This window comes from Apteryx mantelli, chromosome 2, assembly GCF_036417845.1.
Source record: "Apteryx mantelli isolate bAptMan1 chromosome 2, bAptMan1.hap1, whole genome shotgun sequence".
Taxonomy (NCBI): domain Eukaryota; kingdom Metazoa; phylum Chordata; class Aves; order Apterygiformes; family Apterygidae; genus Apteryx; species Apteryx mantelli.
In genome coordinates, this window is record NC_089979.1 from 18664282 (window position 1) to 18808460 (window position 144179).

Below are 144179 nucleotides of genomic sequence, written 5' to 3' on the forward strand. Positions count from 1 at the left end.
AAGTCTGACAGAACAGACAGGCCTAAACGACTTCCACTTTAGCATTCAATAAAGATTACTTGAGATTTTCATCAATCAAAAGTGAAATTTCACATCAGCTCTATTTGCCCTGAGGTAATTTTTCATCCTTCTCTAAACAGGCTATGCTTCATGTTCTTCCAAAATATATCTTGTTCAATCATTTACAGTCATGTCCAATTACAAATATTATCATTCTATTACATTAAAAGACATCACAGACATCAAAAAATATTTTCTGAGAGAATATTGATACATACTCAAGGTTGGATTTCCAACTACAAGAACTTTTTTCAATAAAATGGTGAGTAACTTTGCTGTCTTTTGAAATCTCTGGCTGTTGTAAAAACAAACACAATCTGCTAGTCTGATTCTTTGATCTCTTTTCAATACAAGACAAAAATCTGATTATTTTCCAACTGATACTATTTTTCCCCATTTTAGGTCTAGTAATTGACTATCTCTAGCAAAGAAGGAGCTCATGATCAGGATCCGAGTGTCCAGATAACTCCCGATTAGTTCCTCACTCTAGCTTTTCTCTTGGATAAATTCTATATCAGGCAGCAATTTTTAGGACTTTCAGAGCTCTTTACTATATTTTACTTATAAAGAAAAAGTCTGAAGCAATATCAAAAACATTAAATCTCTGTTTTGAACACTTTATTTAGAAATAGATAGAGCAGGATTTTCCTACCAGCTTACCTGCATACATCACTGAACTTTGGGCTTTCTAATAGTGTAAAGCTACAAGCCCAAAAGCTGCATTTTCTCGCTCTTCTTCCTTCCCCTCTCATATCTTAGTTCTAATTTATGGCCATTGACATATTCTTTTATATTGTCAGTGATGTACTAGCTGTTTACTTGTTTCTAAAAAAAAAAGAAGCATCATTTTGCAAAATGACTGTATCGATCTATTGAATTTCAGCTGCTGCTTGAAAGACCATACGTATCCTAGAGTCTTTCAGTTCTAGTATAAAACACAGATGAGGAAATATTTATTACTAGTCTTGCTGACACATCACATTGAGCAGATGAAGCGCAAATAAAAGATCCATGATTCTGAACATTATACTTGACCTATCCTAATATTTAATAAACCAAGGAGTATAATTTGGGAAGAAAAACTTCTGATTTGGGATTTTCCATATTTTCACATGTATGAAGTACACCTGTTTCTTTTTCCTAGCACCAGTTTCTGAAAAAAAATTGTCCATTAACTCCATTTCCAAATACCATACACACAACTAAAGACAGAATCACAGAATCACAGAATGGTTGAGGTTGGAAGGGACCTCAGGAGATCAGGGACCTCAGGAGAGGAAGCGAAAAATTAGAGTAAAGAAAGTTTTCGTTATAGGAGTTGGCTATTGTGGTAAAGAATGAGAATTTTTACAAAAGGCAGGAGATCCTCTAGGTTAGGCTGCTTATATCCTGTCACAGGATCTCCATAGGAAAACAGGGGGCACAGAATACATTACTTCCAAGTCTCACAATATTTGATATTCATCACAATGCTCCAGATCCTGAATTGTATAATTGTGAAATGCCTTAGCTCTCATTTGAAAGAAAAAACAAAGGACAAGCTTCTAGACTTGTGTCCGTAGGGAAATGCTTGAGAATATGAATTGAGGGCTCAAATAAAAAGGGAAAACATGTATACTTCATGTAATTTTATATTTTGGAACAGAACAACATAATTATTTTAGAATCTTATTTTTTTTCCCCCTCAAAAGCACAATTTTCACCTCTGACTTCAAGGACAATGCTGAAGCAGGGAATTGGACATAAAATATAGGTCATGACAAATTATAGTTGTTAACGAGCTCATGATATTTTATAAGTGTAGGAAATTGTAAGTTTCAGTTTCCAAATCCCTGCTATTTCCTTAAAATCTTGGTATTGTTGTTAATTATATATAGAAAAAATTTTCTACAGTTTTTATCTACAAATAAGAGCTGAAATTTTAAAACTCTGCTCAGAAAAGCAGAGGGAAAATTAGAAGAACCTAAAATGTTGTGAAGTGGCATGATTTTTAAGTCTTTTTCCTTATTTATGGTTTAGGAATATTGTTGCTTGGAATCTGCTTGAATAAAGGCTGACACTATTCAATTTTCTTAAAATACATGCTTGAATTTCTTTTGTTCAGACAGGTTAAAGTTCCCAGGATACACCCTTTTATTCAAAGGAATTGTTACTTTTCACACAAGCAGCTCTGTACGAGCCATACCACTCCGCTATTCCCTTCTTACTCAAAAAATAATACTATAAGAAGAATGCTGTGAATGAAAAAAAGCCAAAACAAATTTATCTCCCCAAACAATTCTTTCCAAAACAGTGCTGACTTCTATAGCTATTCCTGTGAAGATCTCAAATGTCACTATGTTCAAAATATGATATTTGTAATGCAATTATCTAGAATTTGAAATGTATTCAAAAATTTCCAGAGCACTTGTCTTTAATAACACAGCCTCTATGAAGCAAGCAGCATGTGTCTCACTTCTTAATTCAGAGAGATATGGGAGATGATACTTGAAACACTGTTTATAAGGAAGCTACAAAAACATCTCAAAGGTATCAGATGAAGTAGAATTGCAAGAAAAAGAGAATTCCACTTGCACCTTGGAGAACTCTACAGATAATGGTCTCAGAAATCAATGCACCTGCCTGCTTCATAAAAATGAATGCCAGTAAGATTGGGAAAACATGAGAAAACCATAAAAACTTAGAGAAGTATCAACAAGTGTAAATTTGGCTTTTTTTGTATAAAGCTGTTCCAGATGTGTATTAATAATCTGCTTACATTTTTTTTTTTAATAAAATCACAATCAAAGTTCTGCACTGGGATCCTGGCCTGAATTCACAGGCTATGCTTACCACAGGGAACCTTCTTTCCAATTCGGTATCAAAACAAGGTATCAACAAGCGCCACAGCCTGTCCTCCCAGCTTCCCAGGAAGGCAACCTGAGCACGCGGGTTGACTGAGATGAGCAGCGCACCACGAAAGCCCACCTGCCTCATAGTCTAGACATGGCCAACGCATGTGGTGACTGCAATAGCAGATAACAGCGGATCTGGTCTAACATGTTTTTGTTCATTGAATTCCAGCTTTTGATCTGTCTCTTCTCTGTCAGTTTTAAACTGATCTTGAAGTTTCTTTTATTTCCAACAGGACCTCAGACCTCCATGATGGTAACAAAGCTTTATAACATTTGAGGAACTGACTTACTGCTTTTTACTGTTTCACAGCCATCACTCTTTCTTCCAACTTAAGTACCTCCGTGTTTGATAGAGAAGAATGTTTCCTGCAGAATTTTGTGATTATTTGTACTGGAGAATGAGAGAGATGCTACTGCAAATTCTTTGCACTTTAAACACATTGACATCTTACAATATTGTAATTTCTTGCAAATCATTACATTAAATAATTATAATAAGACACAGAATTAAGGAAGAAATTCCACTATATTTCAGAATGCCTAACAAAATGCAAGCTTACAATATTCTTATATAACATTACAGCAATTGTGCAATGTTGGTCCATTTCAATAACAAGATCAGGGAAAGCATTTCCGCCAGTATTAAAGAAGTCTATAGTCTATAGACTATAGTCTATAGAATTCTATAGACTGTGTATTCTATAGTCTGTATTATATAGTCTGTCTATTTATTCTGTCTATATTATAGTCTACAGTCTATATGGTGCATACTGTACTGTATTCAGGCTTACTGAAAAATGCTATCTGCACACCATGTGGTCATATATGTAGATATAAAACTTTACTGGAAGAACTGTTATTAAAGCTACTGTTCAGTTGTAGCATCCACTGTCAGGGTTAACAACAATTTACATAGCAGCAACAGCAACAGCAAAATTCAAAAGCTATCAATTTCTTAGCATTTTTATTGGAATTTGGATCTGAGCAGCATAGTCGGTCACAGGTGTCACAGACCAGTCCACGAGGCAGCCTCTGCCCCTCCTTTCTAAAAAGCATGTGTAGTACTTACAAAGAACACTGTGTACAAGCAAATAAACAAAAGATACCTTGTAATACTCTTTTATTGGCATAAAGTAGTCCAATATAAAAGCCAAAGATAGCAATCCAATAAACTCAGTGAGCCCTGGTATTAAAATATGACCTTTCTGTGCTGACAGCGACTCTGTTAAGTCTATGGAGATGCACAGATTTGGAGGGAGCAACTCATCAAGACAAGGATTTCAAGAACAAGGTGTTATTATATACTTATATACTTTTTTGATTCATTAGGGGAGGGGTTGTTTTTTGTTTCGTTCTGTGTTGTGAAGGTCACCTTAAAACCTCCCAAGTTTGGGGGTATCCTAGCACCTTTCACCTGAAATTTGAGAAAGGAAAAGGCAAGCTATTTCAAAAGCTTAGATTGCTTCACATTACTCCCTCTGGCTCTGAAATGATTTGAAAAACCTCAAGTAAGAATACTGAGCTTGTAAACCAAGTTTCAAACTTTATGCATGCTTAGTCCTTTCACATTTTATATACATTCAATTTTAACTTTCTTTTTATAACTTCATCCTTTGTAAGAAAAGGAACATTCTCTGGAAGGAACTCAAAATTAGAATGTGGAAATAGTAAAAACTATTTTTAGATATCCATTTGGGGCATTTCCAGTGCTGCCTAGACATCGTTGTAGGCCATTTTCTCCTTGAGACCTTATTACTTGTGGTACATCCTTGGTTTGGAAGTAGTAGACAAAATTATTTGAGTCTGTCTATTTTAGATATCAAGTACAGGGGAGATGGAGTTTTGCACAAGTTATTTGTCATCTCTGTATTTGGATGTATTCCAAATTGAGGTTGAATCTAGCATGTCCTTTTGATTTATATGCTTTTACATATGGAAAGTTGCAGTCGTATACATGGGGACAGAATTAGGTCCACTGGGTTATTATTATTCATTAGAGAAAATGCAGAGAATTTGCTGGCATTGTAGTCTCTCTAATTTAAAAAATGGTGATGAGCGGAAGGTAAGATCCCTTTATAGAAGACTATATTCTTCTGAGCATGAAGTTTAGTTTTGCTTCTCTGACATCACTGAAAGGGCAAGGTGAGAACATACCGAAGAAAAATAATGTATCTTCATTCCTTCAAATAAATAGAATGACCTTTTCCTGAAATCTGAAGTAATCTGTTTTTCATTAAGTGTTTCATACTGTAAGGTTTTCCTCATGTGACTTAGCACTGAGAATAAGTGTTACTATTGGACAGATACATATGATGGCTCTACTTAAAATCTGAAGTCAAGAAGCTAAAATAACCTGCTGAAAGATTATTTCTACCTGAAGCATTTCAGATGAGATCATGTGCTAGGATCATACTGGCTTAGTTCTGTGAAATGAATGCTCTAAGCTTACAGATTTGGGAAACTGGGGAAAAACCCTTAGTATACATTTATTCCTCCATATTAATAATTAGATCTCCACTCTGGCAGTATAAAATATTTTAAAAATAAACAATGTAATTATGATTTTCATCTATGATGGAAAAAATAAGTGGAATGTTTCGTAATGTCAGGCTGATGCATGAGAAGAAACAATAAAAACTCAACTGGCAACTAAGCAGAAAATCATTTTTCAGCCGCAGGCCATATAAAATTTCCAAAAAGAAAAAAAAAATGAATAAGGAAAAAGAATCTCATCCTATCTATGTAAAAAAGTCATATAAAATTATTCTTCATTGTGTCACATAAAAAAGATGGAACAGTGAAAAAAAAATCTCGAAATAAAATATCATAGCTACATACTAATGATAACAATCCAAAGTGATGGCAAACATACTCCAGGAAATCCCAGCACTTCAAACTAATAAAAAAAAAGAGTGGAGTAAGAAAGATAGGATAAGAAACTCTCTGGAGAGAGAAAAAGAAAATAAGTAATGAGAACGCAGAACAGAGTGGTGCTAAAAATAGCACAATATGAATGACAGAAATCAGTTCCTGTGATTAAATATAGATGAAAAGGAGAATGTTCCTACTGTCTTTTTCCTTCCCACGAACAACAAGAAGAAATGAACTCTCTGGGAAAATTTAGTCCAAGACATCTGATTACATTTCTCATCCCTCAGGGAGGCTCTCTCAGCTAGACATACCATTTTCTATAGATAGATGTCAGGTTAATTTTTAACTAAGGAGAAAGGAAACACTCATATACCTCTCTCTCTCTCTCTCTCTCTCTCTCTCCCTCCCTCTGCAGATAGATAGATAGATAGAACAGAAAAAAAAAATCTATTCCCCTGAAGTTTAGAAAATTCATTGGTGATATATTTTCCAACATTTCCTGTATTTGATATAGAAGATGCATTTGTCTCCAATAAAGCTGCGCAGGAAAAAATGAAACAGTAGTCTGCAAACTAGTGATACAAAGGTAGTAAGCAAATTACTGATGAACTAAGTACACAAATACCATACTGTTGAACTGTATCATGTAGTAGTTTGATAACTATGGAGCAATCACATGAAACTATCACAACATAGAGTCAGACCACTATTTTATGTCTTACTAAAGAAAGTGAAGAGTTTTTTTCAGTTAAAGACAATAACAGAAAGTGACAAAATCCCTACCAATACAGAATATTACATCCTACCAAGAAAAGACAAAAATAAGTATAATTCATGGTAAATTGACAATGCATATCTAAATATGCTATATATCAGGATGTAGGTACAGCATTTATTTCTGCATCTAATCTGACTTTTTTCTGGTGTATGGTGAGTGAAAGATGGGAAGATTCATATCTAATTTTGTAACTATGAAGCATTGGATTGCTAAACCTTATAGCTGAATAGAAAAAACTGAAGAAAGTTAACCAACAGTAAAATTGTAACAAAAGGATGGTAAAGATTTATCTCCATTTATTTTGATTTTGATTGTGTAAATTCTTGTTCTTCAGGAACAAAAGGTTTTTGTATTCTGCTCTGAAAGCAGACTGTAAATGTAGCTGAAAGTAGTGAAAACCAAGACCTTCTTAAATCCAGGAAAAACATTTAGATATATGAGGATGAGTGTTTTAATGTGGATGTAGTCACTTCAAACTAATAAAAGCACTCCCTTTTTCCAGTAGATAAATGAGTAAATAAATTATGGGGGGAAATGCACATTTCTGAGTAGATTTGGATCCAAGAACTATCCTCAATTTACAGACAAAGCTGTGTACTTCTATATTTAGCATTGTCTTTTGTACTAGGCAGCAGTAATTTTGCAGTATCACAGAATATTGCTTTTTAGGGCAGGATTAGGTTAAGAGGCTTAGTTACCATGGCTCTAGTATTTAGGATACATATTCAATTAGATTTCCTGTGTATTCCCTCCTCTGCTACCACTTTAATTTTATCATTCAATTGCTGCAGGTAGAAAGGAAGATGTATAACCTCCAGAAATTACTAGTCTCTTGAAACTGAATGCAGTCTCCCATTCAAAGCCATAACCATTCATAACCTCTTCAGTGGCAACTTTTCTAGTTCCTCCATGTTTACCTCTTGGAGGCCTTTAGTTTAACAGGTGATAAAAATAAAAGTAGCAGAAAAGCCAACACCCACATAGACAGCCTCAATCTGCGAGTAAAAATATAGGACTTAAAGACAGAATACGTTCCTCTTCCTTTGTCAAAAAGATCTTCCTTCTCCTCCTCTCACTGGCTTACAGGAGCCATTTCTGGCTGCTGAAGTGAAAAACAGATTTAAATCTGTGGTGCAATGAGCAGTCTGGATGGTATACTGCTTAATGTATTACTGTGAAGCACATCAGAGTGGGATCTTCATTTATGATAGGCTGTGGATATAAACTCCATTAAAAAAAAAAAAAAAAGCTCACATAAAGCTTTTGCTAGCTAATATCCTTGTCTGTCATAAACATGAAAAAGGGGCAGTTTAAATGTTACATACTACTGGCTGGAAAAGTTCTAGTTTGAAATTCCAGTGGCATTTTAAAGAAATTTGAATCCGTGGGTTCCTGATTCTAGAGTCTCAAGGATTAAAGAAATGCTCTTGTGGTCTTCCTACATGTAGGTTCCTACTCTGATAAAATTATGCAGCTCACATGGCACGACTCTCCTGTATCAAACATTATATGAAATTATAATTTTGTATTATGATTTTCTTCTCAGGTAGTCTCATATCTTTTGACATCAGATGAGATGTTATCAACTTTTGTGATTTGGAGCATAATTGTCCATTACGGATTGATGTTGAACTAGATATTTTTCAGGTACCCTAGCAGCATGGATGCTTGAAATATTTGGGGTACCGAGAGCTCCTTTTCCAGGGTAGAGAAAAGTGTAATAGAAATAGGGACCATTTGTTACATCTGTGGCCACAGCTCTCAATATGATTCATACACAAGAAACATTTAGTTTCACTGGCAGATAGGCTCCATTCAGCTTCCCACTGAAAGAATATAACTGTATCCAATTGATTGTGGGAAGGCAAGAACACGATATTAAAGATTTTAGAAATAATTTTTTGCATTGATTTGCAAGGACTCTTGTGGAGGACAGAAGGAAATGAGTCAGCCCTAAGCCTGTGGCAGATGCATAAAAGTCTCTGACTTCAATTCCCTGAAGTAGATTTATCACTATACCACTACTATGTAGGAACAAAACATACACAGCTTTATGATCCCATAGCATGCAAAAATGATGAGCTGGACCAATGAAAAAATAATATACTTAAGAAGTTTATTCTATTTTCATATTTTGTTTTAAACTGCTAGGTGAACTTAAGTTTATTTTTCGAGTTTGCCTGGAGGAATTGGAAATGTACCATTTTTAAAAATGAAAGCTGAAATACTCACAAGAATATATGAAATAGTGACAGAGTTCTCAGGAAAAAAAGTTGTAAGACTTGAAATAAAATAAAATTTGAAATACTGGCAACATTGGAGAGGGAAATGAAATAACATCACCAAACACTCACCAAAAATTCATTCATGTATAAATCTCTTTTTCCTTGAAGCATCACAAGCTTCCTTATCTTACAGACATCCCAAACCTCTATCAAGTGCTTTTTCATATAACTTTTCTAATATAACACTTGACCTTTAGTTTTGAATTTCTTCAGAGACATTCTTCAGTAGGCTCTCTTAAGAGTAATTAATACAAGACAATAGACAGTAAATAGGTGCAGAAATTTTCAGAATGCCAAACAAGGCCATTCTGCTGAAGATTTTATGAAAACTCAAAAGCTCAAACAGGAATAAGATATCTGTATGAGTGATTAAATATCTTTTCTGAGGGACACTACTGTATGAACTTTCTCTCTCGTTACTTTTGTAGTAGAGTCTTAGTTATGGGAAAGTGAACAGTATTCTATTTGTACAATAATTTATTACATATTGACAGAGACAGTGAAAGTTTTCACTTTTTTTTTAACATAAGACATACAGGACTATTTAAATACTTGGGGATCACAGCTTTGTGGGTAAAGTAACTAGGAAGATTATTGCTAGATTGCCATTATGTTTTTAAATGTTCTGAAGAAACATAAAAGAAACAGAAGGTTATTTTCTCCTATTTAAGGAGTTTGTTTTATACTGAGAAGTTTTCTGTATATTAAAATACAGAGCTTGACTTATTCACTTAATGTGCATTAGAAAGATGTCCACTTCTTGTGACGGTCTCTGTCTTGCAAGAACCGTAATCTACTTTTGCTTTCAGTGTTTTATACCTCATGAGTCTCTAATCTTAGTGCAATTTATTGCCATTTTGTATATGTAAAATCAGAAATAGAGCCCTGTCTCTTCATTAAAAGTTATGCATAAGAAATAATATCTCCCCCCCCACACCCAAAAAACAGAATAGGGAAAAATTGTCAACATTTTCCTTCTTCATTCTATTTTCATATCTAATTCTCAATCTGAAATAAGATCATACTTAGTTTGAAAATATGCAGATAAACAAAAAACACCACTTGCAGTGCAAACATTAAATTTATGTAATTCTATTGGAAGATACCGCTTGGCTCGACTGAAATTTATGGTCAGACAGCAGATTTTTTTTGGAAAAGATACTAGTCAAAGACATTTTTCCACCTGACTGCTGCCTTGAAATTCCTAATATTGTATGTCTTAGTGAAGACAATCTGAATTTATTTCAGACTCTTACATTACTTGATGATATAGGGTAGCCAGTCTTCATAATTCTTTCCTGTATTCCCCACCACCACCTCTATACACATTCATAATTCATTCTCATGCCATGCTTTGAAATTTTGAATAAATGTCAAAAGTTTCACCAAAATGCTTCAATTTTCAGCCTTTGTGTATAAACTGGGATAATCTTTATAGCCATTACATAAGAAATAGTTCATAATGTCTTTACATTTGTATGCATGTATACACTATATTAAGACACATGGATAAAATATACTAAATAATATTATAGCCCACTATTTTGCTTATGTCCTCTAAAGGTTTGTGGGAAATGCGTAAGAGGCACAATATTATGATGTTTTACAGTGACTTTGCTCTTACCTCGAAATATTTTTAGGTTTATTCCTGTTTTAATTTACCAAAAGTAAAATGTTATAATGATTTGGCTGCATTTTTAAGATCTGATTTTTCCGTTTAAAAATCATCTCACTTTGGGTATGGTCCTTACAGTAAAATATGCCAAATTGAATGAATTATCTTTGTTTTAATTGTTTGAAAACAGTTATTCCTTTCCAGATAATATAAGGCTACAAAAGTAAAAGTCAATGTTGAAGATCTTTTGGTTATATTTTAGACAGCCAAGTGTGGCTGAAAGGCTGGGACAGTTGTGAAACAGAGGCAAAAGAAACGCTTAAAGAAAAGAGAAAGATTTGTGTCCAGATCATAATCCACAGCATCAAAGAAACAGTATTAAAAACCATGGTACTACATCATTTTGTTTGCTGTCAGAAGCTTTCCTCCTGAACCAAACCTGATGCAGCAACTGTTTGGCTGCTTCCCATCTTAAGAAAGTTTCTTTATATTTCTGTCTTTGCTCCAACTGGAATACCACTGCCTGATCAGATACCACCAGCTTCAAGCAACCTGCATTTTTAATGGCTTTAATCTTTTGCTTTGTGTCCTTCTACTAGTTTTAGCAGTCTTTCCAGAAGTGTATTACAAAGAGCTCCAATTGTTTCAGATACAATATTGGGAGAGAACACTTTTCCCTTGAAGCTCTTATCCTGTCCTTACAGATGGTGAAGTGAGAGAAAATCTTCAGAGCTTGAACCAGCTTTGTTGCATTGATTGGTTCTAATCTGACTATACATTCAGAGAAACAGAGGATGAAAAAATGACAGAAAGCTTGCTTCCAAGTGCGTAAATCAAGCTTGCAGTTTTCCATTGAAAGACTTAAATTTCTAAGTCACTCTTGTGCTTTATCCTCGCTCCCAGATGTTCTTCCACATGGCATCAGAAACCACATTATAAATACAAACCTAAGACTAAACTGCTAAAGGAAGCACTCTTTAGTTCTGTGAAAACTGCCCAGATTTCATTCAACAAGAGTCAGAAGGAATTGATGACAAGAATACATGTTCAGTGCCACAGCTACACAGCCTATGGCTACCTAAATACACACAACCCCTTAGAAGTCTGTGTGCGCTGTTATGAATGACTTGTGGGACAGTGTAGCCCAAGGGAACAAGAAATTACTAATGATATCAACTGTAATCATTTCAAAAGACTAAACAGATATAGAACATCTATGTCTACGTCACTTAAATATATTTGCATACATACAATTTGTGTATAAGCAGACATGATATGCACATCCACACTGGGAGTCTCCATAAAGCAGTAAACCTCCGCAACCTTTGCAGTAAAATTGCACCAGAATGAAAGTTGACACAAACTTGAGCTGTTCCTATCACATAGAGAATAGTTTTAGGGTGCTATCAAAAATCATTACATTAGCTAAAAATAAATATAAATAAAAAAAATAATAATAAATCAATAGATTAATAAATAATATAAAATTTTAAAAAAGTTAAAAAATAAAAGGGAACCTTAAGTATATCCTATTGACATTTTTACAATATTCTCATTAAATAAGCGTGTAGAATATAATATGAAATTCCTGAAAGTACTGTACAATTTTCTGGTTGATCTGACAATGACATGGATATGAACCAGTTTATGATCACATAAGATACAGCTTTGCAAGAAGACACAGCTGACCAATTTGTAAAAGTTCTTGTTTCTAGATCCTGAAATGTTGGAAGTATGATTATAATACAGACAATTATACTATATTACTGCCTTTGATTCAGCCAACTTCTACAGCAGTTATCGAGAAAGATACAAACATGGCCAAGAACTCTAGGAACAGAAGCACTCGTGTTTTTTTTCTGCAAATCATGATTTTGTTAGAAATAGCTAATTCATCAGACCCAACAGATCTTACAGTGAACACATACAGATTGAAAAAATATGATGAGTTGATAAAAATCTTGTATCTTTTAAAGTTCATAAGTCCGGGATAATCAACATCTTGAACTTCCTCAGAGTAAAGGACGTTAAATTTTAGAGTTCATAATTCAGAAATTTGAAGGTAACCTGCTATGAAAATGGACCTTGAAATGTTTAGAAGCTCAGTTTTAATCCAGGCTTGCTTCCTTATTACACAGCAATAAACCTGAAAACAGCAAGTCTAAAGGTACATGTGTAGTAGTAAATTAAAGGAGCCAGCTAGTGATGGTAACTGCACAGAATGACCTACAGCAGTGTTAATAAGCTCTTTTAGCCCCCATTGTGCTGTTGCAGAGTTCATTGAGGGCTGCATGGGGGACATCCTGCAGACAGACAAACTGCCTATTGGGAAATTGGACCCTCATAATGGTCCTGGGAGCAAAATAACCCCTAAGACACCCAGGGAATGCATTTGTGCATCTGTTTTGGAGAGTGCAAGCTGGCACAAGCCAAAAGCTCAACTCTTTAACAGTCAGACAATCACTTTCCTGTCCTTAGGAATTTTCATTATTCACAAATAAAGCCATAGCTTCAGTGTTCCCACTCTGTCTACCAAAAAGCAAGGATATAGAGATGTGCTAGTCTGCAGAACAAGGACCGTGAAAGTCTTGAACAGGCTACTAGCATCTAACGCAATTTTTTAACATTCTGGAGAAATAGACCATTTTGAGAAAATAATGCTTTCCACCAGCTGGAATGTCCAAAGTTTGCATAGCTTTGCTTGTCTGTGCTGAAATTGCTCTGTTACATCTTTCCCAGCAGTTACCTGTGCTAGCTAAATTTAAGCCTGTAACTGGACCGGCTAATCTCACTGCAGGCTTACTGCCTGTGGAGGTCTTGTTGAACCCTGATTATTCAACTGCAAGAATTCTGATTGCTGTCCACTCAGAATTAATTGGAGGTAGGAGGGTTATATTAATTTCTCTATAACTGCTGCCCATGCCTGTTCTCTGCAAAAAGGGTATATTTCAGAGAAGTCTTACCCTTAAACTCTTCTAGTTACCTAAATAGATCTTAAACAGAATAAATATGTGTAATCAAGAGAGGAGGGGAAAATGGGAGAAGAATGGAAATCAGTTGAGAAAGGAAGCTGTTAGAAGGTGGAAGCAGAGGGATGTAACAAAAGTAAGAAAAATTTTAAAGAGGAGAAGGTCGTTAAGATACCCTATCTCACACTTTTCAAATACTTCTACATTTTGTTACTTGTATCTATAGGAACTATTTTTGGATTCCCTCATTAGAATCTCATTTGAATGATTTTTTTCTAAATACTGTTAGTACATTCCTATGACCATAATGAAATCATGCAAAAAAAGCAAGAAATTTCCAAAAGCTGTCATAGAATTTTCCACTTATTTCATGAAACAGAATTCTGATAAGAATGAGTAGATGGGTAAGAAGCTATTTTAATAGGTATCAAGAGTCTCTGCCTCTCTTACTGGTGATGAGTCATGCCATGAGGAAGGCCTGAACAGTTTGTTTGAAAAAGGAAGAAGGAGAAAAGGGGAAAAGGTTAGTAGCAATATCAGTTCAAACACATGAAATGCTAAACTCTATAAAAAGAAACACTGATGTCTTAAAAGTGCATGATTAGCCAAAGGGAAAAAAACAAGTTGTATCAGAATGTGTCCAATATTCTCCATACGCTTTGAGTGGTCAGACATGGGAATAGATAAAAAGAGAGGGAAAAAGTGGTCTTTTTTTGTACTTATTTGCTGATAGCCTTAACAATAGACACAATACTTAGTACTAGGCAGTCTTAACTGTAGTTCAGCAATATTAACACAAGCAAATTTAATTGAATCTAGCAAGCGTCAAATGATTCTCCTCCTTTAATATGTGGCAAATTATTTCAAATATCAGATCATGAAAATCAGAGAAACTCGGAAATGGTTTTATAGCTGCATTCCAACTCAGTCATTTATGTTTACCTTTTGCCCAGTGGCTCTTACTTGAAACACATCAGTACATTAAAGCAACTCTTTGGCTTACAGGCAGATATTTTTAGGTAAACAGGAAGAAAAAAATCAAACCCAGAGTCAATGATGTCCAGTGTTATGCTCCTAATAGGAATGCCGTCTTCTTGGTAAAGCTGGATTCATATTTTTCCATTGCTTAGAATGTAAACTATTTCTCTATATTTTCTAATATTTAGCATATTGTTTGGATTGATTTGGGTTGACTTCTTATATAGGGGTGAATGGATGCCTGCACAAAATAAATTTCACTTTGTAGCTAAATTTGCACATTCTGTCTTAATGTATTTCTACAGATTCCGTGAAAGCTTTTGACAGATGTTATCAGAGCAGCTTCAGTTTTTGGGAATGTTGCTGTCCTCTTAAGTATCTCCAACAGTCCATACAGGGCATAAGCAACAAGAAAGAAAACATGGAAGCACATGCATTTTGTGGTATAGACATGCTGTGTAGCAGACACTCCAATGCTTTTCCTCCTACCATCCAGACTCCATTGGGAAATGGAGCACTAAAGGTCCGTCTTTTTCGCATGCCTAGATTTTCTACCAAAGAGAGGCAGAACTGCAGGGAGTCATGCACCCAGTTCCTACTGATACAACCAAGATATCTCCGGGGATCTGAGACTGGTATAAGCAGCAATACAGATATAGCCATTTAGACTTTATTGTCATTCCCCTCTAAACTTTTCTTTATAGTATCTCTCTTACTGAGCGTGAGATTCGCTCAGGACGCACTGCAAGGCCTGCTGTCACATATAACTTCAGAAGAGGACCTAATAAAAATGGAAAAACAAGCACCTGTATTGCAGTATTTCTGCAGTTAATGCATATTGTGGAAAATGTCTCTGCAATGGCATTATGTAGATTGCAGCATAGTTAAAGAACCATGATTGTATTTATTTGAATTCTAATTCAAGGGCATAATCTGCAGCAGTTGTGTCGACTGCATGTTCTACTGCAGCACCTGTGCAATCATCCTGGTCACATGTACTTTGTCACAGGCTAATGAATTTCACATTCTATAGATCAGTTTAAACTGCTAGAAGGAAATGTCTCTGGATTTTTGTAGCTGAGGTAGGATTCACTCCACATAATCAATTCAGATAGAAATATTTTATTCTTGAACTTCAAAAAGTGCTCTTCTCATTAGTCTGAAGTTACTGTACTCCCTGAAGTTTCTACTCCCTGATTGCATGCTGCAACTGGGATCTTTATTGGCAGTGTCTGAAAAATGAAGTGATTATAGTTTGACAGAGCAGTATGGAAAATTTTGTATTTCCCATTGTTGATGTGGGGGGATTTTGCTCTCTGGGACTATCAAACCAGCATCTTTCAAAAGCAGTCATTTCACTCAGAAATGTATCTCCTAACTATGCTATGAAAATAGAGCAATTAAATGTAAAGTGATAATCTTAGAAGTAGATAGTTTTATACAGAAACACTTTCAGTAATTGCAGTATTTTATTACAATCATTTACTTCTAATCAGCTCCTTGAGGAGATTTTCAGATACTACTGAAAGAATAATCTATATATAATGTCTATATACAAATATATATATATACAAAGTGTATATATATAGTAAATATATATATACACACTATATATACTATATATAAAGATATACTTGTATATAAATATATATTATATATAAAGAATAAATGGTAAAACTTGAAGAGAAAAATTCAGCCAGCCACTATGAAGCATATAGTTTAGCTGGAGATGGGCTTACTTATTTAAATGAGTGCTTTTAGTGAACCTTATGAAGAGGGAAGCAAATAACTGAGGGAAGGAAGAGTAGACATCACGTATATAACATTCTTTTAGGAGGTGTTGGATGAAGAACTATCAAAAGAGATGGCTAATTCAGTTTTTGAAAATCATAACTAGTGTACTACATTTCAAAACTAAAAATATGATTAACAGCTGTATGATAACTGAACAACATAGACACCATTTGCTAAATATGAAAGTTAGGTTTTGTACTTGACAGTTCTACCATGAAGATTTTGAACCAGTTAGTCCTAGTATCTCCAAATAGAGAACACAGGAAAAGTAGCTAGCCTGTGAGTCTGCCTGATTGCATTAATTTGATGGAAAAGGAGAAAAGCAGAATGACACAACACTTATGTCTTGTTGACCAGTTAGACTGTTTTTGGAGGGGATTTGGGCATTCTGATATGAGGTCCCTAATTTATATTGCATCACTACAAAGAATGGGTTTTTTTGTTCTCTATATGTAAAACTAGCACAAAGGTCTTGCCTCATGACTTCTGTGCTTTGTGGAAATAAGAGCTAGTTGTATAACAGCAGTCACAATATTGGCTTTATGTAGCTGTCCTAGGAAGACTGAACATGTAAAAGAGAACACCTGCTGTGATGTGGGTCTGCCAGAGATGAATGTTGTCAACTCTGACACGATGTTACAATAAAGACCTTCTTACACAGAAGTGGATGCATAGCCATGCTCCGCTGAAATCCCAGAAAGCCAAAAAACCTCAGATTAATTTTGAGAGGAATTCAAAAGATGAGTCACCATCAGAACTATCATAGAGTACCTGCAGTAAATATCATGAAAAGAATGCAACAAAATAATTTGATAGGTCACATGGGATTACTGTCACCATTGATCATAGCAACATATTTGAATTAAATTGGTCATTATTTTTTAAACAAATCTGCTCTACAGAATAGTCATGTCTGTTTCATAATGAATGATAAGGAAAAGATAACTAAATAAAAACAACTTATATCATTATTGGTCAGATTTTTTTAATTTTATGTAATTTGATGACATATGTTCTATTAAGTGCAACTCAAATTCTGTTATCAGTTTTTCAATTTATTCAGTTTTGAAACAAAAAATTAGTTTCAAATATGTGAAAAGTTTCAAAGTATCAAAATATTTTTCATTTCCAAGTATTTTATACATTTATTTTAATTTGAAACTAGCCTGTAAACTAAAATATATTCATTAACAGTTACCCTCTTGAAAGTACATTTTTCAGTTTTTTGTCTTCTGTTTTTCTTTCTGAGAAAATATCTTGTTCATTGGTAAGGAGCTACTGATTAACCTGAAGTAAGAGACAGAATTAAATTCTTCAGTGGTTTTGATAGTCTGCTCTGATTGCCTTCCCACGCATCTCCAGTAATTTTTTTTTATAGAGCTAAGTATGAAGACAGAGTAAATGACAACCTGCAGTGGACCTGGGTACCAAGGTTCATTTAAGAACCAACAAGATGAGAGCGTTTATCCTACATGGTTATCTCTCACTCTCACTCGCTCACTCCCTGCAGCGTTTTATGTTCACCAGGTCTCGACTTCCCAGCAGGGAGATCGCTGCTGGCCCAGGCAGCTTGAGCACAAAGTCACGTAGGGTCATGCTGCACCGCTGCTCACAGCTACCAGTCTCAGGTGCTACCAGCCAAGGTCCCCAGGCGTCCCCCAACACTCTTCTCCATGCATCTCCCCCAGCTCCGGGATCTCTCCTCCAGCCAGGATCTTCACCACCTTCCTTATGGGCCCCTTCCTTTCCAGCAACTCATCTTCTTTTGGGAACCCTTATTTCAGACCCTCAGCTCCTGGGTTTCCCAATCGAAATAGACTGTGCACAGAAGCACAACGCGTGATCAGCTTCCTGCTGATTGGTGGCTCTGTCTCATGTCTCTTTATTAACTGGAGGCTTTGGGACATGCCACTTGCTTATTCCAGCTGTTACCACATTTTACAAGCAGCCAGTTCTGGTTGCAGCTAGCAAGTAGCAGGCTTCTACCTGAGAACTGCAAAGTTCAGTTTCAGACATTCATCCACACTTACGTGCACATCCAGTTGTCTGCCACCAGTTAGCATTCACAATTTAAGCTGTTTATTTTTTTTTTACCTACAACATCAAGTTAAAAAAAAAAAAAAAGAATGTAATATTTGAATTACTCTATTTTCCAGTTAGGCTTTTCTATTCATTTTATTTTATAGTGCTGTACTACATTTCTATTTAATATTTTATCTCTGCTTCCTGTATTTTGATTCCTTTTCTTGCCCTAAGTGCAACTGCAGTGAGTTATGTCTATGATCATGACTTTTGGATTTGTGGAAGGAAAGAAGTTATTTGTTCTTCTGTTACTTTTCATCAGTGAAGAACGTTTTGAGAGCATGAAGGAAAATTGGAGATGACTCCTCAGGAACTCTGTGCACAGACTATTAATTCAGTGAGAAAAGTGAGAAAATTGAGAGTTATGAAAAACTTTCAAAATTTCTAGTTTTGACCCCTCAAAAGGTATGGAAATTTCAATACGTCATGAGCTTTTTGGTAGACTATCTTGTGCTTAAAAACATAGTTTTCATGAAAAATATTTAAAACAAAAAGTTCAATTAAATATTTTCCTGGTTTTAGTGGTTTATGGTACTATCTTTAGAGTTAATTTTGGTTAATATTGTGTTATATTAAAAAAGAAAAAAAATTACTGTAGACTCAGCAGGTACTACCCCCTAATTTGTGATCAATATAATCCTCCATAAACCTGGACTTTACAGAATGGTTTAGTACCAAAAGATTGGTTTCTTTTAGCACGAAAAGGAAAATTAACCTTATCGCATGTTCTGTTTTTGTGTGGAAGTTCTGTAGAGAGCTACATAGTACTTAAGACAAAGACAGAGTGAGGTGTCTGTTAGGACTGTTTAAATAATTAGACCTTATTACCATTAGACAACAGGAAATGTGTTCAGTAAATGCAAAATTTTCAAAATTTCAAAACTTCTGCCATTCACATTGGAAGGAAACTGTGAGAATTAAAGCAAAGGCTCAACAGCCTCTGAGAAATCAAAATTCAAATCTCTGCTCCGAAGAATATTTCATTATTGACAGACCCTGAAAGAAACAAGAGGAACTGAGTGAGATCCTATGCCATGATAGTTAATATGGTTAAGGAAATCAGGTAGAGTGTGGTCACAGATATCCCAGGCGAACCCTGAGCATTGCATTGCTGGCCAAAATTGTTATTTTAAATAGAAATTGCATCCTGAACCCAAAGCCTTTCTGACTGAGAAGCTCCCATGAAAGTTAACAATTTTTATAAATCACTGTTTTCTAGCAAATAATCTTTTCATTGGAAAGTTTGCAAACACTTGCTTAAAAAAAAAAAAAAACACAAAAAAAACAACAATTACCCAAGAGCTTTGCTTTTTCATTTATTCCTGAAAAATGCATAAATGAGGGCTGCTTGAATTCCAGTGTTTGCCACTTACAATTTAATTCTTGAGAGAAAATTTAGCCAAAAGCCTAGGAAGGGTTAGAATAAAAGAAAAACAACCTAAAAAGACCTAAAACCTGGAGTTTCTTTAAGGTATGCAAATGTAAACCATGCAATTGCAGTACTGTTACTCAGTTGGAGCTCTGTAGTGCAGCTCACTGCACTGCTACTATGTTTGTCTGCAGATGGAAAATGATTTGAATTATATAAAAACCTACTAAAAATCAGAGAATTGTTGATTTTTTTTTCAGATGCTATTCCAGTGCTAACAGTAAAGAAATGCAACAAGATTGTCTTGTCTTGTAGCCACAACTAAGACTACAAATTTAAACAACAGATTTCCTGAAGTGACTAGGTAAGCAACTAAGGGACTAGCTATACTCATCAGTGCCCCTCTTCAGTCTCAAAAATTTCCATCCTACCATTCCACAGCCTTATGTTGGAATAAAATTTATTCCACGGGATGAATCATGCTACACATAACCACAGAAGGCGTATTAAAAAAGCCTATTTCAGTAACATTTTGCTTCCATTAGCACTTCATTTTCAGGCATGGGGAAATTCTTTCCCATACATAAAGTATTTCAAGCCACACACTGGATAAAATAACAGTCAGAATGTAGAGATCACTTCCAGGAAAAGCAACAGAAAATATCTGAAGGAGAGGCAAATCTTTGGTGTGTGAACTAACATTTATAGTCTGGAAAGTCAATGATTTGCTGTTTCACAAATTTCCAAAGTAACTGCATGTCATACTCTGAATTTGTAAAAAGGGAACTTCAAATGTTGAAAAGACTGGAAAGCCAGCCCTTTACTGGTAATTTCCTGAAAAGTCAAGGTTTCCTTTGAAGAATATTGCCTACAGAATTTTAAATAATTTTATTTCATTTTTTTAATTCGTATTCATTTTCTTCATCCTCATTTATTTATCATTTATTTCTTAAATCATTCATAGGCCACCTACAGAAAAATGCATAGAAGAAGACGGAACGCACAGAAGCGCACTACAGGCTTTTTGATTCTTCAGCGAAGAGGAGTAGCAAATGGATGAATTCTGAAAGGACTAGAAACACTTGCAACGTCTTTCGCAAAAAATCAACAGCAGCCTGCAAATGTCAGTTTTTGAGCTACACAGCTTAGCAGAGTGGGTTAGGAGTCATCATCTGCTGACAGGTCAAGGTGTCTTTTCCCTTCAGCTGCCAATATACTTTAGAGTTTTTATGCATTGTAACATCTTCTACAGAGCTGTCACAACAATGCCTGAGTCCTGGTCAGGCCAGGCAGTCTGTATCTCTCATCTTTGTCACACAAGCCCTGTACTTGACACAGAAAAAAACTGTGTTGAAAACTGAATCATGGAAAACTGAGACAGCTGATCGGTAATTCTGAAGTGCCTCACTACCACACCCATCGAGGGAGTTCCTCCAGGCTCAGCTTTTGCCAGTATAATTTTATCTCTATGTTATAAAAAACAAAACTGCAAAGTAAAAGCAGCATAAAGCTCTCCTGCTGATACAGTTAAGCTGCATTTCCAAACAAGAAGCCAAAAAACAGAGCAAATATTCAATATTCGCTTGTCTTAGTGCCCTCTCTCCCAGCTTTGATACTTTAAATCTTAGAAGCTTTCATAGCTGGATGGCATAAGGATGATTAATTCCAGTTTTTACCAAGGATTTTGTCTAATCATCTGACTTTCAGAAGTGATTTATATCTTTGACCTTCAAAACATCCATGTAGCAAGGGGTTCTGGATTTCTCAATCCAGTCCTTTCAGAAGAAAGTTATTCTTCCTATGTGATAAGACATCAAAATAGAGTTGAAATCTAGAGATATTTAAATGTGTTCTTATTGTGGGCTTCAGTGTGCAGACCTCATATTTGTTTTGTGAGCTTGAGAAATGTAAAAGAAGCAGCATCGACTTCCAACAAGTGGGGCTCCCCATGCAGCTTGGAGTGCAAGTCCTTTATTAAATCTGTCCTGTTTAAACCCTCACGAACTCTGAGTGTCTCTCTTCACAGGTATATGACCCTCTCTTGCCTGCCTTGTGGTCACATGCCCTAAAGCTCTCTATTTTTGATTTTTAATAACAAATCTACATGAACTGTACATTTTTTAAACCTTTAGCTTTATATGGCTTCTGCTGAAGGATACTTTATTTTTTTCAATATTAAAATAGCTACAACACAAGGAAATAATGTTTCCATCTTCAGTGCCTTATATAAAACTCTACAGCAGCAGGTCTGGATGAATCTGATTCTTTCATGTGTATTTTCCCAGGTTCCTCACCAATTACATATGTGTATTTGTGTAAATTATATGTTACAGTTCACGTCAATCAAAACAAATAGAAATGATGAAGCTGGACTCATTTCAACTCTTCCATACTTATATCTTTGTATATATGTATATTTGTATGTTTGTATTTTTGTATGTGTATAAATATAAATATATTATATGCATATATGCGTATGTGTGTACAAATTCCTTCAAAATGTTAATTATAATAGGTCTAAATCTGTGGAAAAGCAGTTTGATCAGAATTTTTTCAATGAAGTTCCAATTCATTAATTTACTACTGACTTTCTTGAAATGAACAATGAGAACAGTTCCTAAAGCATGACTAAAACATAAGGAGGAACGATAAATTCTGAATGAATACAAAGTTCAGGATGCTTACGCCCTCTTTCAAAGTTAATGAATGAAAATCAATTCAGGTTCCATTGTTGAGCAGCTATTTTCCACCCCCGAGAGGGCTGCAAATACTGTAGTCAATAATAGTATAAAAGCCAATAACATTTTAAAGTGTTAAATCAGACACTAAGATTTTCAATTTAACCCCAAAGCTAGAGAGTGATATTTTACATTTGAAGGAAGCAATTTCCCCTTCCAGGTCTAAAAGTCTCTAGGGCCAAGGAAAGAGATGTGAGTTGAGGATTAAAAGGTCAAGAGAATAGATGCTGACAGTCTAACAGCTGGGTTGGATTTCTCAGCCAGTTATTAAAGCTTCACATTAAATGGCATTTTTTTTTTCTGTTTTGGGAGGATTTTTGTTTTCTTTGCAAGGCTGACTTGAGTATTTAAGTGAAAAGTATAAAATACAAACGCATAAGCATATTAAATATGAACTATTGTGTTTTCCAATTATGTGGAAGTAGTAAGAATGTTTGACAGGTTTTAAGAGATCATTATACTACAGTCGATGAAAAAATGTCAGAAAAAGCTGATCCAGAAAAAACCAAAGTTTTCAGGGAAATATTAAATTCTATCAACCCAAGAAACCAAATCATTCAGCTCCCTAAGTCTTCCAGATACATCTAAGTGATTTTCCTAAGTTCCCACATCTCATTTTACAAATTTCTGCTGCTCTCCATCTGCTAGGCTGTCTGTCTCATATTCTGTGCACGCCAGAGCTGTTCATCCTGTGCGCTAGCCAAAAAGATGGAAAAGTTGGTGAGCAGAGCAGCCCTCTACCCTGGCCGGTACGTGGGGAACCACGGGAGGCAGAGAGCTGCATGCCTGGGCTGTCAGGGTGCCGCTTGACCACGTTCTTCTCAGGGCAACCTGGTATTTCGCTAGACACATTTCACAGCATGTCTGCCTAAATTTAAGGTTTCCTTAGCAACTGTCTGTGTTGGCTCCTGGTCTGGAGATTTGACTAAGCAACTCCCAAGCTTTCCAGATGGCCAGAACAACACTTCCCACGTAGTGGGCCTGCCCAATTCCCAGGCCCACTGGACTACATCTCCAAAAAGTTAAAACCAGAAGTTTTCCTGGAAGCACTTAAATTCTCGTAGCAGCTCTAGAAACTGTTGTGCGATGATTGAACAGCCCACCTCACTGGCGCACAAGGCTCAAGAGCTAGCTTGCTGATCTAACATTAATAAAGTGCAGAAACACAATAAGAAGGCAAGTCATTAAAGGGCAGCTGGGGAAATTTGGAAACAGTGTAATCTTGTGAGGTTTCAGTTCCGCGAAAAGCCCAGTACTTTTTAACTTTTCATTTTTGGAATTAGGTTGCAGTCATTTCTAAATGATAGAAATGTTTTGCAGGTCAGACATTTTGTTCCTTAGGCAGCTTGTGCCAGCACAAAGTTATGAATTGTTTTGCAGACACCTCTGAAAAAAGTAGGGGAATTCAAAATTGCAACCTTTTTTTTTAACAAATCACATAATTAGCTGCTTGCACTGAATAAAGTTACTTGTTTTTCTCTACATTCACTTACTGACAATTCCTCTCTCTTTTCCAGTAGAGGTATAAATTAATACAGTTATCCTAATTTTCACATATGTCCTTTCACCCTCTTCTGGATTCTTCTTTTATCAGTCTTAAGTAGGCAGTCTCCTGTCAGTCCTATCGTTTACCACTTTGTGTACAGTATACTGTTTCTTCTTCTCTACCCCATGAGATATTCCCACTTTATGGTCAGGGAATTTAGAAGCATTATCTATAATATATCTCAGTCTGTGCAGCCTGAGGTTTGGTGCACTCCAAGTCTTAGCTTTAAGTATCTGTATAGCTATTCTCTGTCAGCTGTCTGAACTCAGGTTTCCTACAATCTTTATCTGTCTTTATCTGTTAGACTTGGTGCTGTAACTGCCTTTCTAGGAGAGCCACCAAGATGTTTTACCTAACCATCACAAGGTGGTTCTGTAAGGCCACATGGACACATCTGGGGAACTGGACAACTTACCCTGAAGATAAGCATATGCTTGAGGGCTCTGATAAGCCCAGGGCCTCCTTACCTCTACAGATTATAAAGAGCCTAGATGGCTACAGACAGCAACATTTCCTCAGATGAATGCTGCACTGAATGATTTGTCCCAGAGCTCACAGGAAATCCATGTCCAAGGTGCACCTTATCGCTTGTAAAGTACAGTCCTAATTATCAAACCGTCTCTCCACTTTTTCCCTGTGCTGCTCCCTGTCTCTATGTTCTTAATCCTTTTTCCTGTGCTGCAGTAGGATCAAAAAAGTACACTCAATTTAGAGAGACAATAGCTTCCTTAGAGTCATTAAGTAAACACAGCTACACTTTCAATAATTATTGGAACATGGTAAGGCTATTAATCTTTTAACTTTTAATGGTATGTATTTCCCTAGTTTCTCAGGACACGATTAGTTTTGCTTGTTCAAAATACTCACTAGCTTAATTTATTACCTTGACTTACATGTAATAGTGGCCACAGACAGAAACTCCGACTGTCCTCTGAGAGGTATATATATGTGGTACAGACCAAATTTGTTGTAAATCTCTAAAACTGTTGTAAATCTATAAAAGACCACCAAAGTTATTCAAACAAATTAAAAAAAATATATTGGCATCTATATTCCTGAGTAGAAGGATTGACTCACTGTAGGGCAATTAACTTGGTATATCTGTAAAATTGCTTGCAGTGGGGTAACCCAAATTTTCTCCTGCTGAGGCTTTCTGTAATAGAAGAAAGGCTTAAAATGTTTGTATAGATAAAGTTCACTCTTGTTAATAAGTGGAAAGGTTATTAATTGTGTTAGCCTGTTACTCATGGAGTAATTCACTTAGTCTCACACAGCACAAAGAGACTGGGTCCTTTAAACCTTATTCTTGAGGAGGTTTGAGAGAGACTACTCCTACAAGATTAAAGCAATAATCATGAGTTATTCTTGGGCCCTGCCCATATGTTAGCACTTAAAGTGTTCAGGAAACTGTGAAAATTTCTGCTAAGTTTTGCAAGTGTAGGGAAACCTGGAAAATATGACTTTAGTATAAGCTCATTGTTCAAGAAAGGAAAATAAGACAAGTTTGTTTTAAAAAGATCTTCTAATTTTATAAGCAAATGTCAAGACTTCAAGGGTCACAATTTGAGACTGACAGTACAGAAAGTCTTGATTATCTAGGTTTAGCTGTCAGTATAAGTATATTCTCAGTGACCTAGTATTGCACAAATTGTGAGACGATAGCAGTTCAAATAAGAATGAAAGCATTTTTATGTAAGCATGATCTAAGTAACACTATTTTCATTTCAGATTCATAAAAATTAGTGAAAGTCAAAAAAAATATTGTTTTTCATTGCTTAGATGAAAATAGTTATTCAAAATAGGTTAGACAAATCTCCAGATTTGATCAAAGGTGTTTTACATTCAGTTTGTACAGGACAGGACTCCAGAAAGGGTAGAATAACACCAAATCAGGTCCCTCAGGTGACTTTTGGATACAATGGACTTTAGGGCTAATGTTGCCTGATGTTGCACATTGTACAGGGAAGCCAATAATGGGCTGAGTATTTATGTTTACAGTTAGCTCGCTAGGGAATATAAAGAATCCCCTTATGTGAGAAATGCCCATTTTTACAAAATTACAAATCATCCACCAGAAATAAAATAACCATAAAATATGACTTAAAATTTCCTATATTGCATCTATGTCTTTTGCCTTGCCAGTTCCAAAAGGCAGTGCCAAATTGCTACCAGGATATTCTCCAGCAAATTCCTGGCCCCACAGACACTGTGTACGAATACAGACAGTCTTAAGATTGCCCATCCACTGAGGAAAAGCTGCCTTATCATTCCCTATTTTCCACAAGATAAATTAATTCCTTCTGCTGCCTGAAAATCACAAATATCACTTTCAGTGTCAATCCTCACAATTTCTACATTGCACACAATACTGCCCTTTGAAATGGGGATATCTTAACTTGGAAGCATTAAGACATTATGGGTCTGATTCCAAAGCTTTTCAAATTTAAGAAAGCAGCTGATATCAACAGGAGATACAGATTCTCAGCACCGCTAAATAACAGTTCCTGGGGGTAATTCAGCTTACTATGAAGGTTAACCTTCACCTCTACTAGAGACAGCTAAGTAGCTCTAGGCTTCATTGACTGTCTAACTAGATATCTGTTGACTGTGTTAGGAGTTTGTAGTGAGAACACCTGTGGAAGATCTGCCAAGGAGTCAGTGACTGGCAGAGTATGTGGTAGTAGCCCCAGCATGTGAAACTACACCCTGACCAAATTCTCATCAGGGCCAGGCGTGCATATTCCGTTTGGTCAACAACATCTAGCTGTTTCCCGGGCAGTAGCTACTCCAGGTTAGCACAGCTGAGATAAGGACACAGTTCTAGTAGACTTAAGGGGCCCTTAGGAGCAACAAGTCGAGTCCTGCCTGGGCCTCTGACCCGTGCATCCAACCCATGCCTCCAGCAGTCTCCTGCCAGCGACCCCTCCGTGTGGTTCCCAGGGCTCCCCGTGCAGTCTGTAGTGTAAGTCCTTTATTAAACCTATCCTGTTTAACCCCTTATGAACCTTGAGGGTCTCTTTCCACCAGTATCCAACCCTCTCTTGTCCGCCTTGCAGTCACAGAGTTCAACTGCAAATGTAGAAACCTTGATTTGACTGTCTTAATGCTGAACTGAATCATCCTATTGTAGGTGTCCCAAAGTGCGTTTCTGGTAATCCATGCACAAAAAAAACTGCACTGTTTTTTTAACTTGGAATCATATAGTAAGTATAAAACCTAGAAAATATCATGCAATTTACTTATTCTATGAAACTGTAATAACTTTTTTATAAATTTACAGTATTGAATGCCACTTTGAATATTAGTCCTCAGTTTTCATTTTATTTCCTCATAACATGAACTAACACATGGGAAGTCCCATTTTCAGAAGCTGCTGATCTGAAATCACACTAATAACTCACAATAGGTTTTGAATGAGATACTATATTTAAGTCTCATTAATTTTCTCACGTTTTGAAACAACAATTAAACTAGTACAGCATGTCAAAGGAGAAGACTGGAAACAAGAAAAAAAATACATCCTCTGAAGGCCTCTAACCTATTTTTAGTTCTTACTGCCAAGGGTCTCAAATCAAACAATGCACAATGAATATTCTTTGTGGAGCTGAGGAATAAATTTTATTATTTGTTTCTATACACTTTTCAAAACTAACTTCAAAAGAGAAAGACACATCTGGTTGGACGATGGAACAATCTTTGTTTGCCTCTGTCTTCCAAAGTCCTGGCCGTGACAGTGTTCAGGAAACAACATGTTCCTCAAGTCTACAAAGAACTAACATGGTAGACCATTTTTCCTGTTGCAATCAATTGATAACACTTTGTTGAAGGCAATGGAAGGTGCATATTTTTGTCATCAGAGGTTTGGTCCTTAATGATTTGCTTCAAGAGGGCTTGAATTCTTTCAGATGGTGACATTCTGTATAAAATTCTATTATTTACCTCATCTTCAGGTTACTTCTCTGCACTGTTTGTAATCCCTAGCATGTTCCTGTTACATACACAACATCCATGATATTAATGAAAATTGATAGACACTAAGTCCTGGGCAGTTTATAAAAAAAAAGAAAAAGAAAAAGCTAAGGAAAATTACTGTAAAAGCTGTGGTTCAGTTTGAAAATAAGCTGGAAAGCAGAAAGATACAAATTTTTTTTATTCCTACTGGTTCCATCAGCTGCTACCATGCGAATGGATTCTTTTTCATGTTTTTGTAGCCGTGAGCAAAACTGCCATGGGAAACTGTCTTAAATATTTTGCTTATCCAAAGGTACAAAACCTTCCTGAACCTTCTGTAACTTTACAGGTCTGATGGGAGAAACACTTTCACAATATTATTTTCCACTTGTGTTCTGTAACTTTCAGAATTTCAGTCCAAATCCCAATGTGAATTCATTGCTGCAATGCAAGTGTGTCTACCTAATTTTAAGAGCTTTTTGTTCAGTATACCTTTCACCATGTAGCTGTGCTCATTGTCAGGATGTTATTCCCAGCAATAAATACAATTTATGTGATTCCTTTGTTTAATGGTTAACAGCTATTACTAATTCATGATCTATAATACTAGGCAGGAACCTAATAAACACACAGCTGAGAAGGTTTTGTTACTATCGAATATTTAAATCCAAATCATTAGATGATTCATAACATCAGTACATATAGAAGCTATTGATTGGTATTTCTTCCTAGATAAGAATTTAAGTATCACAGAACATCTGTAATAATACTGAGAAGCACTATATCTCCATCATTTTAAAACTGTTCCTGCTGTTCTTGGTGGACGAGGGAGAACCACTGCTGCGCATAATTGTTCTATTTTTTGATTGTTCAGCAGACAAAAAAAGTTCCACAGTGCACAAAACCTTAAAAACTGTGATCAATATATCTTCATGCACTCATGTTCCTCTGTAGAAAAATCTGGAAAAGCATTTATTGAAAGAAGTCATTTAAGGAGTGGTATAATTTTCTGAAGAAAAACAAAATCCTTCATTAAACCTTTCAGTTCTGTCTGCAGAGGTTTGTTTGTTTGTTTTCCCCATTTCTTTGAATAGAGACTGCAGGTATATGTCCTTATCTTTTGGCAGTGGTTAATCTGCAGATGTTTTCACAATGTGAGGAGTGTATTAGCAAGTGTTTCTCTATAGGCTTGCCAATAGAATATATGAAATTAGGAGATGGGGAAAAGAAAGGAAGTAGCCAACAGAGACTTCGTGCACTTGGTTTATTGTTTGGAGTGGGAGCCTTTTTTTTTTATCTGTTTCTGTGTTAAAGTTTCCCATATCGGCAGGGAAATGCAAAAGCTTTTAGAAACGTTGTCTTTTAAACAATGGCAATGTGTTTTTAGAGTTTAGTCCCCACAGGTAAATAACGGGTATTTTAACCTTCTGTTCCATTTTTTATAAGAATAGTGAAACTGTGTGATCAAGAGCAAAGCTAATCTTTGATAACATAATATAAAGGATGTAGGCAGTTCTGGCTCAATATCAGATAAACATTTACTCTGGGAATCCATGTAAATTGCAGGAATCACTGTTTGTGAGCCTTGGCCTTGGACGTGCTTAATCAGCCAGAATTCTCCATTAATGTATTTTGAATAGTCATGACAAAACAAATTAGTTTAAAGATGGGCAAAGAATTTTGGCAGGAAAAGAGGTGGCATTTTATAATGGTAAATAATAACCCTCCTCCACGATATTCAACAGTACAATACTATGTGCAGTGCATATCAAAAAGGAATGGGTTATTCATTAAACGCATCAAATAAGAATTATAATGTAAGGTCTTTTCACAGTTCTGAGGTCTTCTAGTCATTCTTCACAACAAGCATATAGGACTGATCTCATTATCACTTTTTTTTTTTTTTTTAATGAAGTAGAGGTTAATTCAAGGAGAGCAAAGATGGTTTTATGAAAAAAGCACTGTTCGGGGTTTATTGCAGGACTATTGCAGGCTGGCTGTCTTAACTGTGCCCAGCACTTGATTTCCATTCTTCAAAGTCATCTACTTTCATTTTAAATATAATTTAAATCCAGTTAATAGCCCTGATATATAAATCCTTTCCTGAGGATTAAAGAACCATATGGGTTGTTCTCCATGGTATTGTTTCTCTTAATTTCTGTATGCTTCTGTAACCAATCTGTACATTAAGGATATCAGACTTCCCTTTGATTATATTATCTCTTCAGATTTCAAAATATTTGTGGGGAGATCACCACTTAATAAAAGGCTGTAAAATTTGGGTGGGGTGGGCAGTGCCTATAATCTTACTTGGAATTCCAAGCTACTGCATATGAAACAATATATGAGAGCTATGGTAATAATTGCTATTATCCAAAAGCACAGCAGGATTTTGTATAAGAACTCATGAGCATACAGTTTCCTGCCTTGTATTTAAACTGTAAGAGTATCTAATTTTCTGCCTCATAATCATAGTGGGCACATAGCAATTTTCATGCTAGGAACCTAAAACATTATAGAACTACATACATTATATAATTGAGGTGAAATAATATATCCTTCCTCAACTGAGGTGAGATAATGCTTCTGAGATCGGAAACTGGGGAAAATTAGTGTGAAATAGGATTTAGGTTCCAAGCTGATCAGAACCAGGGACTATAATTCTTTACGAACAGTTTTGTGTAAAATTGTAAACAAAATCTCATTAAACCACCTGTTGCTTTTAAGAAATATAATTTATTATTTTTATGATTTATGTGATGTTATAGACATGTTTATCAACTAAAGAAAAAAGAAAGAAAGAAAAAAAAAGATGTATAATCCAAGAGCTTTTAGTGGCTGGATGCATGTGAAAGAGATGAGCATGAAATTATGAAAAGGATCTCCACAGATCATGTAGTCCAATGTAGGATTACTATGACATCTGTTTATGTAACATCCATTTGTTAAATTCATTCTTAAAAACCTACACTGAAAGTGATTTTTGTATCCCTCCCTTAGCCACAACAGTGTTGGTGGAAAGCAACTAGGTATTGGGCCAAGAATGCATTATATCATCATATCAGTAGATGCTTTAAAATTAAAGAGCTGTTTTGCAAGGATGAAAAAGGGGGAATTGGCTTTGCATGTGTCTACATTTTCCTGAATGAGGAATAGATGAATTCTTTTGAGATTTTTCATGTATATTTACTGTGGAAAAAAGGTGATTGTTTTAGGTTTATATTAAACCCTAAGTAATAGGAAATAATAGAAAATTTTAAACAGTAGTTAATTAAATTCCAATTTCTTACATCAAAATGTTAAATAGATTTAGAATCAGAGTTCCAGTTAGGGCACACATTTTGAACAATATGTATTCAGCACTACTAGTGGAAAGCTACTTCTAAGAAGGAAACACTGCATGTTTGGAAAACAGTTTGTTAAACAACTATTTAAAAATTCAATAGATGAAAATAATTTAAAGTCTTTTACATATTTATTATTATATACATAAATTTTTGAAGTTAGATAAAGCAATTAAATGATTTGCTTCACCACTGGCAACCCCAGAGCAAAAAGTTTCTGCATCTGTAGCCTGTTAAATTGACAATTATTCTCTCACTGTGGGTTTGTACTGTTTCTTCTGAAACAGTTTTATCGTGTGTTTGGTCTCATATTTGACCATAAACTTTCTAACACAATCTTTTCATTTTCATTTCTGCAGTTTGCAGAGGATTGGAATTTATGGTAGGGAAGTGAAAGAAGCAAACGTTGCATTTGGCTGGCTGAGGTCCGAGTATTGTAACGTGACATAACCTGTGTACCTGCAGTGAGATGCTACTGAGTTTCTCATGTCATGCCTGAATACTGTCCTCAAAAACACTGTTGTCGAAAGGTATACAGCTGAAATAGAAATGTTGATTAACAGACATGGTGACATTATTCCTGTAAGTGGCACCTGTGGCAGTTCTACATCTGGATGGTATTTGGGAGATATTTTGGATATTTTTCAAGTTCATCTCCAGTTGAAGATGACTAATGTGCTAACTGTAAGGGATTGCTGGAAGCTGAGCCCCAGGGTTACTTGAGAGCATACTCTTTGGCAGGTAGTTAATCTGACCAAACTTGCAAGTAAAGGACAGGTATAGCAAATGATTTCTGAATATTGCGTTCCTGGGAACATCATGCATACCGGCAACGCTTACTGCTCGGTAAGTATTTGAACACTTCCCAAAGTTTAATTTTCTGGTGCCCTCTTCCAACTCCTCTCTCCTTCATGCAAAAACCCACACACATACTGGTGTACATATTTTATCTGTTCCTTTCTCACTTAGGTTCCAGGCAGCATGGCTTTTAAAGCCACTACTAGCTCTTCATACCATACTTGATCAGCATCAGTAATAGGTGTGATTTCTGATTCTTACTAAAATATTCTTATTAAGGAACTCCTTATACTTTTGTTATGCTTAGAGAAACTACTGATGATTAAGAATTATGGTAATGAGCATTATATACTTTCTGCATGCACACAAACACATACAAATATATATACATGCACTACATATATACACGTGTGTGTACATACATGTATATATACCTTGTGTATGTGTGTTTGTATATATGTACATATACATATAGTAATGACCATTACAGTAATAACCACTCTGCAGATCTACAACTCTGTTCTTTTCTGAAGAAAGGTGCAGGACTTCTAGAGATGATTCAATAACTCAACAACAGAGATTTTTAAAGTAGAAAGTAGCACCACTACAGGACTCAAGACCTGTGCCAGAGGAGGGTTCAGGACAGTGGCTGGTCTTCCCAGGGAAGGGCCATAACAGAAAATGTTTGCACAGGTCAAGGTGCAGCAAATGATCTAAACTGGAGGTATTCGGTTGCTTGTGACCTAGTAAGGATAGGAGGATTAAGCCTCCAATCTAAAGTGCCTGGATTTCCTACTTGACAGTCAGTCCTGATCTTCCCCATTAAAATATCTGAATAGTAGCTAAATATGGATATCCAAAGTATTACTGCTTAGTGAACCAAATTTAGATAAGGCTTAGCTTTTCTTTAAATCCCTTAAAGGGTGGTAAAAGTTTTATGATTATGATTTTTTTAAATCTTTTTTTTTTTTTTTTTTGGTATAAATGCTGGTCCATTGAAATAATTGGGAAATCTCCCATTTACTTCAGCCAGACCAGGTTTTGTCCTTTCTCTGATGTTATAAATATTGTTACAACAATAACTTTACAAAATACCTTTTTGAAAGCAACTGTAATGCATATTTTTGGCTCACATTCACAATGCATTGTCACTGTCTGGTAGTTAATTCTAGGGCAAAGGTTTTGGCAGAACTTCTAATCCTGATATTTAGTGATTAAAAAGCTGCATTTTAAAACAAGGTCTTATTTACCTAACACCCATTTGATCAATAAGTAAAATTACTTTCTTCACTTTCTCGTGACAGGAGAGAGTGTTTCAGAGAGATTCAGGAGAGGAGTCCTGTTTACACTGGCAGAAGTCAGAAGCAATGGGAGTTATGGAGTTATTCAAGGATAAATACAAAATGAGTATACAAAGAATCAGAATCTAGACCTCATTCATGTCATGACAGTGAACATAAATTTGTACTGAATTGAATGGAGTGGTAATAGTATTAGATTCTTTAAAGACCAGCACAGTACCTCCCGAAGAGCAAAACATTGGAGAGCTTGTCTAAGTAGTCTGAAAGTAGTTTTGTTCAAGTTAATGTTTAATTTTTCTTGCACATGACACAAAAAGCAATCTTGCTCTCCACCTACACCTGGCCATTATCTCCTCTCAGAGAAAAGATGAAAATCATAAATAGTCCTGAATCAGCCTAGTCAATTTAGGAGGCTTTCTGAAAGTAATAGAGCTCTCTCCTAAGGGAATGTTTCAGAGAGCTTATCCCAAAATGCAAGCGTGAACTACTTCATCACTGCTAGTTAGCATCAGCAAAGTGAAAATTTTGGTAGGTTTCAAATAATTTTGTCATTTAATGAGGAGTCATCAGAAATTCAAGACAAAGTGAATGTCATAACGTCTGCAAAATTCTGGGAGGTAAAATGATGCTATCTTGGGTGTAAGTCCATAAGCCAATTCAAAAAATCTTGCCATAGGGCATATCCTGATTCCCTGAAGAATTGCATGTGCCCTCCCTCAATAAGTATAGTCCCCTCTCTCCCTTTCCTCATAAGCACTCTCAAAGTTAGATCTTCCAAATCATTGTTCATTCTAATTACGTATGTGAAGAAAAAGTGTAATAATTTGCAAACACTCTTTAGCTGATGTGACATTGAGCGATTTGGCTAGAAGCTTTTATTCAGATTGAAATTCTTTATATTTTGATATCAGAACTGCAATGGAAAAATGGTCATTAGTGTTCACTGCATTATAACAGCAGTTACTGAAAGTAACTTGCAGAAGGGCATCACTGATCATTTAATATCTAGAAATATAAACTGTTGTTTATATCTCTTTTATATTCAGGCACATCTTTCTATTTACATCAGCGCAACTGATTCTTACCCATAATGTCTATATATAAAAAAATTGTCTCAAATTTAAGTCCTGGTAGAATAAGTCTTAGAGTGGCGAAAAATTTTTATAGCCAAATAATAAACAAATATAAATTATATTTGCAATTTAAACACTAATAGAAAATTAACTGTTATGACATCAATAACAAGGCTGGAACAAAGATTTCCTGTTTTCCTGATTAAAAATTTCAAGTGTGGTATTTAAGAAAACTAACAAGGGTTGCAGGCAACTGGATCTTTTTTAAAAAATAAAGTGTCTCTAGTGAATTGAAAATGCCTTTATATTCTACTGTGGACATCTTAGTACCCGTACATTTATAATTGGAAAGAAAATAGCCTTGACATACTCTACATGAAAATTCATTCCTATTAATTGCTTGGGAAATAAGCAGTTGTGCTTTTATGAAGATGTAATCCCAAAATCTGTTGAATTGTAATTGCTTTTATCATGTGTAACTGATTTGCTGCACACAAAATTAAGAGATATCACTTCTTTGCATTGCCATTATATTAAGACTGAGATAGTTATTTACCATCGTCATTTACTGCAGATTGTAGTGTTTAAAAGACCAGTGTTTCTAATTCTGCTACATTATCTTTTCATAAGACTGTACTTTATTTTGTAATTACTTAGTTAAGTCTGGTAAGGAGGAAAATTGAGAGATCTATAAAAATAAGCAGGAACACTTTTTTAGGATAATTAGAGAAGTAAAATATATTGAATCTAGAACTATGGAAATATTTCAACCATCATTAAGGGCTTCTTGCAACATAACTCTAGAAGGCAGAAAATAAAGGCAAAGACTGATTATCAAGAAAGGATAGTGTGTAACAGAATGAAGAGGGAACTATTTAACTTTCATTTCAGTTTTGCCTTAAGTGAAAGGAAAAGGACCCTGGGACGCAGTGCTAGACTTTCACTATAATTTATGATCAGACATTTTGGATATAAACTATAAAACACATATTACAATATACAGAGAAATGTTAGCTCTAAAAAGAAAATAAATGTCAAATTCATATGTTGCCCTTTTGTTTACAAACCTTTTCCTAGCTACATCTCTTATGAACGCATGCTTAGTTGTTCAGATTCCTCCATTCTTTACAAATATTATTTATCACTTCCAGTTTTAACTTGGGGTAAAATGAGTTTGCTCCTTCTGCCACAGACTTCCCATGTGACATAGCACAAGACATCCGGAAAGAATCATCAAAAAATGACAGTTCTAGCCTCTTTTTGTTTAGTGGAGAGAATGCGGTGCCCCCTTTTACCACTCATATATAAAAAAGGCAGGAAAAATGGTCCTCTCATCCCTCCGCCGAGCACAGAAGGAACCAAGACACATCACTTAGAGGGGCAACCTATTTTTGCATGGCTAAAATTAAGTGGGATGACTCCTAACTTGGTAGATGCAGATCGCCTATTTCTGCCTTTAAATCAGCACTTAAATGGATGAAGTGTTCCATGTTTTAATGGCCATCTAATCCCTAGCTGACTTCCTGTTTGGCTCTTGGTATGCTTAATGCAATTTATGACCAAGCGCAGCAGATGCAGTCTCTCTCATCCAAAAATATGGCTGAAGAAGGATATGCCACTGTATTTCCTTTACATAATGTCATTGGTTAGGTCACTCTCAGAGGCTGTATGAAATTTAATTCAGGAAATACTTTCTAGGTTTGCTAAAAAAAAAAAGAGAAAGATAAGAAGGAAAACAGTCTTATTTATTAAAATAACACTAGACAGAATGCAAGTCTTGAACCAAAATAGAAGGAAGACCTGACTTTGCAGACAAGCAGCTAAAAAGGAGAGAGATTCAAGTTATTTCTTCCAGAAGATGTTTTGGGTTGTTCTTGTTTGCTTGTTTGTTTGTTTTACTATAGAAACAATTCTAAGAGCAGCAACCATAACAAGTTCTATTAGTCAGCTTGCATTTAAATATCATAATGTAACACAGCGGAAGTTTAGAACTGTAAGTTCAGTCATCTGAGTTGTATCTTCAAATAAAAAAATATTTGTGAAACGGTGACTGTCTTAAATTTATAGTATTGTTAAAATACTGCCATTTTTTGTTATGAGAAGTATCTTAAACAAAGTTAAGTATACATGTGACTAGCCAGAGTCCATAACATTTAAAGTTTAATTACCTCACCCTTAATTACATCTAATGTTAAATTCAATAAACAATGTCATCTGAAAAATGTTTTCATAATGGATTTCAAACAACTGACTGATCTCTTAATAATAGTTGATGATTTGAAATTCCAAAGGACAATGGGAAAACTTTTTTTTTTTAATGAGGCAAATTACAGCAACATTGCTGAAGATAGTGAGGATAGTAGTGGCTTCTTTGTCTTTGAATGATCTGCTGCAGCAGCATAATATATTCGAGATCAGTCTCGCATTAATCAACATGCTTATTGGATAAGAACAATCAGGTACAAGTCAGATCACCTTAACTTAAGAAAAACATGAAAAAAAGGTAACCTGTTGCATGTGCCATATTGGAATAAAACAAATGTCTAACTTATGACTGATTCCAATGGGAGACAGACATTTAAATATTATTGAAACCTAAATTCATCTAAATTGCTTTGGAGCAGAGCTTTTGGAGGAACCTAGAAGAAAGGTCAACAAATTCTTTTATTAGGGAACTTAATTCTGACTGAGAAGAAAAATCAATTTTTTTTCATGAACTATGAATGTGACTAAAAAATTGCTGGTTTTGCCGTGCTCTAACCAAAGGAAAAAGAAAGGCTTTGAACCAACTTCAATTTACTGTAACCAAAATCCCTTAACCATCAGTAGAAAAAATGTACAAAGGTAGTTTTGTACAACTGAAACACTTTTAAAAATACCCTTAGTTTTTAATAAAAAGTATGAATTTGATAAGAGAGGTGGTTGCAAATGATCCATACTAGCTTGGTATTTATAAAACTGGTAAACCCACACTTTTCTTTTGCTTTTAATTGGGTGTATACAATATGGAGATTCCTTTGTAAAGTGGAAGTTAAAATTCTAGCATCTTTTTTATTTTCAAGTGATAATTTCACTTTCTATTTTTTTACTGTTAATCAGACTAAAAAAATTGTTATTGGGAACTGAGCGGTACAAAACATCTTCTTTCATACTGTGCAGATAGTCCAAACAGTAAAGACTTTTTATTTAAATTAGTCTAATACATCTCTTTAGCTAGAGGTCAAAAATTTACATGTGTACTTCAGTAAGCACATAATGAAAAGAAACATTATAAAGAAGAAAATGAAAAGTGCCCTCCCCATAATAGATCTGCAACAATTATGCCCAGGAGGAAAGGTACAGAAGCAATTTAATTTTTTAATGCCTGAGTTAAAAATAGGATACAAGTTACAAATTCTGTATCAATGTAATTACTTTACATTTTTTCCTGTGTTTGTTTTAAAAACTTGTATGAAACATGAAAGTTTCTTAGAAAAAGAAAAATCATTAAACAATACCAGAGCACCAGCTACAGTAGTCTTGTGGTTCACAAGGAAGTTAAGGCCCAATTTATGTGTCTAATTTACAGACAACTGACCCAGAAGCACACCTTTGTAAACAGGTTTGCTAACTTGAGAGAAGGGTTTTATATAAGGTTTGTTGAAGGATGATGAACAAAGTCCAAAGACAAGTAGACAGCAGAGAAGCACCAAGGGGACAACTTGATGGAAGAAGCTCTCACTTTTCCTGTGAAAGGAGCAAGACTCGGGGGCATGTGAAGTGCCTGTGAATGAATGCACCTGCATGGGCAGGGGGGAGAGGAATTAGTCCATGCACAGCTGCACATTTGTGACCACACTGACATGACAGAGATGTGGTTGGATAGCTCACATAACCAGAGTGCTGTCAAGGAACCATGAAGACCCTTTGGGAAGCACAGGCTGGGAAGACTGTATTCTTTGCAGAAGAACAGCTCGAATGCATGGAAAGTCGCTTTTCAATGGGTGACAAGCCAGCCAAAACCTTACAGTTAGAGATCAGAGGATGATAGAAGTGAAGTTGTCATCTTCTAAAGATCACTTGATCAAAGAGTGGAAGCCTTCTTTAGATGGATGGAGAATAACTCACAGTCATTCTCATAGGGAACTCCAACCACCCCAGTATCTGCTGGGAGGGCAGTGTGGTGGGAAGCAGGCAATCCAGGAGTTTTCTGGAGAGCACCGAGGCCAATTTCTTGACACAGGCAACCAATGGGACGTACTGTACTGGGCCTGTTGCTCACAAGTAAGAAAGAACTTGTGGGTGATGTGCCTACTGAAGGCAGCTGTGGCTATAGCAACCATGAAACGGTGGAGTTTGAGATCCTGAGAGAAACGAACAAGAAAGTAGTAGAATTACGGCCACGGACTTCTGGAGAGCAGATTTCAGCTTTTTTAGGAATCTGCTTGGTGGGATCCCATGGGACACTGGCCTGAAGAGAAGAAGGACCTTGGAGAGCCGGTTGATCTTCAAGGACAACATCCTCAAAGCACAGAACAGTTCATTCTGACATGCCAAAAGTCGAGTAGGTGAGGCAGAAGGCCAGCACGGATGAACAGTGAACTCCTGACTGAGCTCCGATGTACAAAGGAAGCACACAGAGGATTGGGCTACCCAAGAGGAATACAGAGACATTGCTCACGTGTGCAATGTTGGAGTTCAGAAAGGCAAAGCTGATCTGGAGTTGGAACTAGCAAGGGACATGAAGGGCAACAGGACAGGCTTCTAGAAGTACATGAGCAGGAGGACAACGACTAAGGGAAACATGGACCCACTGCTCAGTGGGCAGGGGCATGGAGATGAAGCTGAGGCAATGAAGGACATCAAGAAAGCTGTGGTCCTCAATGGAGTTTTTGCGTCTCTCTCTAAAAGAAAGGTTTGCCTCAGGCCTGCCAGGTCCCTGACCCTTCTAGTAGAGTCTGGGGGAATGAAACTGAAGATAGAGTTAGAGATCACTTAATGTACTTGGACCTACACAGGCCTATGAGACCGGATGTTTTTTAAAGAAATGGTAAGAGACACAAAAAGATAATCAGCTACCTCTGGAACATATAAAAGAGTACATTGACACCAGCACTGGGATAAAAAAACAAAGGCAAGGTCCTATCCAACTGGAGTTTTCTGACAACTTTTTTCTCAGTGAAAATTTGTGGTTTTATTTGAGCATTTATTCTTGTATTGAGTGTTTTTTTTCTTTCTTTCTTTTTCTTCAGGAAACTGAATATCTTCACCCAGAAGTTTTAGGCTTTTTGTTGAAAAAAGTTTTGTATTTGGACCAAAACAAAAAGAATTTTTGCAAAACCTGAAAATTTTCCAAATCTCCTACCCAGTGAAATCCCAGTTGAGCTGGGAATTTCATTTTCTCATCTCTGGAAAGAAAGGAGAAAAGAAGTTTTGCCTGAAATCCATCAAATGCCAGACTGGTATAAAATAAGTTTTCGTTTATTTCGGTAACAGTTAGCTTGGCTAGATTTTCAGACAGTGCTTTTTCTCTGACACATTCATATATAATAAGATATATTTGTAAGTTCCTCAGATATGCATTACATAGTTGTGTTATAAAAAAGCAGATTACTTCATTTTTAGAGCAGTGAAGAACTTTCAAATTTTATGCGCACAGGAAAACATACACAAGTGTTTACACAAATGCCTAAAACTGATGAAACTGATTAAGATTTATTATTGAAAGTGTTCAAGACATCAGTCCCCATTTCAATTTGTCAAGATTCAATTACAAAAAGCAAATTTTTACTGTTTTTAAAGAAGGACAATTAAGCAATCCTTTTTCAGTGCTGATTGAGATACTGATGCCTCTATTGAATTACAGTTCCTTGAAACCTCTGGTATCTATGCAGTCTGGTACACAGGAAAAACTATCAAAGCAAGACATTTTAAGGACAAAAATCCTTTTGGCAAAGCTCTTCAGATAGCCTCCAAATCAACCAGCAGGGATATCCAACATTCCATTTCTATTTTATGAGTAAAAGTGTTAATTTTTGCCCTCTTTTTTTTTTTTTTTTTTTTTATAAAGAGGGCTACTGTTTTATATTGTATTTATTATACACTGGAAAGGACGGTGAGCAGCTTCCTGAGGGTGGTGAGAAGTTGATTCTTTGGCAGAGTTAAAGGGAATGGATCAGAGACGGGCTTTACTACTCCTTTTTGAGAAGATGCAAGGAACTCCAGCATGCATCACTTCTGCTCGGAGAGACTGCTTGCACAGCAGGTATTGCCTTTCTTAGTTCTGGTGGCTGGGGACTGGGAATGTACAACGCGAGGACAGCTGCCTCACTCTCTGTTTGTCACATAGTGTGTACATCGATGCTACACAACCTGAATGAAGAGGGACAGGTTCAGATGGGGGAACCAGTTCCTTCTTGCACTTTTTCAGGCAGTGAGAAAAAAAGAGTATGACACACTCCTTACACCCCAGAAATGTGAATATCTGCATAGACATTTTACGCAAAGCTACCATTCTCCTTACAAACAGAATCTTAGTTTCCCTTGCCTTGCCTTGCCTTGCCTTGCCTTGCCTTGCCTTTCTTCTGCCACTAGAATAATGGACCTTCAGAGTCTGCTAGAACAAACATACTGGACTGGTTTTGATAACTGCTTGTGTATATATTACCTTTTTTTTACTAATCAGTTCATGATTCCCTTGAATTTGCCTATGATGTGAATGTACTCCATATTTCTGTTATGAGTGTTTGTTCAGTTAAACTAAATCTTTAGACCGATCATGAACACCTCACTATGAGTCTTCATTTATTAAAATGATTTTCTGTCTCAATGGGATTCATGGCATAAATAACATTCTGTTATCTTTTTTCTAATTACATCTGTGTACACTTTAGGTCTGAGGAAGGTGTCTCAGTCAGAATTATTAATGTAGGAAAATGTAAATAATGTATGATTAGAATTTCTTGAACCATTTAAATGTTTTCCATTTAAGACTAAAATTTTTTGACTCAGTCAAAACATTTTGAATTTATTTTCTTAGTTTTAAGCAGATTGTTCTGAGATATCTGAGCTCATGCCAGACTGGATTTTCTACTGCTGGTGCATGCACCATGCTAGCTATGAAAAATACCACCTGGACCATCTCTGACTGAGATGACGTGAACTGATTGCAGTAAAAGTTTTCAGGAGCTCTGCTTCTCAGCTATGTTAAGCAACATCTTATTGGAGATGAGAGCCTTGCTGGAGCCTTGCTTGTCTGATTTAACTGCTTCCATTGCAAAATATGCTGAGAAATGCTGGAAGATATAGCTAAGACCTGTATTAATTATATTAACTTTTCATGAGAAGGCATATGATTACGACTCTGCGGGTTTAATTACCTTCCTTCCCTCTTCCCAAGTCCAGATCATTCAATATGTATGAATTTATATTATATAATTTACGTATTGTATTTAAACAATATATATACAAGATTTATACAAATACAGAGTTATAAATCTTAAATAATTAGCTTTAACTCTAAAGACTCATTTTTTAATTTTTGTAGCAGTCTCCAATGTTGTCCATGGCATTCTCTTGTAAGCAGTAAGCATTGGATATAGGGTATTCATCTGCCCTTATTTCTAGGGACACCATTTATTAAGTTAATTTCTTTTACCTATAATGGGAAGGTTGAATCAATCAGTGAAATCTTTATGGAAAATGTTAAATAATGTCATTATTGGTTCGCTATTGCTTCCACTATAATATTCAGCCTGAACAAGCTGGTCTGTCACAGAACTAATTGTACAGCTCAAAGACAAAGAAAGTAAGAAAACAAAAAAGAAAATAAAACTCTCTCCTTTAGCTTTGCCCTAAGACTCCAAACAATTACACACCTGAGGTAGACATGAAAGTGACTTCACAAGAAGAACAGCAGGTGGTGCATCCGCAACCTAGAGTAAAAACTGGAATGTAAGGAAGAAAACTCTCGACAAAGTTCGTTAGTGAAAATGTAAATTGCAAATGCTTGCCACATGTGAATGTTAGCATGATTTTCTTCTAAAGGTTAGTGAATATTTAGTGTGGTATAGGGCTTTGAAATACTATCAAACCTGCTTCTGGCAGAGTTTGAAAGTTTCTGCACAGAAACTACATGAGCCGTCTCTGGGAATTGTTATTCTGGCTCAGCAGCCTGTTAGCAGAAGAAGACTCCAGCTGCCAGGGGTCTTCATGGTGCTGTAATACAGGTGTATGCTAGCAATGGAGGTAAAAAGAGAAGTGAGCTCCATTTGAGATTGGGCTAATGACTGGGTGAGATCTTCAGAAAAAAATTACATAGAAAATTCCTTTAATACAGAAATCCCTTCATGTTTCAGTGTGCAACTTTGGTTTGAAGACAGAAGAACTTCAAAATAACTTAGGAAAGTTTTGTGAGTACTTGCTGTCCAAAGTTTCCTGGGCTATACATGCTGAACAAGATTTCATTGACAACCTAGTTGAGAACACGCTCTGTGTACTTTCTCTCAGCTATTATCAATGGATATCTTTGCCATTTCAGCACAACACCCCTTTATGGTGATTTTCTTTAGAAACAACTTCTGCTGTCCCTGAAATGTAAAAAAGTAAATTTGGGGGGGAGGGGGAAGCTGTGTGCATTTTACCTGAAAGGATTGTGGTTGGAATTACCCTGCACACTAAATCTTTTAGAACCTAAAGCTGATTTGTTTCCCTACATTTTTCAAGGGTTAAATATTGGCTGTATGCAGTCTGGTACGTCTAGCTGTTATTGGTCCAGTAAGCAGTGGAACAGAGGAGAAGAGCTGTCTTGACCTACATATATAAGCAGGTTTTAAACATCGCTAGTCAGTTGAACTATATCTTTTCATGCATCTGACCATGACAGTACCTTGAAGATTACAGCCTATCAGCAAGTCAAGGTGCAGAGCTTAAACATGAGTGATAGTTGCATTTGGGAGTGAGCGATAAAATGGTTTTGCACTTCCATCTTGCAAATAATTTTGGTTCAATAAAGCTGGCAATCATAGATATCAGGCTATTGTAACTTATGAGAAAAAGTTTTTCAGTAGGTAAAGTAGGGTGTCAGAGGTAAGACACTCCATAAAGTGTCGGAGATAAGACACTTTTTAAGCCTGACTATTAAAAATAAGATTTTTTTTTATTTTTTAATCATTAAAAATATGAAAATACATAAAATTTTAAAAAGTCTTTTAGAGGATCCGCAAAAGGATATTATTATATTATCCACCACTTTCATAAAGATTACTTGATGTAAAAGCCAAGTAGTGTTGTTTCCCATGCCTCACTCTTGACTAAAATGATATATCTAAGATGTCATTGTATAATGGCAATAAAATATTATTTCTCCTTCACCAAGAAAACAATTAAGTATTGTTATAAAATGTTGGGGGGGTTTTCTTCATTCCAGCCACAGAAATATCAAAATATTTCTGATTAGTTGATCATTACTACTTTGTAGCTTTTTTTCTCTTCAATTATTTTCAAGGTACTTTTGAAATAAAAAAAGGTTTATTTGAAAATGTAAAAGTGTTCTGCCATCAAATATTTCAAATTTTTCAAATGTGTTCTCACTCGTAGGTGGTAAAATTAGTGCTAGCTTTGGTCTGCATGTCTTGTGAACAGTCAAATGGAATAAGAGAATGGCTATTTGTTTCTAGTTCGTTGCCCAATTCACCTACTATATAACATAGGAAGGTATGGGAAGATGAATCATTATTTGAATCTGAAGGATGTATAATAAAAAATTTAAGCTGTTTCTCTTCTTTTGCCACTTCTAACACTGAAATAGTTCATCTTGGAAGCTCAGAATACATGGAACTGCTTAGGCACATCGTCACAAAATAGTTCTCTGTTTCATATAGCTGAAAGCATCTTCAATTGCTTTAAATTATTAGAAGTTACTCTTGTACATTATGTAAAAATAGTCTGAGTCATGGATCAGGCTCAGCTGTCCCAGCTGCCTTCCTTGGTGGAGCTTGTTCCTTCTCGCCCTGTGCCTGGTCTGTAAGAGTGCCTTCACGAGCGGAGAAAGAGCCTCTCCTTGCGCCACCAGCCCCAATCTCCTGCCTATGCCACCAACAGGCATTCCTGTTCTCCCCAGCATGAGGCAACCTCAAGCCATGCCTCCTTCAGCGAATTGCCCTCCAGGGAGCCTCCTCTTTGGCCCTTGAGGTGGACCCTGCTTGTGCCTGGTAGCCCTGCAGCTTGGCACCCCGGTGCAGGGGAGCTGCCAGCAGCCCCAGCCCTGGCCCAGGAGAAGCTCCTGGCGGCCAAGACCAGACCACTGCACCCCACCCAGCGTGCTGTTGGGGTCTAGCCTCTGATGTGCAGGGTCCACGTGGGGGATGAAGTCATCCCTCCATAGGATTTCTTGCCTGTACCTGCCTGAGCTCTCCAACACAGGACTTCGACAAGGCTTTTGCAGCTATGCCCAAATTTTCTGCACCTTCAAGGACAACATAAGATCCTGCGGGGGTGGGGGGGGGGGAAAGCCTAGCAAAGACATCCTTATACAGAGGATGCATACCTCCTAGCAGAGCTTTTCGCACAAGAAGAAACATCTCATCTGTAATTATAGCGAACGAGAGTGATGCTACAGTCTGAGCACCTGCATGGATTCTAATTCATTTAGAGTTTTTTTCCAGACTACTTGGAAAACTGGTGTACTAATAGCAGTCATTCAACTCCCATGGTGCAGATGTCCTATTATTATGAATGTATCTGAGTTTATTTAACACTACCATAGGCCTTTGGCATGTGATCAAAGGCTGTGGTATTAATGGTACCACCTAGCTGAAAGTCAAACACAAGCAAATTTTACAGCAATTGTAATGCTGCACACCAGTACAATAAACTAGTAAATTACATAGAGCTTTACTGGACAGGCAGGATAGATTCGCTTCTGGACCATATAGCAACAGAATAAGACTTCCATAAGTCTTCAGGTTAAGGGTCCAATTTATCCCTATTCAGCAAAATGTATAAATGTATGCTAGATTTTAGACATAAGACTGTCTTATTGATTGCAGGGATCATTTGCTCAAATGCTTCACTGAAATGAGTACAATTAAAAAAAAAAAGAGAGAGAGAGAGAGTGAAAAAGAGACAGAGAGAGAAAAAGAGAAATTAAACAAGAAATCTGAACATTATTTTTCAATTGCCTAAAATCTGTTTTTCCCAGGAAAAGAAAATATAACAAATCTTTCTAGTGATATTGTGGTCTGAAAATACCAGCAGGACATTTTAAAATGCAATAGAAATTGTTTTTGATAATGTGTTGCAACTATTTTTCTTTAAAATGTTGAGGAAATAGCAAGGAGCTATTTCAAAATATTGGTAATCACAAAGTCTTGCAATAGGAAGGACACATGCCTTAGAGACAGAAAACTGATTTCATTTGATGCAGCAGCTGCTTTAACAAAAGCATAATTTTATTCAATAGCAGATGAAATATTTCTGTAAAACAACTGCCCAAGAGTAACAACACTATTTATTTTTTAATATTTTATAACTTTTTAGTTTAAATGTATCCTTTTGTTTTCAGGAGATCTGCTCTAGTAGATCTTTTCAAATTTAATCCTAGTAACTCTTTAGAAATCAACACTGATAATGATTGGTATAAAGCACACACATTAACATAAGGCATTTTAAAAATGTGAGCTTTAACTATGCCCACTGAAGGACAACAAAAGAACTTCTGTATATTTCTCTATAACAACAATTTGTGAATATCTGTGAAATGAACATAAGATTTGGGATTTTTATGTTTTTGTCTTTCATTCTACACTCACTTTGGAAACATTTATCTTATGCTATAGATTTATCCTGACCAGTCTTTTATAAAATATTGTTGCAGTTGCTATAGAAAAGATTCATTGCTTGAGAAAAAGCGAGCCTTGTAATACTTTAATAATGAAATACTAAAAATAATTTAAACAATGTGTGGTGTCCTGGTCAAACAGGATACAAAAGACTAACTGTAGAACATGAAAAATGAATTGCATCTCTTCTCATTATTTACAATGTTTATATGTTATACATTGCTTCTGATTTAGAAAGGAAAATTTTTAACCTGACAGGAAACACTACTAAATTTTAAATAGCGCACAGAGGTGCACCTTAGCATGGTGAACTGGTAGTCATTGGTTCAGTTTCCTATCTTTTCATTGTCTTTCTGTGTCACCATTCGCAGCTCATTAGGTCTGGACTTTTAAAGGATTTAAGATGTCTTAGCTGAGCAAAGAAATGCTGAATTTTTAGGCAGTTCTTTATGTAGTAGAAAAAAATTCAATTTCTATTTAGCTGGATCTATTCTTGCTGATTCCAGGGCTCAATAAGTTGATTTTGCAGCACTAAACAGAGCTGGGCTTGTAGGAAATCACACAGTAGATGGCAACCAGTACGCAAGTCAAGAAGAGGCTGGATGAAGGGCCAGCAGCCTGCGAGCAATGGGATAGGTGCGCCAGGCCAGAGCACAAACTGGGAAGCAGGCCAGGATAAGCATTTCAAGGTGCCCAGGATCTTCCATTATCACCCCTCTCCTGGAATGAGGCACCTAGCCGGCTATACAGGACACTTACAGCCTGGTATGTGAAATACTCTGTTTCACTCCTGTGCTTTCTGTCAGACTCATCATTTCCTCTAAATTTGTCTTCTGCATCATTTTGTGCTTCTCTATCACATCCTGATGCCCTGTCCAGGAGCTGATAGGTGGCTGCAGACTCTGAAAGCTCCTCAGCTGCAAGGTGCCCAGGGTAGAAATGTTTTTAGTGAAAATGTTAACTGACAGAAACAAAGGCAGGTTGGTGTCTCACAAAATATTTTAGATGAAATACAAAAATGTCAGTGGCAATGAGATGGCTTGTCAGGATCGTGACTGCCAGCGCAGAAATCCTTTAGGATTCCTTCTCTTTGGATTTGGGTCGTCATGGTGGAGCTGATTCAGTCCTGCATGATGTGTTCAACACATGACATCTGATTCTTTTCCCCAGAGGTTTTATGGAAAATGGTGGAAATCTCAGCAGTTTTAATGGGAAACAATTAAGCTCCGTAGACACCTGTGCAATGGAGAAGTGAGTGAGTGGGTATTGCAACCATTTAATACATTAGCCACACATCACAGGATTAAGCAAAACAAAAGCAATAAAATTTAGCCATGCAGATAAGACTGAATAACTGAAGAAACTAGGGCAAGTCTTTCATCTTTATGCTGCTAGGTGTAACCCAGGTCAAACTGGTATTTATTTAGTTATTGATTGATTGATGCCTGTAAATAATTTGATAATTTCTGCAAAGTGAAGGTGCTTTATTACAGTTTCTACTTCCATCTCTATTACATACAAACCTTCAATAATTGCTGACTCATTTGGAAGTCTGAGCAGCCAGATAAGAATTGAATAGATATTGATACATTTTTTTCTTCTCATCTTGGAGACTCAAGCTAAACTGGGGTTCAGGCAAGAAGGGGGACAATATAGGAAACTTTCTTTATTATCATCTAAATTGGCTCTGTGAGTATTTGTGTATCTGTCATTTCTCAGTGGCACAGTATTACACTTGCCTGCAAATATAAAAATAAGTTGCACGTAACATAGTACATTTTAAAGTCATCTAAAATGGGTAAATAATTAAGTTCCAGAACATCTAACTGAGGATGGTGCTGTGATCTTCATTTTCTTACTAAGTTAACAGTAATACAGAGTACATACCTAAGTACATTTATGGGATGGAAGAGTTAGACATACAACCAAAGAATATGCTTCCATTCATTACCTTTAGGAACAAAGGAATACCAGTATCGAAAATATTCTGTTCTCAATAGGATTGGCCAGGGTATTGTGTAACTTGCAACTGTATATCTAGTTTGACTTCTGTATATAAAAATTCAATAAAGAAACATGAGAGCAGCTCTATTTAGGTCACCAAAGGAATAAGAAATTAATCAGATGAAGTCATTCTGTGGTACCATTTGCTCAGCAGTAGAGCGACACAAAGGCACATCCACACGATTTACTAAAGCTTAATTCATTCAGGTACTTGCGATCAAAGGCTTCCAACAATTACAAAGAAATGTCACGGTTGCAACATTCTGGCTAGAATGAATCAAAAGGGGGAAAAAGAAAGAAAGGAAAGGAAAGAAAAAGAAATAAGAAGCCCAACACCAAAATTACATCCCCAAAATTGCTTTTTCAAAGGGGGGAAAAAAATCTGCTTTTCTCCCCCCAGAAAATGCATTTTCTGGACTATAAAACAAAACAGTTCCTATTATTTATTCTTTCAGACTTTCTGTGACTGTCACAGTGCAATGGTGGCACCTATTGGTGTATGATATACATGAAAATCACATTCTGCAAAGCATATTTTTTTCCAAATTAATACAGTCCACTCTCTGTTTCTGCATGCTGAGAACAGCACTAGAATGACAATTCTTGCATTGAGGTGACAGCATGATTCATAGTAATAGCTCTGAAATTAGTAATTTCTAATTCAGGATTCTTCCCACATGTTGTGACTATATTCTTGAATCGAAGCAACTGCCCGAGTGCTGGTGTTTTAACAGTAGTGGGGTCTGTCAGTTCCCTCCAGAATAACTGGGTGGGTGCTCTCTTCTGTGCATGAGTCATTTTCTCTGATGTTTCCTCAGAAGAGAGAACAAGTAAGGGAAACATGCATGTAGGAATAGGTAGTGGGAATTCTGTGTGAGTCAAGCTGTGCAAAACAGGGTTTGCAGTTTCTTAATCTGTCAGAAAGGAGAATATACAGAAATATCCAGGGTGATATGGGGAAAGGAATGGCACAGGTCACAGCTGTCCCACAGCTCGCTATTCTGAGTGGGTGTGCTAAGCAGGCACATTGGTCAGCTATAGTTCTTTCAGGAAATTTGTGTGTTTAGAGAAAAAGAACTGTTCAGCTTTCTCCAACTTCTTTTTTTTTCTTTTTTTTTTTCTTCTTTTTTTGGCCTTTGCTTATTAGGGTAAAGAGCTTCCCAGGAGAAGAGAATGAGAAACTGAGTTTCTGTCTTCACTACACAGCAATAAGTGATGGATGTTTGTAGACAGTACAGTGACTCAAAATGCAAAAATCCACATGCAGTTCCTGTTTTGAAGGAGTAATGAACCTTAACATTAGCAATAGGATTGTGGCTGACATCTACAGCGCATAGATATAAATATTATATCAAGTCAAACCATGTCATACACATACAGATTTTACCAACAAATATCTTCAATTAAAGATCATAAGATAATTTTAAAACCTTTTTTTTAGCAAAATTAAGCATTTGATCTTTCCTTGCCTTGCCTTGCCTCACCTCACACTTCTTTTTTTCCTTTCTGCTGATTCACCTTAATAAGGAAACAACATGTATCTCAGTCTTCTCGTACTGTTAAAATAAACTTACCCTGGGCTATTTTTAAAGGAAAGAATTTACAATTAAGGTATTCTATTCAATTTTATACCTACTTTAGGGTCACCGAAGCTTAGAGACAAGTCAACACCTGAAGAAAGGGAAGCAAGGACAGTATGACTTAGTAGTAACTCAACTATTGCATTCACATTTAATTCAGAAAAGGAAATTAGATAGAGATATAGATGCTACAGAGGCAAAATTACAAGCAGCAGAAGGAATATAATGATTTCAAGTGTGAGGGAATCTGATTAGATACACCATATTAGATGTTCAGAGGAAAAGTAAAGGGAGAAAAGAAAAGCTAGCATAGTTAAACAGCAAAATAAATGAGGGTTGTTAAAGGTAAGATACATCTTTCAAAAAGTGGAAGTCATGCCCAAATAAAGTACAAAAGAAAAAGAATTATGGCAAGTGAACTATAAAACTGTAAAAAGTGAAGCTAAAAGACCTGTAGGAACAATGTGAAAACAACCAAGAAAATGCTTGCAAGCCCATCTAAGGAATATGTGGGAAAAGCTGAGGGGTGGTAGATGGTTGGCCAAAAGTATCATTCAAGGAAAGAGCTAAAAACACCTAAATTAATCATTTATCTGGTTGTTCCCTACAAAAGATTTAAGGGAAATTTCTTTCCAAAGCCTTTCTTTGTAGTATGATCCTAAGGATCAATATTTCACTGAAGCTGCAGTAGAAAAGGTTTGAGAGAGAATGGATAAACTGAATGTCAGATGCCATGACATTCACTGCTAAAGAGGACCCTAGAAAAATACATCATTCTTCAGAATTTTCTGTCCTCCAGAAGTTCAAAATCTTCATCTCCCTCAGGAACTTAATATTTGAAGAGATCTTTTGGTCATCTGGTTCCCTGCTTTGTCAGGCAATTATGGCAAATCAATCCTTTCCTAAAATGAACTAAAATGAAATAAAACTTCGTATTAAAAGTTTAGGGTTCTTTTATTTGCTCCTTCTCTTGAGAAGACCATTCCAGAGCATCATTCCCTGCTGTGTAAATCTTTCATATTTGTAGCCTAATCTGGCTGTAGGAGAAATCCATTGCTACATATAACATCTCTGATGACAATAACATCTCTGATGAGAGAGATCAAACATATAATGCATTGTACTCTGAAAAAAAAGAAAAGAAGAAAGCATGGCATTGTCTCCATCTTTTACTGCAAAGAGGAGAAAATTAACTTGCAGGGAGAAAAAAAAAGCCTATAATTATGCAATATACAGTATTATCTAGTGAATATATTTTCTTCAGAACTCAGGAGAACAATGGCAGCTGTGCCCAAGGAAAGAAGGATTCCCTCCCATCATATTCAGCAAGATTCATATGTGGTCTTTGTATTAATATTTAGTAATTTTTAAAAATGAATGTAGTATTACCCTTTATTTTGAGAAAGATGCTTATGTCCCATAAAGATCAATCTTTTTCTTTTCCAATATTTTGCATAGAATGAATGACTTATTTATAGGAAGTTGCATGTTAAAAAAATAACACAAAAATAACACTAGAGTATTGGTTCAATTGGTATGCAAATTAACTTGACTTCTATTTGAAGATATTGTAATAGTATAAATTGGAAAACATCTAAGTTTCATAATAAAGTTTCTTTTCAGAGCTAACTGTTACTTTTCTTTGATGTTAGATTTTTCAGCCCTTATTTTACTAAATATGGGCAGGTAAAAGCATCAAGTAACAAGCTCCACAGTTGCATCATTTACTTTTTAAGTTTTCTTAACATCAGGAGGATGTGTCTCCTGCCAATCAATGATCATTTTAATATAAAAATTAAACCCAATTAAAATTAAATAGATTTAAATATACGAATAACTCACTTTTGGGTGTTCTATTATTATGGTAGATCACCTTCTTTTTGCTAGGAAATTGTTATCTGTAGCTAGGTTTTCTTTTTGATCTTTACTTTGAAGTTATATAACACCAGGTTCTTCCTTTGTTTTTGACTTCTTTTAAAATTCCACCCCTTAAATCAATGTATAATGTTTGTCTTCTATTTGAACTCTAGTGATTTCTTGGCCATATTCAGTAATACTGCATTTCTTCTTGCAAATTCTTGTAGTAAATCTTCTACTTCTTTTTGCAGTTGTTGGTTTGGAAACAGGTATAACTCATGTATAGCATTACTGACAGAAATAACAACACATTACTAAAAAACAATACAAGTACCCCAAGCATAAGCTTGGTCTTCTTGCACTAGATAATGTATGAATACATAGGTTCAAGAAGACACCAGTCAAGTTCATGTAAGAGAAATCCACCTACGGCTATTAAGTATGTAGAAACCACGTCTGACACGCACAGTTTCTGAGGCGCAGATGGTCGGAAACCAGGAGAGAGCTGGTGGCAAGTATTATTGCAAGCTTGCCCTGATCTTCCCCTAGGCATCTACTTTTGTCAAGGGTCAGAAATAAGATATTGGATTGGTTCGACCTTGAGTCCAACCAGTACAGATTGTTTTAGGTTTGCATGTAAAATCAGAGTCCAGGAAAACATGGTAGAAAAATCATAACCAAATAAAGGCGTGGAAAAGACGACTGTAAAATATACAAAAAACTCACGTGTCTTGTCAGTCTAGCAGTCTTTTGCATGTGCATTTTCCTGCCTAATGTGTATCATTTGTTTGATTTAATCTCTATTCTGAGGAGTTTATAATTATAACCTAGAATCAGTTCAGTTCCTGTCTCCTCCTCTACCCCAAACAATATTGCAGATTGACTTTCCCTACTTATTCAAAGAGGCAGCTGACCCATATTCAGAATGAATCTGTAAGGACTTTAAGCCTATTATGACTAAAAATATTTGTTTTGCACTTCCCTTGACAATCAATAAATTCAAAACAAAATGTCTAAGCACGTCCAAAAATTGTTTTCTAAGAATAATGTATCTTGTTATATATGTGCTTTTCCCAGTGAAGTGTCTGTCACAGAAGTTATAATTTTCCTCTTTATCTTTAATATATTCATATCAACTACTTTTCTTACAAAAAAGACTGGTCAGAAAATACAGTTTACATCCTGTAGGACATTTTTAAATCAGAGCAAAGAAGCCAAAATCTTCAATATTTTATGAAGCAGAATATAAGTTTCAGAAATAATGTTATAAAATAAAACATTTTTATGCTGAAATGTTTCATATTTCTTAATGAAAAATGACATAGTGATGGAAAAGTTTTCCACTGAGCTAGTTCAGAAATTTCAAGGACTAACGCATAACAGAAACCCTTCCTATTTGCTCACTGCTAAATGAAAGTAGGTCAGTTAATTATTTAATTGTATTTGTCATTCCAAGCTGCCACAGGAATATATTAATTTAATATTGTATTAGTAATGTGGAGCAATATTATATTAATAATAGCAAAAGAATATTTCTAATAGTTATTGTATTTGCAGCTTCTCCAGTTTGTCAAGAACACATAACAGATACTAATGATATCACCTTGTGTGGACAGATTATTCTCTAGCTGTTCCTCAACATGTTCCTTTAATCTTCTGAAATCATCCAGACCACATATGTATTTACAATTTTTGTTTAGTATAATGTAATATATTTGTAAATCTAATTCTACAAATAATCTTATTATGCTATCACCCTATTTTGCACCATCCTTAAAATACTGTCAGTTACTGAATAATTATTTTAATTGTTGGTATAAACACAGCCTCACTGCACGACAGCCTTGTAAGAATCTTTGGTATTAATACTAAATTAATACCTTGTCAATACATATTTCAAAACAACATGTTAACTGCTTTTGTTATTCAAAAACAGATACCTTTTCTCATTTCAAATGTAACCAGTATATATTTATGACCAAGGTCATACGTTTGTTTCTGTGATAAGAATCTAATAGGACTTAGGTAAGTCATTCAAAAATGTAACTGGTTTCTGCTTGTGCAGCTGTTTGTACCCACATTAAAAACCTTCATACAAACAGCAGATGAAAATACTAAAACAAGCAAAATCTATTCCTGAAAGCAAAGACATATATAGAGAAGAAACTACTGCATCTTTGTACCTGATATATTTCACCAATACCAGGAACAAAAGCATTGAATGTCAATATGAAATGATCCAGACAAAGTTATACCTATTATGGAAGACTTAACCTTATATTCCTTAAGTCATTAGCCCACCATGGCTATCCCACCATTGGTGTGAAGTGGTCACATTTTTTGCTCTTAAAAATAACTGCGACTATTATCAGAAATCTCAACCCTCATGCAAGATTGCTGGTTTTCTGCTCTACAAATTATTCAATTACAATCAAACAGTAATCCCTACAGACATCATTTCCTTTTTCTTTTATGTCCTACTTCTGTGCACATCAACTGCTATGCCTATCAAACAGGGGACGATGCCACCATGTAGCCATAATCACATGGGTCACCAGCTAGACACACATTAGATTAGATTTATTTCTTCAGATGCTTATCCAAACTGAATTTTCATCCTCTGTGGAGGTTACCGATTAAGCTTTCTTGTAGCTGTTGGCTGCTGAAGGTTGCAAGGTTCATTTTTGTACATGGAACTTTTTCCTGTCATGGTTAATTTTCTGTCTACCACCCCACCTAAAGAAAAGCATGCTTCCTGTTGCAGTAGCAGATGCCATTTTACATTCAACTTGTTGCAGAAAAGACATTTATGCTATGAGCTCTGAGAGAGAGATTATTTCAGTGTTTTCTGATTTTTAATTTCTAAAAGAAAGGTCATTCTGACTGCAAGTAGTGACTGTTCTATGTGCGAAAATGTAACATTGCACGTTACCAAATCAGTTCTGTGAACTTTGGGTCTCTGCTTTCAAGAGTTAAGATACAGCATTGAAAGAAAAGGGAAGTCATTCTGAATATTTTATATTTTTAATATATTAATTTATACATAAAGCAAAGATGTCTTTTTCTGCATTTGCTTTTAAAACCTCTCGGGTAAGTCTTCATAATTATGTCTAAAGATATTTGAATTGAAGAAAGGTAAGAAATACTTCTGAATCCATTCAGTAGTAATATGTATATGTATATCCCTAGAATCTAAAAAATAGAAGGAAAATGAAAGAATTTTATCTTTCTGTCTATCTATCTTGTTATTTCTTACAACTGCCATTGCATATTATCTTGGAACTTTTTTAAAATCAGCATCTGGCCCAGTTTGGCAATCATTACTCAGGCATTACTCATGTAAACTTTCCACTGGAGATAAAACAAAAAATGAAAAAAAAGAGAGAGAGAGAGAGAGAGATTTTATTGCCTTTAGATTGGAGACTTTAATTCACTGGTTGTGATTCTAATTAACAGTAAACTTGATGTCCTAAATTGTGATCATTCAAATTTGTTAAACCTTAAGCAAAATTCTTATTAATTAGCAAAGCAGAAGAATGAGTTATATGTACAGCCACTTAGCCCTCTACTGTAAGCTAGTCATTGCACCTCTCTGATGATATATAACAATGATTTGACAGTATAAGGTGATGCTTTTTACCATTTTAATGACAACAGCAATGCAAATTCTGAAAACCAAACTTCAGTTTGGCCAGAGCATGCAATCATCTATTTAACAGTAAAGAAATATTAACATTTCTAATGAGCACAAGAGACCAGTAAGGATATTAGTTTTATAGTTTCATCTGTGTGAAGCTACTTGCAACAGCTATGTCCTCCTCTTCCTGTACTTAGGCATCAGTTCAATGTTGACTCAACAGGGAAAAATATCACCCACTGAATGATGACCACTGCCAGGAACACTTTCATAGAAATTTCCCAAGAAATATTTCTCTTATGTAATGGTTATCAGCTTGAGTGACCCAATGAGGTCACAAGCCAAAATAATATATGACACAGTATTACTACACTCTCAGAGGTACTTTTGAAAAGTCTTTTTCTGGAACTTAGGGCCTGTTTTCCTTTTTTTTTTTTTTTTTTTTGGTGGTTTGTTTTTTAATATGCCCCATCTCCCCACATACCTTCTCTCATTCCTCAATTAACTGGAAGATTTACTTCAACAAGTCACAAAGATCTGACTTCCTTTAAGAATCATCTTACCTCACAGTCACCACTGCAGCAACATCATGGTTTATAATCACTTGGACCCTGCATTGATTCAGCCCGAAGTATTTAGGATATTGTATACTGAATATATTGTATACTGAAGCAGGAAAATTTTCCTCCTAATGATCTCGTTAGACAGTGAGGAATAATCTCCCCAGGGAGGTCATCAAAGCTGTGTCATCAGCATCATCAGCATCAACTCCTAAACATTTTTATTATAGCATCATCTACAAACCCAGACTAAGATTGGAAGCCCCATTATACTGGGTGTGTAGTCAAGCACAGTCCCTCCACTGAAAAGCTTAACGTCTAATTAGATTAGACAGCTGTGACAGCAATGTTCAAAATGTCACAAACATTTTTAAAGCTTGTGACAGGCTTGCCATCAATACCACCTCAGGCTTGAAACTTAAAAACACAAAATAGCAGGACTAGGTTTTTCAAAGGAATCTAAGGCATTAGGCTTACACACAAAATAGGAAATAGGTGCCTGAAGTGGGATTAGTTAGAATACAGACATTCATATCCAAAATTCTCACCTTCTCCATTTTTGACTTCTGCTGCTATTTTAAACCTCTAATAAAATTTGCTTTCTTGACATATAGTAAATAATGCTTTGTCTAACTCCCCATTTAGAAAGAGTGGCATGTTTGATAACAAATCAAACACAAACCTGAGGGGATCACTGTTGCTGTGGTTCTATCCAAATGTGACCTGAATCCTTACACATGCATTTTCACACAGATATTTCCATATACACCGGTACACGCTCATATAAGTATTATTAAAGACATTATGCAAATAGAGATATTATGCAAGACTGGCCCATATTTTATAGTGGCGTATCTATGTAGTGGTGTATCTATGAAGATTTAACCACTCTCGAGAGAGAGAGGAAGAAACACGTAGTCACTCAGATGTGAAAGTTTTTTGTCAAATACTATGTACAGTTCATTTGGCACAGGGCATTTGGGCACTGAATCTCAATATACTCACATATTTTTATTTGATATAATTACTTATACCAGCTTCTTCACTCTAATACCCATGTTCCTTATAAAAGGGCATTGGGAAGTGTGACTAGTATTTGTCAGGTATGGTTTGGTCTCTGTTTTGTCCTTTCCCCAAGAGAGAAACTGTGTGTGCAGTAATGTAATGTGGTTTGGGAGCATTGTATAAATATGAGAAAGAGTAAGAGAGACAGAGAGACAGAGAGACAGCACACTTTCTTCAGCTCTCTAGAGGTAAGGCAGTGTGAAAGCATATGTGAATATGTAAGTATGTCACCTTCTTGCTTGGAAAGAGGAGAAAATCTAAAGTTTACACACATATGAATTGTATATGATTTATCAATATCTCATAACATGTAAAAAGTGGAATATATTCACGATATTGTGTATCACTTAACACACCAGTATATTGCTTTTATCATTTTATACAAAGTTATATCTTCCATGTACTCTTATTTTGTATATTATTATCACCTGTCTATATTTAGTACCTTTTTTGTCTAAATGGTGCAAGAAGAGTATATGTAGACCTTCTATTACACCACCTTGATTAAGCAGAGTTAATGCCTAATGGGATGGGGCAGGACAGAAGAATTAATGTACATGAGCTGTTTTTGAGGCAGCAAGCACGTGTGAGCCCTGTAATCAAATGTTTCAATGATTAAACAGCAAACAAAACGCTCGCTGTGTTTCTGCTACATGGGGAAAATAGGCTTAAAACTTTTTCAGAGTTCAGTGCAGTAGACTGTGATGGGAAAAAATGATGGGAGAGAAGATACCGGTTCCAAAGAATATTCCTTTCTGGGAAGGGGGTGAGCTAAAATCCACGTTTCCATTCTTTCAGGAAAAAGCTTATTTGAGATGATGTTCCTTCACCTCCACCTACATTGCTGAAGCTGTGTCACCATTAACTAATTTACTAAATAGCCAAAGGCAGAGAAAGAATGGCTTTATAGTCTACTGGTCATGGAATTCTCCACTGTGAGGAATATCTAGATTCCAATGAATGGACCCCACAATTTTTTGTAATTATAAGAAAATTCCCCTGCACTTCAGCAGTTACACCAAAGCAAAAGTGCAATTTAGTAAGATCTTTTAGTAAGATCTAATAACTGGATACTGGAGAAAATTGGTGAGATAAAAAATCATGCCAAAACATCTAGAAAGGTTAAGTTTTGGTCACATAGTTAGAAAAGAAAGGCTGACTAGGCATGTAAATCAATTGCAAAAAAACTTCATATAATGTAAAAAGTATGCAATTGCTTATATGAAAAACAATTGATTTCTGTCCATCATGGATCAGTCACAATTTAGTCTGAAACTCAGAAATTAAACTTGCTATATGAAAAATAATAAATGTCATCATCTTGAAGAGTCATAATAGCTAGCTCTTCAGTCTTTTCTTGACTTTTTGGATTTTAAAACAACAATGAATATTTGCAGAGAATTTGGGCTTTTTTTAAGTTAACTTTGAAATAATCAGTTTAGGAACTAAAGGAAATGCCTCAAGCTGCTTCAGCTATTTCTTTTCCATACTGAAGACATGAATTTATATGGAGCAACATATAAAAATCTGCAAAACCAGTTTATGGAACTACATCCTCAAGGGCATGATTCTACATATATGTAACCAAATGTATTTGAAATAAGCTGCAGATTAAAACATTCTTAGCCAGAATTATGTAAACTTGTTAGACATAAGTGTTTGAATCATGAAATTTTGAGTAAGAGCTCAAACTTAGAGTTATATCTTGTGAACTTAGATTTAAATTTGTGAATTGTTGCAAAATAATTAACAAATTCAGGCATATGCTAATCTAAGACTACTATTTGAAATATTTAAGTACTTTCAGATTATTTAACACATGAAAATGGAAAGTAAAACACATGAAAAAGTAGCCAAAAAAATCATTTTTTATGATAGACATAATAATTTGGATTCTTTTTCTTTTTTAACATCACCAAAAGATAGTAATTTAAATAAAATAGTTTCTGATTTTCACACATATCAGTAAGAGAAATCAGCCCTTTTGCTGCAGGAGCACTGCAATTGTGTTTACTCTCTATTTTAAGGAATGGAAGAATGCCCCGTTGGTATCTTGACTCAACTATTGGATATTGTCCAACACATAATATTCTGTTTGTCAGGAGGAAAAATACTAAAAAAAAAAAAAATACTAAAAAAAAAAAAGTTTCCTATTTATAAGAAGTATGCTGAAAACATAGTTCTTCTGTAGTTAATTTAAAACATGAGTATCACAATAGCAAAAATATTTCTTCCAAACAATATATGCAAGCATCCTCTAATTAAAAAATAAGTGGCTCAATCTTGTCTAGAGTATTCCTGATATTGCACAAAGGGTCCCATCAGTCCCTACAAGCTATTATTATGATGTATTGTCATCAGCCGAGATAAAATGCATGGCAACAATTAAGACGATAAAATGATGTATATATGATGTCCCATACATGACAGAATCAGAAATGAAAGAAAATACTGCTTTCAGTTGAATTAAAATGAGATTATGCTTCCTTGACATTTGATACCCGTTTAAATTAGAATCATATACTGTGGTGCATCTACCATACACTGTACTTGCAGTAAAATGCAAGGTGTGATATCAGAACAGATTGCTTTTGTTGATAAAATGTATCCACAGTATTTCACTGACATTCTGCAATACAGCTTTGAATGCTTTTCAGTTCTAATCTATTTTTTTAGCATATTCAGGGACAGAAACACAGGTGTGTCATGGGTCTCTGCACATTCTTTTCTACAAGTTACAATACAGCAATGTGTTTACTACTTTTCAGTGAAGAGTGGGGCTTTCAAGAAGACAGTTCATTAAACCAGAAAAACATTAGGTCTTATAAACTTGTCACAAATTTGCAATATTTTCTTTTCTATCTTGCTCATAATCCAAATACAATTTCTAGCTATGGAACAGTGATGGATTTTCATTCTACAGTATAGAACAAATTTAATTAAGTGATGCACATTCTAAATAAGGGAAACGGTTTAGTCTCCTGACATTTCAAATGAGAAAATTCAATCACAGGAACAATGAAGCATAGCCATGTTATTTATTTATTTATTTTATTCTTGATCTTGAAAGTTTTATTTTATTAGCCTGCCTGATCTTTCACAACTCTTCTGTCAGTCTGTAGATAACTTAAATAACAATTGAACATATATTTATGACAGATAAAAATGTCATCATTCAATTTACTTTATCTTAGCCATCAAGAAACTTTATTTTATTGTGATTATATTAAATTCCAGGCCAATTGCAATTTATGCTGTGGTCTAGCGAATGCCATCTCTGATTCAGAAGATGAGTCACAGTTAAAATAGTTATCCAATTAGCTTAAACAAAATTCATCCGGAATACAATATTTGATTATTGCCATATACCATTGTATTCCATTAATTTACAATAACAGATAATAGAGGTGATTAAGCTCTTTCCAAATTCTCAGGGAGATATCCTGGTGTGACTGGCCAAAATAGCACATCCTTGTGTTCATCTCTTTTTTCTAATGTCAGTATGGCTCTCAGGATATTTCTACCTGCATGCAGTGACAAGCTAGCAGCAGTATCTCCAACTTCTGAGGTCAGTAGGACCATGTAACGCATTTAACTTCTAGCATTTTTTTGGAACAGAAACAGCGGTATCATTTCTGTGCATGGGTGCCTACAATATAATAATGTGTGCCCCTAGCAAGTGAAAAAAATAAAAGGCTGTAGTCTGAATGCAAGCTGTTTTACAGTAGTTGGACATAAACTCACAAGAATATGCATGTACACACATACATATTAACAATGTAGGTTCGGAATGAATAAGTTCTAGCAATAGTAAAATGACCAACCAACAAAAATACTATTCTGGTCATACAAAATGAAGGTAAGCAATATTAACACATCTTATCATTACTTTTAGTCAAGTATTTACCCTACTTCAATGATTTAAGAAACAGCAGTTAGAAAAGATCCTTCATTGGCCCATGTGTACTCAGTATAATCTTTGCTTAAAAAATACATACATTATTTGTAGCCTCTGCTTGGACTGAATCTGTGAGTTGTTTGTTTGCTTGCTTTTTTTTTGACTTTTCTTAACAGGTGACCTGATCTCAGATTTTCGTGATCAGTCAGCGGTCAGTGGTTTCATATGTCTAAAGCTTGATGATTATCACTAGTTTTCTCTAAAATCCAGAAGAAGCAAAAAAAAAAAATTCCTGCACACTTTCTATTCCTTCATTTCTACCCTTATCAAGTTGTTAATGGTAATTGATGCTCCTAGTTATTTAAGTTATCTATCCTGTTGAAATTTGAAATAGGTTAGATGATCTTTCACTGGCTTGCAGCCAGAGGTTTCTGTGAGAAAGCCTACATATATTAAGCAGAAACTCACATACATGTACTGATCATACACCCATAAGATTTTCTTAAATAAACAGTATTTCAATTTGTTCCTGCCCATTGCCTATTTTTCTTTCACTGGATACCACTGGGTCTGGCTCTGTTTTCTTTATTTCCCCCATCAAACATTTCAACACACTGGTAAGATCCCCCTGAGCCTCAGCCCATATTTTTCCATATATTATAATCAATCATTATTTTTCTTTCTTTTATACATTGACCTATAATAATAATATATATACACATACTTATATGTTATTCCTCTATTTCTAATTCTGACTCACTCCGTCATCTTGAATAAGTCATCTGTGATGGATTTTGCATTTTTTAACTTGTTTTTTTGGACTGTGTCCACGTTTATCATCATATTCTTCAGTCTGAGACTGATCTTGTGTACTTGCCTCTCCTATTTAGTGTTTATTATGAAATGTTTTTCTCAGATCTCCTACAAAGTTTATTTTATATTTTGTATATGGAATTACTTCTTCAGTCTGTTCAGTGATTCTTCTTCCTATTTTATTTATACACCTTTACGCTGTTCTGGAACAGAAGCAGTGGCAATTCTCTTCCCATTCCACAACAGGAAACATCAAGTTCCAAAAGATTTGGCTTCTCTGCTAATAATTGAATATGAAAGATATTCATTCTTCACATTGAAATACATAGACTAAAACAAGATCTTTCTGTTAACAAGTAAAGCCTTTACTTTAAATGGCCTCAATACAACAACATTAACAGCAAAAAACTTTTATTAAAAAAAAAAAGATTGTTTCATACAGAACAGCAAAAAGAACAGCACTAGCTAGTACCAGCCTTTCATAAAAAAAGATCTTGTCAAGGCTAGTTATATAAAACTCATCATCTTCTCAGATAGTTATGAAATATTTTCCTTTGTCCTCAATAAAGCAGCCTCTCCCTTCCTTCCTTCCTGCCTTCCTTCCTGCCTTCCTGCCTTCTGTTTTCCTTTACTTTAGTAGATTAGTGGTTAAAAACAAATTGCTATAGTTACAAGTATTCAATTAACATAACAAAAAAAGTACTTCACATCCTTTGGGACTTCCTTTTGACTCAAATACATTTAGAGATGATGAGGGGTACCTTTCATAGGTCCCTCTTGGGAAGTTATGTGCTCAAGTCACATTTACATTAAAAAGATTTGTTTGTGTAGCTCCCTGTACACCGTTTTGAAGGCCTGCTCCTTGGAATATCAAATTATATTTTATTTGATAGATGTGAAGTCTGGTAAGAATACCAGAGTGAATTTTGTTGCCTGCTTGTCCTTCAGTTCAAAATTAGCATTTTGCAAGATTTTTAAACTTAGACTGATGTGCATATACATGCAGATATAACATAGAGCTTTACTAAATGTTAGCTTTATTAAAATGTATATTTAGAAATTTCTGATAGTACTTGTCTAAGTGGGTGTTTTAAAAAATATGACCATGAGAAATAACTGTTTTTTTTTTCTTTTACTTTTAGAAGTATCTGTTATATGAAGAGGTAAAATAAAGACTTATTCAAGATGGAAAGTACAGTGACATTTAAGGTCAGCTTTGATGGTGGAATACTAAGTTTAGGTACCTCTATTCCATAAAAGTAAGTCTAACAGGTTCTTAAGCCAGGAAACCAATAATCTTTTATTTACAGTCAAATTGTGAAAAAGTGCAGTGGGTCAATGTAGGTGTATTATTAGCTCTATACACCATAATCTCAATTAAAATGAGGACTATTCCTCTAATCAGCAAAACCTCATTATCATCTACCATATTTTTTGTTTTTATAATCTTAGCATTAACTAAATCCAAGTGTCCCAAAAGAAAATATCATGCCTCCCACTGAAACCAATGGAGGAAGCCTTTGGTCACTACAGATTGCAGCAATGTTCCTTTTTTAATGAAGAGATGTGTTGAAATCACAGCTGCTAACTTGGTGACGCTTCCCAGTCTTCTAGGTCATTTTGCTGCTGTGTCACTCTACGGTTGTCTTTAGTCTCTGATGTTTTTCTATTCTGTTCATGTCCCCATCTATAACCTGAAAGGATATTGGCAATTAATGAGCTAATGTACTAGAAGAAAGTGATCAGAAGGACTAACACTCTTAAAACAAGTACCCGCTAAGATAAAAGAAGAAGAGACACCTTATCTTATTTTTCCCAATGCAAATCTGCACTGATTAACAACTTACTTTGACAAAGATATCCTTTCAGAAGGGAAAATAAAATGGGCAGGGGGGAACCCCAGACTGAAATATTTCTTATTACAAGTAAGTCCATAATAATTTCCAAGGAACACAGAAGAAGGACTGCAGGCTGCAGGAGTGAAGAGTTTGGAGAAGGTGCAAGAGTTTGGTTAGTTTGCATAGGACTGAAATACTAGCTATAGTTACAGCATCTTTGTACATATTTTTAATTATTTTTCTAATTTGTTATTTCAGCCAAAAGTACCTTTATTTCAGATAGTTTGGTAAAAAGGAAAAAATAAGTACTCATGACAAAAAAAAAAAAAAAAAAAAGACAGGTTCTAATGCTTTAGCATCCCTTTGAAAGTTTTGGTTGTTCTTCATGTGACGGCTCTTTACTGATCCTGTGAAAATCTACCTTAATTTGGTCATTGTAAATATCTGAATAATTGCAATGTGTACCTGTTCAGTAAGACTCACTAGAGCGTAACAGCTCTCCTGGTGCAGCGTGTTTGAGCTTCTTTCCGTTTCTAGTGCTGAACAGAAGCTCAAAGCATGTGTCATCCATAGAAAGCAACCTGGCAGGAGCCCACTTAAAGCTAAAAACACTTAAGGGCTTTGATGGAAGTGCTTCATCATGCTGTTTGGAGGTAAATTTTGGCCATCTTGGATCTTGTCTCTCCTATGCTCTTGGTTACCACTTATCAGTTTGATGGAGGAAAGCAGAGGACAAAAATTCAGATTGTGAGAAAAAAAAAGAGACTGAGAAATGAAGTCTCCTGAAAGTGTCAGCATAGAAACTAGGATTAAATGGGAAAAGGAACTGTAAATGGATAGAAGAGAAATTACAGCAGAAAGACAAGTTGGGATTAGTTGGTGTGACTGCAAGATGGGCAAGAGAGGGTCGGATACCGGCGGAAGGAGACACTCAAGATTCATAAGGGGTTAAACAGGATAGGTTTAATAAAGGACTTACACTACAGACTGCACGGGGAGCCCCAGGAACCACATGGAGGGATTGCTGATGGGAGGCCACTAGAGGCATGGGCTGGACGCACAGGTCAGACGCCCAGGTGGGACTCCACTCATTGTTTGTAAGGGCCCCTTAAATCTACTAGAACTATGTCCTTATCTCAGCTGTGCTAACCTGGAGTAGCTACTGCCCGGGAAGCAGCTAGACATTGTTGACAAAACAGAATATGCATGCCTGGCCCTGACGGGAATTTGGTCAGGGTGTAGTTTCACACACTGGGGCTGTTACCACGTACTCTGCCAGTCACTGACTCCTTGCCAGATCTTCCAGAGGTGTTCTCACTACACTTGGACATTGAGATTGTGAAAAGTAAATATAATTGAAGCAGATAAGTGGAATAGGAGAGATGGTCTGGGAAAACAGGTTGGACTGTGTCTGTGGGAGAAGAAGATGGTGGGCTGGGTAGGTAGTTAGTCAAAGAAACAGGAAGACACAGGACTGGATGAGGACTTCAGGATAGAGATGTGACAGAAGACTTCAGAGAAATGGGCAGAAGTGTTCGCTCACAGAGGCGTACTGATCCCGGGGAATGGAAATGAACTTCCCCTGACGTGACAAGTATTTGTAAATCTTACTGGCATTGTAGTGTGAACAGCATGAGGAAAAAATGTAAACTGAGGAAAAGACTTTGTCACAGTCTTCAGCCCTCCCATTTTTTGGAGCTAGGAGGCATAACTTTCAATACTTTGAGAAATTATTTTTTGTTTGAAGATTAGTTTAACGTGGTCCTTGGAAAAAACATTCAATCGTGTTACATTAAGAAAACTATCACATAGGAGATATGCTGTTCCCTTGTTTTGCCTGTGTCATATTATTGATAGTTTAAGGAATAGAATTATATTCATTAATGTGTCACATATATATCAATTAATCACTATACTTATTACTTTTATGATTATTTGGTTTTATAATAAAAACCACGATCACATGGGAAGATGTATTCTCTTTCTTATGAAATAATGCATTCTAAATTATCTTCTATGCTATATTTTTAAAAAATCTTTGTGATTATTATTATACAAGATATTTTTATAGGCCATGGTCTCCTCCAGTTCTTTGGTTAATTGCTTCTCTGTGCTACAAACTATTCCAGTGACCTTCATTTAAGAAGCTCTGATCCCTCCATTCTCTGTAGTAGGCCTTTGACTTTCTGCACTGAAAAAGGCCTCAGGCTAAAGCTGTACCTTTTCTTTGCCCCACAAATTTTATTTTAGCTTAGCAGTAATCTGAAATATTAAAACATTATTTCCCTTCTCTCATTTCTCAGGAAACTTGTAGCATTATACAGAAATAGAAACTGAACCTGAATACTGTACCTATTTCAAAAAAACAATAGGAGCAGCAGCAGCAGCAGGTTCTGTGTTGAGGCAATGGAGATGATAGCAAGGCTGGATGAGACTTTCCACTCCTGGTCACACAAGCTATACTTATATTAATAAACAAAAGATGATCATGCCTTGGGCTTTTACATTGGTACGTGTTCATCCATACTGTTTCCTGGAACAGTCTTTTTCTGTGCCAACTTGCACCATTGCAGAGTGTCCCTGGGTGTGCTTCAGAGATAACCTGAGCCCAGCAGACAATTTTTGCCAGCCACTCTGGTCTGGCGAGGAAGAGAGTTTAGCCATATGGACACAAGCCATGTTGTACCGTTTTCCCTCAGGGTCAAAGAATGGTCCCTGACTCTGTTCAGCTTAGTATGTTGCTAAGCCATAGTGGAGATGTAATGTGTGCATATACATATATAACTATATATATGCAAAACTTTTTCTTTAACAATGCCAAGATGAGTTAGGCTAAAGTCAGGATATGCCCTGTTCATTTGTGAGTTTACATTCTGATATAGGCAGGGGACTGAAACATTAATCAGTACACATAAATGCCCAAGACTTAGGTTAAAATAAACAAACATATTTGGCATTTCTTAACTTTCAATATTTTACCTTGCAACCTAACCAGTGTTCTTTTCTCAGAGGTATTAAGTTTTCTCCTAAGAAAGATATAGATATACATTGTTGAAAGTTTTAATGTCTGTATTGTCAGAAGCCATTAAGTCATTAAGGACTCAGGAGATAAAAATCAGTGCTTGAAATTTTAGAAGCAAAGAAAAAATATATAGTTTAGAACTATCTTCTGTGTTCTTGAAAAGAAGTATAAATAATAATAAACTGGAGTATGAAAGCTGCTGGCTGATTTTATCTTTTCAAGATCTTCTTTTTCTTGTATATTAGTGTATTTTGGCCTCTAGGTAGAATGAATATGATAATTCATTTCATGGGAGATCCTTTGGCCTCACTGAGGTCTACTTTCTCTTAACCGTTAATTACTCGTGTTAGCTAGATGCTATGTTGTATTAAGGTATTACTTATGATTCTTGGACTTAAAAATTTAACTTGTAGAAACTTCAATCCAGCATTAAAAGTCATGTAATAATTTTATCCAAAGATTTTTGCTAATCTATATTAGCTGCAAAGGTGTCTCTCACTGTCCAAGATGCTAAAGTTTTTACTCTCAGTTTTGGTTAACTCCTAGAAAATAACAGGTAAGAATAAAATAAAATTAAACTACAGAGAGTGAAAACAATAGGGAGTCTCACATGTTAGGACATAAGACAATCTAATGTCATCTTTTTATTCAGATCTTTATAAAATCTTCCTTTTTTACTGGAAACATATCATTCCATGACCATCTATTTCACAGCTCCTAGGATCTTCTTGTTCCTGACCAATATTGGTGACAGTTGTTGGACTATATGGACCAGTGTTTCTCCATTTTATGTTTTGTAAAGTTGAATATTTAAGTAATAAATCTTGTATTTGGAAGGCTTTTGCTCCTTTTTCTTATGGCTTGATGCAGTTAAGTCCCATATGTGATTTTTTAAACCACACTTATGGACAGATAATTAATTTCAGATAAGATAACTAGACTGTCTGAATATTTTCTTTAGGAGCTTATGAAAAGAAATTGACAACCCTCAAGTCAAGTCTTTTATCAAACCCTCAGCTTCATACTTTCTAAGAGAGAGAAAGAGGTAAAATTGAGGGGGGAAAAACTTATATTCCAGAGAAAGATCTTTCAGCAAACCCATCAAAGAAGCTCTTATTTTTTTGCCTCTATTTTTTTAAGAAAAAAGCATAAGAATTGCTTTGTTTGTTAGGCAAACCTTGGATAATGACCTCACTTGTCACAATCTTCTCCATCATTATTTTGCATCATTCATTTCTATCGTGAGCTCAATTTCATAGCAGACTGCTAATGACCGTGTTGCGATGGCTGTTTATCATGTTATCATTAGTTATGCTGCTGAGACTGTGCTACGTCAGGCTATTGCAATCAAGGACCTATGGTTGGGCCATGTGCCATGTGCTCACTTTCCTGCATCCTACTGTTGTTTCCAAACATTTTCCCTCTATTCCTCAAGTTCAACATGCCAGTTTGTTACTAAGCCTAATCCATGGAAAAGATCAATATTCAGCCTGTCCCATGGAAGCACTGGTACTGGTCACTCACCCACACTGGTCTCAAGAGCCTTAATATCTCCAGCTTCAAGTAGCACATCTACTGACACCCAGCTGTGCCTACTAAATCCCATGAGGTAGGGCATATATATTGCACAAGACGTGTATCAAACTGCTCTGTGCACATAAGTCAGTTCAAACTGGTAGAAAGCCAGTCTCCAAACTAAACTTCTGACCAAGCTCTCAGGCACATTAATAAAGTCTAATGGCAAAGCTTTTGTCCCATGAGTGGCAAGTAGTTTTCCTTCTGCTTGTATAGAGACCCACATTATTTAAACACCAAATTCAGTCAAAATCTTTTTAGAAGTTCCTGCACATGAGCTTATCACTTCCCATAGAATATGACATAAAAAAACTTTTTCAGAAACCACTGTTCATTTATACTTCATTTTCTTGCTCTCCTCTGCCAAAAGCTGCTTCTCTGACTGGAAGCAAAATGCTTAGATAAGGGAGAATGGTCAGATTTGTGGGCAACAGTCCTTGAGCCTACTTAAATACAGATTGTGCTATACTGTCATTCTGGGCCAGTTATTCAGTTACACACAAAGTAAGTGTCTGGGAGCCAGTCATATTATGAATTTTTATTTCCAAAAATATTTTAAACAGGGAAAAAATACAACTTTTTGCTAAACTTATCAGTTCATCACTTCTGTGATGAAGTGATACAGCATGATTATAGCACTTCAGATATCACAGACAGAAAAAGACCTCTGTGTTCATCAACTATCAATAAAAAATTGACCTCCACATTATATGCTCATCTATAGCACATACAGCACTGGAAGGAAGATCCCATGAGTACAGAGCCTCAGGCTACACCACTGTCCTCTACCTTTCCCTGAGCACATTAAGAACCATGTTTTTCCTTTCATTGCTCTCCTTTTATCTACGCTTCTAAACCTCTTTGTTTCCCTGTTTGGTTTTCATCTACTCTAAGCTGTAGGTATGGTACTGAATGCTGATGAGACAATAAAGTCTTCTAACTCAGAAAGTTATTTTTCAGCTATATCTTAAGCATAACACAGCCTCCCTGTATTTATATGGTGGGTCTCTGGGTCCAGATACCATATTAAGAGCAGTTATTTCTCAGTTGCTTTCAAGCATCCCGGTCAGAGATTGCAGGCATGGGTCAACATTTCAGCATGGACTGAGGCTAATAACACTATGCCCTGTCAACTCTTGTTGCTCTTTCTCATCCTCTCTCTCCCAGCCTTTCCAATTTCCTGCTGGTGCTGTGCTTTCTATGCTACAGTATTAGCTCAGTCATTTGTCACCACAAAACGCTATTCCCAGTCCTGGCCCCGCTCTGCTGCCTCCTCAGATTGGTCTCTCATCGTTTCTGATTCCTTCCTCAGCCTGACCACGCCAGTTACCTCTTTCAGTAAAATTATATAGACAGTTTGCTATTCTAATATTAGCTCTGTTTTTTATTATTATTTCAGAACTAGAAGGAACAAAATTAAAATCCTAGGACTGAAGTGACCATACAAGGTCACTGAGTCTACATCCTCTCCAGTTAAGGGCTCTTGTAGACTAGACAGTAAGTGCAGAAGCAGCATGTGAATGTTCACCTTGCTACCTTCATCGTACAAAATAACTTTAAACATCCAGTAAAATAATAAAACATTTAGTTTAAGAAAACAATAAAACATTTTGTCCAATAAAACAAAAACCTCAGGAAATAAAAATTTTAGAGGAAATAATACAGAATTTTTAAACTCACTCTCTATTTTACTCCCAAATAGAAGAATACTAAGGCAGAAAGGCTGAATTTGAGCAAATAATACAATATACACATTATGCACTATGTGTATCAGCCATTAACAAGGGAAATAAAAGAAGCCAGATTTCTTTCATAAGCATGGATTTAGGCTTGGAAAGACCAACATAACGCAAGAAAGATTTTTAATATTTTTGTTTGGCACCTCTTTCTCAGGATGGCACATCAGGACTATATAGATGCTGTATTTATTTTTATTTTATTAGCCCCAGTACATTATACTTGACACTTTTGAAAACAAATGCTATTTTTTTCCTCAGTTCCTTAATAATTTGCTCTGTAAATGGCAGAGATAAAAAGTTTTGTTTTTTTTTCTGTAGACAGTGCAGACCTCTTGTTTACCCTTTCCACTTTATAATCACCCATAGTGATCCATCTTCTAATACAAACACAAACAAGATGCATTCAGCAATTTTTCCCAGCACTGCAACCCTTGGCAAAATATAGATTAAAAAAATTCAATTCAGAGAAGGTGAAGGTGATGCTGATCAATTGGTGGAAGCAACTTGACGAAATGAGAAAGCTGCAGCCTTTTCATACTGTGTAGTGAGCCATTACAATGCTGCTGATATGCAGGTACTGGTTTTCTCTGCACAACTGAAAGTTATTATTTTTTGTAAGAGATACAAACCATTGAGACTATCAGATCTGCCAGTGCTACTATAACATCAGACAAACTTGTAGATTTTTCCATATATATATTTGGCTAGTAGCAGAGATCTTCTAAGGTTATTCTTCCATTTATTACCTCAGTACAGGGCTCCTGCTTGTAAACTAGGTAACTCTGTGAAAAAGTCCACAGAATTCTTTCCAAATAATGTGTATGTAATTCTTTATTATAAAAATTTATAGGGTGTTAAAAGCCTCAGGAAAGATTTGTTTTCTGTGCTAAGCTTTGCAGAAATTTCCCATAAATATAAGCTGCATCTGAAGGTGTGCATAGAACAGTGCAGCAGTGTGCGCCGCAGGAAGAGCGTGATAACTTCTTTAGGTTGTGTCTTTTCACCTTCACCTGCACTGCTGTTGTCTAGATATTCCAGGTGCTTGCTGCTTCAGGGGAAGCCTCTTGGCTCATTAGACATCCTGGCAATTAGTACATGCATCAGACAAAGACTGAGGATTGAGGCATCAATAAAGTGAAGGCAATTCTGCTAGCATCTTGTGAGGCATTACATTAATGACATTCTCAGAGCACCCTAAGCCTGATTATTTCGATGGACTGCTCCCTAAGAGGATTTTAGGTGAAGATTTCATGGGCCTTTTATTTTAGACAGGAATGGGAAAGATTTAAGATCATTCCTGGCCCTGAAATAATCTATAAAAATAGTATAAATATGGATTGACTGAAGAAGATGTGAAGAGGGTAGAGTGTTATTTAAGTTTACTCCGGAAAGATTAAAGGGGTTATAGTGACACTCCTGTCTCAGTGAACAAATGCTACAGCCCACATGAGGCTGTTTGGCCAGCTAACCATGTAACGTAGGCTGCCATACCCACACTGCAGCTTCTGCCAGAACCAGTGGATTTGCTGGGGAAGATTTGTAAAATAGAATGAACGACATTAGTACCATTCAGAGGAAATTATTCTTTGATCTGATACAACTGATTCAAGAACATTGCATTTTCTGTAAATTTCTCTAACTACCTCTTAAGAATGACAAAACAGAGAAATGTTTTTGCTATTCTATGGATTTAAAAAAGAAAACAAACACTTTAATATGTTATCTGCCATTGGGAAGTGTTTACATTCTAATTTTAAATATTATACATGGGTTTAGAGAGTTGTACATTTAGCACATTTTATAACTTATGAGCTAAATTGTATTTATTTAAAATATAGCAACACACACACACACACACACACACACACACACACACACACACACACAAACACAGTGTCCCCAAATACAGAATCACTTTTAATTCTCTCAGATCTTACCTAACATTTTGATAAGCTGAAAACAATGAAACTTTTAAGAACAGAGACAATTGCAGGCATTGTACAGGGCATTGTGATATTTCTGGTAGGCATGACTCTTAAGAAACTGTTTTCTATTTTCCTTGCATTTTTATTTTAATGTATAAGGAAACCTCTTAAAACCTACAATGCATGAAGAAAAAGAAAATGAATGCTCTAATCAGATGTCTTTTATGAATAGATATGTTTAATAGGTTAAAAGTTGGGGCAGAGTTGAAGTCAAGATGTTTGCATCATTTTTGTTAGAAATCCAACCTAGGTATTGACCTTACATAAAGCACACCACAATGCAAGAAGCTGAATTGTGGGTTCGTTGGAAAAATAAAGAACTGATTACAGCACCGATTGTCATAGCAACTGGAATAACAGACATGAAATATTTTGACATTATTTTAGGCACAGACTCTGTACTTACCAGCCTGTAGGAATGAAGCAAGTACTCACACTTGACAGAGCTCCCAGTCAGTACAGCAGTGGGGAATGAAAAGGTGACAGAAAATGCCTGAGGACTTAACCATTTCCTTTGGAACAGTCTATAGTCCTGGGATGTATGTTACATTCAGCCTATTAGAAAAAGAGAAAATTAGAAACTCCATTCTATGTATGGGGATCGGGATGTAGGGACAAAAACCTAGAAATAGTGCCCAACTCTGAGCAGTGATATCAGGCTGGCAGTGTGAGACAACAACATGCACTGTCTCATTGGCCTGGAGAACAAGACGGAGGATAAGCAGCCCAAAGCCTGCCAGGACGAGCAGGGCTGGAAACCATCCTGTAGTAGCCCCAGACACCACGTCTCTCAGCCTGTTCCTTCACCTTTGCAGGTGAATTCACCTGCCTGTAAGTGTTGGGAGCAGAAGAAGGGAGTACCAGGTAAGAAGAGAGTGGCATATGGGAGGGCAGGACCTGAACAAATTTTTTGTCAAGGGTTTTAACAGTGCTTCTCGTACCCTGCCTTGCATACACAAGCTTTCTGCTACACTCTTGTTTTAGTTTAAAAGACTGGAAAACAGTAGAACCTATTTATAAACTGTGAAAGGAGATTTTCTAGAAAGAACAAGAGACTGCTGTGACAGACTAATGCTGGTCATACACTGTATTACTTGGCTATACAGTTGCGTGCCAAAAATTAGGTTACTAACACTATATTTAGGCTCTTAAATAAGTTTAGCCTCTTTCTCAAGAGTGCTGAGAAAAGTCTGTCCTCTGAGGAGTCCCACTGGCTTCACTCAGCAAGAAGAGAAGACACATTTAGCTTCTGAAAAGGTAAACTTCTAAGGTGCAATAATATGCAAAAGAATGTTTGGAGAACATGTAAAATTGCAAATATCTGTCTTGTCTATCAAATTAGGAAAGTTATATGGATTTTTAGTCAAGTTTTTGTTTGCCTTTAGCATAAATATAGTGACAAGAGCAGCTGAATTTTCATTTAATACTGAATTGTACTAATTATTAATTTAAAACATTCTAGAGGTGATGTAGGGGATCAGATGGCAAAAATTTTACATTTAAGAGATTGCCTTCCTTGCCCACATTACAGTCATGTACAGTTTTCTAAGGGATACTCTTCCTTCTCCAAAACTTTTGGTTTTATTTTGACTTCCCAGGGATCAAACACCAGCAGTTTATTGTAATAAAAATCTGACCCTCTACGAAATGTTAAATTAGTGCCACTGACAGCACAACAGTCAGAAGAGGAACATAGCCATTTTACTCCACAATGTGAAGAGTTTAAACAGGTATTAAAATGCTAGTGCAGATTACAACATTACTATTAATAGTGGCAGTCACCTTTCCCAAAGGAAAATGAAAATCTGAATAAGAGCCAATTCACACACACACACACACACACACACATTATTAGCTGGAACAGAAACCTGGGACTTTTCCATGTGTCGGGTCTCATTCATTTTAGTAACACAGTGTCAGTATACTGCCAAAATTCACAACAGAACTGTCACAGATGGTGTGTTTAAAATAGAACTGGCAAATTCTGTTGTTTCACCTGAGGTGCATTGAAGTGGTGCAGTACTTTATGGGAAAGAGGAAGATGTCATTCTAGATCAGGCTAAGCAAAATTGGATTAACTCCTCAAAAATAGTAGTCTGTTTTATATCCAGCTAAGGACCTCACTATGAGGTATTGAATTGCATATCTTCACTAGTCATATTTTGTACAATGGAGCAAAGAGTAACCCAGAAGTGTTTTTTTTCCCACTGAAATGTGGCACAGTACAAAGTATTGTCAACTCATAGGTGGTCCCAAACCAATAGAATATTCCCAATTTCTGTACTTTCTAGTTCCATTTACCAAAGATATGGAGCTGAACCTTGAAAATCATTCAAAAAAGGAATCTCATGGGTTTTACTGTGCACATTTTTATTAGACCAACAGACCCAATGCTCTCCTAAAGTAAAATATTGCAGTAATAATAAAGTTGTAAATATATATATATTTATTTTTAAATGCACTCATTTGTTACTTTTTAATGACCATGGAAAGTTATTTAATCTGGGAAAATATAAGGGGGGACAGTCTATGACATATCTTCTCAAGTAGTATGAATGTTTTGTTTCAAACTGAAAGAAAACAAAATTACATTATTTCTAACTTTAATCTGGACTTATGACTCAGGGGAGCTGCAAGTAGAGAATTTTAAGTGTCTGTTCTTATTTCACAGGCAGAAAACAACTTGTGTAGCTATAGTATAGATTTCTGCAAGCTGTTCCTCTAATAGATCTCCATTAGCAAGAGCCTGCACATGAAAAGTTAGTTCAGTTATGGCCAGTGAAAGCTTGAATATTTTGTTTTATCCAAAATTGTCATCAGACACTATTAGTTGGTGTGCTAATAATGTAGACAGGTCTCTGTTATAGACTGAGACTAGGAAGTGGAAGAATAATGCACTTTTAAGCACAATTTCAGACTCATTTAAATCAAAGATAACATGATAAAGTCTTTACATTCTAACATTAATCTTCTAAATGTTAATATGATATAATATTACTAATGTAGGACAATAAATAGGAGTCTGGCTTTTACAGTTATAGAAACTGCTCAGGTATAAGCTTGTTCAGGCATAGGCTAGTAGCACAGATAGTGGATAAACTATTATTTCAAGAGAAGGGAAGGGAATGGAAAGGAACGGAAAAAGGGAAGGGAAGGGAAGGAAAAGCTTGAAGTAGAAATTTTTTACTATTGTGGAAGAATTGGCCAAACTTGTGTGTTGCAGCATCTCCTAATTTAAGTATGTCAAAATATTTCAAAATTAAAAAGTCATAGATGTGAATCTCTCCTTTCTTTGCCCATGTTTGTGAGATCCTGGTAGCTGGCTGTGTTGATGACCCTTTCCACAGCTGGCTAGCTGCTCTGCTCTGCCCACTGCTGCTGCCAGCACAGGAAGCCCGAGCTCTGCTGGGCTCAGCAGCTAGCTGCACCCACCTGGTCCTCAGTCTGTCCCCATCCTGCCTCCTGCAGTTATCACATTTATTCATCATAGCCCACGGAGAAGCCTGACTTGATACTGGCTACGTTGTGCTCACTTCTTTATCAAGGCAGGATGATAATTAGGATGCATGGCTCTAAGTAACTGGGATGACACAAGCTGTGGCATCCTGCTGTCCAGTTCCAAAGATCCACTACAATTCCCCTTTATAAGTTACTTATATGTTGTATCACACTTTCTTCTGCTGTATATTCTCTTCTGTCATGGATCCTCTATTCAATTTTTAACTGGTTATCCACAGACTGAACATGCATTGATATTCTAATCATTAACAACTTCATGTTTTGCAGTCATTCCATACATCTCTAGGTGTTGCATTTTGCCTTTTCCCTGTTTGAAATTTTTTTTCACGTAATACCACAGGTATTTTCTACAGACATCCTGCTTGTTAGTCTGTTACTTAGCTCCTATCAGTAACACAAGTTCCCTATTAACTCAGTTGTACAGCTACAATAATTACAGTTCAACACTTTCAGGCCTGCATAGCAATTCATTAGCATACTGAATAAATTTGATTTGCTTGTCAAAGAAGATCTTTTAAAGTAATTTTCCACCTGCAAACAAATTAATGTATAATGCAGTACTTCTATTAAATGCAGCCTGATAGTAAATATGGGAATGCATGTATTAAATAACTATCTACAAAGATAAGGATATCATTTTGCAGTGTTATGAAAATTTTTGAGAATCTTTTTCGTTCAGTTTCTTTACAGGAAGGAAATATGAAATTAGTCTTTTCATTCCAAACTAAGGAAAACTTTGGACACAGTGAGAGTGTAGAGGTGGTCTAGATGTCCTTAAAGACCTATGAATCTGTATCAGACATTGAGTCCACCTTTTCATGCCATAGAATGTGTTAGTTTCTCCTTCCAAAACACTTTTCCCTTCCTGACAACACTGAGTCCACCTTTTCATGCCATATAGTGTTAGCTTCTCCTTCCAAAGCACTCTACCCTTTCCAACAACATGAGCGTCTCTGTGGCTCTGCTGCTACTGGCTTTCACTTCACTGGCTCAAGCCCTTCCTGAGCTGTATGTGATCTTATTTAAGGAGGAGCTGAGAACCTCAAAATCTTTCTTACACCAAAGGGAACACCACTTGCTTCAGGAAAGTCATTTTTAAATGTATAAATACAATTGTAAGAACTGAATTTTAGGCCTATAGAAGAGATTTTTTTGGTTTTTATTACTCTTCATTCGATCTCCTTTACAATTAAAAAAGGACGCCTATTTCACCCAAAGCCAATCTTTTCTTGCTGTAGCCATAAATGTCTAAAATATCTTGTTTTCTTTCCTTCATATAGCAAAGATAAATATTGAGCTGTCTCCTGAAAGTCAGTGAAGACTATGCTCTCACCAGCTGTTTATTCTATATTTAAATCTCTACTACAGCTTTAGTTTCAGCTGTAGTTCAAGAAAACAGCAGGGGAATATAAAACATGAACTTTACATTTTTTTGTCTATATTCAGTTAAAGATGTGTTGAACAGTCTAGCTGTAAGAAAGATTTTGTGTTGTAAAACAATATTTTTCAAGGTAAAGTTTGAATTTATTAAGAAAATAATCAAGTTTTATTACTTATTCACTATTCAGTCTGTAATCTATAACACTCTTAGGCTCTAAGAACAATTCATTATAATTCAACAAAACAATAAAAAGGTCTAGAAGGTTATTGGCTTTTTTTAGTCAGCTCTTTTATCTTTTAAAGTAAATTCATGTTCATAAAACCTAATATATTTGTGCAGTCTACAATGAAATTCTTCTTGCAAAGTTATTTTAAGAAGTAAGAGCTAAAGTCAAGGAAAAAAAAATGCTTATACAACATTAATATATAATCATAAAAATTGCACAAATCAAAGAATTAATAAATATGCAAAAAAATTGGGTTAATATTTGGTTATTAACTGTGGATGGAAAATTAACAATCATGGAGGGCTCCTGTTGTCTCCAGGTTAGCACATGAGTTTATATTTGATTTGCTAATTATGCATATTAATGGAATGCATTGACTTTTATCTCCAATAACTTGGTCTTATGATGAAGCCAATACTTCAAGCATTTTCCTCTCAAAAATGACTTGCCACCCTGAATTTGGATTCAATAGAAAGCTAAATAAGGTAGTTAATATTCATCCTTTCATTTAATCTTTTAAATACATATATACCTGACAAAATCATGCCTAGACAGAATATGCCTTAGAAAATGGCAATAAAATACATTATAAACAATGGCAGCATTTTCCCCAAATCCCTCTTTGCTTGTATATTCCACCTGATAGTGGACATTGACATAAATACACATGAAGAGACACGTCCTCCCTGTCACCTGAGATACTCTGAAAGCTCCATTTGTCTTTGGGCAAGAAGCCAAACCTAGCCCCAGAATCCAAAAATGGAAGGTCAGATTAAGGCAATTAAATACAAACAAACAAACAAACAAGCAAACAAAAAACACTGGCACGGACTTTACCTTTTGATCTTACCCTCCCTCTTCACAATATGGTAGGGGTGCTGGCAATTACACAAAATACTGCAATAGCTGTCTGGTACATATTAGTGAAAGAGAAATTGCAAATCAATAGGAATCTTCTTTGCTGTGTGTGTAACCAGAAATCTCCCATCTAAGACAGCTCTACAGTCAGACTATACCTTATGGGTTAATGGATCCGATTTTCTACTTTTGCCTTATGGTGACAAACAATCTACTTTTAGGGAGCTGCTGACAAATTTCCTAATAGCAGTGAGGGAACCTTGATAACATCATCTCCTGGGATCATGAGCAATGCACGACTCTCATAGTTAACTTCAGGCCTTCCAAAGACTAATCTTTGTGTGGCTGCACTGGCTATATTTGACTCATGTCTTTGAAGGCTAAATTTACTCTAAAAATACTGTAATCCTGATTTGATATTTTACTGATATGGTAATCCCAGGATTTGAAAAGCTTGATTTCAGTCTGAACCTACAAGTTTTGTATCTTAAGTCTGATGTAAACGTTAAGATGAAAGATCATTGCTTGCCCCTTTTGTTTGCTCAAGATTGAAGAGGACAGAGCTGTCATATATAAAAAATTATATCATTAAATAAAATAATGAATATGCATTTACTGGATATATAAATGAATAAAAATCCATTTTCATCTGTGTTTCTTACGGAAACAAAGTTTATGCAGGAATGGTGTGTGTGTATATGTGTTGTCTGTAGATCTGTACATCCATTTTTCACCTCTAATTTTTGAAATCATTGGAAATTTCAAATCAATTTCAGTTTTTCAGAAGAGTAGGGTTCTTACAGACATAAAGTTCTCACGTTTTGAGAAAGTAGATGGCTTATGGATTAGGGAAAGGGAGGACACATTGAGAAAACTGTTCGTAAGGCAGCAGAAGAACACAAGCATTACTGGACACCAAAGAATCCACCAAAAGGAAAGATATTGTGTCTATCACACTAGCAGAAAAAGACTCATCATCCTATGACATATCAGAGGATTCAAAACCATGACAAATCCATTGCAAAGCAGGCCCATCTGTTCTACTGCTCATGGAATTACTTATTTCAATTACTTATTTTCAAATATTAAGGTATAGCTGTAGGAACAAGGGCCATAATTACAGAAATGGGAAAGCAGTGACTCTGAGCAAGAGTTAAGAGACAAGAAACTGTAAGGATGAAAGTGGCACAGTAGCAAGAAAGACTAATAATTTTTTTTATAGTATAAATAGCGAAGTTTTGGGTAGTTGCATAAAGAAACATTTTTACCACTACTCATCAGACAGATTCTTCAATACAAGAACCATTCTATAGGTTACATTTTAAAAAGGATATGGAAAACTTGAAAGGCCATGAAAAGAACTATAAAAATTATTTTAGTGTCAGGACAGAATATCTTATAATTAAAAAATTAGCTAGATTTCTTTCTAAATGTTTTTTGGGGAATGAAGACACCGAATAATAAAATATTTTCTCAAACTGGTGGAAAAGAGCATAATGTGAAGAGCAGGTCTGAAACCAAATATTTCAATATGTAAGGAAGAGTTAGTCTCCAGATTTTTACTTATCTCAATTGTACCCACCTGTTCCTCCATCCTTTTTGTATGACTGATACTGAAGAAGTACATAAGTAATAGCTATATGTGTAAGATATATTACTTGTGAGGGTAAGAATCAGTCAGCACAGATTATACCAAATGTAGTATTTCTCAGCTTTCAAACACTTGCTTTTTCTAGCTAGAGCAGCAAAATGTAAAAAGAAAAATTTACATGAATATAAAATATTCAACTTTAATAACTTTTCCCCTCGTTTATACTGTTACCAACACATGAACAACAAAGCCTTCCATGTCATTCCAGAACTGCTACTACTTAAATTTTGAGACCAAACATAGTATCTAACATGGGAAGAAATCTAATCTCAAAGTGGGAACAGGCCTGTGACACAATTTGCTGTGTCAGGGGAAGTCAGAGAGTTGTTCCATTCCTAAGCAGCTGGGAAGCTATTACTACGTGTAATGACCTCAGAGTGAAAGTTAGGTCACAAAAAGTCACTTGTTTCTCACCCCGCATATATCACTGCAAGATTTTTGTAATAAATTTTAGACAAACAAAATACAGGGTTTGTTATACCTATTCTGCCTGTAATAAACATTGTTGTCAACCACATGTGTATGCCCATTGAAATGAGTTTTAAAAGAGTAATTCTTTTAGAGAGAAGATCCTAAAATTGACATCTGCCTAATAATGGTCTTAAGAATAACTAAAATATATTCATATCCAGTCAAAAGTTTTTTTTAAATGCTGAACCCAACTCCCAGCAGTCATTCATTACAGTTGATTAATGAAAAGAAAATCTGTTGGGATTGCAGTTCTTTCTCTAAGTATTGACATTTTCAACACTAAGGCAGAATAATTTCATAATATATTACTTCCTTCCTGCCTCTAGTGGTAAATAAATATCTAAAATATAAGATATCACACATTTTATTGCATTTAGTTCACCAGTATCACTAGATAGTGAGCAGTACAGTTTGAATGAATAATATTAGGTAAGCCACAATTATCTTTTCACTTTGTATTATGCTCTTACTAATTCATATTTCAAAAAATTCTACCTACAAAATCACTAAAGTAAAATCTTCGGTTAGTAATGCAAACCTTCACTTCTTAATTTCCCTTTTCTACTTCACTATACAGCTGCATAACTGTATCTGAGAGAGCAACTTGACTTCAGAGCTGGCTACTAGAGTCTCATGTAATCTATCTCAGAAAACCTTCATTTCTAGGTTGGGAACAGGAGACATCATTAGGTCAAATACGATCAATGGTCTAAAAGTAATAGTACCAAAATAAAGAGCATCGCAATACCTGACTTCTACACCTGGCCTCTTCTGGTCCCCACTGGGCAGCACAGATCTCTATGGGAGAAATGCCTTCCTCCTTTCCCTCTCCAGGCTCAGGCTCTCTTCTGTGTCCTGGAGGGAAGTATCTGCCTCTGTTTGGAATTCCCAGCCCCAAAGCTCCCCCGAAAGACAGTGATTTTATCCTTTCTTTCAATAATCAGGGACATAATTCTTTTCAGACTCTACTGGAATAGGTTGCAATTACAGTGCCATCATCCATTTGCACATCAGCTCAAAAGTAAAAGCATTTACCTATGATGAGGGAGATTGGAGGGGATTCAAACACATATCTCCTATATAGCAGGCAATTAATAAATAGTATGACTCTGACTGGTCCATGGGCTGTTTAGCTCTTCTATATGAAATGTCAAGAGAAGGAACAGCATGCACTCAGGAATAGAAGATTGCTAGTTAGTGTGAGAATGCTTCAGATTAGGTGACTAGAACAGTTTTGCTAGAGGTTGCTAAATATTTTCAGCTAATGGTATAATCAAAAGGTAGGTTTCTGTATAAATCTCTCAGTATAACACTAAACTGTCTTCTAAAAGAGGCACTAATACATTCACGAGCTCCATTTTGATAAAAGTCTAATGGAAACTGCATTTTCTGTACATTGATGTGATAGCTAGATTTCAGATACTCTTACCAGATGCAGCTGCTTTAGCAACACAGGATTAGGTAGTGGCTCAGCAATGACTTTAAGAATCATTAGTTTGGAATTCAAAGGAGTCCAGAGGATTAATTAACCACAGGTACCTGAAGTTCTTAGCAACCAGACATCAATATTTCTTTAGAGTATGCATTTTGAAAATATTTTTATAGTATATTTTACTTTTATATCTTAGTATATTTTTCTGTATTTTCTAATTTTGTCATAACATTTAGTTGAATTTTGTATATTTTGCATAGCACAGAATGTGATTATTAGTGTCATAATGTTTACAGTTATGAAATAATTAAGCAGTTTAGAAAAATTAATCAAGTTTTCAGAGATTCACAAAAAATCCAATATTTCAGGGAATATTACCCCCAAAAGCAGAAGTTAAAGAAAATTTTGTAGCAGAAAAAGTGGGGAAAAGGAAGTTGAAAGAAAAAGAGAAGAAATATCTATATTGAACATCAAATGATAGCAAACAGAAATTCCGTTTGCAATTAATTTTGTAAGCTAAAATAAATGTTGGGTTTAGTATCAAGAGATGTTGTTGGATAGCATATCTGATTAGATTATTTAGATAAAATTAGATTGAGTAGCTTCTTGGATAATAAGATTTACCTATTGGAAAATTATCTTGACTTTTTTCATATCTTATCAGTTTGAAAGACTACTTGCGATATCCATTCTCTTGATTAAAAGATGATTCTGCATTCGATATTGTTTATATAAGACAAACGGACCTGTTGTTTGTACTTCCAAGGGCTATCTTGCAACAAAACTAAACTTGATTATCGTTGTGTACCTAATTTCCTCAAATCAAACAGAACTGGATAGCTCTCATTAAAGACATCCATATTGCACTAAATTGTCTTCTCTGTTTTGTTAACTGAAGTTCCCAGTTTGATTTCACATATTTGATGGCTGAAACCATTGAAGGTCTTGTAATTTACTTCAGTGTGGTCAGAAATTTCCTTCATATCTTGTGTGGTGTATTTACAGTTTTTATAGGAAAGGCAGTTGGAATCTCCCTACAGTTAAAAAAAAAAAAAAGTATTACAGATTAGGCATATACAAAAGCTAAATATTCTACTTCTAAAATTTTTCATAGGTGCTATTAAAATGCAATGCCTAAGCTTCATATAATATGCCAGATTCACCTTTCTTATTCAGGCAGACCAGAGGATTAAAAGGTACATCCTCGTTCTTAATTGCTACCATTTAAGCTCATTCTTTATGTTAAAAAACAAAAAAAAGGCTCTGTCCCTAATTCAGGTTCTAAGAAATGATAGTTTTAACTGTTTCTCATAAAAAAAAGAGTAACAACTTGTTTTCCAAGCACTTCCCAGTGCTGACAGGTAACTTAGGTCTGAATGATTTTTTTCATGAAAATACTCCATAAACACTCTGTGAAATACTTCAGCTGATATGTATATTAAAATTTAACAATATTTCTTCTATACCAATATTTCAAAAGGTCGTTTATTTATCATTATGTATATATAAGGCACTATTGCTATTACTACTACTATTAATAACAGTATTTCTTCTAATCTGATTTCAAGAGTGGAAGAATTCTGCTTGCTTTGATTTACATGAAGATCTGGTAAGCAATCACCAGAATCATCCTTCCACCTTGGTATTTAGTTTTGTATTAATCTGCTGTGTTTAGATTTTTTATTCTTCAGTTTATTTGTTTACCTTAGAGACTATATTACTAAGTAAATCAATAACTCCACAATTCTCATTGATCTCATTTATAAATGGGTCTACATTCTCATTTTGTTCCCATCTGTCTTTTTTTCTGGAAGTTACTGTACAAGCCTTTTAGGCAGATTGATATTTGCAAACTCATGCCAAATTAGATAACTTTGCTGAACCATCAAAACAGTGTTACAGAGGACTGCTCATGAGTGCAGGATCCTATCAATAGTTTAAGGAAATGTGTAAGTATTGATGTGGAAACCAAAGTATGCACATTGAAAATTTGCATATGAGGCTGATGCAGAGCATTTCTAGAGCAAAGCACTGCATGTATCAGCATTTTCTCTCAGAGGCAGCCAGTTCTGCCACAAAACCTACCAGCTCTAAGGGCAGACACTCCATGGCTGAATACACATTGAATGACAGATCTGCTGCTGCCCTGCATTCTCTTTCTGACAATCTACTAGGAATTTGATGCACTGCCTGAAAGTGCTCCAGGAAATCTGAGAGGGTGTTAATTCTTAAATCACAAATTTGACATCTGGGAGAAGTGCTGTTCATCCTTCTGCTGAACCTTATTTGGCTTTCTTGCTCAGATGAACTCAACATTTCTATGCTCAACAAATCATTTTCTTCAAGATTGAAAGATGATGTATGTGTTCCAAACATTTTACTCAAGCAATAGTTTGAGAAACGTCACTAGCTTTTAGAGAAGTTGAACTTATTTGAATTAAACAAAACTGCAGGCACTTTTAGCCATCAAGAAGGTCAAGTGTGTGTGATCAACCCAGCAAATCTTTCAAGGGAAAAAATATCTTTAAATTCTACTCCTTTCTATACTCTGGATAAATTTTCTAATAAACAATACTGTGACTAAACTGGATAAGCCTAAACAAATAATCCTATGTAGTATTGTACATAAAAAGGACTATTTGCTACACCATTATGTAACCCCTGAAAGGTTTTATTCTTTAAAGATGATATTCATGGGCTTTTTGAACATTATGGATGGTTGGTAAGTTGTGTAGTTCTGAGATGGACAGAAGAAGTCTCTACAAGAAGCAGCCACATTGTTTGAGTGATGTCCATAAAGAGAGTCTATGAACAATAAAGAAAATAGTTTTAAAAAATTGAAAGGTTTGTCTGGAAGTAGTGACAGCTGTTAGTAGTGTTAGAAAAGGCAAGAGAACCATCCATGATGTTTACATTTCCTTTACCTTGCAGATTGGTGCATCCCTCACGTTCAGCCCTCTATCATGATGAGTTTTGTAGACCATACATCACCTGTGTGCATCTAAAATTTGTGGAACGTAAAACTTTCTATCCTTCTTCTTCTTCTTCTTCTGCTGCTGCTGCTGCTGCTTCTTCTGTTTCTTCTTCTTTTCCTAAATGGGCTATATTATGACTACTAAATTGATGAATGAGGTACACATCCATGGAATAACAAACCTGAAATATTCTTTAACTAGTTGGCCTCAGTCTGTCTACCTGTTTATTCACTTGTCCTGGAAGAGGTACCAAGAGATGAGGTGGGGGGCACAGGGAAAAGGGGTGTTGCCTCCATTGAATCTAAATGTTAAAGAACGCCGGCAGTAAGGGAGAGGAAAACTCAGTTAAAATGATATTACATATGTTGTATAGAAGCATTGTGAAAACACGAAGAAGAGTGATTAGTGATAGATTTTATAGTGATAGATTTATAGATAGTGGATAGTGCTGATAGACTTGTGTAGTGCTGATATTCAAACTAAACTGATAACAGTGATTTTGTTAGTATTCACCAAAAAATAAAGCCAAGCAACTTTGGGATCTTAGTTTTAGGAATGGGGAAGTTCTGTTAGTCTTAAGTAATTACTGACCTCAGAAGATGCTGATTATTTCGGTGAGCAAAAAAAAAACAAAACTGTTTTCCAAAAATGGGTACACTAGATTAGAAAGAAATCTACATTAGGCCCTCAAATATAAAATCCCTTAAACTTTCAACATGCAGTCCACAAATCTGAAAGGTCCTCTGAATTTCTTGTTTTCTCTATTTTCTTTACATTCAAAGAAACAGAAGAATGAGAAAAGAAGCCATTTTAGTAGAAAAATCTGTACTCAGATTGAAGAATAACACACGTAAGTATCGACAAAGATTGTTTTTAACGAAATCTTGCTAATTGAATTACTCTTGTCTATAGATAGAACAGATGAGGAAGATAGAGGAAATAGTGCATTAAAAACCAAGGAGTCACTAGAACTGTATACATAGCTTCATTCATTTTCTTTATTTTACTGTTTAGCAGAATAAAACATTACTCAGAAAGTAAAGCCTCTGAAACACAAAGTGTTTGCATTCATCATGTATAGCTGGACTCCATTTACTAATGAACTGCTGATTTTTAAGCTGCTCTTTTTGTTACTATGCATTTAGCTAGACATCTAGCTTTTCCAATGATTTATCTTCTTGGCCCTACAAGTTGTCCTGCTGTTGCAAAGTTGCTTCCTGCTAGCAAGGAATGCAAAGAAGCTCTGTTTCACCTCTGTGAAGATAATTATGGGATTTCAGTCTCCAGAGCAACTGATCAATGATCTACTAGTTTTCTGGAGCATTCAAATTCTCCATTTAAAAAAAGAGAAAATAATTGGAAAAATCTCATTATATGAAACAATTTCAAAACTCTTTTATACATTAAGATCAAACACTTTAATAATTCTGAAAGAGATAATACCAAACATATTCTTTTTTTTATGGAAAATACTATGGTTTTCTTAACAGCTTATCACCGTATTGCATGTACACACAAATTGATAAAAAATCCCAGATCAACAATATATCTTGATCATTATATTTCTCTTTTTCTGACAAAAAAACACAAGTATTTTTACCCAATTACTAAAGTAATACTAATAAAAAATTTTGAATTATAATGTTATACTCCTGCTGCAAAATCAGTTCACATCTTTCCTACAAATAATACAAAGTTATAACATGCTGATTTATACATTTCAATATTATCATAAGTTTAGGATCATGAACTATGCCTGTGTATGTGAGTAGGACTGCATGTGCTTAAGTTCTTCGGCAGACACAGTCTAGTGCTCAACACCTGGTAGCACCAAATATGATTACCTCCTGCAGAAAACTGATGATATGAGCTGCCTAAAATATGGACATCCTCCTTCCAGACCACAATTTTGTATGGGCCAGAAACAAGAAGTAAATGAATGGAGAAGGAAAAATCAGATTAGCTAGGGAAATGTGTAACATTCCTTTCTTTCCACTTGCCTTCACCATGAATTACGAGAGTAGGAACAGGGAGGTGCTGTGTTTTAGTGCTGCCTCTTTTGCAGATTGCATTCATACCATTCATGTTAGCAATGGATATGGGGAAGAAGGTGGCCAGGTTTGGTAGTTATGGGGAAAGGACAGGGAATAAGGATCCTATGGTCTGCTGCTTTGGCAAAACTGATTCTCTGGCTCTCAGGTGATGCTGGGAGCCAGGCTGATTTCCAGTGCTGTTGAAAAGGAACGTAACCACACGCATGACATAGGCAAACTGCTACAATGGTTTTCATCTTCTGTCCAGCTACCTGGAAACTATGTCTGAGGAGTCAAGAGGGAAGAGTAAAAGTTAACCTGTAATCAGTCCAACTTCAGCAGTGTCTATCACTGTTGGTGATTTAGTTGATCTCTTGATCACTCAGTTGCCATTTGAAATGCCCTAAATATCTGAGACATTTGCACAGTGCTGGCAAATATGGGAAATTCCTATCTTTTTAGAGGCTAGAGGGGATACCTGGGACACCTCCAAGAGCACTAAACAATTCCAATTAGGCAAATGGATCAACCTTACAATGTTAATTTGCAGGTCTTGTAAATGAGCAAGATGTCGTAGGTCTTTGGTATCCATACCCTCACCCACGTTGTTATTATCCTCCAAATTAAAATTTAAACACTAATTTCATGTTCTGAATCAGCAGTCTATTGACTATATCCTTATATCAAAAACCTCAGCACTATCATTCCCAATGACTTATGTACATATTACTGAATATCCAAAAAAATTGGGCATTTTTTGCTTAGAAGAACACAGGCGATTTTAGAAATCTAACTTCAGGCAATGAGGATATGATTTAAAATGAAATCCCAAAGTGAAATTTTCTATAACCCATCTCCAACACACAAAATGGAAAATTCCCCAAAGGAAATGCTTAGGGGAAAGGCAAAAATAGGTCAGAGTTGCAAAATTCGGTGGGAGGCAGTGTTGCTCAGACCGAACATTTTGTTATTCTCAAAACGGGCAAAAGGGAACACAGTCGGCACCCCGGGGCCTTTACGAGGATGAGTGCGACAGTCATGGTGGGGGCTCCCTTCCTCCCCCGTTTGGGGATCTGCTTGGGGTTATTTTAATACCTTCTCTCACCGCCGCCCGCTTCCTTCTCGCAGGCTGTCTGCCACCGCTGGAGGCGGCAGCGCCGGCTCCCCGGCAGCCGTTGGAGCCAGTGGGAGCCGGATCAGACTGGATCAGACCGGCCCGGCCCTGGCAGGCGCCTGTGGTCCCTGTGGCTGCTTTAGAGCAATGGGGCAGAAATCACGTTTACTGGGCTGCAATTTGACTTCATTAAAGAAAAGGGGAAAAATCAGGAAGTTTGGTTACAGATGTGGCCTTGAATTTTCATTGAATCCAGAGCTGTTTGTTTGCAGAGTTTAATTTTGTGACCCTCATGAGAAAGCAACTGTAATGGACGTTGATGCTCTTTGTATTTATTTACACTCCTCTGACAGCAACTTCATCTTACGGAAGGCTGAGGCGACTGCTGACCTCCTCCCTAATGCTCTGCTGCCTCCCTGCTCCTGCCTTCTTCCCCGGGAAATTATTTAAGCCTAACTTGTTATGCATCCTCTTTTTCAAACCGATGGCTTGGTAAATCATTTCAGCACCAAAACCACAAGAGTCCAGGCTGATGAAATGCACAAAGTTTATTCATGGTCAGGCCATGCATAATGTGTGAGTCCATCCATGCACGCTGACCTTCTAGAAATAACACGTAATGGCCTGCGCTAGCACATCTAGTGTCAGAGCTCCTTCCTCTCTCTGAGACATTTTGAAAGCGTGCATTCACCTAGAATTTTGCTGGGAAAGAGACAGAAAGAGATGTGAAAATACAAGTTCACCCATTAGAGCAGCTTGCTTTCCAGCATGATGTAAATAGAGGTTGTAAAAAGGAAATGGACGCGCAGCTACATTGCTATCGAAATTAAAAACTGCACATTTATATATATTCATCCTTCAAAATGAAGGGACAGAGATTAAGGAAACTAATATTTTCTGAAGATAAACACCAAGCCAAGTTTCATTTTTCAAAATAATTTGTGAATTCTGTCAAGATATATCGATCAATAAATGAAACTGCCTCTGCCCTTGTTAGTCTAGGATGATGTAAAATGTTGGAAAAAGAATACAGTCTAGCAACTCCTATAGGAGGAAGAAGATGTGATTTATTGAAATAAAAGAAAGAACAGCTACTATATCATCCACTGATTAGGTATAAATAATTGGTCATAGATAATAATACTTTAATACTGAACTGAATACTGAATACTGAAGTTCAGCTAATACCAAACTCTTCTCACGTGACTGCAGTTTATGAAAATGCCTGCTGGTCTCCATCCTCCTCAATTCTAGCGCCACTAGCAACTACACAACATAATATGAAGCATGTTCAGGAAGATTAAAAGATCTGTAGGTCAAATTTCTCACAAGCTGACTCCTGAATGATAAGAATTTGAACTGAGGCAGCGTGAGGATCCCTCTTTCCTGCCCATTCAGCACACAACTGTTATAACTCCAGCTGAATACAAGAAAAGCTGTATATACATAAGTCAAGATAAACTTGAGGAAAGTGAGGAGAGAGAGGCGTGCAAATTTATTATCTGGTGAGGAAAGAGCCTGGGACTACATGAGGTATATATCATGATTTTTAATAGCTTTTGTTGATTGACAGCTTTGATAAACTTTAGCACTTTAGCTGACAGTAGCAAATACACCCACAGTTTAGGAACACTTAACTATGAGATAACTATAAGCAACAAATAACAGTAGATGGCTGCAATACTGAGATAATTATGGGAATGACCAGAGGTAGTGATAACAAACTTATAACTACCTTAATGGCAGTGGGTAACTATAATAAGGTTAGCAGCGTACAATCACAGAAGTGTTATCAGCATAATGTTATGGTTATAACAGGCACTTTCAAAGCCCTGGGTTCTCTCGACCCAGTAAGGCCCACAAGACCCCTCCATTGGACCTTAGAGTTCACATTCGCAGCATGGCATCCAGAGGCATCCCACCTGGCATGGAGGTGGCCTGGAGAAGATGTTTGCCACTTTAGCAGATGATTCTCAGCTGCTGGCATATTCAACACTGCTCCTCCTCTACTAATCTCACCCTGGTAATCTTTTTGGTTGTCATTTATCCCCTTAAGGTACTGTGACCTGATGCCTTCTGTTTTTCATTTCCTCAGTTTTCAAAACTGATTGTTCATTGTTTCTGCTAAGTCGATTCCCCAGTCCAGCAATAACTCATTACTGTGGCCTGCTGTTTCCTCATCCTGCAGATGTTGCTCTGGGGAGCTGATTCCCCCAAACTGGAGCAGACATAATTTTTCCTTCTCTTAACCATATTGCTATTGCATTAGTTTCCCTATGCTCTATTTATCAGGCTTAATCAGCAGTTTGTTAGTTCAACAATTCCACTATGGCTTATAGATATTCTAAGGACTTCTATTAATGCTATATTAGTGACTTGGTTAGTCTTTGTCTTGCTGCAAGTAATGCCAAATATATTTGTGCGGGGTTAGCACAAATTATACCAGGGCCCAGTTTGGCTCCCCTGTCTCCTGCTATAGTGGCTGGTGACATTATGTGAAGGCTCGTCCCAGCTCAGTGGCTCCCTTCCCCTGCAATGGGGAGTTATGCTAAAGTCTATCAGTCTATCTCAGTTCAGTGGTTCTCTTCCCCAGCCATGGATCCAATACTATGTTGTTCTTAAATCTTCTCTTTGCATGTGTGTGTGTGTGCGTGTGTGTGCATGTGTGTGTGTATGCATGTGCCCAACGTAAAAATGTGCAGGGGTTTGCTACTGGCTAGGCCTGGGGACAGGGAACTGCAGCAACCCCAACTATTGGGCTGGGATGGAAGGCACCTCCTTGTCGTAGAGACCATCAATTCAGCTCCCTGTATACATAATCTATCCTATCTCCAGTTCAGTATGTGTCATTTCATGATGTCGGCTGCCACTGAATTATGCTCTCTCTTGTCAACCTAATATCTGTGTTTCTTGAATAGAACCATAACTGTGTGCTAAAAAAAAAAGACAAAAATCAAATCTTCAGACCTGAGAACCAAGTGGAATAGATCCTGAATAGATCTGCTAAGCTGGCTAAAATTCACATAGCCACAATACAGTGTTTTAAGCCACTTTTGCTTCTTCTTAATTAACAAGAAACAAAGAAGATCTATGACTGCTACCCTGGTGTCCTGTGTCACTCTAGCAACAGAATTTCAGCATGTATCAAGTGTTCCAGCCAGCTTCTTTTACTCTAGCCCACCTTTGAGCCTCAGTGATAATTCTGGATCCATATTCTAGGCTTTCATCACTGAAGAACTCCTTTCTTTAGGGGGAGTTTTTAAAACAAAAGCTATTTAAGGATGGCTTGAAATACTAACAGAAGTTAGAATACTAACAGATGGCTTGAAATACTTACAGATTTACCTATTATGTTCATAAGAATTGTCCAGAAGCACATGGACAGCTTTATTTATCTTTTGGTCAGCCAGTTTACCAAAATAACTGGTTTATGATTAGCAATAGGACATTATGGGTAAAATGGACTGACAACTGATAATAAAAATATGCTTACTATATAAAACTTATGACTCTTGCAGTGCACATCCATTAATAAAATAAATAGCTTTGCAATGCACATCCATTAATAAAATAAATAGCTTATTGCTGATTGATATATGGACATGAGTATACACTTAATTATTTTTCCTACTTTTTCTGTCCAGACTTAATACTTACCACTCAACTTTAATAAAAAGACATTAAAAGCTTCTGTATAACAATAATTGTTATTCTCTCTGATGATAACATATTTTCACGTCAGTGTTTGTAATTACTGTAGTGTTGGAAAATTCTGTGTGTTCTGTAACCTAATAAATTATTTTGCATGTGGATTGATGCTTTCTATAAAGCAGCAATTTTATTTGTTAGAAGTGAATAATGGTGTGACCTGAGTTTCTGACCTTATGTCACAAACAGCAAGATGAATTTTAAAATAATTTCTTATTGACTTCATTTTTTCTCATTTAGCATAACTTTCATTATATAACCTTTGGGATTTTGGGCGTGGAGAAATCTTATATGTGTAAAATTTGACTAAGATCCTCGTATGTGCCTAAAACCCTCATAGTACCATACCTTAATCCAGTTCACCTACTTCCCAGATCTGCAAAATCCTTTAAAAACCTGAATCCATTATTTAACTCATTACTAAGCCTGAAAGTTTCCTGGGCAGTTAACCATGTATGTTCAGAAATGCATCTGTCTCCTATATAACATCCTATTTTTAGAAATGTTTAGGCTGTCTTGGAGCAAATAAAAATTGTATTCCATAAAAATATTTTTCTTTGACGTACAGAAGTGGTATTTGGCTTCATCAAAATTAGCTTCAAGCTTTTCACAAGTTGTCCTTTCTTAACATAAAATGCAAATCCAACACATAGGGACAAGGAATACAGGCCAAACCTCCAGACTGGGAATTTCGTTTTGGAAAACAGTGTCACTGAAAAGGGTCATAAAACCTAGTTAATCAAGACAATAAAGTTTGCACTGACTGTAAAGAACTGCAGAAGAACCTTACTGCAGTCAGTGGCTGTACAATGAAATAATATGTGAAACTTAGTAGAGACAAATGATGCACAGCAGAAAAAAATATCATTCCAAACCTAACACAGTAAATAGTGGACTCCTAGCTTACCATTACTACTAGAAGTGAGATATTGGGGTTATTTATGATAGTCCCATGAAAACCTTAGCTTAGCACTCAATGCTATTAAAAAAAAAATTCCCTAACATGAATTTTTCATTTCTTTCCTAATAATGAAGAAGACATCAATTTCACCATATTAATCCTGTCTGCCCATGTCTGATGACCTCTGCTCAGATCTCAAAAGTGATACAGCAGAAGTGGAAAAGGTGTCAGACAAGGGCAACAGAGTGGAATGGCTTCTGTGTTAGAAACCAAGATGTAAACTTCAATCTGGGGAAAAAAGAAAAAAGAAGAATAAGGAGTAACATAACAGAGGTCCATCCAAATCTTGAGCATCATGGGGAGGCTGGATAGAGAATGATTATTGAGTCTCTTTGTATATACAGAGCAGAACTAAAGGGCACCCCCACAGGAAGCCGAAGGAAGTGAGACATCAGGCCACTGAGGTCTGTCCTGCCACAGGACAGAGGAACTAGCTTTGGTCTAAGGACAGGCTCAGCAAGTCCTCAAGGGTTACTAAATACATAGAAACCAGGTCTCAATCAAGAAGGACTTTCCTGCAAAAGATAAAAAGTTGGGAGTGTTTTCAGGGGGGAGTTTCATAAATCTTTGCTCTGTTCTTGCATTCTTGAGTACGTATTCATTCTTGGCCACTATCAGAAGCAAATACTGTGCTAGCTGGACCTTTCTTTTACTTAGTAAGACTACACTTACATCTTATGTTCTTATGATGAACAGCTGAATACAATTTCTCTGTGTGGTGCTGTAATGAAATGATTTTATGCAATTCCTGACTATCTAAACAGTGGAGGATTGTGATGAGATAGGGACAGCAGGGATTCTGCCCTTGACTCCAGACACTGTTGAGCCATTGCTCGAGCACTGTGTACTCTTTTGGCCAATTCTTCAAAAAAAAGCATTGCGAAAATGAAAAGTGGTCAGAAAAAGCTGTGTGAAAACCTTTATGGTGAGAGATTAAAGAAACTCAGGTGATCCAAGTGAAAGCAAAGCAGTCTTCTGATCACAGTCAGCAGGTATATATACCAAAGAGAAGAGATTTTTGATGAGTACTCAGCTGTAAGTCAATTATACTCCTTGGCTGTAGCATAGTGCTGCACAGAACACTAGCTAGCTGCCTTGCTGGCTACTGTTTTGATGCGTGCAATACTATCTGTACAGTGACTCTGCAATTACTGTGTTAAAAAGCTAGATTGTAATCATTGCGATTAGTTAATTTGATTTTTTTATAAATCTCTATTTAAATTATACATACTCCTAGGGAAATAATATATTTCTAGTCAAATGGATTAAATTAGGCATCAAGAGAATCTTTATATATGAAAATTTAATAAGACACATTTATGTATTCCCACTGTAAAGGAACAGCAAAAGACAAACTTTGAAACCATGAGAAGCACACAGGTGAATTCTCACAATTCCCGTACAGACTTTAAACATATATCTTTGCTTCTGAAGAGCAACCTGTGATTTAAAAACAAATTCGGGAACTTATTTAATTAGCCCCACTAAGAGATATATCCATATTGTTATGCTTAGTTTCTTTGACTTTCTAGTCTGTTTATAAATGCTGTATGTAGGTTGTTATAAACAAAACATGGGGTACTTGATCCTCTGATTTCAGGATAGTTAACTTTGACCCTTTACTTGTTAATGTTCCTGTGACTATAAAATGACAAAGGAAATGAAAAAAAAAAAATCACCAATCAGTTTAATGCCCACTAGCATGAACTATAGGAAATCAGCATCTATCCAGTTCTTCTTACTAAAGAGAAAATAATATATTTCTTCATTCCCAGGAATGAATACACTATATTTTGTGTCCTAATCCTAATGTAATTCAAACTTCTTAATTATATGTACATTGAAACAGCCCATTTAAAAATAAAAAGGTAATTTGTAACTAAAGAAATATATTCTTCGGAATAATTTAAAAAGATTTAAAAAGAACATATTATAAAGTATACTGAGCCTTATGGCAGGACATCAAGCTAATAAATGGTTGGAATAAACATTCACCTTTAGTTCCAAAACACAGCCAAACTTTCCTTGCTCAAGAAAGGTCTTCTTCATGAGGAGAATAAATAGCATCAGATGGGAACCAGGCTTCATAGTAAATGCTATACAGTGCAATCTGGAGCCACCATTTAAGTTAGTTGTCTAGCAGAATTGGAACGGATAGATTAAGAGATTTACTGTAAACATCCTGTAAATATGAGAAGAAAATTACTGAAGACAGGGCACCATCTGAGAGATTCAATGACAAACTATCTGTATCACAACATCTATGTCCTGTACCTGATGGTTTCCTGGAAATGAAGAATGCATTTAACTGTCAAAAGTATCAATTGCAGTAACTGTTCCTCTACCTGGGGAGGAAAATCTATACACTGGGACACACTATAAGAGGAAAATACAGATGAATTAAAATGCACTGTATTCATATTCATCAACATTCAAGCACATTTAATTAGTAAAGGAAAGCATATTAATTTTAGCTGTGGAATCTAACTTATCTGAGGATATCAGGCTGCAGCATCTTATGAAGAGGGGGAAGGAAGCATAAATATATCTTCCAGCAGCAATTCCAAGCTTATTAAAGGGCATAATCATGATCCAGTCACCTTTTCACTTCAGCAAAATGTCTCATCCTTGATGATCAAAACAAGCTTCATATTGTATGATCCAGGAATGCATTTTTTAAAAGGCTGCCTTCAAATGTAGTTTTATCTTGTGCAGTGACACTGACAAACTCTTTAGAAAGCTTACTGAGATGGAAGGAATTAGAAGGGTAAGATGTTGCTTACTCATTTTTTCCTTTCCCATCAAAGTTGTTGATTTAGAGTTAAAAGCAACCATCCTGGCTAAAAGCCTTGTCAGTTAGTATTAGGGTATGTAAATATATCACAAGCACATAAAAATGTTGACATTTTTACTTGCACTTTATTTTCCAATAAATTCATTTTTCCTTCTTCTTTTTTTGCCAGATGTCCCTGGAAGAATTAGAAACCCATCTCCTACTGAATGCAAATTTTCAATTTGAGAGAGATGTGTGTTTTTGTAGCATTTCCTATTGCATATCAGGTTTTCAAGTTATTTTTTGCCTTTATCCATTGTATCCACTAAATATTTTGAAGTTTATATCTCTGTTAGGGCTTGACCTATGCAACATATACCACTGAGAAAGATTTGATATAGAAAGTTTATTGTTCTTAAAGACCATCCATGTCTTTCGGCCTTTTGTTCCCTACAGTAGAGGTCTTGATATTGCACTGGATACATTACAGACTAATTGACTATACCATAAATTCAGGGTGTGGGCAGACAGCTTCTAAAGTGACTATCTTTGGAATAAGAATGAAAACTATATATACACAGCATAATAATAAAAGCCTGATTCAGCTTCCTTGAAGGTTGATGTGAATCTTTCCACTGACTTCCTCAGGAGTTGAATAAGGTCTTCAACAAGCATAGATTTTACTCATGAGGGTGAATTCCCTAGGGGGGAAAAAAAAAAAAAGATCATTCATGGGGACTAACATTCAGGACCTAGTTCACTAAAACAGATATAAATTATCTTCTAGATTACATAATTATCTAAATTGAGCGATCTGGAAAATAAATTGTGTCATTTGTATTTCTGCTGACTGATGTTAAATTAATCTTATAGAAAAGATAGGTGGGAAGGACAAATGGTATTCAATTTAGTAACTTTTTATATTTCTAAACATTAAAAGAAAAAAGGTCATTTAGTCTTGAAAGTCATTTCAGGTAACTGGTGAAAGAAATTCCAAACATACAGTTATCATGCCAGAAGAGGTCTACTGACGGGATACAAAATTATTGCTGCAACAATATAAATTAAATAACTTTATCTACGAATAACTACAGGCAGTTTGATACTGCGCTCTTTGAAGTTACTCCATCGTGATTCCAGTGCAGAAAAGTCAAATGTAATAGTGTTCATATAATTATCCCTATTTTCCAGCGGATGATTTCCTAAGGTCACCAGATGTTCAACTGTGGATAAACAGTTCTAGATTCACCAACCTAACTTCAAGTCCCTAATAGGTAATTTTGTTGTCAATTGTTTTAAATTCAGTGTTAGACATGCAAGGTACGTTATCATATGAAAGGTAGTAGGAACTAGTAGTTTGAAGGTTAACTGGAAGTTGGTTGCTGTTGGCATTCTTCAGGAGTCAATACTGTGACTAATACTGTTTAAGGTATGAATGACCTTGCCTGTGAGATGGAGAGCATCCACACCACATTTACACACAGCACCACGTTGTAAGCAGTAGTCAGTACACAGGAGGCAGGGCTGCCATTCTGAGCAATCTCAACAGGCTGGAAAGGTGGGCTGACGGTAACCACTTGAAGTCCAACAAAGACAAAGGTAAAGTCCTTCATTAGGTGTGAAATAACCCCATGCAGCAGTACGTATTGGGCAGTGACTGGCTAGGAAGTGGCTTTGCAGAAAAGGACCATAGACAGTAAGTTGAATGCATATCAGCTGCGTGCTCTTTCATCAAAGAGCGCTAACCACATCTAGTCTGTAAAAGTAACAGCATAGCTAGCAGTTCAAGGGTAGTGATGGCACTTGTGAGACCATGCCTGGAATACTGTGTCCAATTTTATGTTCTCAAGTACAAAAGAGTTACCAACAAACTGGAGCAAGTCCAGTGGAGAGCCAAGTCTCCAATATGATAAGAGAATTGGAGCACATGACCTGTGAGGACGATGAACAGTCTGAGTAGGACACACAGATCCTTTTCTCTCCCTTGCAAGATCTTCGCTTCCTAATGTTCATTAGTTTACCAGTTGCTCTATTAAAAATCACATATAGTTTTAAGCTCCAACACAACATGTTCAATTAATCATCATTTAGGTGACCACTTGTGGGGTCTCGGCAATGAGCAGAAAAACTTGGATTACCCATAGCAACTAACTCTTCACTAGGGGAAAATAGTTGATAGCAGAATAGTGACCTGTGCCCCATTGTTTTAATTGCCCCATTGTGCCCAATTGTTTTAATTCCCAAATAAACTAATGTTGACTGAATTAAGCATGTCCTTGGACTATCTTGTTTGTTCATATGTATCCAGGACATGCATAAAAAACAGTATCCTTACACTCTACAAGGTCTTGCATGCTTGCATGTAAAACTTCTTGACACAGGAGAATAAATTACTTATCTGTTTTTCACAGAAACCTACTATTTGTAATGAGTGTAGTGTTCAGTAAGGAATCGCTAAATGGATTAAAAAGAACAATAAGAAGTTTTCTGCCAACATCTTTATTAAAGAAAAGAGAATTCATATAGCTTAATCCAATTACTTAAACTACTCAAAGCATTGTGAAGTGAACAAGGGAATGTACCAAGAGATACAATTCCAACTGTATTACTTCATTATTTTTTCCTTTAATTAGTTTCTGAGTAAATTTAGAGATTATAAAAAGGGTTCTTAATTGCAGCCCTAGATACAGAAGCCCAAGATACAGACACCTAAAGTAGGATCAAGCTGCCTAAATAACAAAAAAAGCAGCTCCTTAAAATAGTGGCTTGTGTTGGTTAACCCAAGCTGTAAAGCATCTATAGGATTTTACGGTGACAGATTATATATCCTGTTTTTTTTAGCATCTGTTAAGTCTTACAAGATATTATGAAGAAAGAAGCATGTAACAGTGAAGAAAGTATTTCAAAATAGAATCCTATTACTGTTATACTTTGTACAAAAGGCATCTTCCAGTTTTTCTACATCTAAACTGAAAGAGTGCCTAGAATTCTTGTCTTTTAAAATGTAGAAAGCTATTGTAAATAGGCAAGTAACATATGCTTCCTGTTTCCTACAAAAGTATAATAAAATAAAATGCAATTTACTAAGAAAACATATCCAATCAGGGAAAAAATCAAAACCATATTTCAAAGTTTTGTTCAGTAGGAGATGAGACACTAACCTTTTAATGAATTTGCACAAGTCCAGTTCATTTGTACATGAGAATTACCATGTCTAAAATGTAAAGTGCCTTCACCTATACAAGGCAAACAATAACATGGAAAAACTGTCAGATATCTAGTAAAAGAATTTAGATGATTCTTATAATAAAGATAACAAAATAAGAAAAATAATGTGTTTGCAGTCTGCCTGAGGCATCAAAAAATCACTTAAAAAATTTCTGCATGGTAAACAGTCTACAAATAACCACACATTTTCCTCTTTTTTATTTCTGCAGGGCTGTTAACATCTAGGTAACTTTCTCCACCTTTAGTGAGATTTTCCTTTTTCTCCTCACTCTGGTTCCCCATCTTTCAGTCCAAGATCCTTTTACACTCACTAATTTCTTGCAATATCATAATGAAGCTGCTCAGCAATTAGCCAGTTTAACTCAGACCACATAGAAAGTATTAATCTAGACGATATTTGCATATGGGGCTCCTAATCTGAAATACTGTGGATGAGATCATTAGCTGAAAAAAAAAATAGGTTTGAAAATTGAAATAACCTTTAATTGCAAAAAATGTCACTCATACCAATCACATTTACTGACATTTAAATGCCTGAGCCGAATCCCTCTGAAATCCAGACATATTTGATTTGGGGAATTTCAGATGTAGGAGAAGCAATAAACAGATGTTAATGCAATTAATGCGTAAATATATAAAATACTTTTTTTTTTTCCTGGATAGCTCATGAATTTAAATTGCTTTTCCATGTCTCAGTACAAGATGAAAGCGAGACATACTGTCCAGTATATTGGCTAAAAATTAAACAAAATCTTTAAACAAAAACAAAATCTTTAAATACAAATAAACATCCAGATAGCTATCAGATTTGGCAGAAATGTCACTACCCCTACAAACACAAAATAATAGGTATATCAGTTAAGAGTAGTGACAGTTTTGTGTTTCTCTCTTATTGCATGGTTTGGTTTCACAGATGAGTAAGGCTTTGTCTGAAGAATTGTTAAGAGCAAATATGCTCATCACAGTTAAACAGTGATGCTTTATGTCATTTACAGCATGATATTACAACTGTAGTTGTTAACATTGTTTGTAGTCTTTTGCAGAAAAGGACCTGGGGGCCCTGGTGGGCAAGAAGCCCAACATGAGCCAGGAATGTGCCCTTGCAGCAAAGAAGGCCAGTGGCATCCTGGGCTGCATTAGGCAGAGCGTTACCAGCAGGTTGGGGAAGGTCACCCTCCCCTTCTACTCAGCACTGGTGAGACACATCTGGAGGGCTGTGCCCAGTGCTGGGCTCCCCAGTACAAGAGAGACATGGACATACTGGAGCGAGTCCAGTGAAGGGCCACAAAGACGACGAAGGGACTGGAGCATCTTTCCTATAAGGAGAGGCTGACAGAGCTGGGACTGTTCAGCCTGGAGAAGAGAAGGCTCAGGGGAGGTCTTATCAATGTGTATAAATACCTGATGGGAGAGAGATAAAGAAGATGGAGCCAGACTCTTCTCAGTGGTGCCCAGTGAAAGGATGAGAAGCAATGGACACAAATTGAAATACAGGAAATTTTTATTTCTTATTATTTTAGAATTATTATAGAATGATTAAAATTACTTTAGAATAATTATAATATTTGAATAATTATTTATAATATGCATTTGTTTATTTATCTCTTTCTTCTTATTACTAATATTTAAACATAACAACTTTTTGACTGTGATGCTGGTCAAACCATTGGAACAGGTTGCTCAGAGAGATTGTGGAATCTCTTCCTTGGAGATATTTGAAGTGGTCACAGTCCTGGGCCAGACTGCTATAGCTGTCCCTGCTTTGAGCAGGGGACTGGACAAGACCCTTCCAACCTCAACCATTCTATGTTTCTGTGAGAAACTAGTACTTAGATAAAGAATTAAATATATGCCCTTGGTCAAAATAGTTTGAAAATCATGCTACTACCTGAAAAATCAAATGAGTAAGGTGGATTACAAAATAGCTTGAATGCTGCCGTGCATTTCATTTTACATGAAGTTAGTAGCATACTCATATTTTTTCTCCTGTGTTTGAGAATCAACTGTAATTTCAGAGGCTGTTTTAGGCAACTGCAAAAAAATATATTAAAGCAAACAGTTTTGTACTTTCAGTCTTGCTGCTGGATCTCTTTTGTAATATTAATGGCTATGTACATTTTTTTTTTCTTTAAAGGACAAGTTGTTTTGAAAATTCTAACTGAGCTGCCTGTTTATATTTTATGAAACTGATCTTTATGTGCTTATGATTGCTGCTTAAAGAATAAAATCTGGTTTGACTAGTATTATCTCTGGCAAGGAGCTTCAAACAGCAGTTAAAAGAAACTGATTGAGTATATGCATAGGTTTAAGCAGCTATTTTTTGGCATCAAAGAGATGAATTCAAGGATATAACACAACACAAATCATTTTCTGTAAACTATAGGAACTTAGAGTGGTACTGGTCCAATGCAGCTTTCATTAATTAACCTGTTGCTTGCCTGTCTTTTTCTCAATCCATCCCTAATTCAACAAAAAAGTGACATCACTTAGCAAGATCTATGGCCAGGATAAAGATTGTCTAAATTTTGTATATGTTGTGACTTTAAATTCTTTAAACCAATAAATCATTGAGGAATAAAATAGTTACCCATATAAATGGGTTCTAGTGAGTCAATCAATGAAATAGAATATCTAATACATGCTGCTAAAAGAAATAAAATATTGAGAGATGATAATGATACTTTATTTTCAGATATTTGAGAAAGACATCAGCTTCAAGCAAATGTACAGAAAAATTTCAGAGAAGGGTGTGGTTAGAGATACTTTCTGTAAAACTTAAAATATTAGCTAGGAATAGCATGTCACCAGTGTTTTTGAAGTCTTAAGAATGCACATGTATCACTCAGAGATTCATCAAGAAATTGTTAGAGCCCTGCATTCTCCCACAAAAAATGATGATTGATCCTAATGATGCAAGATACCTGGCTTGTAACAGATTAGTTTGGAACTGAAGAATAAGACTCAAAAAATCTGACTTTGATGAGATACCAAATATTCTAGGGCTTCCACCTTTAACTATGAATTGAAAAGTGCACAGCAGGGGGGAAATATATCAGTCAAAGAAGTATCAAGGATACTGATCATTGCATAAAGGGGAGAAGTTATCTAGAGCATAACATATTTGAAGTTCTTGAAGCTTTATAGATGGAGGATCACATGATGGTAACCATTGAAATTTTAGTTCCACTAAAGATAAGTTACCAGAAGCTCCAGCCAAACAGACAGAATAACTGAATTTACAAGTTTCAACACTGCATGACCTCCATACTCGCAATACCAAGGAGCCAGTTCATCAGCTCAGCCAGTGCTGTCGTGGTGCCTAATTTTATTTGCACTTTGTGTCATTAAGCAGTTTTTGTGATGACTGTAAATCATTCCAAAAGCACGTAGATAGCTGGTTAAGCAGACAATTTCTGAAGGAACATACTCATATACTTCACATCTGAGGAAAGAGTGCAATGAAAAGCTGTTCTCCACCATCCTCCTTTTTTCCCCTGTGCTGCTGATATCTTACAATGTCTCTAGCATAACTGAGAGCACATGTACCCTTGAGGATATGCAAGGGGCAGCATTTCACTAGCTGAGGACTAGCTAAAATGTCTGTCATGATAAACCTCTTCCAGACATAACATCATCTTCCAGTTTCTAGAATGTACTTCATATGCATATATACATACATATGCACTCATATATCTGTATATCTATCTCACAGTCTCCAAGTGGAGGCAAGTCAGTATTGTTTCTACGCAGTCTGAATATTAGGAACCCAGGATGATTTCTTCCTAGCAAAAAGCAAATAGCTCAAATAGTACCTTTAAGACTGGATTGGTTTTATCTGTCTGTACATGGATTACGCTCTAAGGATAAGTACCTGTCCTTGTGATCACATAAATCACTCCTCTAAGCAAATTATGTTACCATGGAGCCAAGTAATAAGGATATTATTTTGCAATAAATTTTATTAATAACAGAGTGATGACTGCCATACCTCTCTGCAAATAATAATTATATTCACAGTGAGAAAATAAATACAATAAAGTAATGTAAATATTTTGTGACATTGCCATTTCAGAATATAGCAAATGTATGCCCTACTTCCTGACTTACGGTTATCCAACAAGTTTACCTACATACAGCAGACTTGGGTAGGTGTCAAATGAAGATAAGTAAGCATTTTTAACTAATCCAAAATGAAATACCACAGGTTCTAGGACAGTTCATAATTTAAATCTATAGATCTGTGTCCAGTAGCATTCCCTAACTCTGTTCCAATTTAGTAAAAAACATCTGTCCTCACACAGTCTCCCCTGCTGTTTTTACTTAAGTGTTATGAATCCTTTGTACCACCTGTTCAATCTGGGCCCAGCAGCAGCCAGGAGATTTTTGGTTTTGTTACAATTTGCCTACCTTCCCACTGTTTCAGCAGTTCCTCAGTTGAAAGTAGTATGATCGAGAAGTCAAATTTATTTTTTTGGTCACCAGTAACAAAAGCTGCAGGAAAACTAATGATACATATTTAAAAAAATGTATTTCAGCCTCTCTTTGCAAATCTTCTGGCTGTTTAGGAGAACTTTTCATCTCAGAAACAATGTCAAAAAAATAAAATTAAAGATATTTTAAGCTACCATAAAATGAAGGCCTATATTTTTTAAAACAACACAAAAACTCACTTTCCCATATTCTTGACTTTTTAGGATCATATTAGAATGTGTTTATCCTTACCTGAGCTAGGAAAAAGAAGGAATCCTGAACTACAAAGTGCTTACAGGTGATCCAAAATGACAATCTTGACTGTGAAGAGCTGCAGAAAAATTTTGCAATATTGAATGGTAAAGAGATTAAATTCAATATCTATGTAAAGTATTTTATAAAGTACAATTTAGATATCTGTAGGAAAGCGTTCAATTTAAGATAGTCCCTCTTAGGAAAAAATCTTGGAAACATTAGAGTTAGTTTTCCAAAATCAGTAGTTTAGAGCCCAGAAATGGTAAACATGGCAAATAATCAAAGTAATCATTATCCTACAGTCTTGAAAATTAAGGAAGGTTTGGGGGAGAACAAGAAAGTATGCAGTGGTTTCCATGTGAGGATAGATTCATAGTCTAGGATTTTACACCTTGGTAAACAGATAATGAACAGAGGATATGAAAAAGGTCCATTTCATCAGGAACAGAATAGGAAGTGATGATCCACTTTTTTCTATTCTAAAAACTGTGTGGCAGCCAGTGAAATCATCAGGCAGAAGACTGGAACAAAAGGAGGTACTTCCCAGAAAATACAGAATTAAATTGTGGAATCCGTTCGGCACACAATGTTTTGGAGATCAAAAGCGTAAGCGGGTCCAAAATCAAAACTTCAGGGAAGAAGGTTTTGCAGTTGCTATTAAACAAGTCCTACTATTGCTGAAACCTGCAACAGTATGAGGAAAGAAAGGTTTAATTTTGAATGTTCTTCTATTGTAGTTTTCCCCAAACATCTTCAAATGAAGCTTGAAATAGGACATAAGAACGGAATGATCTTTGTCTTGACCCATGGAGGTAGTCCAAAGCTATTCAATTCTTATTTTCATTTCTGCCCTGCAAAGATATATCAAGAAAATTTCTCAGCATTTTTAGAAGCTAATTTTCAATGTCCCTGAGTACCTATTAAAATTTAAGAAAAATCCTTTATAATAATTTCAGGCTACTTTTTTTTTTTTAACATTAAGTATGTTCTCACAGTTATTAAAAATGCTAAGAAAAAAACACTTCAGTAGGAAAAATCAGATCCAGCCTTGGGACCAAGTGATTTTTTCTGTGTTTTATTTCTCAATGAAAGGTGAATAAAAGCAATTTAATTTATATCTACATCCACAAGTTTGGATTATCAATGACTGAAAATAGCTACCTTTAAGCCCAACAACGTAAGGGACCTTTATAGTTATAGCTGTTACTTGTTATTTGCTCAGTCAGAAAACCTGACTATATTTTAAAATTCACTTTATCACTCAAATCAATTGAATTTGAGACTTTTTGTAAGAAAATACATCAGATTATCAACATATTCTGTGCTCCACTTCACTCCTTAATGATATTTCCTTGTCAGAAGCAATTATGGGTCACACTGTTCATGCTGGAACACAAGACAAAATGTTAATAAGTTTTATAATGTAGGCTCATTCAGTGTGACACTTGTAACTCCAGGAAAAGGCCATGTTTACAAAGGTGTTCAGGTTTCTAGATTACACTTCAATGCAGAAAAGTTAAATTGCAATTCGTCTTTTGGTTCAAACTCTGTGCAATTTAAATGTAAGAAAAGGGAACAATAAACATGACAAAAGAGAGTAGAAAGTGGCTTTACTATAGAAGTTAGTGTATTCATATTTATTTTATACCCCGCTGCCCTGTCTTCTGCATGTGCTACATGAATATATCAGAAATGAGTTATAAATATGGGACCAAAAAATAATCACAGATCCTGTGTAAGTCACTTTATCTTGTATATAGCACTGACATGAGTCTACCCTGCAGTTAATACCTGCCTGGAGACTTTTAAAAAAGTTGCTGAGATCTCAAGTATGCAAAATGAGCTTTTCACTTCACAAAAGTCAATATTTCAATTAAAGTGTAAAATGTCTTTCAGAGAAATCCACTGTGACCAATTACATAGGTTCCATTAAAACTTAGAGCCTAATACCTACCCACTTCTTGCTAGTAAGGAGAATGGTGAGATAGCCTCTCTGAATAAAAGGGAGTGTATAAGGTATGAACTACAGTGAATTCATTGCAAGCAACATACCTTTATGGGGATATAAATATTAGGGCTATTAAAAAAGAGAAAAGGAAAAAGACTGTTCCTTGATAAGTATTAGTGAATTTTTCAGATAAAACAATTACTAGGCACTGTGTCGCGAGAAACCTAACAACCCAGTAACCTAATAACATTGATTACAAAAACTCTACTGGAGAAGCTTATATAATAAATATATTTGCAGTTATGCTGTTATACTGTTGTATCAGTATCCTAAAATTCTATCAGAAAAAGAAGTAACATTTCCAGCAAGTAAATTTTCTAAGCAACATTTTAAGGAAAGCAAAGCAGGAATAGTTGATTTAAAAACTAGTGAGAAAATACTTCCCAATCCAAACTTTGCCAAATGTGTATGACCTATGTAAATAACAAACTAAAATATCATGCCCATATATGTATTCCCATTTTTCCCATATATTCATATATATCTAGGTTTGATAAAATTTTATGTTCAAAACTGTATTATAGAAACTTATACACATAGATTGGAAATGCATTTGTAAGAACAAATTTTTGCTGAGTACTGAGTACAATAAGGATGTCACTGCTTCAGTAACCATAAAAACAGCTGGTGTTGCTTTCCAGAAGGCTTTGGCACACCATGTGAAGAAATCAGACTGGAAACAAATCTTCATATATTTGTCAAATGGCAGCAATATGAACCTCCTCTCAAATCCTCTGGAACAGAAATCACATGAGATTGTCCTTGCTTGTCAGGAAAACACATGTATATCTGTAGAACAGAAAAAGTGTCAGAGCACCCCAAAACTATGGGTACCATGTTCTTTAAGTATATTATTAACAAAATACCTCTCTGAAAGATGGAGGGCATATATTTCCAATAATTCATTTAAAATATAAATGAAAAGTGCTAAGTCCTTCCTTGGTATGCTGTCAGTGGTAAGATAGCATAACTGGGCCGTTTAACATTATAATCTTGGGGTGAGGAGAGTAGTAGAAATTGGCCCGGAGGCCAGTTCTGGGCTCTGGAGTCTGCACTGCACTAAGAAAGCTTTCCTACTTATAACAGACCAAACCTTCTGATTCATTTTAGCTGCATTTAGCTGGAGAAATAGGATACAATAAGGGCAAGGGCGCAAGTAATTTTAAAATTCCTTCACATTTCCTCAGTTCTGGGGATTGTTAGGCTGAACTAATAAGCAAATAAAAGTAATCTTCCATTTACAACTAAAGCCATCCTCATTTCTTTGGAAAATCCTGACCAAAGCAAAACTAGGTGATTCTCTCATGCTGCCGTTCTGTCACTTTGATAGGGAAGATTATGACAATCTCATATCACAATCTCTTTGCACTATCAAGAAGAAAAAAAAAAGAAGAAAGGCTGCAGTAAGGCTGTGGATCTGGCTCTGTATTTGTTGAACCTCAAAATTCATAAAGCTGTTTAAATAGTTTGTAATCATTTACATAGTGGTGTGGTCAACCATGGCTTAGTGATAAAACCATAGCAACTCAGCAGTAATGCGTGGTAAACTAATTTTGTTTTTCACATAAATTTATTTATTTGTTTTGGTTCTCAGTCCTACACTATCAGCAAAATGATTTAAATCATCTTGAAATCCCAACTTCATTCCTCATAGCAACTGCACAATATCTTAATAAAGATTGGCAAATATTAGCAAGTCTGAGTCATTATTGAGCCAAACTTTATATGACCCATGGTGGCAACTTTTAATTAAATTCTCTCCACATTAACAACATTATCTTGCACCATATCTCTCCCAATATATTATTTTAATGACTTGTATGAATCATGCTATGTAAGTTTATTAGATATAAAACTAGTAAGGAACAATGAAATATTCTAATCAAAACTGTTTTTTCCTCAGATGACTTTCTCCTTTCATTCAGATCCAAGGTCAGGTTCATGGACCTTCTTGATTCTTGCCTGTTAGTCCTGTCTTGTCTTAAAAGTTACATCCTATAATAAAATATCTGATAAAGTTTCTATGTTATGTTCTGAAATTTTGTTTAGCATTTCTTAGGATTATATTGCATGTCAGATTTCTCTGTATTCTAGCAACTATATGTTTTCATACAAAAATACTTAATGGTGTATCTTATTTAGATAGTACAATAGTAGCAAGATCAATAAACTTACTCTCCAAGAGAAACATTCACTGATACTCTCTCGCAACAGATCAATTGATACAATTGGACTCAATAAATATAATGTTGAAAACTGACCGGTTACAAAACTAGTAATAGCTTTATCTCAAACAATAATAGTTTAGGTTTATAAAACTGGTAATAATTATAGTTAGAAAACTATTATACTTTTTCTACAGGAAAAGTTCAGCAATATATAAACCCTTATATACTGGGATGCCTCTACTAATTCCAGCCAGTATCATACACATACTGACCCAACTCTGTACCTTAGTATTGTCTTTAAAAGCTTCTTTAAAAATAAGTTAACATTTATCTGTTTGTTTTATTCAGCATCCTTAGAATAAATTGGACCGTCTTCTCTGTTTATAAACAGATATTTTCTTGAAATTATTATTATTTTTTTAATTTGAAAAGTACTTTGAAAATTAACTTGAGATTCCTGGAAACCTTTCTGAAGGCAGATTAATTCTGTATTGGCTATATAAAGAGCTGAAGTTTTGGAAGGTTTTCTCACTAGGCACTTCTCGCTAACCACTTACATTTTAGGTGTAAATTCAGTCTCTGGCAGAGTAAGCAAATGCCACTCTGAATTCAATTTTCAGAACATTTTCAAACCTATAATTTAAACTAACTGTGTTTAAATTTATTTTTGCTGTGCAATCCTTGCGCTGTGTCCTTCCTCAAGCAATAACATACCACTGCATACCACTGTTTGGGTAGCTAGGAAGTACTGTGTAATGAAAGTATATGTTTGGGATTTATCTGAATTGTCAAGAATACTGATTCACTTGGACAGCCCTTAAAAACACATAGAATTGGAATGAACAAAAAAGAAAATAAAGCATTTTAACATCTTTAGTTTAAAGTTGCTTGAAAAACTTTTTACCCTGGGGAATGATGTGAAGGAGGTAAGATTTGTAGGAAGAAGTAATGTGTCATTATAACAACTGCTATAGTGGAGAAAAAGGAACAAGCTTTTCAACACATAAAAGAACATTTTTATTTTTTATTTTTTGCCTGGAAGGTTGCCTGTTCCCCCTCCAACAGTATTTTCTATTAGATGATCTGATATTATCTCTCCCACAAACATTGCTCACAAATATCCTTTACCCATCATAACTAGAGCAATGTTATAAGAGCAGCAAAGATAGTTATAAAAGAAAACACCCTAAGCTTTACAAAAAACTCAGGCTCCCGAATCCATACAGTGACAACTCTTTGCTCTCAGATGCTCTAAACCTTTTGAATAGTGCTGCTTCTGCTATTTAAATTCCTTCTACTAAACATCTGTTGGTATGAATCAATTAACTTTCTATCTCTGGTCTGATATTATATAATGCCAGTACCCTCTTGTTGTCTCTCGCAACACTAATGTTGTTCATCCAACACTTGGATAACTGAAAAATGATAACAACATTAACATCCGTGACAACAGTTTTCAGCACTGACGGCAGATATTGGACACTGCAGTCTCCGGGTGCATCAGCTGTGCTGGAGCCCACTGGAAATATCTAATGATGGGAAAGTGGTGAGCAGCCGCCTCTCCTGGCAGTCTTTGGGGTGTTTCAAATCAGGGTCCCCAGGAAGTGATGCAGCAGGTTTGTGTAATATTTTTTTTTTCTGTCATGAAACGAGCAGTTCTGTCTTTTATTTTTATATTCTTCATTATCAGATCTAGGTTAAATCAGGCATGATATACTTAAAAGTTAATATAAAAAATGAATTTCATTTGAACAAGTATTTGAGCTGTTGGCCACTGCAGAACCCTGTGAAATCAGCTATGTTGATTTAATCCAAAACTTTTCTTCTACCCTGCTTGTCTTATAAAACAAACAAAAGCAAACAATCCAAAAACTCTTTTCCCCTGAGATCTGTGCTGAACAATGGCCCCCTGCACAAAGCATTAACTGATGCAGTTCACCATCCTAAGAGGATTGCTGAGAATGCTGAAAAGTCAATAAATGAAAAATAAATGGCACAAGAATGCAAGCACAAATCCATCTTTACTCAGATTATCTAGACTGTAAAGCAACTCAGGACAGTCTTTTTTTTTTTTTTTTTTTTTTTCTTTCTTTAAGTAGTGCTAAGCACACCACTGGAGCTCAAAAAAAAAAAAAAAAAGAAAGAAAAATCAGAATTATTTGTATCTCACATGCAGTGAGAATTTAAGTTAGTGAAGACAGGGAAAAAGTGTTTGCAGAAAGAACATACACAAATACATAGTCCCCTATCACATGTGGCGATTTCCATGCTCAGAATAAGCATGCCTTCCACTTTTTGAGATGAATTCTGATTAAAAAGTGCTAAAGCATTTTTTATTTATTAGAGTAGTAGCTTGTACCTCAACAGGTTACTGCAAAGAAGAGTGAGGGGGAAAAAAAAAAAAACTTTAAATTTTAGCCTTAATAAGGCTAAAATAATACGATCATGCATTTTAAAAATGTTTCTCTCTCTCTCAAAAAAAAAAAAAAGTAGATTGAAGAATTAAAGAAAAAAGAGGAGCCACACTGACAGAACCTGAATTTTCTTTCCAGCAGGAAAATGCTATATGTTAAGCACAGGGGATTTGAAAGTACAGGCTTGAGATGGTGAGGGAGGAGGGAATCTTTTCCCGCTTTTGAATGCTGATAAACTCTAAGCTCCTGTCAAATTTCTCTTTTCAGACTACTTTGTCACATGTGCCAAGGGAGAAAAATAATGTAGTGTAAAAGTAGCGGTAAACTCACATCATCAAAAATATCTGAGGTTTTCAACTGTGAAATGGAAATTTCTGAGGCTAAAGAAATGGCACAGGGAATGTAAAAATGGGATTTCAGATCACCTGAGGTTCATGTACTGTTTGTAGCTAGATGAGCACAAACCAGATCTATAGTTGGCCTCATGCCAAATTCGTAGATATCACTTGGAGCTCACTGGGTTTATAATCCTTCCTGGACCACGGTAAGCCTTACAGAGATGTGAAAAGAGGGAAAAGAAACTTGTGCTTGTGAAAGGTTTGACCAATGCTAAAACAGATAAGAACACTGTACAGAGCGCAGGCATCAGTTTGCTGAAAGGCTAGAAGCAACTTTAGCCTTCATCCTGCCCGTTATCTCCAGCATGGGATCTGGGGTCTGGACACGGGAGCTGGAGTATCATATGGGTTTGTTCCACGTAGCTGTATGGCCATCTCTGTAGGCAAACTGAGCAGAGACTGATCCTGGTAAACATAATCAGTTCAGGGCCATCACCGACATAAAACTAGTGTAAAAACATATGGCTGTGTTGGGAATGATTCCTTCAAGATCAGATCAAGTGATACAGGTAGTTCATGTCAGGATTTAAAAGTAATTCTATAATCCAAGCTCCTGGCTGAATGTTTGTATACAGATGAAAAATGACTGCATATTCTACTTGTGTTTCATTGTACTGGATTAAGAAAAATTATGTTAATGCAATCACAGATTTAGTGTCCTGGCACATCTACATGTGTAAATACCTGAAAACATGAGAAGCAATTTAGCAAATGTGTTTGCTTTTTAACAGCCAAAATGTAAATAGCAGGTTGACTGTGTGCTTTGTCTAAACCCTCACATCCAGAATAACATGGAGCGAAATAACAGTTTCCTTTGTCATATTTCTTACCAGTAAAAGTAAGACCTACAGAGGATATCTCTATCTACAAAGGATAAAATGGTTATTTTGTGCTAAGGTCAATAACCACTTTTCAGAAAACACAGTTCCTAGCATGAATGATCGGAAAGATAAAGCATATGCTTTGCTTGTGTTTGAAAGTTTAATAAGTTCAGTTGTATGTTCAGTTACTGTGCCTTAATATTCATGTGGGGGCACCAAGGCTGTACACTGTTTTGCTAGTTCTTTTAGTTTCTGTTCTGTATTCCTCTGAATATTGCTACAGCTGATCAGTCTATTGCCCCTGTAGCTGTAACTGCTCTGTGTCATGTTAAATGGATGCTTGCTTCTTGGTCAGACTCCTTTCAAAGTTAATGTCAACATTTTTTGCCTAGTCTCATTGCATCAGACTGTGCGCTGTGCACACCTAAAGAGGTCTTCTTGTTTTCTGTGGAAAAGCAAATGTTCACAAAAACTTTGAGATGAAATACTAGTGCAACAGGATTACAATCAGGCTGACATTCAGACAAAAATAAACATGTGAAACGTTCCCACCAATAAGGCAAGCAAAAGGAAATGGATTTCCGGAGTGTTGGGATCCACATATGCATATCATGAGGAGCTGGTCAGGAGTTTGCCGCATGACACCAGCAATACCTCCGAGTCAACAGATAACAGCTGAGATTGCAGAGAAGACATCACCATTTTGCAAGCCTAGCATATAGCAGTGAGTCATGCAAATGTATATCCCACATATTTGCAACGTAATCTCAGCAGTGGTACCTTTGATTTCAAGAAACAGGAAAATAGTTGGTTTTATGAATAGGCAAAATAGACAGTCGCCTGGGGCAGGAGACTACTGAGGGAAAGAAAATAATCATGGCTCTACTGCAAATTATGCCAGTGGCTTAGGATGTCTGGTTGGCTGCTGATGAGGGAGCATTAAGGTGTATCCGTGGCAGTGTGGTACCTCCCAACAATAGCTCTACCCCATCGATTACCCAGGAGCAACATGCCAGAACCTGCAAACCCCTTTTTCTTCCTTCATTCCACCTGCCCCCTTCCGGCAGGAATATCCTGCTCCTTTTTCTACATAGGTCACAAATTTTAAGTTAGCTGCAGTGCTGAGAAGCCTTCATTCAGCCTTGTGAGTGAAAAGGCATAACAAAAGTATAGCACCAAAAGTGCAGTTGCTTAACTCTGTGGGGCTGGAATAATCTTTGAGAAATGCAGCTAATTTACTCTGAACCCTATCCATACCTGCAGAAAATTTGAAATGCGATTTAACTACAAAAGTACTCTCATATATCTCCACCACAGGACAGAACTGCCAGTCACAACATAGATCTTGTCAGTCATATTGAATGTCAGGTAGTATCAGTCCAATAAGTAATATCAGATGACTAATTTTCAGAGTCAAACTTAGCCTTGTTAAAGACATGTTTTGTGTACTTCCTTGAACACCCTGGCTTGGATGAAGTCTCACTAATATCAGGACTGACTGAAGAGGTGGAAATTCTACACTGGTTCCCTCCCACTTCACATTTATTTTGTCACTGAAAGTTTTGCTCTCCATGTCAACACTCTCAGACACACAATAACAATACATTATTAGCAAAGGTATGCTTCACTGTCCTGTGAAAAGCTCCTTTAGCTGAAATGGCAGAAAAAAAGAGGGGAGGGAGAATGTCAATTCTATGAATGGATGTTCACTAAGAGGTGACCATAGGATCCAGCCTATCATTCTCTGTCTTAAGCTGAGCCTTACCACCCTAGCCATACTAAGTCTGGTAAATCGATCATGATAACCAGTCAGTCATTACTGCACAACCCTCTCTTAGTAAACTCAGACCTGTATCGTTTCATACTCAGAAGTTTACAAACCTCAGCCTAGTGTGAACTAAGTTCTCCCAGCAGTGAAGTCATCCAAACTCACCTTTAAAATTACCAAATGAAAGGAAATGACGCTTCGCTTCAGGTAGGCGTAACCTTTAGCACACAAACACCTTACTACTGAGCAAAAAACTTGTCTAGGCTTATATTCAAGGACAAACTTAAATCTGTTAGTGGGTATGAATGGCTTTAAAAATATGTGTAAAGTTTAACTGAAGTAGCTTAAGTACAAAATAAGAAGCTAAGTATCTTTTAAAGATTCAATTGAAAACCAAGGAATATCTTTAGAGAGAAAGAGTTGACAGCAGAAAGCATCCTTTGCCTGTGTTTGACTTTGGTATGTCCTGGGCTGAACCAATTTTCAGAGCCTAGCTTTGCTAGATTTTGAAATCCTATGCTCTGTATACAGCTGACATTGGCACCTTGCTCGTACTCAGACAGTGACGCTCCTTGTAGCTTCTTGAAAACCCCTAGGTGCACATGCCCGATGCCATGTCCAGAATTTTTCTCAAACCTTCACTATAGTTCAGAGCTTGAACTTTTTTTTTTTTATCAGCAGCGGATTCGGTTCCTTTCTCCTCCGGGGACCTCCAGTCTTAAGAATGGTCACTGCACCCTGGGGGCAGAGCTGTGTTCCTACTGAAATCGATGGTGGTTCTGCCACTGATTTTAAATAACAGCAATAACGAGCTCTTATTAGAGAATTATGGTGTCCACAGTATAATGAAACAATCTGGATAAACTATAAATGAAGACACCCATGTTTTCCAGACCAGTTCTTCTCTGTTAATTCACCCAGCAAAGGCTGAATTTGAATTTATCACAGGCATAAGAACGTAAGTTTTAACACTGAAGTAGATGATGTGTTCTCACCAGTGCAAGTAGCATAGTTTCATGAATATTCAAATCATTTTTGAATGTTTTATCATCTCCCCAGTACAGCTAAGCCCAGGAATTCAAAACCCAAAGCTCAGATAAAACAGAATTTTGAATCCATCTTTGTCGTGGACATTCAGCAGTTTGCTTAATTCTATACTGCAATCCTATCTTAAGGAAAAATATTAAACTCAGCTAGAATGTAAATTAAGATAACCATATGAGCTGCAGCTTTCTCAGCTATTAATTTTAGTAGCTGTCCTAAGAATCACTTATCTGTAGCAATGTTTGGCTGTCAACAATAATAATAAATCAGCTTATGTCACAAATAAGGATTATAAAAGACATGAGATAGATCTAAATAAAATCAGCCTTGCATATGTGGGTTTTAAGCTGCCTGAATGATCTCATTTTTCACTCATTTGTTGTACCTAAATAGAGCTGATAATTAAATATGTAGAAATAAAACTGGAACAGGAAAAGCTGCCACACAAAGGGGACACCTTGTATCAGGCTTCATCAGTATCACTCATTATCCTCAAGTTTTGAGCTGCAATATGCCGTATTCTATAAAACGTAAATGACCTTGAACAAACTCTCCTGTCTAGACTTGGCACCCTGAAAGGATTCTGCTGCAGCTAGAAAAATATCTGGCCCAAATATGTGTATTGATACTATGTCAGTCATTAATCTTTCAATTACATTTTTAAAGTCAACAAATTTTTAACATATCACTGGTGGCTCCTTCATCAGTTGCTAACAAAGCAAAAATATTAAAGGAAAGATAGCTATAAATATTGTGATACTTCAATGATGTACAGAAACATAACTTGTCATTAAGATGGGCTGCCAAGATGATCCTAGTGGGACAGCATGGATGCCTCTTGTAATTCTTGTAATTAGTGCCTACTTATTACAATGACAGGTAGACTGGAACTGCTGATAGACAGATGACTCTGAATGTCTTCTGTGGCCAATTTAGATAGTGTCACAGAACTGAAAGGCATAGCTCATTTTTAACTTGCTTGAAGGCAAGTCAGTTAACAAAAGCATATAAGACTAGAATGCTGTACAGGTGCCACAAGGTGCATATGTGTGTGTATGTGTGCATGTGTGCGTGTGTGCGTGTGTGTGTGTAATTAATAAAGCTGAGTTTATTCAAATACAAAAAAAATTCCTTCTGTGCAGCCTAAACCTATGGGGACTGAGTTGTGTTTATGAAGAAAGCTATCATTGTTGCATTTTATACAGATTCTCTTCATGGATTTCTAATATGCTTGATCTCAATTATAGTTTTGTTTTGAATCCCTAACCATTTTCTCAATTAAAGCCAATATCTGATAGTTCATAGGAGAACACAGTTCTATTTTTAAAGAGTTCATTTCTGTGCTAATAGATCATTATAATCTTTCCCATAACTTTTCCAAATCTACTCTAATAAAAAAATTTATAGCATTTAAAAGCATTTTTATAACAGGTGATGTTTTATATTGTATTTTGAAACTGAGGTAATACTCGCTCTCCTGTTATTCAACAGAATATTTTAGAATCCCAACATGAAAGCAACAGCTTCTTTTGAGAAACATTTTCATGTTGGTTTGCTTGACTCTGCCAGCAAATAATCAGTTAGTTACACTGCATATAGCTAGTTTCAAGTTAGTTGGAGAAAAGTTTGCTCTCTTCCAGTTCTGCTTTTCATTTTTTATAATAACCCAAATAATTTCCAATCAGATTCCACAATTTTGATATTGTTCACCCTTTCTGATATACTTTATCCTTATAATATAGCTTGCTTTGTGATCCCTTCTAAAAAGATTATTATATCTACATACTGATGAACCATTTATGCAAAACTCACAAGGTTGTTATTCATGCTAGAACAGGCCCATCGCATAACACATTTTCTTGATCTTGTTTTTCTCTTTATCTAGACATTTTATAACATTAATATTTATCTTTTTGTTCTGAAATAAAAGATAGTTAATGTATTCAGCATTTGCTTATTTTGTGGGCTGTGAGATCATGTTAGTTCTTTTGTGCTAAGTGACAGCTCAATTTACCTCTTTTATTCTTAACTTTAAGCCCACTTAACAACACATGGCAGTTTTGCAAACTTGAGGTCAGTGACCCTTTTTAAACACAGTAAATGTATTCACAAGAAGTTTTCATCCAATGTTCCAGAAATTGGTTCTCAAGGTTGCCATTAACTCACTTGCACTTGGCAATAGGAATATGGCCTATATTTTTTATAACTTCATGTTTTGAAATTATTATCATTTTAGTATTTAATTACTTAATAATCTTGGTGTGCTCATTTGAGAGTTCCTTTGACGTCATTCTTCTGGTCTGTCTTATATAATCCCTATCTCCAAGGATTACTGAATTTCTTACTCTTTGCTGTATTGTCAAACTTCATTATGAAACTGGAAAAGTGTGGTCATGTATTTAAGAGACAAAGCACATTCCATCAGCATTCCCCAAACCAGCGTACCAGGAAATGAGGAACAGAATATTCTGCCAAGAATTATTAAGAGGGAGGGGTGTTCATAAACTGATTATATACCTCACTTCGGTACAGCTGCAGTGGAAATATTGGAGCTTGTTTAGTCTTTCTTCCTTTAACAGTTCTCATGTGTAAAAATGCATGGCAATGACTTTTAGATTGCAGTAGTAAAAAATTTAACTCAGAACAGCTCTGTAAATGTGAAATGTAAGAATGATGACAGACAGAACTGTAGCTACAGAGAAAAGCAATTAAACATGATTTGAGAGAAATCTATGCTGTGTTCTATCTTGGTGTCAAAGCGCTCCTCAAGTGAGGATGACGGCTTCATATTTCAGGAGTATCACTCTAAAAAGAGCTGAGAACACAAAGTCATATAAGGGTTCCAAAATAACAAGAATACTGTAATTGTCCTCAAAGCTAACCTTTTAAAGACAAAGTAATTCAAGATTGAAACTGCATTTTTATTTTTTAATGGTGACAGGGAGAAAGAAAAATGAGGAAAAAACTTTAAGAATTATTTTAGTGTTTCATCTAATCTGTGACCACAAAGGATAAATGACTTAAACATTGCATATTATAATATTTAATTACAGGTCAGAATGAAGGTCATTTGGTTTCCTAACTAAAAATGACAGTTATATGGTGACAGTTATTTGTGTATCATCAATCAAAATGACCAAGCACTATCCTGACAAGGTTCTCCAGAGGATCTCAATGCAGATCTTATGCACTTTCAGGTATAGAGATCACCTCAAGTGACTGGAGGCTGGACATCTAGGAACAGGAAAAGAAAAATGGCTTGTCAAGAGAAGTAGGAAAAAGTAAAACAGATGTAAGACCTGACACAGGGGTAAGATGAGTAGATAAAGTGCTAGTGGCAACACAAGCAAGAATTGTTCCTGCCTCTCTCCAGAAGAAAAAAGATCTAGTGATGAGGTTAAGAACGATTTTGGGCAGCAATTCTACAGATGAGGCAAAAACTAAAATGTTTATAATAACATCATGCTTTCAGTAAGAACAGACACAGAGATATGTCCATCTTACTGTCTTTGTGACTAGAATTCCTTTCCCTGTTAAGTGACTGTACTTCTCTTGGAAAAAAAGGCTCAGAAACATATTGTTAGACTGGGACAGTCTGTCTTGACTATACTCAGTTTAAAGCACCCTTAATTTTAATCATCTCAGGAACCACAAAGAAAAAAATTCTCAGGGTTCAAAAATAAAAAGGATGAATTATAGGACAGATAGCAATCCAGCTGGGCAAACAACAGTGTGTCTAAACCCTAAACAGGAAGTTGGAGAAAAAAACAAGTATACAACATAGAGTCATGAAATAAATAAAATAACCTAAAATATTATATATATATATTTTTTCCAAATGGGATTGCCACAATCCTTACTCAGAACTGCACACTGACTGCACAGTTACAGAAAGATGAAAAAGTTGCGAACCTATTTTTTTGGGAAAACTAGAAAGCAATGAGCAAAAATCATTTTATTTCTCAAATAAACTATGCTAAAAAGACAATTTGATGACTACTTGGATTATGATACCTTTACATTTGATGGGTTGGTGTAGCAAAAAAGCTCTTACTGACTAGGTAATGGAGCATTGTATACTGCATCTACTTAAGTGGGATTAGTAGCTGTATAATGTTCAGTTTTTAATGACTAGTATTCTTGCTGCAAATTATATTTAATGGTTATTATTAGCAGCTATAAAATATATAATTAACATTAATCATGCAATAGTTTCTTTTGGCAGTAAGGATGGTTTTCTTTGTATATAATCTTAAACGGCTGACTTCTGATGTGGATATGCTGACAAGAAGCCTTTTATAGCTTATATATTTGCATTACTTTAGTAGAATACTTGATGGATTTTGTCTAACTTTTGAGAAATCAACTTAACATTAAGCATATCTTGGATAAATGCTATATAGAACTATGTGCTATACATACATGCAGACCAGTAAGAGATGGAAGTTATCCTTGCTGTCTTGTTTATCCACTGATAAAACAAGCGTTAAGTCTACTTACCACAGGCCATCAGTAAGAGATCAATTAGATATTGCAGCTTGAAATAATCTCAGAGCTCAATTTAAGTAGACCACAGCTGCAAAGGATAACAACTTTTACTGTGAATTTAAGAAATGTAGGTCTAATTCTTGACTAGTTTGAACATCTCCTTAGAAGAATAGATAGTTTTGCAGTTAAACTGGGATGAAAACAAAGATTAAACTCCTAACTAGACCTGAATTTCCTTTGTGATCTTCAGTAATTTACTCAAGTCCAGTCTACAAAATTGAAAGCATCTAAGTATGTGCAGGAGGTACATATATAAGTAGCGCTAGCACACAAGCTAGCACACAAGCCAGCGTTAGCATACACCCTTGGCTGATATGTAAATTTACATTAGGTACATAAAAATACATTTATACTGCCCTTTACTGTTCCTCTTAAAGGTCTATTTTTTGTGTTAGATTAGAGCACCTGGTAACAACTTTTCTTAAAAAAAACCCAAACAAACAAAAAAACCCACCTCTTGTATAGACCTTGATCTGATAAAAAATGGCTTCATACAATGGAAAGTACATACCTGTTGATTTTATGACACATTTTTAAGCTACTCAAAACAGGTGGAAATGTCTTTTACTAAATCAAAGAAAAGAATTTTGACTTCTGTATGTGATTTACCTAGCAACTTTGTATTCTGAAAAAAACAGTATTGCCTACATTTTATTTTTTGTTAAACTTTAAGTCATACTTACTTTTTCACACCAACTTCAGAAACTTCAAAGCCAAGTAAAACAAACAATAGCTGTAAAACTGTACAGCTTTTTCAAAAGCTTTTTCATCCATTCTGGCTACTTGAGGAAAAATACAAAAAATACCAGGAACATGCAATTCGGAAATGAAATCTATAGCCATTACTAAATGCAAGATAGCTGATTTTCAGATACTAGGACCAATATGGCAACTCCTTAAGAACTAAACACTGATTACACATTATGAAAAGAATTGAGTGTCAGATGTACAAGTAACCTTTATGTAAATAAAATTTTGAAGATTGTGGGTTTACATCAGTTGATTAACACAGTCAGATTGTCTTTAGATGCATTTTTCCTTTCAGAAAGAAAGGAAAAAATTATCAACTTTTAGGCATCAAATAAAATAATTGACTAAGATAAGTCAATTCAGCTTCTCTAAAGCTAATGTAGAACTGATAGTAGCATCAAAGGATAATCTGTTCCATTATGCTCTTCTCTCAAATGAATTATTGGGTAGCCCATCCCTGCTTCCATCCTCCATGGGCTTCCTTTGTACATTGGAGCTCAGTCGGGAGTTCACTGTTCATCCGTGCTGGCCTTCTGCCTCACCTACTCGACTTTTGGCATGTCAGAATGAACTGTTCTGTGCTTTGAGGATGTTGTCCTTGAAGATCAACCAGCTCTCCAAGGTCCTTCTTCTCTTCAGGCCAGTGTCCCATGGGATCCCACCAAGCAGATTCCTAAAAAAGCTGAAATCTGCTCTCCAGAAGTCCGTGGCCGTAATTCTACTACTTTCTTGTTCGTTTCTCTCAGGATCTCAAACTCCACCGTTTCATGGTTGCTATAGCCACAGCTGCCTTCAGTAGGCACATCACCCACAAGTTCTTTCTTACTTGTGAGCAACAGGCCCAGTACAGTACGTCCCATTGGTTGCCTGTGTCAAGAAATTGGCCTCGGTGCTCTCCAGAAAACTCCTGGATTGCCTGCTTCCCACCACACTGCCCTCCCAGCAGATACTGGGGTGGTTGGAGTTCCCTATGAGAATGAGGGCCTGTGAACATGAGGTTTCCTCCAGGTCTCTAAAATGGCTTCATCTAATTCTTCATCTTTATCACATAGCCTGTAGCAGACACCTACAACAGTGTCACTAGTGTTGGTCTGTCCTCTGATCCTTACCCATAAACTTTCAGCTGGCTTGGCACCCGTTCCAAAGCAAAGTCCTGTGTATACAACAGGAAAGAGGAAACAATGAAAGAATCTCTTTGTTAAGCAGTACTTAGGGAATTATTACAGAGCTGGCTACTACCAGTTACATATGCCTAAATACAAAAATTATAAATGGTTTACTGCAATAATCTGGGTTAAACATTCAAAATTGAGGCCATATGGGACATAATTTAGACCTGAACTGCTAATTCAGTGTAGAAAAGGCTGTTTCTTTTTTTTGGCTTGATATTTTAATCTGAATTGATTAAATTCAGACAGTGTTAGTGAAGCTTCATGGAGACCACTGTTTATAACGGAAGTGTCTTATATGTGATGTCCGGCATATGCATCACACTTGCAATATATTTTAAAGGAGCATTGAACCAGATCCTACTGAATAAAAATGAACACTTCCTGTAACAAAGGCTAACAGAGCATGTATTTCTCCCTTCTTTTGATTCGGTGTGGGCTTTTGAACTACAACTGGTCGTGCTGGTTGTTATCAGTCATGTCACACTGTTTCATGAACTGTGAATGGTTCAATAGCTTATGTCAGGGTATGAAAACAACTTGGCTTGAAAGGTTTGGAAAGGAAGGGCTTTATCTACCTTTATCTCCCTCCTCCCCCCCTCCCCCCAAAAAAAACAAACAAGAGCAAAAGTGACAATTTACTAACAACAAAAAAATAGTTTTGAAATGTCTTTTTATAGAATCTATTCCCAGTAGCAATGAAATGTTGTTTCACTCTCAGCTTCTATGTTTTATTAAAACATGTCACCAGAGAAAAGCACACATTTATTCTATTCCCCTAAAAAGAGACTACTATAGGAATTTGAAGCCTGATGCACTAGTACTTCCTTGAAGAATAATATTTTTAGACTGTTTTTCTATTTTTTTTCTTAAATTAAGTAAAGCACCTTAGAAAGAGAACATTTTTTTCACCAAAATGAAACACTTCCATTCTTTTGCTTTGAATCACAGGACACAGCTGCTAAGCTAGGAAAGACTTCTTTTCCAGCATACCATCTGACTGGTTGGCACACTCCTTGGGCAGTTTGTGCTGGCAACTCTGGAGCTACTTTTGGTTAGTCAGCTGCTTAAACAGCTGATAGCTCTTTTGTCTTCTTTATTCTCAAGGAGCACATTTCATTTTGATCTGCTCTTGTTTTCTAGAGGGTATATTCAGTCTGTGTGGCAGTTACACTTGTTGAATAGGCTATTTTAAAATAGCTCTAAGTAATCCAAAGTATTTCTGTGCTTCCCAGAAAATACTTCCCTTTTCCTTAATTCAGGTTACAGAAATGTTTTGAATTGATTGTTTGAGGGCTAAATGGATTATTTTGGTCTTTGATTTAATTTACTGAATTATGGAATGACATAACTGTATAGCAACATGCAGATCAGTCTCCTGAATATAACACACTACATGGATATATCTGTTTGATGGAAAACAGAACATTTTAGCATCAGGTATTTATGCCAAGTTTATAGTATCCTCTTCAGTAGAAATAAAGTGTAAATTTTATGTATTTGTTCAATATGCCTACCATAGATTTTCTTTCAAGTTGTCTATGGATATGTTTTGCAATATAAAAGCCAGAAGGTCTCCAGAGTCATAAGAATTCAAACCAACACAAAACCTTTTGCAGAACTAATTTATGTTATATAACATTTCTTATATCAAATAGGCTTCTATGTATACACATTTGCTGATAGAAGTCACAGACTTTGACCCCAGAAGGGTTTCCTTCACTAGGGTACTGGCAACAAATACAGTGGGTATACAGCAGTTCTAGAAAAACAGAACAAAAGAACTGGTTTCTAAAGGTTAATATATATATGGAATTAGTGCTGTTTCAGAAACTACATACATATATCTATTTTATTTAACAATAAGTAAAGGAAAGAATATGGAGAAATAAGGAGTGATGTTTGCACATAAATAGGGATCTAGGTTCAGATTTTGAAGGATTTTTGCCCTGTTAGCAATTCTGAACATTTTTCCACCCCCACCCCCCTTTCTGTTTTTAGTCTTTGCACTGGAGAGCCTAAAATCCTTTTCCCTCAGGACGTAACAAAATACAGTCCAAATCTAAGCTAGGACATCTAGCTGCTATAATAAATTTAGATGTATTTATTGTGGATAAGATTTCACAGAATCACAGAATAGCTGGGGATGGAAGGCACCTCTGGAGACCATCTAGGCCAACCCACCTGTTCTAGCAGAGTCAGCTAGAGAAGATTGCCCGAGACTGTGTCCAGATGGCTTTTTAATATCTCCAAGGTTGGAGACTCCACGGCCTCTCTGGGCAACTTGTCCCACTGTTCAACCACCCTCACTGGGAAGAAAGGTTTTCTTGTGGAATTTCCTGTGTTTCAGTTTGCACCTGTTCTCTCTTGTTGTGTCATGGGGCACCACTGAGAAGAGTCTGGCCCTCCAATCAGGTATTTATACACATTAATCATATCCCTGCTGAACCTTCTTTTCTCCAGGATACACAATCCCAGCTCTCTCAGCCTCTCCTCATATGAGAGATGCTCCAGTCAGCCCCTTAATCATCTCTGTGGCCCTTTGCTAGATTTGCTCCAGTCCATGTCTTTCTTGTACTGGGGAGCCCAGCACTGGACACAGCACTCCAGATGTGACTTCACTAGTGCTGAGTAGAGGGGAAAGTTCATCTGCCTCAGTCTCCTGGAAACACTCTGCCTAATGCAGCCCAGGATACTGTTGGCCTTCTTTGCTGCAAGGGCACATTCCTGGCACATGTTGGGCTTCTTGCCCACTAGGGCCCCCAGATCTTTCTCTGCAAAGCTGCCTTCCAGCCGGTCAGTCCCCAGCCTAAACTGGTGCTTGGGGTTATTCCTCCCCAGGTGCAGGGCTTTGCACTTCCCTTTGTTGAACTTCATGAGGTTCCTCTCTGATCATGTCTCCAGCCTGTCAAGGTCCCTCTGAATTGTAATGCAACCATCTGGTGTATCACCCACTTCTGCCAGTTTTATATCATCTGCAAGATTTGTTCCTCTAGATTTGTTCTTCTTGATCAGATTAAAACATATACCTCATTTTTATTTAATGTTTTGAGGGAGGGAGGTGCTGTATTATGAAAGGCTCAGTTAAGCAGGAAGGTCCAGTACATCGTTCCTCTTTTATTTTCAAGAAAGGATAAATATTGTCTCAGACTTTTCAGTCTCTCTAGTTATTTGAGTTTATTAATCAGGACTCAGTCTTCATTATGTATGGGGACTTCATATAACTGAGCACCTCAGTCTTCATCTTTCAATAACTTCTTTCCAAAGATATGCTGGAACATTTCTGTCCTGTGTCTTATTGAAATGAACCTGCTTTAGAAGATGACTAAGTTATGTAAAATTGTAATTAGTTAAATATTATTATTGGCAACTGTCCCAAAACTTTAGTCTGCAAATATCAGCTGGGCTGATACTGATATTTGATTAAATGTCAGTTGGGCTTCTTGTCCAACAGGACCCCCAGGGCCTTCTCAGCAAAACTACTCCCTAGCTGGTTGGCCCCCTGCATGTATTGGTGCATGGGATTATTCCTCCCTAGCGCAGGACTTTGCACTTCCCTTTGTTGAACTTGAACATAAGGTTCCTTTCTGACCATCTCTCCAGTCTGTCGAGGTCCCTCTGAATGGCAGCACAAACTCTGGTGCATCAGCAGCTCCTCCCAGCTTTGTGTCATCTGCAAACTTGCTGAAGGTGCATTTGGCTCCATCATCCACGTCATTAGTGAAGATGTTAAATAGTATTGGCTTCAGTAGCAACCCCTGGGGGACACCACTAAGGATTGGCTTCCAGCTGAACTTTGTGCTGCTGAGCACAACCCTCTGAGGATGGCAGTTCAGACAGTTTCAAATCCACCTCACTGACCACTTTCCCAGCCCACACTTCATCAGCTTGTCTGTGAGAATGTGATTTGAGGCTGTGTCAATAACCTTACTAAAGTCGAGACAAACAACATCCATTGCTCTCCCCTCAACCACCATGCCAGCCATCTTGCTTTCCTTTCGCTGCTTATGTACTTAATGAAGCCTTTCTTGTTGCCTGTCGTGTTCCTTTCCAGTTTCAAAGGTAGGTGGCCTTTAGCTCTCCTAACCCCATTTCTGCATATATACATTATATATATAATTGGCTGTTTATTTAAACAGCTGAGGCTGTGTGTTGTTATAGTTAGAAACATCTCTAACTTTCCAATCACAAAATAGTGGAATAAGTCACACTGTACAGTGTAGCAGAAGATTTCATAAGGCTTTGGATTTTCATGCATAAGACAGGTTTTTTGTAAGCCAGAAGACCATCTGACTGGTGAAGATCATGGTCATTACTTAATTTTCCATTTTGATATTTAAAAAAAATTGTTTAAAAGAAGCTCAAGTTGAAAAGGTAAGGAATTGACAAAGTTAAAATCACTTATCTTCAGTTTATTCTCTTTGAATGTGTATGACTACTATTTTCAGCTTTGGTATCAATCTATTTCTAAGACAACACAAAAGGGATCTCTTTCTGGAAGGTCTTGGTGTTTAATCATCAACTATCATTCACAATTGTCTGTAAGTTTTGAACTGAATCACTCTATAAAACATTTTCAGATTCTTTTTATATCACACTAACATTAATGAGTTCTTGCTTAAATGTAAAACTAACCTAACGCTTTTTAGTCACATGAAAATTTCTAATAAGCATTAAAATGCTATAAACTGCTCCTATCTAATGTGAAGGAAATGTAGCACTGGATGTAATTTGTATTCTGTTTTGCTGGGTTGTACCATCAGTCTCTCGTTTCTTTCATAGTGATATGACTTTTTTTATACACAACTTAGAAGAGGTTTTGCTGCTGGAAATGTAGTTATTTCCCTTTGCCTTATGGCAAAAATTAAGAAAAATTTGGTATAAAAGACTTTCTTTGCTTCTGTATAAATCATGACCCATGAGTAGATCCAAGTCTGGAGAATGAGATTGTTAGTTTTAGAAACAGATTCAGAGCAAAGATTGATTTTTTTTTAGAAGAAAAATCAGCATTTTTTTATTAGTAGAGCTTTTAATTGAGTAAAGATTTGAAAGGTCCTTGAAAGTTGGTTTAACGGAGATACCTTTCTAATTTATTTTTAACTTCCATTATTTTTAAAGTATTGTTTTTTACATCAGAAGTATTTGTTGTCTGTCCATGGAGATCTTTGAATTCTGTGTTATTAAATATCAGTAGCTATTTTGAATGGAACCTCTAGCATTTAAAATTCTGAAACAGCTATGGGATATACTAAAATTGCATTAGTCCTGCTTGTGCTACTGTGAAGTACATGTATTCTTACTTTGAAGGTAATTTTCAGAAGAGAAAAACAAATTTTATAAAGGTTATAAATGTGCAAAGGTCATAGGGTCTTAAATCCTTACTTCTCTTACAGAATACATTATGGATTAAAAAAAAATCCTTTTGTGAGATTATGTAGCCTTGATGGATGCCAGAAAGAGAGGTAAAATGGATTTCTGTATTAATCACAGTGTAAATTTTCACAGCTGATACTCTTCATTGGCCTGTCAAATTTATTTATATCTGACAGTCTCGGTCCTAGACAAACAGCTTTAGTTTCTGGTAATATTATTGTTAAAAGAATATCTCACATTTTCAAAGACATGTATGCAAATACATTACTTTACATTGTATGCCTTTAGGTATTCACCATAAACCTAATTTAATTTTTTTCTTAATGGGACACTTTATCTGAAACTGCTTAGGAATAGCATATGTTGTGCTTTGATAAGTTTCAGTAATAAGTAAATCTTGTAATTATGTGCCATTCATTTACCTAGACTGCTTTTTCTGACGCTTCATGGAAAGCTGAAGGAGAAAAGGATTATCTCACCATAAAGGGAGTGACAGCCAGTCAAACAGATATATTTGTTTTACACATGGTAAGAGAAAAAAAACAACAGTGAAATAAAGATTTTATCAGCATAAGCACTGGATGGCTACGTCAGTCACAAGGGACAAGCCCTTTAGTCAGCCTTATAGGTGCCCTCCCAGACACATACTAATAAAACCTAGAAAATAAATCCTACCCAGGCAGTTTGCATGTACTTTATGTGTTGTGTGTTATCTCAGAGGCTTAGAATGGCACAGGTGAGTATGTCAAATGTGCTTGAAGAGTTGTGGCATTATATGATATAATTTAATTATCAGTGCTGTAAATGAATAGAGAATTAGGTATTATAACTTTGGAGGCAGCTGCTGATAGTGATTAAAATAATGTTTCCCAGACAAACACTCATTTGCCACAAGAAGAATGCCTAATGTCTTCTATGAGAGGAATTTCACTATGAATTTTAATGAATGACATTTTTTAGAAACTTATGCTGACTCAGCACTAAAAAGACACTCTGGCATAAGGTACTCAGCACTCTGAAAAGATGCAGGGTTTGCTTTTCCTCTGAAATCATCCAAATTTATGTCCACCTCCTCCTTTTCTTATCAATATAGGTATTGAACAGATGAATACTGATAGGTTTGAAATTCATCTTCTGTAACATTTTAATATTGTCATCAAAAATCTTGCATCAGAACTGTACTAAGGTGGAAATTCAATCAATGTTAACGTCATAGACTTTTTGAATATAACTCAGATTCAGATCAATAGCTTGATACCTAAAGTAATTAGATTTCTTTATTAACTTAAAGCAAAACTATCTTTGTGCAATTCTTGCAGAAGAATTTTTTAGAGCTATTTATTTCACATTTCTCTATTACTTTAAATCATTCCTAGCTGCTAAGATGCCATCTATGGATCATATCACATTTTTAAGTCCTGTGTACTTTTTATTCTCAGCTGCTGTTTGTATTTCGCTTTGGGTTTTCATACATTAACACTTTTTTTTCTGTAAGTGTTTATAATTGAGGAATATGGAAAGGCATAGTATATGTGGTCACATTCATGTCTCCCAGGGAAAATCAAGTTTTGGAAGTTTCACAGAGTTGATAATTTGGAGATAGACTATACATTTTGGAATCTGATGCTCATCTCTTCTGATTACATACTAAAGTAAACATGAAAACCATCACGAAAGCTTGTAATTTTGTCAAGAAAGTGTATTCATGGTATAAGACTTACTGTAGCAGAAGAGATTTCGAAACACAAACTCTTTACTTTTAGAAGGAAAGACAAATATAAAGCGCAGCAAACTGAACAATTAAAGATTAAAAAAAAAGAATTGAAATAGTCCCTTCTTTGCTTTGATATATTGTAAGAGAAACTAATCCTTTTGTGTAGCTTGGAACTAGCCTCTAGATTTAACTACATCAGATGATGACTGCATCAAATTTGATAGCTGTAAATTTAAAAAAATATAGTAATTTTATTAGCAATACTAATATTTGTAATGATGCAAGTTATAATGCAGTATAGCCACCTCCACATTTATAGTGGCACCTTACTGTGCTGGTATCCATCAAAGAATTCTTTTGCACAGAAAATGATATAGCTGGTCAATTTTACTATGGTGATTTTTTGTCTTTTCTTAGATATCAGATAAATCTTTTGAAATTGTTATTCTGCTTCCATGGACCATCCATTCAAACTGCTGAAGTAAATGTAACATTCATTTTTTTCACAACCTGACTATTGAACTTCTGGGCAATTGAATTGTTTGTGAAATTTTGAAATAAAATAAGTAATTTTCCCTGTTGTTTTTCCCAACATATTTTACATATGAATAATGTATTTTTATTCAAGGAGCTCGGGCTGTTTTACCAGTGTAAGTAATTTCTCAGGTTATTAGGAATGGAAAAACAGTGATACATCATATCTCAGACTCTCTCTTAAAAGTAGTTGTTAAAACAGTACATCTAAGAAGTTTCTTACTTTTTTTGAACTCTTGATTTTTAGAAATAATAAAGTATGCAGTTTTCCACAGTATCCAAGGATGGCTTTAAGAGTGTTAGTATTCTTTTCTAGGAAAGAAAGCTGAAGATTTTTGTAGAGCAGTAAGTATGATTTTTGCTATTATCAGCAAAAGGCCACAGGCTTTGTGTTGACCTGATAGTGAAGGATCTCCATTTGTCTTGACCTCTTGGCCTGAGCTTGTTTAGCTGTAACAGGTATCTAATCAAGTGTCGTGTCTGTCTATCATGTGTCTATTACCTAATTTGAGTTTTTCCTATTTCTGTATTATTTAGTAATGTTGTAATGAGTGTTGCTAGTAATTTTCATAAAGATAGGAGTAACAAGTAGGTATGGTATGTAGAGTCCACTATCTTTGTCCCTAAAATACTAATGCTCCATAAAAAAATGCAGACACAAAATGACACCGGCCGCCCCAAGGCTATAAGCAACTCATCAGTGGCCAGTTATGGATACTAATGCAAGCTTATTAGTTGGGAAAAAAACAGTTTTAGGGGTAACATAAAAGACAAATAACAAATATCTAACATATGTGCAACACATGACATATAGCAAAGTTGAAAGTGAAAGAAGTTGTGGTCCAGTGCAGACGAAGTATAAAGTGCGTTAGAAAAACAAGACCTCAAGGGGACCTTAGGTTGAGTAGAAGGAAGCATCAATGTTCTGCTAGTCCAGGCAAAGAGAATGAAGAATACCCATCATTAACACCATACTTTTCCCAATGAAGTCTTCAGGATGGTGATAACTCATTGTAAACTGCTTATAACCAACCTGCCGCCACAAGATGGAAGCCCTCAACCTCAGGACCCAAAAGGAGCAGTAGAAGGGTGAACATACCACCAGAGTAAAAGTGAGTAGATACCAGGAGATCTTTTTGTATAACAACGTTTAACTGTACTACTGTTGGTGAGATGTGTTCCATATTAATTATGTAATTTGTTCTGTGACTGTTAGTATCATTGTACCTGAACCAATAATAATCAGTTTTGTGTTTTGGTTATGCTGCTAAAATTTTATACTAGATTAATAATGCATTCTTGGCCTCACTTGTATCCATTTTTACCCATAAAAAGATTTTGAGTTTAATAATATGCCCACACTCTAATTTCTGTAACATTTGTAAGTTAAAAGCAATAGGGAACTAGCTGATGTTCCACAAATCTGGAGCATCCTTATAACAAAGGGTTTGAATTTCTAAGAATGTGCATTATCTAGTTAAAGTCTATTAAATTTCTGAAGGATCTAAAAATCCAGTACATAGATAGTCAAAGCCTGTCTGTAAATGAAATCATTTAAATATCAGTGCTGATATTTACAGACTAAAGTTTTGGGACAGTTGTCAATAATACTATTTAGGTAGTTACAATTTTACATGAATTGCTCATCTTCTAAAGCAGGTACATTTCAGTAAAACACAGGACAGAAATGTTCCAGCTTATCTTCGGAAAGAAGTTATTGAAAGATGATGTCTGGGAAACACTGGGCTACCTGGCCAAATAATGAGAAGATATCATGGAAGCATTCTCCTGGAATGCTCAAAAGCTAGCTGGGGAAAGAGTTTTCAAGAAAAAATGAATAAGACTGTGTTGTAACTCATTAAAATGTGTTTTGATGTTTGGATCACTACTGAAGTGGAAATAAAAGATCCAAAACATAATAGTTTGTACTTCAGTGCCTTGTGATCAATCCTATTTCCAAAGCAAGCTATATCAAGGTGAAACTTCTATGGTCAACAAAATCAAATGAGATAAACCTATTGTGTTTTGTCTGCCCTGGGGCCCAGCATCACAATAGCTATATCAGTATAAAGATAAATAAATAAATACTCAACAACAACACCTTTTTCCTCCACCAGTTACTTGTGAAAGCAAAGCTTGAGGGATCTATTTGTTGACTTTAGAAAACTAATAAAATGGCAGGACCAAAACATCTATGGGAGTAATTGAAGTTTTCTTAAGATGAAAATGCCACATTACATCAACCCAACATTACCTTCTGGAGCTCTGTCAAAGTGATTCTGCATATTAACTCAGTAGTGTGTGTCTTTGTGCATAGATATTACCTTCTATGGGTGCATTGCTTCAGTACTGTTGTGAAGTTCCCTCCCAGGCCAAGCACAGTACCCTGCACATTTGCCTAGGTTGCTTCTAATTCAGACTTAAAATGAAATACAATGTTGTACTGCACAGTTTAGCTGTACTTATGTACAGCTTCCCTGTGAGAGGGAGAAATCCAGACAGAGAGGTGGAAATAAAAGAACAACTGGATATATTGTTCTAGCATGGGTCACCTTCAGTATCCGAGTCTGTTAAAAGAATATGAATTGTTTCTGTTCTGCTAACTGAAGAAAAAAGTTTGCTTAACTGAGCTTGTAACAGAGTAAAACTAAGACATTAAATACACTTGGAGGGTGATTGCTATTTAGAAATGCATACTCTTCTAACACATTTTTTAATTTTGAATTAAAAGTTTCAATAATGCTTTTGGCCAGTATCACTTGTTACAAGCTCTGAGGTGGGAAAACATGAGAATCCCAAACCCTAAAAGCATTACATCCTGATACAACTTGCACATCATAGGTCACAACTTCCCTGAGGCTTAATTTATGTAGAGATAAAACTTCACGAGCATTCCAAGGACAAATAAGGACAAATAGTTTGCAAACTGAGGTAGGTTCATTCAAGGACATATGGAAACTGCCAAAAATGTAGATGACTAACTTGGATGATGACCATGGAGCTATTGAGGTTTCAATGTTTCAAACTTTCTAAACTATATTGACAACTATAAGAGAGAGCATCTTTAACTTGCTGATCTTACGATAAATCATTTATCGTGTAACTGAAAAGGTGCTTTATCCCATAAACTTATATATATCCTCCATACTGACATAGTTTCAGTATTGCGGGCAGAATGCCCTGTGGATATATATAAAATTTTAAATACATCCTTTTAATTTTTTTTTTAATACTACTTTGAATTTTCTTCCAAACTAGGAGGCATTCTAAAATTAAAAACAATAAAAGTGGAAGTTTTAAACTTCAAACATGGCTTGAGGCATCCTATCCTCAGAGGAGGACACAGTACAGATTGAAGCTTTTGAAGCAAGGGGCCTATATTTTTCTAAATGATGACATTTTACAGCTACCAGCATTAAATGTGTCTCATGCTGAATCATCTGTAGTGGCAGAAGATAAGCAATTCCGATCAAGCAGCATTCAGGTTTAGAAAATAATCAGGATTCTACTTTGACTAGCTTACTTAAAAGTTTCTTAAAAATAAATAACTAGAATTGTCTGAACTGGTCACCTAATTAATGTCTGAAGTCCTGAAAGTCCTGTATGTGGAGCAGATGTGCCAACCACGCACTTAGATTCATTAATAGACAAGAAAACTGCAGTTGCTTTCCACTATTGGAATCCCTTTGTTAGCAAACAATGTCATGATGCCTCTTATTCTTCAACTTACTACTTAAAATTCCTTTCTACTAACTCAGAAAACAACTATTTAATAGAAATTTAAAAGGTATGTCGACACTGATGGGTATAGATAGACCTATGTGCATTTTGTGAAAGCAAGGGCTGGAACGAAAAGCACAAAGCAATTCAAAGCTTATGTTGAACACATCAGACCTCAGTCTGGCACCATATAACTGTGCATCCAAGATGAGTCCTGCCAAGAGGAAGCTGCTCAGGCAAAGCAGTAAAATTCAGCTTGAGTTAGATTCATACCCAATAAGCTATTTGTACATTAGTTTGGGCCATGAGGAGTTCCTGCTTGAAAGCTTCCAGTAAGCTGGCATCTTTGCACTGTACTCATCAGGTAACATGAATGATTAATGATTACCTACTCATTCCATGTCTACTATTTTGTGGCAATTCTTTTTTTCTTCCATCAATGGACTTATTTGCCTCATTCATGTGCTGTATTTTTCAGTGTAAACTGTAAGCTCTTTTATTCATGAGTTATTATTTATCATAGATTCATGGACTACATAATACAATAGGATTCTATCTGGAAGAGACATCCCCACCAGAGCATAGCCATGATACAAATTTTAGAGCCACTTTGAACAGGAATGATGAATTACAGCAAATGCTGAGGGAAAATAAGGCCAGTTCTGTTATAATTGACTAGAAATCACCATTTTCCAAACATCTCAGTCAATGTATCAGCGTTCATTTACAAATGGCATATGCCATGCTACAGCACTTGGCAGTCTTAAAGACTAGATTGTGTTTGAAGGCCTCCAATAAAGCCTTTGATGATATTTTTCTGTGCCCATCTGGCAGCTTTTAAGACCAAATCAATTTAATTCCTATTTAAGACTACATTGGTCACAGATACCCTGCCAAGGAAATGAATAGGAAAATTTTGATGCATCAATAATAGCTTCTTAAAGAGGCAGCTAAATTTGGGTCCTATTTTAATGTTAAATTATCATAATCCCATTAGCTTCTGTAGATAGAAAAAATAATTTAGCATAATCTTTCCTACAAGACTTGAACTGACGTGTTTTCTTTCAGTTTGGAAGATCACACAGTTTTCGGCCTACATGCTTTCCAAGAGAAAGCATGCAGGTTGTGGAAGTTGTGACCTAAAGAGATTTCTTAAACAAAATTGGGGAAAACTTTTCTTCAGTGTTATATATACACATTATTTAAGTATATTCATAATGTGTAGTACAGTTCAAGATCAAAAATAAACAAGAAAAAAGTCAATGTAGTTTTTTTTTGGGTTCAATTGCATTAATTATTGAAGAGGAGAATTAGGACACAGTCAGACATAATAGTTAGGGAGTTTGATTATGAGTCCTTTCATAACAAAACAACCTGAAAACAATCCTTAAAACAGCCCAAAGACCGTGTGTAAATCTATATTTTTAAAGTGCTACTTAGATATTGTTTTGCCAAGACTGAAAAAGCAAAATTATGTAGCCAAGGCCTTAAATGCATCAAAGTATTTAAAACAGAGTTATCACTAAAATAACTCGAACAGGAACTCAGCCTTCTGTCCAATTAGATATGTAACTCTTTCAATTTCTGAAGCACTGATTCTACCTTCCTAAGAGATCATAGTGAGCCCTTTTTTTTTTTTCAAGAGAACAAAATACTCATCAAATTTGGGCCACTGTGGACCCATTATGTATCTATTATCACAGTATAATTCTTACCAACATAGGTATATAAGAATGGTTATTCTGCATCTACATTTTAAAGAGAAAAATATTAATTTCACAGAAAGGTTGTCTAAATGTAGATATAGCAAACAAAATTATTTTAATTAAATTTAACATAAATGCTTTTTATTGTTTTTCCTTCAATCAAATACAGGCATACATTGGAGATATTGCGGGTTCAGTTCCAGACCTCCACAATAAAGTGAATATCGCAATAAAGCGAGTCACACAATTTTTTTGGTTTCCCAGTGTATATAAAAGTTATGTTTACACTATACTATAGTCTATTACATGTGCAATAGCATTATGTCTAAAAAACCAAAGTACATACCTTAATTAAAAAATACTTTCTTGATAAAGAATGCTAACCATCATCTGAGCCTTTAGCAAGACATAATCTTTTTGCTGATGGAGGGTCTTGCCTCGATGTTGATGGCTGCTGACTGATCAGGGTGGTGGTTGCTGAAGGTTGCGGTGGCTGTGGCAATTTCTTAAAATAAGACAGCAGTGAAGTTTGCCACATCAGTTGACTCTTCCTTTCATGAAGGATTTCTCTGTAGCATGTGACGCTGTTTGATAGCATTTTACCCACAACAGAACTTATTTCCTAATTGGAGTCAATCCTCTCAAACCCTGCTGCTGCTTTATCAACTAAGTTTATGTCATATTCTAAATCCTTTGTTGTCATTTCAACAATGTTCCCAGCATCTTCACCAGGAGTAGATTCCATCTCAAGAAACCACTTTCTTTGCTCATCCATTAGAAGCAACTCCTCATCCATTAAAGTTTTATCATGAGATTGCAGCAATTCAGTCACATCTTCAGGCTCCACTTCTAATTCTAGTTCTCTTGCTATTTCCACCACATCTGCACTTGCTTCCTTCACTGAAGTCTTGAACCCCTACAAGTCATCCATAAAGGTTGGAATCAGCTTCTTCCAAACTCCTGTTAACGTTGATATTTTGACCTCCTCCCATGAATCATGAATGTTCTTAATGGCATCTAGAATGGTGAATCCTTTCCAGAAGGGTTTCAATTCACTTTGCCCAGATCCCTCAGAGGAATTGCTCTCTATGGCAGCTATAGCCTTATGAAATGTATTTCTTAAATAATAAGACTTGAAAGTTGAAGTTACTGCTTGATCCATGGGCTGCAGAATGGATGTTGTGTTAACAGACATGAAAACAACATTAATCTTGTTGTACATCTCCATCAGAGCTCTTGGGTGACCAGGTGCATTGTCAATGAGCAGTAATATTTTGAAAGGAATCTTTTTTTCTGAGTAGTAGGTCTCAACAGTGGGCTTAAAATATTCAGTAAACAATGTTATAATCAGATGTGCTGTCATCTAGGCTTTGTTGTTCCATTTACAGAGCAGAGACAGAGTAGATTTAGCATAATTCTTAAGGGCCATAGGATTTCCATAATGGTAAATGAGCATTGGCTTCAACTTAAAATCACCAGCTGCATTAACCCCTAACAAGACAGTCAGGCATTGACTTCTCTCTAGCTAGGAAAGTCCTAGATGGCATCTTCTTCCAGTAGAAGGCTGTTTCGTCTGCATTGAAAATCTGTTGTTTAGGGTAGCCACCTTCATCAATTCTCTTAGCTAGATCTTCTAGATAACTTGCTGCAGCTTCTACCTCAGCACTTGCTGCTTCACCTAGCACTTTTATGTCATGGAGACAGCTTCTTTCCTTAAACCTCATGAACCAACCTCTGCTAGCTTCAAACTTTTCTTCTGCAGCTTCCTCACCTCTCAGCCTTCATAGTGCTGAAGAGAGTTAGGGCCTTGCTCTGGATTAGGTTTTGGCTTAAGGGAATGTTGTGGCTGGTTTGATCTTCTACCCAGACCACTAAAACTTTCTCCATATCAGCAATAAGGCCGTTTTGCTTTCTTATCATTCGTGTGTTCTCTGGAGTAGCACTTTGAATTTCCTTCAAGACCTTTTCCTTTGCATTCACAGCTTGGCTCACTGTTTGGCGCAAGAGGCCCAGCTTTTGGCCTGTCTCGGCTTTTGACGTGCCTTCCTCACTAAGCTTCATCATTTCTAGCTTTTGATTTAAAGTGAGTGACGTGTGACTCTCCCTTTCACTTGAACACTTGGAGGCCATTGTAGGGTTATGGATTGCCCTAATTTCAACATTTTTGTGTCTCAGGGAACAGGGAGGCCCGAGGAGAGGGAGAGAGACGGGGGAACGGCCGGTCGGTGGAGCAGTCAGAACACACACAACGTTTGTCAATTAAGTTCGCCATCTAAAATGGGCATGGCTCATGGTGCCCCAAAGCAATTACAACAGTAACATCAAAGATCACTGATCACAGATCGCCATAACAGATATCATAATAATGAAAAACTTTGAAATATTGTGAGAATTACCAAAATGTGACACAGAGACATGAAGTGAGTACATGCTGTTGGAAAAATGGTGCCGATAGACTTGCTCGACGCAGGGTTGCCACAGACCTTCAATTTGTAAAAAATGCAATATCTGCAAAGCGCAATAAAGTGAAGCGCAATAAAACAAGGTATGCCTGTAATATGGTTGAGGTCCATCTTAAAAGCAGTTAGATAGTTTTACCTCCTCACTTATCCTCTAATGATTAGAAACTTTTTTTTTTTCTTTTAATTTACAGCCTATCTAGTCCATGGCCAATTTACAACCTTTGCACCTGTGCCACCATTGTGCTTCAGCTTAAATAACTGTTCTCCCTACCTCCTGTTTGCTTCTCTGATATATTTAGAGAACAGTCTGATCACCTCTCATTCTTCATTTTGCTAGCTACCAAAGCCAAATTATTTTAATCCTCTCTCATAAGACTGGCTCTCCACTTCCGTGTCAGAGTTCTAGCCTGCATCTATTCCAATTTTAACTTGTCTTCCTTGATCAAGGTAACGAGAACTGTATGTATTGTTCTATGAGGTCCAAATAGTAACCACATAATAGTACAGATTCTATCTGTCTAAAAAATATGCTTCTCCTAAAGTCAGATTTGTGTTTCTTCAGATTTGTGTCACTGTGGTTAACTCACCTGATTAACACGGTCAATTTTTTTGATCCTCCTTCCTTTACTCCTCTTTTGTAGTTGGATTTATTTTAAAAAGTTTTTATAAATCATACCTAAAAGCACCTAAAACCTTTATTATTAGATTTAACCCAATTTTATAACTCTAGCCTTCAAGAGCTTTTAATTCTTGCAGCTCTTTCTGCAGTGATGAGTTCTTCCATCTTTCTGATTTCAGTCAATATCATTAGTGCAACCCTACTTTCCTGCTTAGCTCATTAATCCACAATTATTAATGAAACTCATTCTCAAGACCTATCATTGAGGTACTCCACTAGAAAATTCCATTTGAACTCAAAAGTCTCAGTGAAATCCCTTATTATCTTCCTTTTAACCAGTTCTTCAGTCACCTTTCAATACCGTACTGTCTTTTCTTTGTGATACTGCAGCAGATGCTTCACTTGGTTTTTACAGATTAAGTCTAATCATTTCCCTAATTTATACAATACTCAGAAGTACTCAGTAGATTAGCAGTACCGAGTGTTGGTATGGCATGCCTTTGGCAAAGCGGTGTTGTATTCTATCCAATTTGTTTTTTATCCAAGTTAACCATATGATCAATTTTTTTTTTTTTTGATGACTAAAATACATTTCAGAATTGGAGAAAGTCCAGTGATTTATAGATGATTAAAAACACAACTTAGAAAGAAAAAAAAAATCTCCAATGTGTTGTTCTTTGGAAATGTTGTATCCAAGCATTGAAATTTGAATCTGGTTGTGATGGTTAGGCACATTATCTGGGCTTATGGTGATGTGAGGGAGTTAAATTCCCATTTATGGAACATTTGTGGTAACAAAATCACAGTTCCCTTATTTTTTGAAATATGTTAATCTCAACCTTCAAATCCTAAAAACTGATAGCAGATAACTCCCTGTTCAGAAATTTTTCTTGCCTATATAGATATTTAAATATTAAAATTAAAGCTGACTACCATTTCTCTAGGTAAAGTTCAAAACCAGAAGTTCAGCTCTAGTATACTCAGCTAGCAGCAGTTTTACCAGACTCCAACCATAATAATAAATACATTAAATAAAAAGAAAAGAAGAGTAGTAGAAATTCAATTGTTAGAAACTGTTGTAGTTCTTTAAAGTTTACTGTGCAGCATCAATATATCACAGGTATGAACTTACATCTGTGTACTATTGTAAGTCTACTATATACTTATATACTTTATTTAGCAATACAGGTGCATAATTCTAATTTTGATATCTGTAACAAAATTGAAACATTTCAGTTATTCTTGTAAAATCAAATCATTCTATTGTACAGTGTGAGCTAAAAAGAAGTATTTGGCAGATAATCATAAATTACTCTGTTCCACTGAGACATTTTTCTTTAAAAAAAAAATCAGAAAGAAATAGTTTATCATTGAAATACACCTGTAAATATGACTGATTAGTGCAACAGACCTTTAAGATTAGAAATTCAACTTGTTCTAAATCATTTGCTATTAATAAAAGCAGAGTCTAAATCATTTATGTATCATTTCATCTCAGAGGATACATTTACATAACTTAACTTTATAAATGAATACACCTTTAAAAACCAAAATAATTCAAGCAAAATTGACCAGAGCCGTCTTTGAGCTTTGTAGAAAACCTGATACTCTGGGTGATACTCTGGTTGGATTCAAGGAGGCTATGGTTTCTCTTCAGCACCTTCATCCCAATCACAAAGCAGGAACATCAGGCAATTAACATTTGAAGAACTGTAGGCTCATTCAACTGTCAAATATCATTACCACATAACAGGAAAAAGTCATCTTATTGCAGTTTAGGGCTTGTAGAACCTCAAGATGTTCAGCAACTACCATTTGAACAGCTTCTGAAAATGCTCAGGAAGACAACACAGTTGCTAGTGGATAAGTATAATACTATTTGAATTAACTGGAGAAAACGTAAGTGTTGAGTTGCTTCCAATCTTCAAGTAAAAATCAAAAGTCTAATTCATAAGTAATGAAAATATGGGTCAAAACAGGAAGGTATGAGAAGCTCTGAACATCATGTCTTAAAGAGACAGAAATGCCATTTTTGCTATCAGTACAACTTACAAATAAAACAGAGGGTTGCATGAAATCATTTCTAAATGCCTGCATTGATTAAAAAAAGAAACAATTGCTCCAAAATTGGTGTCAAATATTCTTGTAATATATCCTCAAATTCCATCTGGATCCATCTTCAGCCATTTCACCTTCATCCATAAAATCCAGGTACTGAAAAAAATAAAATAATTTTCCATGTGTCTGTCATGCAAATTATATGTAGGCTATGTAACATCAGCATTCAGATAATTACATAGCCCAATTACTGGAGAGATATTCCCCTAGCACTCCAAAACTGCCCTCCATCCAGGCCATTAAAAACCTCAGTTTCTAAAACTTGATGCAACTGTTTTTTGTATTGTATTGAGTTAAAAGCATAAACAAAGACAGCGTCCTTCATTTACATGCTTTGTGATTGCTGTCTATTTTATAAAATGAACACAAAGCTGCACACTGGCAATTTGGCCTGCAAAAACTACAGTTGTCTGCATATTTTCCCATTTTTTCTTTATTTTTTTTTCTTTCCCCTTCCCCATGATGCTTATGACGGATTAAGTTCAAGCAGTGGCAATAGCAAGTCTTAAGAACTGTAAAAGTTCAGATGTTAAACTTGTCATGCTGATATTAACTATAAGGACACAGCCATTCCTTATTAATTAAAAGGATGATTAACTATTGAAAGAAACTAGAGCTACAGAAACCTGCTGTAAATGAAGGGGTTTTAAAGCCTGCAGATATTAAAAAAAACCCTGAGGCTGCATGGATCACACCAGGGTTAATGCGAACCTTCTAACCTCTGAGTAAATTTATGTCTGACCAAGCTATCAGGAGAAGAAATGGATTATCTGCTTTTGTATTGCTTCCTTTTAAAGCTCATTATTTTTACGGAGGATATCTTTAGGCATATTTGGAGGCTCAGTGCAAGGAGAATTAGGCAAAGTTCCATCATCTGTGTTACACATAAGGCCACAACAGTGCAATCTAATAATCTTTGTTCCTATACCAGACTAATAACATAAGTGTACAGAAGGCCATTCAACACCATTTAGTTTTGCAGTCATGTCATATTCATTTCTTCTACATTGGGCTAGGCAGAACAGAAAAAAGGCTAGCAGGTACAGCATTAGTATTCTAATCGAGGAGGTGAACTGTAGCATCAAACATCTATTGCAGAGAAGCTCAAAGTGCCTACAGTGCCTTATCCCAGATGTAATCAGGATTTACAAGCCTATTGACATCAACAGTAAAATTCTAAGAGATAGACAAGTTCATTTAGATTTGTTCACAAGCAGCCACAGATCTAGCCTTAAGATCTGCAGAATTCTCAGATGTTCCCAGTATAAGTATTATAACTGCATTAATTAAAAAAGATTAAGTGAAAAAGTTTAGTTTAAAGCTAGCATAACATTTCACCCACTAAACTTGAGTATATGTAGAATAGATTCCCTAGGTGACTTTCTTTATCACTGACCCATGAATGATATGCAGAACAGTAATTAAAGTTTTTCTTTTTGAATATACAATCCCATTGGCTTGTCTACCTAGATCTGACCCCTGGAGGGTACATACAGGAATAATTAGAATATTTATTACACCATAAAGTTTGTACTTCGTACACCTAACTTGAAAAGGATTATTTATGCAAATAGAGAAAGGGTATGTATGAAACTTAGATTTCTCTTTAGGTGAGGAAACCTATTAGCCCAAAACATTCATGCTATGTTAGAAAATAAACATGCTTGATAATTAAGATAATTAAAAGTGTGGAGAGGTGGCATAAAAACTGTACATAGTATATATATAGACAAGCAGCAGATGAATAGTGAAATATCTAGGAGTTCTTCTATTGGTAAGGATAGATTCATTGCAAGAGGATCAAAGTAGCATTTTTCTTGTATGATGCAGTATCGTGATTGGCATGTGCCCAAAAGACAGCAGATTTTACCCGTGATACCAGAATAGACTGGTGAAGCAAAGATAACATATGCACACTTCCCTGTTAGCTCTTTATCATCTCCTGTGGCGTGGTAGGTACAGAAAAACTATACCATAGTGAATGAAGTCTACCCACTGCCTTTGTCATCACTTCCTTCAGTGCAAACAAACTCTGCCAGTCCTGCTGGACTTCATGAGTAAAAGGCCTCATGGCATCATGAAGTATGCAATTCACATATATTTACCCTCTAAACAGTTGTGAAGTTGGAGAGGTATAATTATTTTATTTTGTTACATTACCTCATCATCAATAACATTTACTTCTTGAGATTCATGAGCTGCACAATCAATGCTGGTAAAGATGATGACATGAAAGGAATTCCTGGGAGGTTTCAGAGCTCCCAAACTTGTGCAAAACCTAATTGTTATGCCAAAGACAGACAAAATTTGGCAGCACCTATTTAACAACTCTTTTACACAGAACAGCAGTTGACCTAAAACCTACTGAAGTTAATAGAAGTCAGTGAATCATGGTAAAGGCTCTCAATGTGGAAGCTGACTTCCTGTACTCCTGTCTATGCTTTGAACAGCCATTAGGAACTTGATCTCACACAGGACAGACATATGAGTAAAGAAATATGTCTTGCTTCATATAGTACTAGGTTTGGTCCTGGGGACATAAGTTATATTCTGAATAATATGCCAGTGATTTAGAGCAAGACATTTCATTTTTATTTGCCTCAGTTTCCGTGTGTATAATGGCGATATTAACACCAGCCTGTACCAGACCCTTTCAAAACATTGGAAATCTATTGAATAAACTTTGTATAAAAGAACTTTCTGGGATGTTACTGTTATTCTCAATACTTCCAGCAGACTTCTGTTTTATGAAGAATTAGGAAATAGAGCCAATTCCTCCTGCAGATATAAAAAATACCAATTCGGTAACTTTATGTAAGTTACGTAGGCTTCCCAACTTTCATGCTTGAAACATTTATCTCTGTAAAATGTAATTGTTCTTTACCTGTTTCTGGCCAGTCACTAACACAATGAACAACCATTATTTAAGATTTCATTAATTTCCTTATTTCACAGAATCGTAGGATTTTTGAAAGGAATTTGGAAAGCTGTCTCATTCAGTACCCCACCCTAAGATTGACATTGTTTCATAACTTTGCTGGGGTTTGCTTTGATATTTTATGAGCACTTTGATTTGCTTCACTGAATAGTTTCTCAGTTCTTGATTATACCTAAAAATACACTTTTCAATATATAGTTCAGCCATACTAAACATTTTCTTGCACATATCTCCTCTTATTATGCAATATTTGGCTTTTTATAGGGGCCAACTTCTGTGGTGAATTATTCATCATTTACAGTGCTCTCATGCCTCTATCTGTGTCACATCACAGAAACTTAACAAAATCTACATTAATAAATGTTTCAAGAGAAGCATATACAAATTTTACATATTTCATGTATTTGGGAATTTGCAGTTAAATAACTGAGCAAGAGCAAAAAAAGTTTGATAGCGTCTGAGATAATTGCTATTTTGGGGAACATTAAATGGAAATCAAAACCTTAATAAGGTTCATGGACAATAGAAAAGAACAAGAGTCCTCCTCCTTTCCCTTATTCCTAGGATTTGTAGATGGCAAGTGAACATTGCTCTCATGTCCTGATAGTCAGTTTGATTTGTTTTGTAATGAATTATGTGGTAGGTTTGGATTTTTTATTAAAAGTTTGATTTTATGGTTATGTTATTCCAGAAAAAGAGTGGGTTTTTTTCCCCCTCAGATATAATCATTCAATGTCCAAAAGAGAGGTGAAATTGTGGTATCTCATTGCAGTATAATATTTCCCATATAGAAGACTATTTATTAAAGGGAAAAAAAATCCAAGAAAATTGTAGTATAATATAATTATTTCAGAATGCATAGTTAGTTATTTCAAAATTAACCATACCAGTTAATCTCTCTCAGTTGATAAAGTCCGCAGAAGTGCACCTGTCCACAGAGAAAAGATCTGCATCTACTTGGGATTTAGAAGTACAGGCTGTGTTGCTGAAGCACTTCCTGACTATGTAAATCCTCTTGTTTAGTGCAAGATGCTGTGATGCATCATTAAGTGGCTTCTCTCATATTTTATGCTAGATTAAGATCTCATTATTTTCCTAGATTGTAGACTTTCCAGAAACTGAATGTGATCAAAATTGGCTGCAGAAACAGGACATGTTTGTACCTTACCTCAGCAAGCCAGTCGGTGACAGTCCCACTACTCCAGGCCCTTTTCTCAACCAGAATCAAACATTCTTCCTAAATTTCAGCTGACCCGGGGTAGGATATTCATGAACATGACAACTTCTGACAGCATAAGGTGTCAAACAAGTAACATATAGAAAATCAATGACAAGTTGAAGTAAATGCTGCAAAAGTGGGACTTTCGTATTATGGTTATTAATATCTTAACTCAAAATTTCTGTAATTGTTTAAGTACAAATTACATGATAATTATACTTTCTTGCTTTCTCATTCACTTAATCAGACCAGTCCTGACTCTCTGACTACCACCAGGTTTCGAAATGCTTAATCAGCAGGCTCCTAGCTTAACTTATTCCTGCTTGGTATATAAGGACATTTCTCCATAGAACTGCTCAGAAGAAAGAATTTCCCTCAGAACAGTAATTCCAAAACTGAAGAAGAAAAGGGAGACTTTCTATTTTAGAAATTCCAATCAGATAAGAATTCTCAGTCATCAGAAGTTTTTGACTTACAAAATTTTGATACGAGACTGAACCACGGAGTACAGCTTCTCTTAGCTTAGCTTAGCGGAGTTCCCAAGGCTCCTAGCATGACAATAGGGAACCTAAAAGCCCTAAACTGGATCAATTCAGAACTCTCAGTTTCCACAGTCCCTTGCTGCGGATCCAGAAGCAGAAAAACTGAGTGAACAGTAAAGATAACAGCTGCATATCCAGAAAAATGAAATTTCTTTGGATTTCCTGACTGCACATCAGACTAAGATGTCTACTCCTAAAGCAGGGGTCTTATAGTTGTCGAGAAGCAGAAACTTTAGGTGACTGAAGGCTTTCAGCCCTGTGGCAGCCTACACAGCTGTGTAGCATGTTGTGTGCCTACACAGGGCACAAACTGCTGAAGATACACAGATCTTTCACAGTGATCTAGAATGGGTAATTTCTACTGTTTCTAGTTTTGTAAAATTTATTTTATTCTTACAACTTACAAAGCTGTATACTAGCAGTGACTAATTAATGCTTAAATCTCCTATGAAAGCCATAAACCATAGGTTATCATCTCTGGTTATACAGAAGAAAGCAAGGCACAGAGCAATTAGATCAGGCGCTCTGAAGGATAGCACAGCAAGGACCTAGTGTAACCAAAAATCCTATTCATTTTTTTTTATTCTTTTATATGAAATCCTTTGCTCTCCCACAGCTTCTGTTATGACCAGGAGATTTAAAAAAAAAAATGTGAAGATTAAGAATATTGTCCTAAACCTCATTGAATTAATACCAAAAAAAAAAAAAAAAAATCAGACTGAACCAAACCAGTGGGTAAGACAGAGCTGTGTAGTCTCATGAGGTTTTCCAAAGGTGAAAGTCGAACGCTTGAAAAAACAGTGGACACTGGAAAATCTAACACAATCTTCCTTTGGAAGGTGTTCAAAATACCTATGAGCAGTAATGAGATAACTCTTCAGTTCTAGTCATTTCTTAAGGGCAAGGAAAAGCCAAAGAACACTTCCATAAAGGTAAACCCTTAGAGGGCTCTAAAGCATAATTAAATATGCAAACATTTTTCAGTTTTATCTGTTTTTTCAAGCAAAGGGGGCAGGAGACCTGCATGGATGAGCAAGGAGCTCCTGGCAAAACTCAACCAGAAGAAGGAAGTCTACAGAAAGTGGAAAGGGGGACAGGCCACTTGGGAGGAATATAGGAACGTTGTCAGAGTGTGCAGGGATGCGACGAGGAAGGCTAAGGCCCATTTAGAATTAAATCTGGCGAGAGATGTCAAGGACAGCAAGAAGGGCTTCTTCAAATACATCAGTAGCAAGAGGAAGACTAGGGAAAAT